The sequence below is a fragment of the Rattus rattus genome, chromosome 3 (assembly GCF_011064425.1).
Source record: "Rattus rattus isolate New Zealand chromosome 3, Rrattus_CSIRO_v1, whole genome shotgun sequence".
In the NCBI taxonomy this organism is placed as follows: Eukaryota; Metazoa; Chordata; class Mammalia; order Rodentia; family Muridae; genus Rattus; species Rattus rattus.
In genome coordinates this window covers 29,665,015-29,802,514 of record NC_046156.1, presented here as the reverse complement: position 1 = coordinate 29,802,514, position 137,500 = coordinate 29,665,015, and the positions used below count along the sequence as shown (strand labels likewise).

Below are 137,500 nucleotides of genomic sequence, written 5' to 3'. Positions count from 1 at the left end.
TGGTACAACATTCCTTGTTGAGAAATTATATCGAAAGGCATGACTTAGAACTGTCTCCTGGTGGCTCCTCTCTCTTTTTAAAATTCTCTCTCTCTCTCTCTCTCTCTCTCTCTCTCTCTCTCTCTCTCTCTCTCTCTCTAAAACACACACACACACACACACACACACGGGGAGGGAGAGAGAGAGAGACAGAGAGAGAGAGAGAGAGAGAGAGAGAGAGACAGAGAGAGAGAGAGAGAGAGAGAGAGAGAGAGAGAGAGAGAGAGAGAGAGAGAGAGACAGAGAGAGAGAGAGAGAGAGAGAGAGAGAGAGAGAGAGAGAGAGAGAGAGAGAGAGACTGCCCAACTATGCCAGGTGCAGACAACTTGTGGGAGTTGGTTCTTATCTTATGGTTCCCAGAGATCAAGCTCAGATAATTCTGACAGCAAGCACCTTTTATCCACTAAGCAATCTCTCTAGCCCCATGGCCCCTCCTCCTGGTTGTGGCTCTTTGGACAACTAGAAAAACAGTAGTTCACCGTGTCTCAGAATTCCGTCAGCTAGCACCTTACATATATTACCTTACTTAATATTCACAACCGCTCCACGGCCTGGGTTGTGTTGATATTTCCAGGGCATGTGTAAGGAACAAGGAAGGATTAGACGCCTCGTGTTTACAGAGCCAGTAAAGGGAAGGCTTGACATGAAGCAACTTCTAGAAATGACACTTTAAGTCAGTATTAAGTTCTAGTTCTCCTGCCTCTACTGATGTCTCTAGAAATGAGGTCAGCACGGCGCCTGGGATGAAAGCCAGGCGCATGACCCATGCTGCCATTCTCTCAGAACTGATGGAGGCATAGGGCAAAATCCAGGCCAACCTTTCCATCGATGAAGACATCGTGAGTGCTGCGGTGCTTGTGTGGCTTTTGAAAGGGATTTCGTTCTTGTGTCTTTGTCCATTTAGAGGGATGCAAAGCCTCCTACCTGTAGACCATTCACTAATGATAATAACCCAAAGATCAATAAGTCAGCCAGGTGTCAGCTGTTAACCAAGGGAGCATCTCCTATCCGTCCATCTTCAGAGCTTGGAGACTAATCTAGATCATTAGATCCATGAGTCACACAAATATGTGTCCTTAAATAAAATAAGCAAACAAAACTCACTTTTTAATTTAAATTTACTCCCGTTTTATGTGTAGGAATACCTGCGTGTACAAAGGTAAGACTTGTACATCATGCGCAGGCCTCGTGTCTAGGGACACCAGAAGAGGGGTTGCGATCCCCTCGAACTGGAGTTACAGATGGCGGTGAGCCACCCAGGTCAGTGCTAGGAACAGAAAGCAGATTCCCTGCAAGAGCAGCAAGTCTCTCAATGGTCGAACTATTTCTTCAGCCTCAAACTCACAGTTTTATTGTAAATTAAGATAACACAATTAAATGACCTTATTTTTTTTTCTATACTGGTGATTTCCCTGTACTAGGGCCTCAGGCATGCTAGTCAGGGGCTTTGCCACCAAGCTATGTCAGCTGCTGTGTGTTAAGCTCTTATTAGGAGACAAGGCCTCAACCGCTGGCCAGTTTTTGGTTTGTTTTTGTTTTTGAGATGGGGTAAAAGCTGGCCTGGAATTTCAGATTATCCTGCACATACACTTTCTGAGTACTGCGATCTCAGGCGTAAGTTTTCTGTGGTGCCTGAGGCAGAAGCTAGGACCTTTTGAATGCAAAAACCTCCACTCTATCAACTGAACCCCAGAGCCCCTGCCGACCTCAGCCACAGAACCATGAGGGTTACAGACCTACGGTACCGGAACCGGCTTTGGTATACACGTTTGTTTTAAGGGGTGAGGCGAGAATACCATTCACACAGTGTCCCTGAGTCCACTCAGCAGTTGGATGACCTGGGTGAAATATTTGTCTCTCTGAGCCTCAGTAACAGAATCTACCTTGTAAAATGGTTACAAGGATTAAATGTGCGATTATTTGTGAAAACAACACACACACACAAAAAAGCAATTTCTAACCGGAAGAAAACAGCACCCTTCAAAGACATGGAGGTGCAGTTATGAGAAGTGTTAGGATTTGGATTGGAAAAGTCCCCAGAGCTTGGTGGATTTAAAGGTTGGCTCCTACCCCTTGGTGCTGCTAGGCAGTGGCAGAGTTTCTGAGCAGATGGGCCCAGGGAAGAGGTCAGTGGGATGTGCCTCTGCAGTCTGTAGTTGGTCCCCTGCTTTCTTTCTTGGTCCCCTTCCATTCTTACTCTATTGCTCTGGCTATCATGACGGAGGGGAGTCTTGTTCCTTCACACTTGTGTTAGCCACTATGATGCTCTCTCTGTCTTGCTCCCGGCCCAGAAGCAACAGAGTCAAATGACCTCAGACTAAATACTCTGCAACAGGAAGCCAAAAGACCACTTCCCTCCTTGACGTTGACTTCCCTTAGTTTGTCCCAGCTCTGGAAAGCTTATTGTCACAGCAACAGTCACCATCCACTAGATACAGGGAGTGTGCCACATGCTTTGCACGCAGTCCCGTGCACATAGAAATATGGAAACATCTCCACCAATGGTGCATCCCACGCACAAGGATGTCTTGTAAGATTGTAATGAAAGCTGGACATGGTGGCGTGTGCTTGTCATCCCAGCATTCAGGAGGCTAAGGCAAGAGGATTGTGAGTTCAAGACTAGCTTGAGCTATGTAAGGTCTCAAAATAAATGAATAATCCAGTATTATAGCTTGTTCTTGTTCTATGAGGGTTTGGTCTTACGGCTTTAGGACTGTGGTTACATCATCACAGTGCAAAGCTGCTCATCTCATTTCACTCACATAAAAGGAGAGTGAGGAGGGGCCTAGAATCACACAGCAAACACCCCCAAGGAACCAAAGGCCTCCCACAAGCTCTTAAAGGTTCTGCCATGACTGCTGCCCCGGTAAGGCCCAAACATGTAGCCGGGGCAGAGACGGATGTTCAAAATGCAAACTGTGGCCTGAGAAACCCTGGCCCTCTACCATGGGTAGCCCTCCAGCTCAGAGCTCGCCATGCTGCTCCCAAGTTGTGGGGGCACCGGTGTCAATGCCTGTTGTGCCGGCAGCCATGAACATACTCAGGGCTCTGTAAAGACGGCAGACAGCAGTCACTGGATTATGTATTCATCACATCTGCTTCTCTTTTCTTCCTTCCTTTCTTCCTTCCTTCCTTTCTTTCTTAAGAATTTATTTGTTTATATTTATGTCTGGATCTGCTTGCATGACCCTCAGGGAGTCAGAGGGTTTCCTCCCCTGAAACTGAAGTTAAAAGTAGTTGTGATCCGATGTGCGTGCTGGGAACTGAACCCAGTCCTCTGCAAGAACTTCAGTGCTCTAACCACTGGCCCATCTCTCCAGCCTCTCACATCCTGCTTTCATAGCTGCTTTAGAGTGTACACTTCTGCTTATAAATTTACCGTAAGTGAGTATGTCATGCCGGGCTGTAGTTGAATTTCAGTTCATGTTCTTTTGTTCATCATCCCCTAAGGGCAACAGTCTATCACACATACATACATACATACATACATACATACATACACACACGCATGCATGCATGCATACATACATACACACATACATGCATGCATACATACACACATACATACACATGCATGCATACATACACACACATACATACATACATACATATACATATACATACATGCATATATACGTAATACATATATACATAAATAATATACCTATATGTACAGATATATAATGTTTATGAATTCCCAAAGATTCTTTCTGTTATTGATTTCATAACAATATAACTAGAAATACTACTTGATATGACTTCAATCTTCTTGGATTTCCGGAGGCTTGTCTTCTGTCCCAATATTGGGTCTGTATGTGAGAATATTTGGTACCTGCTAGAACTCTACAACTGTAGGATGGGAGGTTTTATGTGTCCCCAGGATCTAACGTGACATTGGAATCCAGCATCCCTTCGCATATGTTCTGTCTGATGATATAACCATTGTTGGAAGTGGGTTACTGAAGTCGCCTACTATGTGTGCTGTTCATGTTTCTACCATGTTTCTCTGTGTCCTTCTTTTGTCTTACATGTTCACGTGCTCCAGATTAGGCTCCTGTGTGTTTGCATGTGTTGTATCAACCTGATCAACTGGATCTTCCATCACTAATTAATGACTATCTTTTGTCTCTAAAAATTTAATTTAATTGCCAGATTTGTTTACAGTAATTTGTTCTCTCTTTCTTTGTGTGTGTGTGTGTGTGAGCGTGCGTGTGTGTGCACATTTGTGAGCACATACACACTTGTGCCATGGCATGCATATCAAAGGCCATGCATGTCAAAGGCCAGCTTGTGGGATTTGGTTCAACTCCGTGTGCCACGCTTGGCAGCAAGCTCTTTAGTCACTGCACCATTTCACTCCAGCACTCTTTGATCTGAAGTTCATTTTATCTCATTTAAGTTTATATTCTCTTTTAAAAATGGAATATCTTCTGTCTTTCACTGTCTTATTTATTTAGTGCCGGTGTGCCACAGTGTGCGCGTATCTATCAAAGGACTGCATGTAGGAGTTGGCTCTCTCCTTCCAGTGTGTGCTTCTTGGGACGAGCTCAGAGCACTGGGTGTGGTAGCAGCTGCCTTTTGTTGACCTCTACCCTTACCCTTTGTTTTCAATTTACTGCATTATTAACACTGAACTGGGTCTCTTACACAATTGGATTCTGTTGTCCATAATAAAGTTCTTTAAATTTAACTTCTCACTTCTCTCTCTCTCTCTTTGAGAGACAGACAGACAGACACAGAGAATGTGTGAGTGTGGCATATGTGGTATGTGTGCACATGTATGGGGAATTGGACTGTAGACTGTAAGTCATCGACAAATTCCTTTACTGTATAGAGACTACCCATAAGTTCTGTGACTCTAGAGAACCCTGACTAATATAGCGACCCTACTCTATTACCCTCTCACATCTTCTATTTTTTTTTCCTTTCCTTTCCTTTTCTTTTTTCAGAGCTGGGGACTGAACTCAGGGCCTTGCGCTTGCTAGGCAAGTGCTCTACCACTGAGCTAAATCCCCAACCCCTTCACATCTTCTTTTGAGATAGTGTTTCTAATTGAACCCCAGCTAGGCTGGTAGGCAGCAAGCCACAAGCAATTCTTTTATGTCTATACCCTACAGCACTGGAAATATAGGCACCTCTACACACGAGCGCGCGTGCACACACACACACACACACACACTCACACACACACACACCACTGCCTAGAATTTTACATGGATGCTTAGATCACAACTTAGGTCCTGATGCTTTCTTGGCAAGTGCTCTCCCAAGCGTTGAGCCATTTCCAATTCCAGACTTCAACTGTTTAACCCATACTTTCGAGAAACCCTTTTGGTACCTATTTCTACATGCAAATATAGTATTACATAACTGTTTACACTCCTATTTCCATGAAACATCTTATATTTTATATTTACCCCAGTCTCCTCTGAAATCAATAAGGAAGCTTATTGATATGACTGTCAGGGTTTAGATTTGCAGAGTCATTGGAGTTCAGCCCCCAGCAGGTGGTGCTCTTGTGGGAAGTTAGGAGGTGGGTCTGTACTGGCTGGTTTTGTGTGTCCACTTGATACAAGCTGTAATTATCATAGAGAAAGGAGCCTCCATTGAGGAAATGCTTCCATGAGACCCAGCTGTGAGGCATTTTCTCAACTAGTGATCAAGGGGGGAGGGCCCAGCCCATTGTGGGTGGTGCCATCCCTGGGCTGGTGGTCTTGGGTTCTATAAGAGAGCAAGCTGAGCAAGCCAGGGGAAGCAAGCCAGTAAGAAACATCCCTCCATGGCCTCTGCATTAGCTCCTGCTTCCTGCCCTGTGTGAGTTACAGTCCTGACTTCCTTTGGTGATGAACAGCAATGTGGAAGTGTAAGCTGAATAAACCCTTTCCTCCCCACCTTGCTTCTTGGTCATGATGTTTTGTGCAGGAATAGAAACCCTGACTAAGACAGGGTCCAAACTTACACAAGCAGTTCACTAAGGGCAGGCTCTGGAACTCCCTTTGGTAGCTCAGGCTGGCCTCAAACTCACAGAGATCCACTTTCCTCCCTGCCAAGTGCTGGGATTAGAGGCATGTGCCATCACTGCCCAGTTCCCTTTCTCCTTATCCTCTATGGCATGGAGGAGCTTACCCACCACCCACTCACATAGCCACAAGTACAGGGACCAAGTAGCCACAGAATGAATCACTTGGAGCCATGAGCCAAGAGAATTCTTTCTTCCTGTTGTTTAGACCAGTCATTCTGTCACAGAATTATAAAAGCAAACTCACTCAACTATCTTTAGGGCGGGTTCGGTTGTATCTCTACCAATGTATATTGAGCAGGAGTACGGTAATTAGGGTCCAGCCTCACTGAGAGTTCACTCTGCTGATTAGGAGCTAGCTTGCACACTAGACACAAGGATGATGCTCCCAATTAATCTATGCAGTGACGACTGTAAAGTTTGTGCCACACGAGTGGGTGAAGTGTATATATAGTAATTATCCACAAGGGGTTTTTTAGTTTTGGTTTTTGAGACAGGGTCTTATGTAACCCAGGTTGGCCTTGAACTCTGGTCCTTTTGTTTCTATCTCCCTTGTACTCGGATTACAGGCCCACAGCACCACATCTGGTTTTATGCAGTGTTGGGTGCCAGACCCTCTGCTTTATAGATGCTCCGTGGATTCGTTGCTTCCCTGTTGCTGTGATAAACACTGTGACCTTTCTTCATTCATTCATTCATTCATTCATTCATTCATTCATTATCTATACGTCTTCCTGCCTGCATATATGCCTATAGGCCAGAAGGGGGCACCAGATCTCATTACAGATGGTTTTGAGCCACTGAATGGTTGCTGGGAACTGAACTCTGGACTTCTGGAAGAGTAGCCAGTGCTTTAACATCCGAGCCATCTCTCTAGCCCACTGTGACCTTTCTTAAGAAGAAAGAGTTCCAGAAGAATAAATAAATCCATCATGCTGGGAGGCGGGTACAAGAAGTAGGCTTAGTGACAGGGACAGGAAGCTAACAGCTTGCGCTATCAAATGCAAGAGTGAAGCAGAGAGCGAACCGGACCACGACAGCTTCCTTCAGGTGGGCAGCACCTCCTGTACCTCCCTGAAACAGCGCCACCAACTGGTGACCAAGTATTCAGATGTCATTCAGACTTTCTCATTTAAACCCACGACACCAACTGAACCACCTCCCCAGCCTGTGACAAATGGAGCCAAGTACTTCATTAAGAAAAGATCAGCTGAGCATGGTGGCCAGCACAACTGTTTTTTTTTTGTTGTTTTTTTTTTTTTTTCTTTTTTTCGGAGGTGGGGACAGAACCCAGGGCCTTGTGCTTTCTAGGCAAGCGCTCTACCACTGAGCTAAATCCCCAACCCCCGCCAGCACAACTGTTAACGTGTGACGTCACCACGTGGAAGACTGGGGCAGGAGGAATGGGAGTTTGGGGTCAGCCTGAGCTATCTAGCAAAGCTTCAACAACAAAAAGTGGCTCAGAGTCGGGGAGAAGGGGGAAAGGGAAGAAAACTTCATGTCTTTATTTATTCTTCTGTCATATATCCTGATGTATCCTGACTGCAGTTTCCCCTTCTTCCTCTCCTCGCAGGGCCCACCCTGCACCCCATCTCCCCTCTCCCACACATTGACTCCCTCTTCTGAGAAAAAGACATTCCAGGCCTCCCAACGAAGCACAGCATATCACGTTGCAACAAGACTAGGCACATCCCTCATATTAAGGCTGGACGAGGCAACCCACTAGGAGGAAACAAATTTCAAAAGCAGGCAAAAGAGTCAGGGACAGACCGTCTCCCACAGTTAGGAGTCCCATAAGAACACCAAGATACACAACCATCCCATAGGTGCAGAGGACTTGGGTCAGACCCATACCAGTTCTCTGATCGTCAGTTCAGGTTCTGCGAGCCCCTATGAGCCCTGGTTTGTTGATTCTGTGAGCCATTTTCTTGAGGTGTCCTTGACCACTCTACCTCCTACCACCACCGTTCTTCCCCCCTCTTCCTCAGGATTCCCTGAGCTCCACCTAATGTTTGGTCGTGGTTCTCGAATTCTGCTCCCATCAGCAGCTGGATGAAGCTTCTCCAATGATGATGGTGATGATGGTCCTAGCCTCCAGTCCACAAGGATAGTAGAGTATAAATAGGAATCATTTCATCAACTTTTTACTTTTACTTTTTTTTTAATATTTAATTTATTTCCTTATTTGCCAGTCCTGCTTGCTTCTATCCCAGGTCTCTGGGCTGCCTGGTCTCTGGACTATCTAGCCTCCGATTCCTGGTCCTCCAGGCAGTGTCAGACGTGGGCTCCCTTCCACTGCTTGGGTCTCAAGTTGGACCAGTCACTGGTTGGCCACTCTCACAAGTTTTATGTCACCTTTGTCCCAGCACACCTTACGGGCAGAACAGGTAGGCGGAGAGTTTTACGCTTAATTGGTGTCTCAATCCCTCCACTGGAAGCCTTGTCAGGTTACAGAAGATGGCCAATTCAGGCTCCGTATCCCTAGATATACTGGTTTTCCCTAAAGTCACCTTCATCAATTCCTGGAAGTTCCAATCATACTCGTTTCTACCTTGCTCTTGAAATGCCCTCCAAACTCCAGTTGACTCTCTCTCTCGGTGTTCTCTCTCTCTCTCTCTCTCTCTCTCTCTCTCTCTCTCTCTCTCTCTCTCTCTCTCTCTCTCTCTCTCTCTCCCCTCTCCTCTCTCTCTCTCTCTCTCCTCTCTCTCTCTCCTCCCCCCATCCTACAAGTAGTTTCTCCTGTTCCCATTCCCACCTGCCTCCAGTTCATCCACAAAATCTATTCTAGTTCCCACTCCCAGGGAGATCCATGTATCCCCTGCTTGAGCCCTCCTTGTTATTTAACGTCTCTGCGTCTGTGGCTGTCGAATGATCACCCTTTGCTTTACAGCTCATATCCACTCATAAGTGAGTACATTCTATGCTTGGCTTTATGGGTCTGAATCTCCTCACTCAGGATGATTTTTTTTTCTAGTCCCGCCCATTTGCCTGTACATCTCATGATGTTATTCTCTTTTTAACAGCTGAGTAATACTCCACAACACCCTTCACGATAGCCACACGTAATCTAAAACATCTTGGGGGTAACTCTAACCAAGAAAGTCCAAGACCTGAATGACAAGAACTTCAAGTCTTTGAAGAAAGAAATTGAGGAAGATATCAGAAGATGGAAAGATTTCCCATGCTTATGGATCAGTAGGATTAATATAGTAAAAATGGTCATTTTATACCAAAAGCAATTCGTCAATTCAATGCGATCCCCATTAAAATTTCAGCATAATTCTTTACAGTTCTTGAAAAACAATTCTCAGGGTTGGGGACTTAGCTCAGTGGTAGAGCGCTTGCCTAGCAAGCGCAAGGCCCTGGGTTCAATCCTCAGCTCCGAAAAAAAAAAAAGAAAAGAAAAAGAAAAACAATTCTCAACTTCATATGAAAAAACATATAGCTAAAACAATAGAAGAACTAACTTCCAGAGGGGCTCACCATCCATGATTTCTGTACCACAAAGCTATAGTTACAAAAACTTAAATTGGCATAAAAACTGACAGGTTTATTAATGGAATTGAATCAAAGATTCAGACATATTCCACACACCTATGGACACATGATTTTTGATAAAGAAGCCAGGTATATACAATGGAAAAAAGAAAACCTCTTGAACAAAGGTGCCAGTCTAACTAGATGTGGGAAGTGGAAGAATCCAAACAGATCCGTATCGATTGCCCTGCACAAAACTCAAGTCCAAGTGAATCAAAGACCTCAACAGAAAACCAGATGCACTGAACCTGGTAGAAAATAGCCTTGAGCACATTGGCACAGGAGACAGCTTCCCGAACAAAGCAGAACACAGACTCGGGCACTAAGATCAATGATTGATAAATGGGACCTCACGAAACTGAAAAGCTTTTGCAAGACAAAGTACACTGTCAATGTACAGAATAGGGAAAAATTTTCTCCACTTCCGTCACAGCTGATAGAGGGCTAATATCCCAAATATATAAAGAACCCAAGAAACTAGACAGCAACGAGCCAAATGATCCAGTTTAAAGACGGGGTACAGATTCAAACAGAAATCTCAACAGAGGAATCTCAAATGGCTGAGAACCACTTAAAGAACTGTTTTGACATCTTAAGCCATTAGGGAGATGCAAATCAAAAGGACTCCGAGATTCTATCAAATCTTAGCCACCTGTCAAAATGGCTAAGATCAATAACACAAGTGACAGCTCATACTGGGGAGGATGTGGAGCAAAGGGAAAACACCCCTCCGTTGCTGTTGGGAGAGCAAACCTGTACAGCCACTTTGGAAATCAATATGGCAGTTTCTCAGCGATGTCCCACTCTTGGGCATCCACACAAAGGGCATCCTACCCACCCCACCACAAGGACATCTGCTTATCTATGTTCACGGCAGCTTCATTCATAAAGCAAAGAAAACTTTAAATCACTCAAGTCCAGGCAGTCCCTCCTCGTTCCTATGGGTTACAATTCGGTGGAGAGGCAGAGGTGGGGACAGCTGCTTGGAGGAAGGCCTAAGCGTGGGAGGTAGACTCATTTAGTTAACACCCACTTTGAGAAACTAGCTCGCTCCACACAGCCAACGCTAATCCCCTCCATAATGGGGCCTCACAGTCTAATCCAATAGGCCTGCCTCTTATAGGCTCCCTCACTCTCAACACCACCACCCTGGGGATTAAGTGTCCACCCATGAACTTTTGCCACGAATTCAAGACATATCAAACAAGGGGACTGGAGAGATGTCCCGAGAAACAAATCAGGATTAGAGGCCTGACCCAAGCAGGCAGAGAACTGGACAATTCTTATCATTCCCAAGCTTCTTTTCTCACCTATTAAATGGAAATCAGAAGCCTTATCTTGGGACTGGAGAAAGGACTCAGAAGTTAAGAGCGCTCGCTACGTCTGCAAAAGGTGAGGTTTTGGTTCCCGGAAACAACATGGCTGGTCACGACCATCTGTAATTCTTCTTCTGGGGGATCCTACACTTTCTTCTGATTTCCCTGGGTACCAGGCACATGCTTGGTGCATGCGCAGACATGTGATACAATGTACGCCGTGCACACAAAACTGTCAAAGGAATAAAATAAAACGTCTTTTAAAAAGTCTTCCCTCGGGCTGGAGAGATGGCTCAGGGGTTAAGAGCACTGACTGCTCTTCCAGAGGTCCTGAGTTCAATTCCCAGCAACCACATGGTGGCTCACAACCATCTGTAAAGAGATCCGATGCCCTCTTCTGGTGTGTCTGAAGACAGCTACAGTGTACTTATAGATAATAAAAGAATAAATCTTTAAAAAAAATAAAATAAAAAGTCTTCCCTCATGAAGTTGTTACAAAAATGTCTAAATAATACTTAAAGTCAATGTAGAAGGTATATTAGACAGGACATATAACATTTTTATTGTTTCTCTTAAGGTTAATATGTATTTCTTTAATGATTATCTCATTGGAGACTTTTGTTTTTGTTTTTCAAGACAGGGTTTCTCCATGTAGCCCTGGCTGTCCTGAAACTCTCTCCGTAGACCAGGCTGGCTTCTAAGTCACAGAGATTCTCCTGCTTCTGCTTCTGCTTCCTGAGTGCTGGGATTAAGGGTGTGTGGCCCCACTGTCAGGTTTAAGATGCTGTTTTAACATTTTTCTTTTTATTCATTTGTTGGGATGATAAAAAAAAGTCTTCTCAATTTATAGATATTTTTTATTTATTTAAGACATCTAGTTCTCTGCCACATGTCTTAAAAATATCTTATTCTCTAGCAAAAATTTTGTGGCCTCTAATAAGCCTATTTGTTGACTATCACAGTCCCAGAGTTAAATCAGATGTAGAAGCTACTCTAGGGCAACAGAGACCAGCCCTACACAGAGTTAAAAAAGAAAACCTCCTAGTTGGGCATGTTGACATATGCCCTAATCCTAGTTCTGGGCCAGCCTGGTCTACAGAGTGAGTTCCAGGACAGCCAGGACTATATACACAAAGAAACTCTGTTTGGAAAACAAATAAACAAACCAAAAAAGGAAGAAGAAAATAAAGGGGAAAAAAGTCCCCCTCCCCCAAAAGATAGCCTCTTTAGAAATGTCCGGTTGGCCAACGGTCCCCCGAACAATATGAATAGGAAAGAAACACAGGTAGACTATGTTCAGTTGTCTAAAGTAAGGGGAGTCGCCTCTTTGGGGATCACCAGGCATGTTCTCTGGATGGGGAAAGGGAGGAGGAATCATGTGTAGAGGAGTGTCCAGACTCAACTTCTGACTTTATAACTAGAGAGCTGCGAGTTCTTAGGAATGCTGCTATGTGTCACCTTCATGTTGGAATGACACTGGAATAATTCATAAGCAGAAACCAGAGGGAAGGAGGGATGCTGCAAAGCTATAACCGATGGATTGGGTTGTAGTTTTACTGGGACCTCAGAATGTTGCCTTATTTAGAGGAAAGCCACTGCAGACGTAACTGCAAAAGAATTACCCAACAAGCACAAGACTATAAAGGATAGGAAAGGTGACACGTGGAGACTGAGAAGCTAAATCTGAAGACAAGACAGTGTCAATAAGGCAGGAATGCCAGATGGCTGGCAGCCACCAAGTGTTAGGAGTCAGGAATGGATGGGTCCCTAACACAGGCTCCAGAGGGAAACCACCCCACTGACCCCTGATCTCAGACTTGGAGGTTCTCGACTTTTTATCCCACTTATCTGCCACGTTTGTGGTTTGAAAGCGGTAGGAAGCAGAATGGAGTCACTTGTGTCACCGTCTAGCAAAAATAAGCAGAAGGAGGCAGGTTTCGAAGGAAGGAAACCTCCACACATGAGTCTGTGCACAAGAATTGCCACTATGTGTGCAGCCTTCTACAAAGGCCACGGCAACTTGACACAGAAAGCATGAACGTGAGGACATCTGCCCAGTAAGGGCTTATTCAACCGTAGACTCATGTCACCTACTTACTGAGGCCTGTAACCAAAGAGGATCGTTCCAAACCATATGGAACTCTCCTCACCACCTTGGAAACCCTTTACTTTCTGATTACCCATAGTTTCCCTACAACACCCCGACTCTTCAACCCACATTAAACACGTATCTTTGGCAAATTTCTCTTGTTTAGCTTAGCCTTAGCCAGGCATCCTTAGATCATGTCTCAATCAGAGGTCATATTATATGCAAGCAAACCCATAATGTCCGACATAGGCCAAATGAGTCAAGAGTGGCGACAGCTGAATCCGGAAGAGCTGTGCCAACAAAAACTTCACGAGTTTAGGAAACAAAAGAAAGAGGTCTTTGTGACCAGGAAAGGCTTTGGGTAAAGTGTACCTCAGAGGAACCCACAAAATGGACTGAATCTACAGGCAGAAATGGGAGGCAGAGTGAAGAGGGAAGGAGATTCCAAGCAGAGGATGCCAGGGAAGCAAAGTCAGAGGGAGGAAAAGTGTGGGTTGCTCTGAGATGCCAAGTCGCCCAGCTTGGTTCCTGGTTAGAAGTTCCCAGGTGCAACGTATGCACATTAAAATGGACTCCTGTGCTAGATAAAGTCTGAGCTAGCAGCAGCACCATCCCTCTGAGTTCCGTTTCGTCTTTCTTAAGATATAGATGTGGAAATTAAAGAATTCATTTATGTTCCCTAAGGTCAAAAAGCTAGGTATGTAATAGAGATGAAACTAAATTCTGAATCTTTTGTGGAACAGCCTCTGTGTGTGTGTGTGTGTGTGTGTGTGTGTGTGTGTGTTTGTGCGTGCACACGCATGTCTTTCAGAGAATTTCGATGGGCTGGTGAGGTTGCATAGCCAGCAAAAGCAATCAGTGCTCAAGCCTGATTACCTAAGTTCAGTTCCTGGGACTAAAGTAAGGGTGAAAGGAAAGAATTGACTCCTCAAAGTTGCCCTCAGACCTACACACACACACACACACACACACACACACACACACACACACACACACACACACACACACACACATGAACCACTCACAAAATAATAACAGCTTAATATTTTCAAGAAAATAGGTTCAATTTTCTTTTTTAAAGATGTATTTGTTTATTTATTTAATGTACACAAGGGCTCCATCTGCATATACACCTACAGGCCAGAAGAGGGCATCAGATCACACTATAGATGGTTGTGAGCCACCATGTATGTGGTTGTTGGGGATTGAACTCAGGACCTCTGGAAAAACAAACTGTTTACTGGTTACGCTAAGCCCCAGGTTCAGTTTTTAAAACTTTAATGCCAACTATAATCTGCCAGTTATGTTGGACACCAGTCATCTGGTTATGTGTTAGGAACGAACACACAAGAAAGCTTTTCATAATGATTCTTACTCGCACTCTGGGCTTTCTCCCAACATCCTCTTCCATGTTTCCCACCCACTGGGGACCAAGCACTCCAATGGCCAAACCTACAGGGGGCAGTCTTATTCAAATCACTATATATTACAAAAACCTTGCTGGCCTTGGAATGTTAAATAAGTCTGGAAAACACCAGACTGTGGTGGCGCACTCCTTTAATCCCAGCACTTTGGGAAGCAGAGGTGGGCGGATCTCTATGAGTTCAAGACCAGCCTGGTCTACAAAGTAAGTTCCAGGTCAGTTGGGGCTGTTGAATGCAGAAATCCTGCCCTGTAACAAACAAAAACAAACAAGCACGACCTTTTTAAATGTTTTATTCCTAAAATTATGTTACATATAAAAGTTTTTGGTATTTCTTTTTTAGGTAGATAAGTGTCTCATTATTTTCTCTACTGCCCAACTAATTTCTGTTGATTTTTTTTTTAAATGAAATACAAGTACTTTGGACAATTCAAGTAGTGAAGCAAAATAAACAGTGTGAACATTACATAAGAACTCTGATAGTCTGCCTCCTGGTCTGCACCAAATATGTAAAGCCACATCAAATCACTGTGACTTTTGTTTGTTGAGAGTAGCACAGGTTAGCCCCCAAGCTCACTAGGTAACTGAAACTGTCCTGAATTTCTGATCCTTCTGCTCTTACTCCCCAGGGATAAGATTGCAGGCATATATATATATATACCATCACACTTGGCAAATCTGGTGGTTTTCTTTAGAAAAAAAAAAAAAAAAGAATACACACACTAGGTTGCCCTGCCCCCATCTTTCTTTCTATCCAGACGGGGTCTGTCTATGTCACCTAGGCTGCAAGCTGTACAAGAATTTGTTTGTGTACGTAGCCCAGGCTTGCCTTGAATGTATGCTCCTCTCATCTTACTCTCTGGAAGGCTGGCATTATTACCCCGTGACACATACACCAGGCCTGTGTCACGTCTTCACCTTCCTTACACATGCAGCGGAAGCTAAGCCCGATGGTGTACACCTGTGACTTAGCTACTCTGTAAACTGAGGCAGGAAGATCCCGGCTCCTTTTTTGTTTTGTTTTGTTTTGCTTTGTTCTTTTCAAGGCACAATTTCTGTGTAGCCCTGACTGTTCTAGAACTCCCTCTGTAGAACAGGGTGGCCTTGAACTCAGAGATCTGCCTTCCAGTGCTGGGATTAAAGGTCTGTGTTACCACCGCTCGGCCAGGAGGATCACGACTTCAAGGCAAGTTTATGTATTTGAGTGAAACCATCCTCAAAATGAATATTAAAACCACGCAAGATCCTTCCTCATCTGAACATGCTTTCAATGCCTCTGCCCACCCCCACCCCTGCATTCCAGTTAGATGAGATCCCAATATCTTAGTTTATTTAGGTCCCAAGGTTAGGACCTCCCAATTCTCCAGTCATATCACCCACAGGCGGGTGGCTCTGTTAGGGCACTGGTTGCTATGACATTCCTGGTCCTGTAATATATTCTTTATCAATAACCTGACAGCATTTCATCCTCAATCCTGCAAATTCAAATTAATCAATTGCTTTCATTTTTGGAGACCAGGTACTGTTTATATCTTATTCTGACTAGAAACTTCTATGTGAGCCAAGGGGTGGTGATGCAGGCCTTTAATCCCAGCCCTCGGGAGGCAGAGGCAGGTGGGTCGCTGTGAGTTTCAGGCCGGCTTGGTGTACAGAGTGAGCTTCAGGAAAGCCAGGGCTACTGGGTTAAACCAGTATCTCGAAAAACAAACAAAAACAAAAGCTATGTGCGAACCCTCCACTCCTTTTATCAATATCGCAGGGCTTTTGCATTTGGTCCCCGTAAAACTGTAACAGGTGGGTGGCTCTATGTTAGGGCACCTATCTGGGTCGATATGACATTTCTGGTTCTGTGCAGTATGCTGTTTAATTTTAATCTTTGTGTTTCACTCTAGAAACTCTCTACAGTAGGCAGCAGCTGGAAGCTGAGGGCTTACATCATCGAAGTCGGGCACAGAGCAAAGAGAAGTTGAAGTGGTACAGAGTCTTTAAACTTTCAAAGCAGACCTCCAGGAACACACTGCCCCAACAAGGCCAGGATCCTAAGAATCCCCGAAACAACACCACCAACTGGGGACCAAGCACTCCAAAGGCCAAGCCTACAGGGGCATTCGAATCACTATATATTACATAAACCTTGCTGGCCTGACGCTCTCTCTGCTTGTAGACTAGGCAGGCCTCAGGCTGGCGGTGATCTGGCCTCTGCCTTCCTAGGGCTGGGATTACATTGGCCGAGCCTGGCTTTAGTTCCTTTCCCCACTCTTCTGGTGTCTCCCTCACTCAATCATCCAATCACTTTACCAACAAGCAAGACGGCTCAGGCCCAGGCATTAGGCTGAAGTCTTTCTTTCATCAGCCACCTCCACCTTTCAAACTGATTTTGCCAAGTCTTGGGCCTTCTTCAAAGTCATTCAGGGTGACCTGACACACGGCCCTGGAAGGGCAATCCCTACTCGAAGAGATAAGGGAATCTTTACATGGAATCTTTGAGGTTTGTCAGGGGACACTAATGCCCTAATCACCAACCAGACCTACAGGATTTCTTTTAATGCTGATTTATTTATTTACTCTGTATGTCTGTTCTCTCTCTCTCTCTCTCTCTCTCTCTCTCTCTCTCTCTCTGAGTGTGTGTGTGTGTGTGTGTGTGTGTGTGTGTGTGTGTGTGTGGGTGGGGTCTCATGTGGCCCAAAATAGTTTGGAGGTTGTTACTTAGCCGAAGATGGTTCTCAAACTCCTGGCTCTCCTGCCTCTACCTCCCAAATGTTGGAATTATAGGCATGGGTCACAATGCAGGCTTTAGCTGTTTGTTTATTTATTTAAAGGTGTGTGTGTGTGTGTGTGTGTGTGTGTGTGTGTGTGTGTGTGTGTGTGGTGTGTAGGCAGGGTTGCTTCCTTGTGCAGGGGAGCAGGTGCATGTGGCCGAGGCCAGAGCTACAACGGAGTGTGCCGTTCTCAAGACGACTCCCTCTTCATTTTAGAGACAAGGTCTACTGATCTCAAAGCTCCTATTTTACATGTGCCTGGCTGAGCAGCAAGCATCAGGAACTTCCTGTCTCAGCCTCAAGGATAGCCTTACAGGCAGAAGCTACCCTTAGCTAGCCTTTTGTAGGTTCTGGGAATCTGAACTCGGGTCCTCATGCTGAGCCATTTTTCCCAAAGTGGTGGCAACACCCCTTTAATTCCAGCACCAGGGGGGCAGAGGCAGGCAGATCTAGGAGTTGGAGGACACATTGGTCTATAGAGCAATTTCCAGGATAGCCAGGGATACTCAGAGAACCCTGTCCCAAAAAGACAAAAATCCAGTGACATAAAAACCCCAGGCGTCATCTATCCCTGGCTGACCCAGATCTTGTTACTAGACCAGGCTAGTCTCAAACTCACAAAGATCCACATGCTTTTGACTCCATTAGGATTAGGGGTATTCTCTCCCCTGCCCCCCCCCCCCCGCGCGCTTTAGCCTGGGGGTGGGGGTGGGGCAAGGACGTCACTGTGAAGTTCAGACTCACCTTGTATTTCTGGCAATTTTACTAGCACCAATCTTCCTGCCTCAGCCTCCAATGTCTTGCTGGGATTAATCTAACTTTGAATGAAGTGCCTACTCTTCATTTTAGTTGGTATGTGGGGAAATGTACACCATAGAGGATAATTTCTTTCTGGTTCTAATGTACATATCTTTAAACTAAGTAGGTTCTTAGCTGGGCTGTGGTGGCTCAGGCCTTTATCCCAGAACTTGTGAGTGAGGAAGAGGCAGGTGGATCTCTGAGTCTGAAACCAGCCTGGTCTACAGAACGAGTTCCAGGACAACCAGGGCTACACAGAAAAACCAAAAACATTAAAAAAAAAAATCCATCTTGAAAAAAATCACAAACTTTAAAAATATAAACTAGTAGGTTGTTGGTCGGTATCTTTTTTTTCTTTTTTCTTTTGGTTGGGTCCAAATATTATATTATCAGGTACCGTATTGCTCTCACTTCGTTCTTCCTTTAGGAACTGAAAATACCATCTACCGGGAAAATAAGAGGAGTGTTTGGGAAAGGTAAGGTTAAAACGATATTGCTGCGAGCTGGTGTTCAGCGGGATCAGCATTACGTTCACCCCTCTCCTACATTAATTTGTTCTTCTTAATTTCACAAGAATAAGGCAGAACTAAAGTAACTCATACAGATAAAGTTTTGGTATTAGAACAGTAGGTCTAATTCTGTATGCCAAATTCCTTTCCTCCATTGTTCAATAATATCCCCTCCAGGTAGCCAAACCCTCCATCTAACTCTTTCTTGCCCTTCCATATCTGCCTTCCAGTCACCCTTGACTTCCCAAGTCATCTTCCTCAGGATCCTATCTGCGCACGACTTTAAGGTTCCGAGGGCCACCTGGCCCTGTGGTCAAGGTAAATCCACGCCTAAGCTGCCCGGTAGAGGTGGTCTCAGAAGGTGCTGCGGGGTCGAGGGGGTGAGGAGAGAGCTCGTACGACGTGACCCTCTCATTCATTTGCCTGGAGTTCTCATGCCAGAGGCCTGGCAGGTTCTACTATTTCCCAATTGTTTACTCGCCAAGATTTCGGGTCCACGCGCCTCCCGGCTGCGCCTCGCACGCTGAAACTTCATTCAAAGGCCAGGCAGGGAGGCCCAGGAGGTGGTAAATGGGCTGATGGATGACCTCAAGGCCATTTCCTCCCTCTTGGCGCCCTTCCCCCAGTCCACTGACCACCTTCTTGTAAACAAAACTGTCCCCCAGGGCGAGGGGAGGTCTTGCTCTTCTGCGCCCTCTCGCGCAAAGGGTTAATTTTCCGGATCGCACGAGGGGGAGGAGATTTCCCTGTAGACGAGTAAAAAGCGTGATGGACAAACGTGCGGGCACTAAGACCGCAAGGCATTCATTTCCTCCTACGGTGGATGCGGACGCTGGGAGGAGAGCCCCTGAGCTAGGAGCTGGGAGCCGAGGCGCAGGCAATGCTCAACCCTGGATGTAGCTGAGGCTGGGAGAGAGATCGGCCAGGAGACTGACGGCGGGGCAATACCTAGGGGGGTGGGTGGGGGAAGCAGACAGGAGAGCACTCAAAATAAAAGGCTCTTTACAGATTTTTTTATTTTGTATAGAGAACACGTAGCGACTCCGAAGATCAGCCCCAATGAACATGTCAGTGTTGACTTTACAAGAATATGAATTCGAGAAGCAGTTCAACGAGAATGAAGCCATCCAATGGATGCAGGAAAACTGGTAGGTGATGCTTTCGCGTGATACTGTCCCCGGGAGTGCATTCATGTCGGTATTCCCAGTCTGAGCGTGAGCGGAGCGATGGATTGCCGGCGGTAGCCAGCAGATCGCGGAGTTCTAGGGTCTCATGTCTGCAGGAGACTCTGAGGCTGCATGAAGCGTGTGTTTTGGGGGTGCCCTGTGTGAGCTGCGGCCACGCGGGCATCTTTGTGTAGATTATATAACGTAGAACATATAATATGTGTACTTGGAATGATATACGGAGGACGGCGGCATGTTACAATCCAGCTACCCCACCTGCGCTGTCTCCCTGCTTTCGCTTAGATTTGGGGGTTCTGCTTGGCCTCCCGCAACTGGAGCGTGCAAGGCTGTGGAGGGAGGACCGGGTCTTCTCTCCCTTTAACCCTCTTCAGCCCGCCTCTCTCTGGTCCTTTCCCTCTCCCCATCCCTCGTGTCCTTCCTTTCTCCTTGTAGTTCTTCCACTTTACTGCCCTCCCTTGACTGCCGCCTCCAGCCGTAGATGCCCAAGGGTCCTGGACCCATTCCCCACTCAGATTACTTTCCGGTTTCATAAAGACATCGGGGAGGAGGGGACAATGAAAACTGCAATAAAAATGAATGAACCGGAGCAAGTGGAGCCACGCCATTATTAAGTTTCTGTGTAAAGGAAACGCCTTTTGGACACGCTTGTCAGTGCGGAGCGCCAGTTTAGGTACTAGGAGGCTCTTGCCCGGCAGTCTTGGAGGTCTTTCCCCAGAACTTCGAATGCGGGAAAACATCTTGTTTACTGAGTTCCTCCTGTCAGTCCCTGTGTGGGAGGCGATCCAGTATCACCTTGCAATATTTAAGAAGGGAGCTCCCTCCTTCCCGTAGACTGAGCAGTGTTGGAGACCTTTCCCTCCGGTTTAGTGCGAGCCCCACCACCTCCCCACCCCCACCCCACCACCCCCTCTGCGCAGCGGCCGGCCCTCGGGGGGCTTCCGGACTCGGGGAGGTTCCGCTGCCGCGTGCGAGGGCGCTCGCGACCTGCCTTCCCTCCCTCCATTCATCAATGGGAAACCGGAGACGCCGGCGCTCCCGGGCTGGGGCGGGTGGTGGCAGCCGCCGGGGGAGTTGCGGGAGGCGGAGGCCGAGAGTTCGCCTTCCCCAGCCGGGTCCCGGGCTGGCGGCTCCCGCCCCTTTCCGCCCGCGGGGCGCGCGCCCACCCTTGGCCTTCAGCTTGCGAGTTGGGCCCCTGGGCGGTTTACGGCGGCGACCGGGCGGAGCCAAGGCTCCGGGGCGCGCGAGTTTGGGCTGTGGCATGGCGGCTGCCTGCCTGAGGCCCCGAACCCCAGAGCCAGCTTGGTGCGGTCGCCCGCGTCCTCCAGGAAGCCGAGGCCGAGGGCGCAGGCCCGGGTCCGGGGCGCGATTGCACCCGCGGGGAGTCTGGATCACCCTGTAAGGGGGCGGCCATTGGGAGGCCCGAGCGCTGCAGGAAGCCCAGCCCCCTCGGGCTGGCGTTCAGGGGGCTTGGAGGTGCACTTCCGCTAGGGGTTTGGAGGGCGGTGACCTGAGCTCAGCTTGCCAGCCTAGGGCTCCGGTCTTCTCTGAGGCTGTTTGTCACCGTCCCTTGCAGGGCTCTAGCCTGCCTTTCTCTGCCTTCCTCCAGTAGCCCGCTGCTCGCGTTTCCTAACATGCTGTCTCTAGCTTGCTGCATCCCGGTTGGGCCTGCCATTCCGGAGTAGGCTTTCCCAGCCTCTGCAGGCGCATGGCACTCACTGCCCGCCCTCGCTGCTGCACCACCCTGGTGCATACTGTCTCTGTTTGTTGCCCCCCACCCCCACCCCGTTTTTTTCCTTAAGGCTACTTTCTGTGCCTGCCCCAGGACCATTTCCCGCCTCTTTCTCCAGACACTCAGTTAAGTGACAGTCGCTGTCAGAACTAGGCAGGTCCATGATCCTCATGGGAGTGGAAATATCCCAAATACACTAATTTCTTTTCTCTTGTTACTATTTGACCACTGTTTATTAGTTCTTGAACAGTACTTTTGTTCTTCCTGACAAAGCATTTTCGTTATTTTATTTTACTTATTATTTTTATTTCTTATTTTAAAGGTGGATATTTACACGTGTCTGTGGCTCTTAGCGCATCAGGGGCTGATGAGGGCAAGGTTCTCATCTTTTTTCCCCGTCTTGAGTTTGCAAAGCATTTTGTAACATGCTTTATACATGGCAGATGCTTGCAAAGTCCAGCGATTAAAACGTTCATTTTGCCGCCAGCACTACCTGTTCATATCCCTGCCTGAGGCTGAGCATGCTTGGCTAGAGTTTTGAACGCTATTCTAGTCACATTGTAGAATGTATGTCCTTTCGGTCTTTTGATCCTTGGCGTTATATTTTGGATTGCTTATTACAGTGGAAAGGTCTGTCCCTTCCTTGCTGATCCCACGTTCCCTTTCTACTTCATTATCTAGTCCCCTCGCAGCCTGATTTTAGAACTTTCCTACCCGCTCTCCTGAGATAAACCCCCAAACCCCAGCAACCAAAATGTCTTGGTCAAAATGAAGGTTCTCTTCTCATGTCATTAGGAGGGAATGTCATCATAAAAGCTTGTATATACCCTCTTGAGAGGGGAGTTGAGGGGCTTGAAAACCATAAAGTCTCATCTTCACCTGATCTAGTCACTTAGAATGGTTTCAAATAGCTTCTGAAAGAGAAACATGCAGATAAGCCTGTGCCCTCCCTGTCTTTTGAGAACTTATTTGCAACTGTTCTTTAAAAATCTGGTAGACCTAATCTAAACAAAGCTGCTAATTGTAACAAATCTCTAGTGAGCTGAGTTACCACAGCATCTGACCACTGCTGAGGTCTGGGAGTGGGCGAGCCAGGCATGGTGCCTTACATTACACTAGTCTGTATATAGGAACTAGCCTCATTTAGGAGCACTCAGAATAAGGAGTTGGTAAAAAACCAATCCTACAATGCTTTCTTACCTTTGTTCCTTCAGGATCCATCATGGAATGGGGCCCCAGGTCTCTGAGTAGTCTTTTTTTTTTTTTCTTTTATTCGGGGCTGGGGATTGAACCCAGGACCTTGAGCCTCCTAGGCAAGCGCTCTACCACTGAGCCAAATCCCCAACCCCTTCCAGTAGTCTTAGGTGTAAACTCCTACTGGCTAGGCTGAGACAAACTCCTGAAGTTTATTGTTGCTTTCATAGTTTAACCTGATACTCACTGGCTTAGATATGAAACATTGTAGACTTTACTTTTGTAGCAAATAGTTTCATTATAGAATAGACTGCTATTACAATTTTCCTGCAAAGTGGTAAATATGTATTCCTTTGGAGAATCCCTGTGTGATTTTCTTGAAACTGCTTCCCAGTTAAAAATATCTTGGGTAATATTATCTGGTGCAGTTTCTAACATCAGGTAGAGAAAACTGCCTGCCTTTTAGCCCCCAATAACATTTTGGAGTTCCAGTTTCAGACTGGAAGCCCCTTGAGATTTAATAGTATCCATATAGACGTTTTGTTCTTTTATGACCTGGCTGGCCAGTACTTGTGCTCGCTCACGGCCGACTCAATCAGTAAACGCTGCAAGCGAGGGAGCAAAGTCAGAAAGGCTGGAGAGGAGACATAAACTTCATTGAGAAGGAAAGCAGGCTGTGCCTTCTCCTCTCCTGCAGCCTGCCAGGTTTGCGCTGAGACAGTGGATGCTAGTTGCTCCGGTTGTAATTGCCTGGCCAATGATGACTATCTTCTGATGTCGGCTGACACGCTGTTCACCAATAGGAAAGCAGGAGGCCTGTGCTGACTGCTGTAACATTATGTATGTGGGGTGACGTCATCAAAGGGCTTGCCTAGACTCTCACGAGCCCCTCCCCCCTCTCCTGGCATCCTCCACACATCCAGCTTTGAGTGCTTTGTATATTTTTTTCTGACTTTCTCCTCTCCTCCCGCGGTGATTTCTAGAAGGCTTTTTATTGTTTTTCACGTTTGTGTTCTGTATTCTAGGGTTGTGAGACAAATTTCAGAATGAAATACTACCCAACAGAGGAAACACATTTAACTCACAAATTTATTTTTACTGAAGGGGAAAAGGGACTTTAAAAGGAGCTACATCATGTTTCTTCATCCTTATGTATGAAGTTGAAAAAATAATATGACGTAGCATGTCAGCATTCTAGAGCATTATAAACCTGTGTCAGCGGTTCACATTTTTTTTTCTCGAATGGATAGGTTTAGGCTGTTTATCCTGTAGGGAGAGCAGCTCTGAATTGCTGCAGAATTTTTCCATGTAACTTGGCTGCATACATCTGAGGGAAATGCTGGGAAACTGTGGCATCCATGGTGTGTACAGAATAGGCTAGAATTTTACCGGGTGATTGTTAACGTTACCTGAATTTGGGTCGGTTGTCAAGACAATATATTGAATTCTATATGTAATTGTCAATTATTTTGAAGAATCACACCTCATGCTTGCAAAATGACTGGTAGGGAAGTCTAAGGGACTGACAGCCTTTCCAGTGAACTTCAGGGTACAAGTTCATATACGTTAAGAGATAGAAGCTCTGTATCGTAGAGAAGGAATCAAGCCTAAGGTAATCTAGGAAGTAATAAAAAGTTATGTGGGAACTTTGACCTGAACTTCCAAGTATCTCTCAAGTATTCATATGCCTTTCCTTGTTCAGGGTCCCAGGGATGAGAGCCAGCTTAATGCAGATTACTTTATTAATCCGTTACCTACCTATATGTTCGTGTTAGTCTATGGGGGTCAAGGGGGGGTTGTTTTGGTTTTTTATTTTATTTTATTTTTTGCTGGTTTTTTTGTTTGTTTTTTGCATAAGGCTTTTTGTTATATCTGTAGTTTTTTTCCTCTCGAAAATTGGTTGCCTTTGATTATAAAGGTGTCATGGTACACATTAGAATTTACCCTACAATCAACCCACTCTGCATCCAACAGTCTCTTCATATGTTTCCTTGAAAGAAGACTCAACCCAAGAAATTGGAAAAGTTACAAGAGGGAAGAAGACCTTTAAACGTAGGAAGAAATAACCCACCCTCTTAGTCATTAGCCTGCAAAGTAAAACGCAGAGTGGATCGATATTACAGCAAATCAAGCATCCATCCCGTTCAGCGATCTCGGTGAAGTTAGGTCCAAGCGTTTTCTGAAATTGGTTTTCTGGAATCACTTGCCTTGGTGATATCCTTCATTCTCACGGAAGGACAGTGAGCTGTGCTGTGCTTCATTATGAGGAGTCAGACGCAGGTGCATCAGGCTTGACTCGACCTAGCCTTTGCTTACCCCTGCAGGGCCATCTGCCAGCTCCCAGTTGTTTCCCAGTATCATCTTCATCAGGTGAACTCAGGCATTTACTTAGAAAAGTTACCCATGATTCATGTCGACAACCGTATGGAGTCTGCATGAAGCCATCTTTGGCCAGGAAGGACTACATTTACCTATATTACGTAGAGGCCGGTGCAGATATGTAATGTTTGCGTATTATTCAGATAAGTCCTTTTAAAAGTGTCTCTTCTCGTATTTACTCTTCAGTAATAAATTTTACAAATAAACAGGCCTTTTAAAAGTGTCCAGCCACAGGGTAAGAGACTAAGAATTTGGTAAATCTTTTTATACAAGAGCACCCAAAGGCACAGGTCGTGAGGAATCATCCAAGCTGGAGTCTGTGCATTTATCCTGCTTTGTTTCTACGTTTCGATGTTGAGCATGCGTGATTTTTAGTCTTCAACGTTTTGTCTTGTTTTTAAGACAGGTTGGGTACTCGCAATCCTCCTGCCTCCATGCTAGAACTACAGGTGTGAACCCCTTTAGCCCCAGCTGATTTCCTGGACCTTTATTCTTTGTGCATTGGAACCACCAGTCCTTTTAGGGACCCCTTAGTGTAACTGGTCATCCACTGTTACATTTGACTTTGAAGGCTTCACTTTGAACCCAAGGGGGGAAAAAACCAGTAAAGCAGCTAAGACAACTGTGCAGGGATGTATTAGGTCGGTTGCCGAGGTAAATTATGCATGCTAATTAGCAGACTGATGGACAGCCACTGGTGTCTCTCAGATGTTTGCTTTCAAAGCTTCCTGCTTCAGGCATTCTTTCTGAAGTTGTGTGGAAAGTTAATTGCAAGGATATAGGGAACGTATCATTGACATGCATTTCATACATGAGATTTATGATCACATTTTAAGTGAAATATAGCTCCATTTCCTCAAACTATTTTTCTTTAAAAAAATTTCTTTTTCATGTGTACGGTGTTTTTGCCTGAATGAATGTCTGTGTACCACTTGTCTGGTGCCCTCGAGAATCAAAAGAAAGGCATCCCTGGATCCTGAGTTGCAAATGGTTGTGAGCCACTGTGTGGCTGCTGGGCCCTCAGGAAAAGCAGCCAGTGTGTTCTTCACTGAGCATCTCTCTAGCCCCTTGAGAGATATTTCTTTAAAACTCGCTCACTTTTACTTATGTGAATCGTGTGTTCGCAAGTGGCCATGGAAGACAGGAGACATTGGATCCCCTGGAATTGGAGTTCTATCTCATTGTAAGCTTTTAGCAAGTGCTGACCTCTCCAGCTTACAAAAGGCATTTATTTCATAAAGAGAAGTTTCGGATGTCTTAGTTCAATCCTTAATTTTATTAATGTCTGTCCTTGAGACTTGTTTTTTTCTGAGCTAGGAAGTTGGATGTCTGGATGAATGTTACTTCTTTGGATTATTGGAATGCTGTTCTTTGAGGACTGTGTACAGGTGGTTGGGAGGTGCCCATTCGACATTTGTCTTTGTTAGAAGATTCTGTGTGTGCTCGTGACCACGCATGTACAAGCAAATGCTAAACGTAACTTCAGAAATAATGAAGACTCGATATCCATTTTTTAAAGAAAAACTTCTACAAGAACTTTCTGAGTTAAACAGACTGCTAACATTTTCAGTAAGGTATGTCCTAGTAAAATTTACAATGTCAAAGGCTAGCTCAGGCACTTCCATAAATCCAGCACTCGGGAAGCAGAGTCAGGTGGATCTCTGTGAGTTCGAGGATAGCCCGGTCTTACAGTGAGCTCCAGGCCTGCAAGGCTACGTGGCGAGAAAATTTCAAAACGAACATGGAAAGAACAAAGGGCAATGCTGTGATTTTAATAAGTATTAAGACTGTGATAGTTGGCCATTTATCCTAATATTTCACCCAGTTACTGCTGGGGTGTTTTGTTGTCATTGTTAGTAATTATCAACATCCTCGAGTTTTTTGTTTATTGTTTTCTGTCTCTTGGGCCAGGATTTTAGTTTCTGTCTAGTGAGGAATGGACTTTCAGGTGAAGGTCAGGCAGTGGAACTGAATGCTTTGAGGTTGGGATTTCAGGGTCTTGTTTGGACCCTGGGGCCTAATGAAAACAACACTGATGAAAAGATTTGTCTCCAAAACTTAAAAAAAAATCCTCTGTGGAGACTCTATCAAAGCCCCTGGGTGACGTAACTACAGAGGAACCGGGATAGCTGTCCCTAACACGGTCAGAAGTTCAATAGAAGGCATTTTACAAGGAAAAGTACCTTGCACGTCAACTTCAGCAACTTCCTCTCAACTTTATGACATCCAGGTATAAAGTTAAAGGTCTAAGAAGGTAGAATAGATTTTCTTCGATTCAGTGCAAGGATGGTAATGCCTCTTACTACTTACTGATTACTTATTGATTACAACGTTCCTTTTCTGAGATTTTAAGAGCAATGATTAATCCTTGCACCAAACTCATACAACTTTATCTATCTATTTATTTATTTATTTATTTATTTATTTTCTTTCTTTTTTTTTTTTTTCTTTTTTTCGGAGCTGGGGACCGAACCCAGGGCCTTGTGCTTGCTAGGCAAGCGCTCTACCACTGACCTAAATCCCCAACCCCTTTATTTATTTTCTACCAAAAGCATACTGCTTTATATAGAAAGAAGCAGTCACTGTGTGTGATTTGCCGGTAGGGACATGTGGATAAAACAGCCTTTAGGCCTACCTAAGGCTTGAATTGGGGAGGGAGTCGCACAGGCCCAATTGTCCTATGGCTTAAATATTATTAAGTATTCAGTTAGTACAACAATACACATGAAACTGTAGCTGCCCCCCAAACATTCCTGTGGTTTTAGTCAGTAGTCTTCAAGTGTCTCTTATCTTAACCTGCTTTAAGTGGATTCCCAAACACAGCCAGAATAACTGCGGAAAGCCCTTGTCCAATTTACTGTGTGTAGTGGCCATAAGCCGTGTAAATTACTTTAACCATTGCACGCATTTTTTGAGAATATTACTGGTTCCCGAGTTTTAGCACCTTTAATGATACTTGAATTATAGGACGTTGACAGTTTCATCTAAAACACTGGCACCGAGATTTGGAACGTCTCTTAAGCTTTGGTCTTCACAGTGTTCTCTGTTTCTTACACTGAGCATGGTTCTAGACCCTACAGGGGATGCTGGCAGCCATGCTCTCCTGGGACAGGTTTTAGTTGCTGGTTCCAATCTGATCTGCTGATAGAAGCACAGTTAGAGCCTAGGAACTGCCGGGCTTCCTACAGTATGGATGCTTAAAAAATAGCTTTCGTTTTGCTTTTGAAACTTTTTCCCAGTTCTAACTCCACAAAAGTACTTGTTATAGGAAACATAAAAAAATTATTAAAAAAAAAAAAGAGCCAGGGGGAAAAGACATTTTCATTTCTTACTTAAAAGTAACCCCTGCTCTTTCCATACATTCCAGTTCTCTTCGCAAGGCTTCTGTGGCTACTAAGGCATTTGGTGACACAGGTGCCTGACATTGGCATGGTCTTACGGTCTCTCGACATCTTTCTATGCTGCTGTTTTGCTTTTACATAATAGATTTCGTTGTGTCTTATTTAAACTTTAACAGTGGCTACTTCCTATTTGCCTTCTTGTAGGTAAGCAACCCCCCCTCCCCCCACCTCCAATTTTGTTTTTTTGTTATTTTGAGCCATGGTCTCCTGCCTAGCTCTGGCTGTCCGAAAACTTGCTATGTAAACCATGCTGGCCAGGAACTCACAGAGACACCTGCCTCTGCCTTCTGACTCTGCCTTCCGAGCACTCCCAGCTTAGGGAACATTCTTATCAGGTAGAATGTTAAACTTCGAGTATTTTGTTATAAATATAAATATCTTTACATTTATTTTTGTTTTGTGAGTGTTTGCTTGCATATATGTGTACTGTGTGCATGCCTGGTGCCCTCAGGCGTCAGAAAGAGTGTTGGATTCCAGGGGCTGGACCTATAGGTGTTTGCCAACCACTGTATGGATGCTGGGAACTAAACTTGGGATAAACTTGGATTGACTTCAGGAGCAGGAAGTGTCCTTGACCGCTGAGCATTTGCTCTAACCCCAAGGTGATGATGAGCGTCTTTAAATGTTCATTTGTTTACTCCGGGACTTCTTTCGGAGAAGTGTTAAGTTCTAATTTCAAAGATTATGCTGTTCACAGCATGGCTGATAACGAGAGAAGTTGAATGGATTTATACTCTGGTCAGGATGGGCAGAATCTAGACTTGTGACAGGGCAGTATTTAGACTCACCAGTAAAGATGATTGCCGGGCTCCAGCCTCAACACAGGGTCGGAATTCTCAACTGGAAGCAGGGATATCTGGAGGGCGCATAACAAATATACACAGACTACTTTTTTGGTACAAACCAACAGGCAATTTCAAGGCTTAAAGTCCTCTCTCTCTCTCTCTCTCTCTCTCTCTCTCTCTCTCTCTCAGCTTGAGGCTGCACACACTCTGCATTCGCTTGTGCACTCTGCTTTTTTATTGCGCTTTTCTCGAACTCCCACACTCACGCACACCTCTGTTCATTACCCTTTCATTCTCGCACACAATCTTTACACACCTCACATTCTCTCTTCACTCACTCTTCACATGCACTTCTCATGCTCTCTCCCTCGCTCTCACATTTGTTCTCAGACCCCCTCTCTCATTCGTTCCCTCATGCGCTCTCTTATCCACTCTTCACATGTTCTCTCATGCTCTCTAGCCTTTCTCTTGCCCCAGTCTTTTATTGATAATCCAAAAGCAGGTAGAAAAAAGACGTTGTATAATCATTGCCAAATCAAATTCAAAAGAGTAACCACATCCCACAAAGAATTAAGAATTACAGTTGTTCCCCAAAGTTTCATGCTTCCCCTATTCCCAGGCATGTGGCCAAAATAATAATAATTGCAAACTTATCATTATTTAAACTTTAACTTTTGACTTATTATACTTCAGAACTCAAAGCTCCTAGGTCAGCTACTTGGGTTTGCCTGTGAAGCTCTAATGATAAATGACATGGGCAAAGCTGCCAGGCAGTGGCCAGAAAGACTCAAGTTAACTCTTAACTCAGTGGTTCTGCTAGCTTTCTGTTCCTTGCACACAATGACTCTCGTAAGAGTCCCAGTATTTTTACTTAGTTTACTAGTATATAATTTTTTATATTCTATACTTCCTTATCCAGGAACCACTCTCAAATGTTATATAAAACTTAATTCCTAACTTCAATAACTTTTCCTTTCTTAGGGTCCCAGTGTTGGCTTTAATTCATTTTCTAATAATTTCTTCAAACTTTCTTTGCAAGTCAAGCATTAATCTGGAGCTACCATTGTGCAGTCATTACATTGTTTCCAAGATGAGAACACACAGCATGCACCTGGGCCATTAGGGCTGTGCTGTTCCCCTATGCCCCAATTTCCAATTCTTTAAGAATCATTGCATCAAGGAACATCTAGTTTCATAGAATCCACCAGAGCAGAAGGAGAAAGTAGGAAAGTCAGATATAATAGAATAATTATGCACACCAAGGCCAACGGAAAGGCAGTCATGCACAAATGAAATCTATACAGCCGTTGTCCAGGGCTAAGGTTAGGAGGAATGGGAACAACCAGTTTTTACAAAGAGCTGCTGCGGGCTTCTGAGATGTCTCCATCCTGGCCTACTGCAGGCAGCCTCTTATTTCAGATGGCAGGTCCCCTGGAGGGATGTGTCTCCTGCTTCTCAGGGTCCCACATGTCACCCTACTTTACCAGGAGTGTAACAGTCCCTGTTATTGTATGCTGTCCCCAGCAGATGATGTCGTGTTAAACACCTTTGATAAGTTGATTGAGGACAAATGAAGACATCTCATTGTCATTTAACTCTCATCTAAATCTCTGGTGGCCTCAGAGATTCCGTTTCTGTTTGTGTTCCTTTGTGTCCTTGTAAATGGTTTCCTCCTGTCTTTTCCACCTCGCTAGTTGTGTACCATACAGCGTGTTAGAAAGATTAGCATGTTGTCCAACATGACCTCATACTTTCTTCTCTGGGAGGATTAGTGTGGTCTCTACTGCACTAATTACATAGTTGGGAGCAAATTAGAACCACTTTAGTGGCTGGGTATTGGCCCACGCCTTTAATCCCAACACTTGAGAGGCAGAGCTTTGAGTTCAAGGCCAGCCTGATTTTACATAGTGCGTTCCATGACAGAAAGAAAGAGAAGCTGACAATTTAGTCTATTCCGAAAAGACGAAAAGACTCATTTTGTATCAAATCAATCGAAACATTTGTGGTTGCCCAAAGAAAGATATTAGATTTATCCTTCGACTGCATATAGAGAGAAGTTGTATCTTTAGCTTCCTGCCAGTGTTGTGCTTTCTTACTGTTGAGCTCACTTTGCAGGTTTGGGGGTGGGGGGTGTTCGGCAAGCATTTCTTATGGTAGGATAGTACAGTGGTGAGTGCTCAGCCTGCAGATTCAAGGTGGCTGGGTTTAGGTTCTTGCTCTATCTTGTAGAAGCCTGGTAATCTCTGCTCCAAGCTGGAGATGTTCTTTGCTACTCCTCTTTGACTTCCACTTGGGGAAGGTGATACAATGAAGTCAGCTGTCTGCAGGCTGTCAGAATGAAACCTGTGACCAAGTGCGTTCGGTGTCCAGCACCGGGCCTAGCCCATACATTTTTATTACACGATTTACAGTCGCCCCCATTGTTGACCCTGTGGGTTCAGGTGAGAAGAGGGAGTCTCTGTGGAATTATAGTGCAATTTCTGTGGTAACCCCCCAGATGGCTGCGTGTCAATCCTGCCAGCTGATAGATGCCAGTGGGTAGGGTCCTGAGGGATGAGAAGGGAACATGGTTTCAACTGCACCTGAAGAAATCTGCACTCCAGATCTTGGCAAGAGAAAATATTAATAATAGTAATGCAGTGTCATCAGAAGCCTTTCCTGGGCGCATTTTGAAGTACTTTGAGAATCGGTGCTTTTTCTGCAATCCCACCTACTGATCGAGATGAAGGACAGCCAATCGATAGACAAATCACTGGTATATTTTCATAGAGGACCTGGGGTCACTGCAGTCACTTACGTGTCAAATGCATGCAGCCTTCTTCTGTGTTACACCAAAGGTACAATTGCTCTGCTGGTCAGTGAAGTGATAGTGACTGAACGTTTGGGGACAGTTTGTGCTTTCATGAAATGTTTGGTGATTGTTCAGAAAACCTTCTATTTTTGGTGGCCGAGGCCCAACTGTTTTGTTAATGAACTTGAAATTCCACATTATCCCCTATTGGTTTCCTTTGCTGTGCATGCAGGGTCAGGGGACAAGGGTGTTTATTCTGTCTGTCTGTTCAGGTAGGGTTTTGCCTGGTGGCCTTACTGGAACCCTGGGGCGTGCCTTGCTGCTAAGTGGGAGCCTGTGTTAGCTAATGTTTATATTATCCGTAGGTTGTTTCTATGGGCAGCTCCACAGTAAAGTCCTTCTCAGATGGAGGGATTTAAATCCTTGGTATTTATGGTCTTAATACAGAGTAAAGCAATTCTTCATTCTTTTTTCTTTTTTAAGCACACACACACTCCTCCTGTATCAGATTCATGGATGCTAGGCCAATGCTCCACTCTGAACCATATCCCCAGCAATAGCTTTATTCTCGACTTGATGGTCCAGGTTCCGAAATGGAGAACTTCCTTAGATGGCTTTCAGTCCACTCCTCTCTGGGTAGCTTTCATTCCTTTAGGATCTTTTTATTACATATTGATTTAAAAGCTACCCGTCTTTTATGGTTCTATTCTAACTAAACTTGTTCAAGACCACCAATACATATTTTCAAATGCCTATTCTGACCTTTCTCTGAGCCTTTTCTAATGCAGTTCCTCAAATGTCACTTGGAGCCCACTGGTAATCTACATAGACATTTTAGAAATGTTGGGCATCTTTGGGATTTGTGGAGGAATTTTAATCCAGCAACATGGCCACTCTGGCAAGGGATCACATCCAAAAACCTAGGTCTGTGTGATCCAATGGAATGCAGACAAGCCACACCCCTTTAATCCCTTTGGCTGGAATGCAGACATACCCTTAGTACACACCTTTCAGGTAAAATCAGTTTGTAGAAGGAAGCAGCCATATTTGAAAGTGACATCTAATCGAGAGGCAAAGGACTCAGAGAAAAGTTTGACCGAATGAGTCAAAGATAGGATATGCCCAACTCTCATGACAATAGCACCGGAAAGAAAAGCTATTTAAATGCAGCACAGGGAGAATCAGTTGTAAGGCAGTGTGCAGTGAGTGCAGGACAGTGGAGTTGACTTCACCTCTGAGTTCATGCAGTTGGGTTCCTGAAGTTCAGAGACAGTTTTTCCAAGCAGAGCAGTTCATTCAGAAGCCGAGAGAAGTCAATTGGTATCAGTCAGCTTGGGGAGGAGTTTGGGCCAGAATAGCTGAGTTGAACCAGCCAGCCAGAGTTCAGGGGCAGGATGAGCTTAATCACCAGTAAGTCTCCCAGACAGCTACACTGGAGAATAAGTGTTTTGAAGGGTTTAAACAATTAAATACTTTTTATTAGGATACTAACTTTATTGAAGCTTATGAAAAATTGATAGTTACATTCAATGAGGGAGCCTGTATTAGACTCGCCTAGAGGAAGAAATACTGGAGACTTTCCCAAAACTACTGCTTATGAAATTCTAGAAAACGTAAGCATCCTGTCTCCAGCGAACCACTAGCGTTGTCTTTAGTTGCAGCCGTCTGCCCCCTTCCACCGAGAGCAGGTTTCTCTGTTTAGCCCTGGCTGTCCTTGAACTCTTGTGTAGAGCAGGCATCATTTTGCATACTCAGGTATGTGGAGGACTCTGGCGAATGGAGAAGCTCTGCTCCCTGTAACTTGGTGCTGTCCTGTGTTCTTTGAGGCTGGGTCCCTAAACCCTGGATTTCAGACTCAACTCCTCACCTAAGGCCAAACTCTGGGCTGCTCCTCTTGTAACCTGAGATCCCAGCCAAGTCTTGGGTGATCTCTGTCCAGTTTCCTTTCTCTGAGCACCCTCTAGCCTTCCACCACTGCCCTTTCTTCTGTTAGTCACCTGCCTCCTTCTCTTTAGTCCTTAGCATTATTACCTGCCGATCTTATCAACCCTGTGCTTTTAAAACACACAGTGGCTTCCCATTGTTTGTGTTTTGAGAGGCTCTTCGACCTCTGTGACCTTATTAAAGTTACCTGCTGTGGCTGCTCTCCTCCCAGCCTGTCAATATTCCTTTTGCTTTTTCCTTGTGGTTTGCTCTCACTTGATTCATAAAAAGATCACTGTTTCCTCCCCTAGTAAGTCTGTGCCAGCCACAGTATTTATCAGTAGTTACGCATGTTGTGCATGTTGTGTATGACTAGAAGTTTGGATCTATGTGGCCATGCCAAGGGGTCTCTTCTCGAATTCAGATGTATCTGATTGTTCTCTAATACAGCTTTTTTATTTCCTCAGTGAGTTGTAGAAGGCTGACCAGTGTCTTGAAAATGCACGTCTTAATTGTGTTAGCTGGTCTTATTTTTACGATGAAAAGACTTAAAAGTTAGTCATGAGTGTGTAACTTTTAAGAGATGCTTGCTAATTTGGGAGAGGAGTCGTTCTTTTTAGTTTCCCCTAGAAACAGAGGGTGGAAGGATAAACTCTAATGTGCAGGGGGTATTATTAGTTGGTGGAAGGCTGTTTTTGTAAAGAAAGTTTCCATTTACAGGAAATCTCTATGTGTCTGTATAGCATCCAGTGTGTCTCACTCAGGTGACCGTTTTTGTTTTTATATTGTATTTATTTCTTCAAGGCATTGAGAGTTTTTCTGTGTAGCTCTGGCTGTCCCAGAACTTTCTTTGTAGACCAGGCTGCCCTTGAACTCAAAGACATTGAAAGGTGTCTGTGGTAACAGCCAGTTTGACTGTATGCTTTGAAGTGAACACATTTTAAAGTTAGCATTAAGGCCAGCCTACAGTTGAGTAGAGGCGCGCAGTTTGAATTCCAGTCTTCATCCCACTAACTGTGCTTCTAGGACTAGGCGTTAAGGTAGAGGGGAGGCCATAGTTTGGGGTTATATTCAAGGTCTTTCTCTAGTAAGAATTTACTACTCCTCATTTTATTTTTTTGTTTTTGTAGGAAAGGACCTTATTCTTTAAGAGAGAAGGTTAAAAGATATTAATTAACCTTAATATTTTTATGCACCGACTCAGGAGTGGATCTAGTGGGGCTAAGGCCCCCTAGGGATAGAATTATCTAATCTAATCGAGATGAAAGATTATACATAAACCTCTCCCTAGAGAGAAAGCATGAATCCCATAATTAGCCGAGGGACCTTGTGGCACCTGGCAACATGCTGCACACATTCCTGGGATAGCTTATTAGCAACTCTGCCTCACTGAAGGGCGTCTAGGCCGGATCTAGGGCAGCTAAAATAAAAGGTCTTGTTGCTGAAGTGATGGCTGTTTGTGGATGGCAGGTTTGTCCCAGGGTATGGATCCCAGGGGACATGGTCTGGGCGGAGCAACGGGCTCAGCTTCCTCGTGGGACCGCTTGGTAGAGAAAATTGTTCTAGGCATCGTTCTGACATCCGCCTGCTTCTAGACTCCTCGAACCCCTTAGGGAGAGATGGAGTGTCGTTTGGGAGAGTACAGAAAGTAAGGTTGTTGTTTGTTCTGCTTTTCATCTGACTGAGCTAGCCAGGAAGTTTTCTCAGTCCAGGACTCGCCTTTCCATCCTAGTCTTTGGCTGTCCAGTGGTCATGCCAAGAAACAAGATGGCGGGAGAGGAAAAGAGACACTCCAGAAAGCTGCTCTAAAGTCATCTGGGTTCGCTTTCTAAAAACCTGAAAGGAGCCAGCGGCACTCAGAAAGATGAGATACCATTATTAAATTGCATACCGAGTTAAACACTTTTTTAAAAAAAGATTTATTTTATTTATATAAGTACACTGTTGCTGTCTTCAGACACACCAGAAGAGGACATTGGATCCCATTACAGATGGCTGTGAGCCACCATGTGGTTGCTGGGAATTGAACTCAGGACCTTTGGAAGAACAATCAGTGCTCTTAACCACTGAGCCATCTCTCCAGCCCCGAGTTAAACACTCTTGAGTGGAAAAAAGCAAGCTGTCGATTAGAAAGGAGAACGCTGTTTCAGTATAGATTTGTTGTCAAAAACAAATGCTGTGGATTTATTAAGGTGAATTACTAAGCTAATGATTCATATACTAATTGAATTACGATAATTAATGTTCCGGGCATAGTAGACTTGGCTTTTTAAGAATAGCATTAAAACGTTGTTTCCTCACAGGCTAATGTATCCTGTAGTACTTTAGTCATTTAATCTGCTCAACACTGTGACTTCTTTTATGTTATTAAAAGAAAGGGCAGGCTTCTCTTTCAAGTAATTTTAAGGGAAACTTTCTTATTATAGAAATTCATTGTTAACGTTCACTTTTTTTAACAATTAGCTACCCCAGAATAAACCATGAAAACTATACATCGCTTCGTGTTCTAGAGCCACACGTCTTTACATTTGTCAGTATTAAAACTACCACTTGTTAAACTCAAACTTTTCTAACTAGGGTGATTTCTGAAGACGTAGGCACAGCTCCCAACAGAAGAAAAAGGCCTCCTGCCCTCTCTACCTCTTTAAAACCCTTCCATGCAGAGTTTTAAAAAAAATTATCTTGTTTGATTCTTTCTTTCTCTTTTTCAGACAGGGTTTCTCTATGTAGCCCTGGTTTTCCTAGACCTAGCTCTGTAGACCAGGCTGGCCTCAACCTGGAGAGCCACCTGCCTCTGCCTCTGTAGTACCGGGATTAAAGGAATAAAGTCACTTCCAGCTAGTTTCTTCTATCTGTCTGTCTGTCTATTATCTATCTATCTATCTATCTATCTATCTATCTATCTATCTATCTATCTTTGTGATCACAATATAATTACATCTTTCCCCCATCTCTTCCCTTCCTCCGAACCTTTCCCCCTTGCTTTCTTTCAAATTCATGACTTTTTAAAAAAATGTTACACCCATGTATCTATATGTGTTTGCGTATTCCTAACTACCTAGATACAACCTGTTCCGTCTATGCGATGTTCCCTGTGTGTTTTCAGGACTGACCACTTGATATTGGGTAGCCAGTTGCTGTGCTCTTTCTTCCCCAGAGGAGACCATGGCTCCCATGCACAGCGTTCCTTTTCTTTCTTTGGTTGCTTTATTTAGTTCTTTGTGTAGGGCTGAAGCCTTCTGGGCTTTTCACAATTTCAACCGAGTAAGATTAAGCTGCTTTCATTTTAAAAAATAAATTTCAGTACTGTTGCCATTTAAGATGGGTATTGTGATTAAAAATAAACGTCACTGATGACGGGGTTTATACCGAGTCCAGCATCTGTGGATGCAAACCTCGAGTTTGGATGTTAGAGTCTGATGAGCTTGCTTAGCGGGTCCTGTGGCTTAGCTTTGTTATTCTCTGTGGAGAATTCAGGCAAGTCTAGGGTTTCATTTTGTTTTGGTTTTAGGGTTTTTGTTTTTTGTTGTTGTTTGTTTGTTTGTTTGTTTGCATTACAAGGATGAAATGACACACCCAGGATGGGACGCTTAACAGATCAAACGAAAGTTTCCACTAGTTTTTTAGAATTATCGGAATAAGGAAGAGGAAGCCCCGCCTGGGACCTATGAGTTTATCTATCCTCTGACTAAAGCTTTTGTGGGGACTGGGCATATATAAGCGCCCTTGACCCCAGCCCTGCTGAAGGCACAAGGAAACTGTGAGGTTGAGTGTATCTGATGTGTCTCAGTGGATTACAGGAAGTCACAAGTAGGTGCAAGGTGAAGCCTGCCTCAGGACTGAGTTTACGCAATGGAAGGAGCTTGGCTTCTTCTGGGTTTGCAGTTTATGATGTCTGGGTGTGTTGTAACAGATCGTGTGTTGTCTTTAGGTAGTTAACCGGATAACAGCTCCATAAGTCTTGTCGATGTGCGTTAACCAGGAACATTGGCAGTGCAGCCGTCCTCTGAGATAAGAGTTACGATGTCTTGCGTTACTTATGTTTTCCTGGGCGTTCAGCTGGCCTTAACCACTCGGGACACATACTCAACTTTCTGAAATAAAAACTTGCGAATTTACATCTGTGTATATATATTGTTTTACTCTAGAATTAGAGAGATAGACACACTTTTTTTTTCTGTTTAAGTGCAAGGAATACTATGTTTTAAATTGTTAGAAAAAAGATGTGTGTTCCTCCAGACAACTATTTTTACATTATTGTATTTTATTTTTGTGTGTTTGGGTATTTTGACAGTATGCATGACTGCAAACGTGTGTGCCTGGTGTCCTTAGACCACTGAGATCCCTTGGAACTGGGATTACCGGTGGTTGGTTGTAGGTTGGGTGCTGGGAATCCTGTCTGGATCCTCTGCCAGAGCCACCAATGTGATCTCCTTCCCTCACACCTTCCCGTGCCCCGCTCCCCCCAGTGACCTATTATTTTCACTGACAGGTGGTTATTTTCTGTAGTTCACCAAGTTCTAAGACAATTCGGTGAGCATGAAGTACAGAGGCTTGCCTATGTATGGTACTATGAGGACATGCCTAATAAGTCAGCTGGAGCTCCTAACCACTGAGCCATCTCACCCTCTCACTTGACTGAGCCCACAGACCGTTCGAAAGGAATAAACTGTTACCATTTAATACTTTTTTGTTAAGAATAGGCCTGAAAACAAGATAATACATTAGAGAAGATTTGGAAAATATAATTAAGCAAAAAAAAAAAAGTTACCACCAAAATAGTTCTTATAATTTTAGGATAAATATTTTTAAAACATTCGATCCATCTCTTTTGCTTGTCTGTTTTCGAGACTCTAGTTATTAGTATGGGTTTCTATCCCAAGCCCCGTCTTTCTTAAAAAGGATGGAGAAAGAAAGGAAGTTTAAGAATGTGGAGCTTCGGGGGGTGGAGAGGTGACTCAGTGGTTAAGAGCACTGACTGCTCTTCCAGAGGTCCTGAGTTCAAATCCCCCGCAACCACATGGGATCCGATGCCCTCAGAGCAACAATGTACTCATCCCTAACATAAATAAATCTTTAAGAATGTGCAGCTTCTCTGAATTCCAGCCTTTCTAAGGTTCTAACTCTGGGCTGGAGATGTAATTCAGTAGAATTATTCCCTGTTTGAGCATAGCTCTGAGGTCAGTTCGTGGGACTGCATAAATCGAGGGTGGTAGAGGCAGGAAGATCAGGGATTTATGATTATCTTCCGCTACTAGCAAGTTCTAGGCTGGCTGGACGGGAGATCAAACAACAAAAAACACCCAGGACACCCTACTCCCCCACCCCTCCACACCTGACCTCAAGGATTTAACTGTGATCATTGGAGTACAAAATTTTGTCAACGTCGAGATCAAGTCACAGCTCCATGCTCCTGACTATGGTCGTTTGGGAAGTTTTCTTTCAAGACTCCACACAGGTGAAGCCAGGGGTTTTGACCTTGGGTTCACTCTGTGACCCTGGCTTTGTTTTGAGTTTGTGTAGTCTTGGCTGGTCTGGTTCTCAGATATGCCAGCCTCTGCCTGGAGTGATGGGATCAAAGATGTGCACTACCACGTCCAGCGTTTTTCAGGGTCAGACCAGGCTGTCTGACCACCTACCTGCCTCTGTCTCCTGAGAGCTAGGATTAAAGGTGTGCACTACCATGCCCAGGTCTCAATAACACCTATATGGAAGATGTTGGTGGCTTCTGAAATGATGTCCTTCAGAGCATTTTTGAGGAATTAGGGGTGTGTGTGTGTGTGTGTGTGTGTGTGTGTGTGTGTGTGTGTGTGTTTAGAATCATGTTGCCCACACTCTCTTTTTAAGTAAATGAGATTCTAGACTGATTTTTTTTTCTTCGAGGCACACTGGATAGGAAGGATTGCAATTTGGGAAGATAAAATTGATCAACGTTTAGAGACGTTTTTACTGTAAGTCACAAGGAAGTTAAGAAACAGTTCGACTGTAAACAAAGTTCCTGGTCTGAGATTGTTCAGAAATTTCCAGTTTATAGCTAGCGAAGGGGAGGGTAAAGTTTGTATATACTTAGGCCTTAACATGCATGATTCACCGTTGCTTTGACGTTTTTATTTGAAATATCTTTTTATTAAAAAAAAAAAGAGTATTATCTCTGTAGGCAATCTTCCCAAGAGTTTTGTTAGTTGTCAAAATTCGTAGAAACTTTAACCAGATGCTGGGCATGACCTACCCCCTCCTCACCAAGTTCCCTTCATTTTCCTTGTCTTTCCAATTTCCTTTCTCTTAATATTTTTTTTCAGTACTGTGACCTCCTTGGTGGTTCTTTCTCAGTTTCTCTGCAAAATGAGCTTGCTAATCGAGGACTTCCGAGCTGCTCCGACTGTACGGAACAGGATTTTAAGGCCCAGAAAATGATAATGCTTTAACTAGTTTTCGTTCATAAGCCATTGGTCACTGAATTGTCATGTCAAATTCTAGGTTCTGTCGGAATTGCCTTCTGTCACCTTTAACCTATAAGCAGTTTTTCATGCATAGTTACAAGATGGCCACCGTCCCGTGTCGCCAAGCTTCTGACCAGCTTTCAAACAGAAAGGAAGAAATGAGAAAGTTGTCTCTTCTTAACGCTCTCTCCTCCAAGGAGGAACTTTTTTTTTTTCCCCCGGAGCTGGGGACCGAACCCAGGGCCTTGCGCTCACTAGGCAAGCGCTCTACCGCTGAGCTAAATCCCCAACCCCAAGGAGGAACTTCTAAAGCAGCATCTTGGTCATGTTTGTTTGGTGTGTGTGTGTGTGTGTGTGTGTGTGTGTGTGTGTGTGTGTGTGTGTGTGTGTGTGTGTGTAGGTCAGAGGATAGCTTGTAGGAGTTGGTTCTTCCACTATGTGGGTCCTGGGGACCAAACTCAGAGAATCGTCCTTGCTTGGTGGCAGGTACTTTTTTGCTGAGCCATGTCACTGGCCCCCAACAGGTCGTAAGAACCTTATACAAGGCTTTGTCCTCCTTCTTCTTTGAAAGACTTATTATATACAAGTAGCCGTCTTCAGACACACCAGAAGAGGGCATCAGATCCCATTACAGATGGCTGTGAGCCACCATGTGGTTGCTGGGATTTGAACTCGGGACCTGGCAGAGCAGTCAGTGCCCTTAACCACTCATCTCTCCAGCCCAGCTTTGGCCTTCTTACAGAACGGTTATCCCTGCCGCCAAACCTGGATCACACCTTGTGGACCCTTTGATGGCAAAGAGCCTGGGATTTCTTTCCCCACCCTTAACAAAGGCACCGATGACCCCGAGACACATGGTCCAGCAGTGTCTGTGTTAGCATGGGGAGGCAGGGGCAAGATGAACTCCGACTGTGCTAGCCAGTGCATCCACTCTGAGGAAAAGGAAATCCCTTTAGACTGAAATAAACCCTGTTCATCGCGCACTTCTTAGAGAATACGCTTAAAAGTGTGCAAGTATTGAGTTGTTAGTGGCGTTGAATGTGAATTACTCTTAAATCTCTACAAAGAGAGAATAGGAAGCGCCTCCCTAATGGAGCTGGGAGGGGGACACATAAGTCCTGTGACGCCACCCTGAATTGCTGGGACAGGAGCCATTTCTGCATTCCAGGAGACTCTGGTCTGCAGCTCCTATGAGGATTGTAAAGTTGGTCTTTTCTTTTTAATTCCATTGACCTTTGGTGCCGTGGGAATTCCACGGGACACTGATGCACTCAGAATAAGTGGTTGAGTTGTTTGTTTGTTTTTCCTATTCTGGGACCCTGGAATCTCCACCTACCTCCCATTTTTCTTTCGTTTAAAACTATCAAATCTTTCGATTATAGTGTTATTTAATATATCGGTTGTATTGGTATACAACAGTGTTAATTGGTTTCAACTTCAGGACAAGGGGTAGGGTGCATCTCAACGCAGGAGAACCTCCTGGTTCTCCCAGCATCCTTCACTCCCTATCTGGTATACCCTGCCCCAAACCTTGAACTTTTCAGCCCAGGGGCTGGGCTACCCTTCCCCCAGAGGTTCCTCCCTATGTGGTCCAAACATTTGCCCCTCCCCTTCACTCTCTTCTCACTCCAAGTTCAGCCACTCCTCCCCCCGACGACTCCCCTGGCCTCAATCCTTGTGGCCAGTGTGTAAGACCCGACCCTTGGTCAGTGGTACTTACTTAGAGACACCCCCACCCCACCCCTCACATACACCCCACCTCCCCACCAGTGAGACACCCAGACACAGATTGATGCAAATTGAGGCGGGAAGCTGGAACCTCGCCTAGCCTTGATTGGTAAAAGGCTGCGAAAGCCCCTAGAGTCCTTCATTCCCCCCTTTTTCTTGTACAAGCTCCAATCTTGGAGCTATACTCGGGGGTCTCTGGTGACTAACTCATATTCTTCAGGTCCTGTTCTCAGGGTCTCATGTTGCTGGCGCAAGACCAACAGCTGTACTACACCTATTCTCTCTTTTATGAAGGCTATAAGCTTGTTCAGTATGCAGGGTCCAAAGGTCAACAATAGCAGGAGAGCAATTAGGGGTCCTAACAAGGTGGATATGAGGGTGGTTAGCCAGTTAAACCAAGACTCGAACCAGCCCTAACTCTGTTCTCTTTCTCTCTTCCGTTTGGGTAGCCCTTCTCTCACCTTGACCATCATCATACCCCAATTTGAACAACCTGAGTCCCCAGGTTTTTCTCTTTAGCCATCTCGTTGCTTCTTTGCCTGAGTGAACCTGATTATTATTGGATTACAGGTGGCATTTGCTTGGGGGCCTGTTCCAATACCCTTGGTCCCCCTGGTAGGGCCCCAGTCATGTAATTTCTGTTTACCATGATCAAGTCCCAAGAGGAGGAGGGGTCCCAGTAGGTGTCTCCTGTAGTCTCTCATCCTCCACAGGTCATGCCTCTGTGCAGGGGATGCACAGTCTATAGCCGTGGTGTCCCCCACCCTCACCCCCCAGCCCATGGGCAGTTTGCTTCCGCTAGCGCTCCCGTCATGGGTCCGGATGTCCCACAAGTCAAGTCCCTCCGCCAGCTGGCAGAGGTTGAAAGTGAGGTCAGGCCACCAGGGGTTGAGGGGTCTGGAGGCCGTCAGGGAGGCGACCTCATCGCCAGGTCCAGTGGAAACCACAGTCCAGGTTTGATGGACAGGCCCTGCATAGGAGTTGCACAGGATGGGGGAAGGAATCAAAATCCAGAGGTACCACCGGGCGGACATGCTTGTAGGGAAAGCCGCAACCCATCCAGAGAAAGTGTCTACACACGCTAGGAGGTATTCGTTACCATATTTTCCTGGCTTAATTTCTGTGAAATTGACCTCCCAATATACCCCAGGTCGTTCTCCCCTAGGTCTCTTGTCCTGTTAGTTTTTTTGCTGCACGAGTGTTCACTGGCTGGCGTACATACACTGTCCTACCATCTCTCTGGCTACAAACCTAAGGTCTGTTTCATCCGCCTTAGATCCCTTGACTGCTTGGATGAGCTTCCTATCCCCTGAATGAGTCCATTTATGCATTGGCCAAGTGACTCTTTTGCTTGTTCTCTGGGGAGTATAGTTTTCCCCTCTTGAGTGTGCCATTGTCCTTCCTCCTCTAAGTAATAGTTGGTGGGGTGGCTAGCGATTTGGGCCTTTTCTTCTGCTGTATATTCTAAGTGAGGGCATCCCTTAGTCCAATCCCAGTTCCCAGTGGGTGTCTCTTGCAGGCCCATAACCAGAATAGGCTCCTGCATAGCCACTTCTCCAGCCACTGGATCTGCCTGGTTATTGCCTCACGCCACTGAGTATCTTCCCTTCTGATGTCCTGGGCAATGAAATGAATAATACTCACAGTTTCTGGCTTCATCAGGGCATCCAAGAGATCCAAGATTTCCCGCTTGTTTCTTATTCCTTTTCCCTCTGACTTGAGCAGTCCTCTCTCTCTTGCTATATAGCCCCGTGGACGTGGGCTTTGGCAAAGGCGTACCTGTTATCTGTGCCCAGAGGTAGAGGTTCAGCCCAGATGACATTTGTGTCGTCCACCATGGCAGCACCCACTCATCTTTGACCTTCATGGAGAAAACTGCTCCTGTCTAAACCAGGTAGCCTCGGCTCCTGGCAGGGGTCGATCGGAGAAGTCTTTCCTTCACCCATGGACTTCCGCCAGTATTTCTTGACACTCGTGCTGTGGTGGCTCCAGGTTGGGATCGGGCAGCAAAGTGGCCGGATTGAGCCCAACTGATGGAGAATGTAATCCATGTCAGCTGACCAGTGGTCCCAACTTCTGGGTCTTTCCATTCAAAGAAGTATTCCTGACTTTGGGGTGCCACGGGCAGGCAGAAGAAAGCATCTTTCAAGTATAAAACGGGGTACCAAATTCCGAGAGGTGGCAAAGAACTTAACAGAGTGTAGGGGTCAGGCAGAGTAGGGCGGATGTTAGCCGCTTGACGGTTTACCTCTCTTAAGTCCTGGACTGGGCGATAATCATTAGTGCCAGGATTCTTAACTGGCAGGAGCGCGGTGTTCCAGGCCGAACGGCACTTACGAAACATCCAAGCTGGAGGAGCCTGGAGATGTGTGGCTTAATTCCTTCTTGTGCTTCTCAAGACATAGGGTATTGTCTGAGAGACAATAAAGTAGCCTGCGCCTTGAGTTCTACCACCACAGGGGGATGGCATTTTGCTTTACCCATCTCTGCCACTTCCACCCAAGTCCCAGTGGCCCCTTGGATGCATGGTTTTTGTTTGTTTTGTTTTGCTTTGTTTGCTGGAGATTGGCCCATCAGCTTGGAGGACTGAGTGTTGAGATCCAGTAGCCACCAAGAGTTGGGTGGGTTTCCCCTCCACTTTCAAGGTTACTGTGGGCTCAGGGAGGGGGTCCGGACCCCATCCTCGCTAGTCGCTGTCTTCCCCCAGGGCTAACACCTTCCCTTTTGGGGGAGCTTTTCCCAAGACCTGGGATTTCCTGCCCCCAGTTCCGTTTGTCAGGGCACTCTCGGGTGGGCCCAGCGGCCCCTCTCCTCACAGCATGCATGGTCCTTTTCAAGAGGTTTTCTGTCTCTCTTTGGTTGGAGTCTCTCTTCTCTGCTTTCCCTAACCACTGTAGCTAAGATTCTCTGTAAATTCCTTTCCTGTCACTTCTTTTCTCATCTCCCTTTCATCTTCGTTTCTCTTTCTCTGCTCCTTCTCCTCTGTCTCCCAGTTATGGTAGACTTTCTCAGCAACCTGTACTAAATCTCACAACCGCTTATCCTTTTGTCCCTCTGGCCTCTGAAGCTTTTTCCTGATTTCTCTACTAGCCTGGTCTATAAAAGCCATGGTCACAGTAGCTTTGTGCTCCTTGCTGCTGGGGTCACGGGCGTATTTTGGCGGAATGCCTCCACGAGCCACTCTAGAAAGGCTAAGTCCCTGCTCAACTTCATGTACCTTGGTCAAATTAGCGGATCATCCTGTGGCGCCCTCGAGACTTGTCAGCAGAGCCCTGAGGTCCTTCTTCCACATTAAAGTTTCAACCAGGTCTAGTCAGGAGAAAGCCGCTGTCGACGATGACAGCCTGGTCAATGTAGAGCTCATTACGGAAATGTAGATTCAAAATATCGGAATGGCTTTACATCCCCTTAAGTCTTTTTTAGAAACTACATTGCAAGCGATGAAACTTTATTTTACTTGTTTCACATTTTGATCCAGAGTTTCACCATGTGGCCCAGGCTGGTCTCAATCTTGTGTCTTCCTACTTTAGCCTCCTGACATGCAGGGACTCCCAGCCTGTGCCGTCCCTCCCACGGCTTCATTTCTGCCCCTGAATCCCCAAGCATAAGCATAACTTAAGGAAGCGTTTGTTTTTTTTCATAGTTTGGGAGTTGTTTTGGCAGAATGCTGCCTGACTTGGGACTGTTTAATAACAGGAGAATTACATTATGGATAGCCTGCTGTATATCATGAGATCGGGTCAGGAATTAGTCCCATCCTCAGGTGGAATTAAGTTTCCTGTTACAGTCTTTCAGGGTATGTAGACTGAATGTCCTAGTATTGGCTATCGGTGGGTGTTAGCCGTGGGTGGTACCAATCAGTGCCAGCCCTGGGTGTTGTCAGGGGCAGGACATGAGGCGGTTATTGCTGCCCTGAGACTCACAGTCCCAGAAAACTGGTCTGCAGACACCACACAGCCTTGCTTCCTTTTGGTGCCCGTCTCAGGCTGGTTAAGCCTCTCTAAGTCCCACCCTGCAGTCTGTTCTGTGTAGGTGGAGAAAGTAGGTCGGAGGAACTATTTCAGTGCACAGGTGTGCAGGTGGACCTTGGTCTTTCTTCTCAAACCTGTATGTTAGTTCAGTGCATGGGGAACCCTGAAACATTGCTCCCAGAGGGGATATAAAGGTAGGTTTCTGGTCAAACAGTTGACTGATTGGTCAATATGTAACCTTATTTTATGTGTGCTCGTGCTAAAGACACCTTCCTGTATATATATATATATATATATATATATATATATATATATATATCTCAACCATTCATTGCCACCACCTCATGTGACAAGGCAGCTCATGTAATGAATGCATTTCTTTAGAAAGCGTGTCTCAGGCTAGAGAGATGGCTCAGCAGCTAAAAGCACCTGCTGTTCTTTCAGGGGTCCTGAGTTCAATTCCCAGCAATCGCATGGTGGCTCACAACCATCTGAAAACACGATGTGATGCGCTCTTCTGAGGACAGCAATAGCGTACCCATATACTTAGAAAGCGTGTCTCATTTTTGTGCTTAAGAGTATTGTACAGCATTTTAGTCTTCGGGGCCATTTTAAGTGAAAATACTGTGACCAACAAAACTGAGGAAAGGGTACTTGTTTTAATAATGTATGTAGTACGGAGGGCATTGAGAGATCGCCATTTTGCTTGACCTCAGTGAGCATGTGCTATCAAGTTGGAGATGTTCCCCTGCCTCGAGCCTGACAAGTGACCATGAGTACACACATGCAAAAGTACCACAAGGTTTTAAAAGAATATCTCTTACTATTTTTTTGACCACTTCATGCCTGTATCTTGGTCATACCCACCCGGAGCTATGAAATTTTAAGTCTGTCTTCTTGAGGTGACAACGAGGTTGGACTCCACTGGTGGAAAGTCATATCCTCAGTTTAAGTTTTGTGGGACAGAGGACGGGCCCCAGAGTTGGAGCTCTTGCTTAACCCATTCTCAAGGCCACGAGAAAACCAAGAATAAAACAGAGTTCCATCTACATTTATAATGGCAACTTTCACCCTAAAATACTTTTCCACAGGACACTGGAAAGGGAAGTCCTTGTCCCCTTTTGAATTTAAATAATTAAAGCCTGCTTTTAAAGTCGGAGGTCAGAAAACATAATTACAGGAGATAAGAATGAGATGAGAACAGTTGTTTTCCTCTCGATCTGGGGAGGGAGGCGGCTCATTCTGGATAGGCAGTGAGTTCTTTGTTCTTTTATGAAGATGGATGGAAACTGGATTGTGTCTGCTCGAAATGCTTAGTTAGGGACTTGGCTTGGGCATTTACCAAAGATAAGATCTGATTACGGAGAGCTTACCCTGTGCCTACCTAGGGGACAGTATGCCACGTTGGGTTTTGTGAAGGTTGGTCTCTCTGATCGAGTCTTGAAAACAGGATAGGGTCAGAGGTAAACTGGCAGAATGTCGTGCATTGCTAGTCAGTGAGCCAGGTTTCAAACCTGGTCTGGGGGCATCTCCAAAGAGATGGCCCCCACCTCCAAATAGATGGCCCCCATCTCTTCCTTTGGCACATACTTGGGACATCATAGAAAACCATCTCTTCAGAGATGCATTTTTGTTGAAGAAGGTTCAGCTCAGAGAAAATACATGAGAGAATCGGGATTTGAAAACACCTCACATCTGTTTACCTCTCTCAGTTGCCTGTTAATTCAGACCAGTATGAATACCCAAGGGAAAATCAGGTCAGAATGCCCATTCATTCTTTGAAGACTGCTAATGTTTTCTTCGAATGGTTCCTTTTATGTTACCTAAACTGGTTGCACTCAAAGCAACACGAGTGCAAAGTTTCTACTAAAACGTGAGTCATGGATAGCACACCCTCCCTAACCAGCCCTTCCAAGCACTAAATCTGAAGTAGCAGCCCTAAAAAGCACAGGGGAGCCCTCCCTAAATGGTCAGACACTTGTTGGCCCCCAAAGGCCTTGCAGGAGTTTTATACAAACCGTCAGGATAACTTGAGAGACATTTGGTCCCCTGGAAGCTATTTTGCGCGTGTTCTTGATGAAGAAAAACTATATAATAAAATATATGCTGATAGGGTTTCCCCCGGTTCCTGATCCTTCAGTGCGCCCTTATATAACCATTAAAATCTTGCCATTTTGACAGGAAATTTACACTATAAAATAGGAACAAGCCTACAGCAGGTGTAATACAGTAAATGTCAACTTATAGAGAACATGCGCACACAATATACAAACATACAAATATAGTTACAAATATACAAATGTTCTTTGACATAAAATATCGTTAGCCTAGGGTTAGGACTTACACAGTGTCTACACTTATACCATATTCTAATTGTGATTATCTCACAAGGCTAATGTTTACACATTGTCAGGGGTCTCAGAGTAAATCAGTGCACCGCCTACTTTTCCTAGTTCAGAGCGTTGGCCCACAGCAGCCGTGTGTAGGGAGGCTGTGCAAACAATCCTTCGGGTCAGCCAGCTGGTGACCATGGAATGACCGGAGTAACCGGCTATTACGAGAGACAGGCAAGGTCAGCTTAACTATTTCAACTTGGGCTACTGTCTATCCAGAAAGGAAAAGTGTGCATGCAAAATACAGGTCAGTTGCTGACCTACGGCAACTACTGGCCACTCCAGGCCATGGGCTATGTAGGCGACTAAGAGGCAGGGACTCTTATAGTTAGAGTAACCAAGTGGACACTGGAGGTACTGTCATGGAGTACTGCCGTGTGCTAGAAGCAGGAGGGCTAACCACACTGAGATATGGTGGCAGTGTGCAAAAAAAAAAAAAAACCCGAAAAAACCCAGAAGAGCAGATTTTTAAGAGCATTCTTATTATCTCCAAAAAGTGACATCTAATGACTGCTGGAGGGAGCTGAGTGCTTTCCCAGGCGTAAAGGACAAACCAAGTTATTAGAGAAAGACTCAGGGATGAAAATGTCAAAGAACATGCAGTCCAGGGGCTAATATGGGCTTGAGCAACCTTCCGGAGATCTCAGCTGATAGCAGGTTGGAAATTAACCTTCAGTGCCTGAGGAACAGAGTGCTGCTGGTATCTGCTCCTAAGATCGGCTCTGGGCTAGGCTATTCTTTTTTTTGCTAAACTTTTGACACATGCTGTATTTGTTTCTTGGGAATCTAGGGAAGTCTAAATTCAAGTGATCTTGCCAGCCGAAGAGAACCCTGCCCTCCCACTTTCTCCGGTAGAGCCAAGGATACCGGCTGCCAACGGACGGTGCTGTCTTGGAGAATTTACTCTTGGGTTTTTCCTGGGTAAATGTTCTGTTTTCCAAAGCAGGTGTTAGACCTGATGATTTCCACATACCTCATTTGGTAAATCCTGATAATCCTGGCAGGAATGCAGTATCTTTGTTAGCCTGTAATCCAGCAGATAGATTAGCTCACTCCTGCCCTACATGGGGTGTGTGACCGATCAGAGCTGCCTGCCCAGCTCCCGAGACCAACCCACTATAGCTCCCCGGCCCACTCAGCACCACATGTGTCAGAGAATGCGGCTGATGTGCAGCCTTCTCACGCCTCGGTGAGCTGGACGAGCTCATCTGTGCTCTTTCTGATTTTTGCAGCGCCATTAAAATGCTGGGTTGATCGGCAGCTGCCGAGGGGAGAGCCATCCAGACTTGACTGAGGGTTACAAGTGTTTATTGGGGAGGGTAAAGTTAGGGACCTGAGCAAGTCTGGAAACCAGCCTAAGGAAGTGGGGGGAGAAAAGGTAGACAGATGGGAACCTACGGATCAAGAAGGGACAGGATGGCTTCGTCTTCTTAAACTTGAACAATATAGGGGATGATTGATACAGACTTTCTTGTCTGAGCCTATGAAATGGCTCCTCCAAAACGGGTTTCACGGTATTGTTTTCCTCCCCCGTTTGCTTTTATGTGAAGGAGAATGGCAGAGGCTGCTCTCCTGGCCAATTGCTGCTTGCAAGTGTCCAGCACACAGGCTGTTTGACTTGTCCAACAAGTTGAAGCCAATTCTCTTTTGGCAAAATAGAGGTCAAACAAAACCTGCCTCACAGGCTTCGTGTCTGTCACGCTTTGGGTGGGTATCTTGAAGTCTAAATACACAAAAAGGCCACGCACGGCCACAGCGTCACGTTTCAGCAATCCTTCCATGCTGCCCGCTTTCAGTACGTCTTCCCAGAACTTACAGTTGATTTGTGGAGCTTGAGTTGGGTGAAAGCGTTCATGTAACCACCTTGCTCAGAGTTCTTCAGCTTTCCTTTTCTAAGAAGGCTGTGGCCTCCTCTTTCCTTACCCTGAACTTATTAAAAGAACGGGGCTTATGGGTTCTGATGCAGGTCTGTCTTTGACACTAATGGGTCCGTGAACATGAGCCTATGCTCTTCCAGTGAATGGGCTTTTTCATTTCTAAGATTAACCAGAAAACTGGATAATCAAATGGGGCCGGGATAAGAATTATACAGGTTAAGGTGTGCCGATGGCTTACACAGCATCGGACACTTTCTGGTTCCTCTGTAGACAATAGCTCTACTGATAGGAACGTCAGAAACCCCGGTAGCCTCACCTTGCTCTCAGCATAGCAGCCGAGTCCCTATCAACAGTGCTTTTAACTAAAGGGTGCCGGAATGTCACACCGTGTCACCACCCTGTCCAGGATTTTCACTGCTGCCAAATTACTGTCACAGTGGCTCCCGTTTCCCATCCTGATATGAAAGACTCCTCTCATGTTCTGGCTTCAGCTCCTCATTTAGGCCTTGGAGACTCCTCCTCATAATACAGCTTAGGGCTCTCGCCAGCTGACCTGTCAGCATGTCTCCTGGAATACCTGTCACCCTTCCTCCTTCATGCTGCCACCTCATAAAGTCTTTTCGGGTTCTCTGGTAGTCTGGAACTTTGTGTTTGAACTCCTAATTCTTCAGGTTATACTTTGCGTTGGGCACTTTTCTCATAACCACTTGTGGTTAGTACTTGATAGGCTCTAGCTGTTTTTATAGTCCTGATAAGAGTTAGCCATCATCCATCTACTGTGCACTGCCTTTGGCCACAGCTGCAGAGTTTCACTGACCCAGTACGATGTTTCTAGAGGCATGCTGGCCGGATACTGTTGTCATTCATAGGTGATTCTGCCATGGTGTCAAAGCTATTAAACAGGCAAAAGGTGAGAGCTGTGCACAGATCAGGAGGGGCCTTTAAAAGGGCCATTGTATCAACCTGTGTGTGGCAAGCCCTTCGGGGGCGTCTAATGACCTTTTCTTAGGAGTCTCATATCAGATCCATAAAAGTAGCAAAATTGTAGTTATGAGGTAGAGACAAAAATAATTTTATGGTTGGGGGTCACCACAGCATTAGGAAGGTTGAGAATCATTGCACTAAAGGATCTCCATCTTTGAGAAGACCATGGCAGAGCCCAGGCTGTGAGAGAGAAGGAACCAGATGAGACCCAGGAAATCCAGGCCTTCGCCTGAGCTACTGTAAACACCGGCTCCCCGTGCTGTTTTGTAAGGTTTCTCAGATATTGATTGCATGCATAAGTCATATTTTTGAGTTTGCGTGTTCTCAGTATGGATGGGAGTTATTTTTACCTAAGTTGATTGGCTGTTCTCACAGGATGCTGCGTTTCCCTTGCGTGTTCTTAGGCACTGAACATTTAGTTCCCGTTTACTACCTCGATGTAAGTTAACCCTTGCCCCCCATGACTCCGGTTTCCTCCCTTGACTAAGGATCTCATTGGCTACTTGGGGGCGGGTAACTGAAACTCACTAAGTAGTAGATATCAATCAAGGGCTTGGCGTGCAAGCTCAAAATATAGTAAAATCCCTTATGTTGTGTACCACTGGAGTTTGATCTCCATCTTGTTCGGGGGCCGACCCTCGCCCACCGGGATAAGTGCTGCCCATCCTGGTGTTCTTAAGCAAGGGGGCAGGCGCACGTTGGTACTCATCCAAGCTGCTGCGCGCGCAGATGTCGTGGAGCCGGTTCCTGAGGCAACAGTGAGCGAGTGGATTTTCATCTCCCTCACCTCACCAGATCCCATCTGCCTTTGGATGGAGAAATCGTACTGAAGGGGCATTTCTTATCTGTGTAGGTGTCCCTGATGACTTCCTTGGGTGTCACAAAGCCTAGAAAATATTCTTGTAGTATTAAGGGAGTTGTCCCTTTGCCAGTTTCTCCTGGCAGAGCCCTCTTGTTTTGAAATATAGACAGATGCTGTGTCCAGATAGCAACTCACCATCTTCCTACTTGCTGGAAGAGAAGGGTGATGGTTTCCTTTCAACATGGAGTCTTGTGGGACACTGCAGGCTTGTCCTCTGGAGGACGATGGGACACAGCAGGGATGTGACCTGTAACACCAGGAATATACCACCGTAGGCCCAAAGACACGCCAAGATAATGCATTACGGCCCTTCACACTAGCTATATTAAAGTCAAGAGAGTCAAGTTTTCATATTTGTCGTTCTACTCTTTTAAGATCGGTTTGTCCCTGGATAGTCTCTTAAAAAGCATTTGTTCAGTATTTGCCTGCAAGCGTTCTGTTTAACTTTTTGATTTTTTTTCCCTTAATCTACTTCATGGAATGAAAACTAGACATATAAATAATTTAAAATTTGCACAACAGCATGTAGTTGATGTTGAGTATGAGGGGTGACACTCCTTTCCTGAACCACATGGTACCTGTCCCTGAGGATCGTTGAAGAACTTTCTAGAGACAACGCAAATTACAAATACATTCAGTACTCATGCCAGGTAGCTGAATAGTCAGGTTGCTGAGAGCCTCTGGAAACAGGTTTCTTTTTAAATTTATTTTATTTTTATGTGTGTAGCTGTTTTGTTTCCACATATGCCTCTGTACAATGCAGCTGCCTGTGCTTTCAGAGATGACAAAATTTGAATTGGGGTTATGGGTGCTTGTGAGCCTTCATGTGGGTGATGGGAAGCAAGCCACCAATTGTTCCTGACCACTGAGCCACCTGTCCAGCCCTTGGGCACGGCGTTTTGACAGATGGTTGATCATAGCGCTGCCTTAGGGATGTTGTATTCAGTAGGTGCTGTCGATTCATTATCATTGAGCTCTCATGCCTAAGAGGGCTTAGTTCATGCACAGTTCCTCTTCGAGGTACATCACAGCCTCCTCGAGCTAAGGTACAAGTCCTTCTGCCCTAACCACAGGCACAGCTTAGTTGGTAAATTAAAAAAAAGAAGACAAAATGGGAAGACATTAGGTGAGAGGATGAGTTTTTGCTGCAGTGACCACTGAGACGGGAGGCAGAGCCCCGCCCTGTTCCACTGCAGCTGGGATGGGGGTCAGGGAGCTCCAGTTTTGACTCTGCATGGCTGAGAATCACTTGGACAAAGTCATGAATATTAGTTTTTGTAGGGAGGGTGAATAAAGATGGGCTTGGTGACGCAGGCCCTAAACCCCAGCACTCAAGAGACAGGAGAGGCCGGTCTTCGAGTTCTAGGACAGCCAGAGCTACACAGAGAAACCCCACCTTGAAAAATGAATAATCACCACCATCACCAACACTATCACCATCATCGTCGTCGTCGGGAGTGATTGTATCCTGCAAAACACAGTGCTCCATACTACCCTGTCTTTACTTAAGGATGCAATTCAATTGTATTTTATACATATCCATTTTACTTCTGCTTCTGAGGTTGTATACTCCATTAAGCAGGTATTTGTTCTTGCAAATAACCATATTTATCTACTTACATGTAGCCGTGTATATGTGTGTGTGTGTGTGTGTGTGTGTGTGTGTGTGTGTGTGTGTATTTGTAGATATACAAAGATTTGGGTTGCACTGGGAATGTTACCCAGTATTGTCAAATTGCCCTCCATCTTGAGTGTGTATTATAGATGTATTCCTACCCCTCTAACAAGAAGGGATGGCTTTCTTTCAGTAACAGTATTATCCATTGTGTGAATTTCTATTTCTTCCTTTGACTATTCCTCTCAGAGGAAGCAATGACTTCTAAACTCACCAAGTAGAAAAGCAACCGTTCAAACCCCGGATGCATCAGTGAGGGTCTTGGTTTCCTTTCTCTGCTCACTCCTTCTACAGCAGTTTGCCATTTTCTTTCCTAAGTTCTCCACAGGTGGGAGGAGGTGCTGTGAGTAAAAAAGTGGTGTACATTGTAACAACATACCTGAGAAAGCCATTGTTTTTCAGGGTTGTTATAGGCTGGAGGATAGCTTCCTAGGCTAACTATAGAAGCTTTAATGCTGTGAAGTTGATGTTAGCGGAGATTGTAAAATGGCAGAGTCCTGCAGGTTACTGATCTTTGGTTTCATGAAGCGTTCCTTTCAGTAGCAAGAGATAGACCAATAGTGTGAAACATGATGCCCTGACTTGTAGTTTACACATCTGCTGTGCCCTGACTTGTAGTTTATGCATCTGCTGTGGCCCTTGGTGTGTTCATGGGGAGAGCTATATGGGAAGGGGGAGGCGTGTTGGGAGGGAGACATGGTTTCTCAGGATTTTTAATATTCAGTTAAAGACACATGTTGAGTGAGGGTCAAGCGGGAGAAGAGGCTGCATAGAGTTGGCAGGCCAGTTCACTCAGCACTTGGAGAAAGATCAGGCAGTCATGATGCTGGAGAGGCAGCTGATGGCTGTAGTCTTCCTCAGAGAACTTCTGTTATGCCTACTATGCCCACGCTTACCCATATGTCTAGAAGGATGTAGGTATGAGGGAGTTTATTGCCCCGTGGTGTTACAGGGTAAGGCCCTCGAAAGCACGACACACTGAGCAATGGAACACCATTTAACTGTAAAAAGTGAGTGAATGCAAGGTACTTTGAGGAAAGTTCTTCAGGTTGCACAGTTAAGCAGCAAAGGCTAGCATTTCCTATGTTTGCAAGCACCTGTGTCTTGGGGTATACATGTGTGTAATGAACACATTCATTCTCGGATATTTTTTAATGATATCAAACAAACTTGAGGGTTTTTTTTCTTATAAGGTACCTTATAATGTTAGGAGGTTTTGCAGATTCATAAGAAAAAGATGGGTAACAAAGACCTGAATAGGAGGATCACAAAACGAATGTTACTCATTCTTTTTGTAACAGACCTATAAAAAAAAAGTGCTTAACTACACTCATAACTGAAGAAATAAAATTACAGTTATTTTAGGTTTTTAGACACTAAAATTTTTGAGCAATCTCAATGTTCCAGGAAAATGCTGTTGGTGGAAGTGTGAACTCCTTCACTGTTTCAAGGGCTTTTTGGGTTTTCTACTTGTTAAAAATACCAGTTTCAAGTGTTGGTAAGAAGGGTTTCAGAAATATGTCAGGGTATGTAGCAGATGCCAAGATTCCCAGTGATTTGTCGTGGTTTTCCTATCTGAACATGTATCTATTAATATACACAAGTACTGTGCAAGTTGGAGGAACGGAATTGAGAGAAAAGTAAGGCGAGTTTTTATTTTACACTGTTACTTTTGATTTAAAAATATCCACGTGGAGTTTTTGTAGTTAAAAAATTTAGGGGCTGGGGATTTAGCTCAGCGGTAGAGCGCTTACCTAGGAAGCGCAAGGCCCGGGGTTCGGTCCCCAGCTCCGAAAAAAAAGAACCAAAAAAAAAAAAAAAAAAAAATTTAAACTTACTAATTAAAACTGGAAAGCCAATTTCTTCGAGTATAATGAAGCAGAGAAGGAGGTCACAGCATTATTTTTATTCTCCCCCTCGTGTATCATTGGCTGATCATCTCCTTATATTATCAATTCCATGAAGATGTTTCTTAATTACCTGATGAGGCCCTAATAATGAGCATGTGGTGAGTCCTTCGTGGAAGTTTGCTAATACGTAATGGAAAGGTTATGTGGGAGTGGGAGTAGGGGAAGCAGGTCTGGGTGTGTGTATAAGTGGAGAGTCCAGAAGTTGACGTTGGATATCTTACTTGAATGGGCTCCATTTGATTCTTTGAGACAGGGTTTCTCACTGAACCGAGAGCTCAGTGAGAGCTAGGCTGGCCAGTGTTGCAGTTGCAGGCAACTAGGCTTGGGCTTTGTGCAGGTGGTGGGGATTTGAGCTCAGCTTGTCCTGCTTGGGTGGCAAGCACTTCACCAACTCAAGCCATCTCCCCTGCAGCATTGAAAATTCTCTTTCGTAGCTGTTCAGCATTCCGATATTCTTACTATGCTTCTCATACACATAATGACTTTTAATTTTACAACTAAAGGAGAAGAGATACTCTAGACCCCCAAGTATTTCCCAAAGTGATCAAAATAGATTTAAAAAGCTGTGCTAAGTATATTTAGTATTCTATTCTAACAGGCTAGAATTGTGAGTCATGATGAGTCAGATTTCCCAACTTCCTTGTTGTTTTTTGAGGATGGTTCTGACCTTTCCTCTGGTTCTTAACCTTGATAAGGATGGAGTTTTTCTTTGCCAAAGATGTGTTCCTATCTTAATAAACTAGGGTGTTTGAAAAAAAGGTGTAGCTTGGTCCAATGCTACAAAAATAGTTTCAGGTCTTGCTTAGTTATCTTTGTGTGTGATAATTTAAAATAGTGCTGCTATGTTACAGACTGTGAATATGATGACCCACTGTAGCCACTGTGCTGATGGGTAAAGTGTACTGACTGAGAACATGAACTGGTCCATTACAAAGTAGAATATGGATGTATACTATGGTTGACTTAGAAATAACATATATGCCAAGTGCTCTTTATTGACTCTAAGTGCAAGAAAATTAGCAGGTTTTTTTTTTTTTTTTTTTTGAGTGATACATTTAGACTTAGCTGACTGACTGGATACTGTGTTTTTGTTTGTTTGCTTGCTTGCTTGCTTGCTTGCTTTCTCCCACCTTAGTGACAAAGCACTATGAGGAAGACAACTTATAGAAAACATTTAGTTTGGGGCTCACTGTTGCAGACAGAGTTCATGTTCATCTAGGCAAGCAGCAGGCAGGCTTAGTGCTGGAGCAGTAGGCGAGAACTTCCATCTTGATCTTCAGCATGGGACAGAGAAAGAACTAAGTGGGCATGACTTTTGAAACCTCAACTCAGTGACACACCTCCTCCAACAAGGCCATGCCTCCTAATGCTTCCCAAACAGTTCCACCAACTGGTAACCGCTTACTCAAACCTGAGCCAGGCCATTTTCCTCCAAACCACCACCTCTTATACCCACGAACTTTGCTTTACCCTTGTGTTTATTATAAAGTAATGACACACTTAGTTACCATTTAAGTGTATCTTCTTGGTCCTTCCTGTTCCTAGACAAATCATTTCTCCAGTACACTCTCAACTTTAGAAGTATTTGTTTCCTATTTCCCACGCTTGTAACGATTTACTTAGTATAATGAGACAAAGTATTTCATCTGTTGCAGCATGTGTAGTGCTCACCAGGTTTTGCTGTCTGCCCCAGGAACTCTGATTCTTTTAGGATGTTCAAAATGGTTGTACAGTGGCTCCTGTTTGTTGGTATTGCTTTGGCCTTACAGCGGTGTTCTCAACCTGTGGGTCTCGACCCCTTTTCAGGGGTCACATATCAGATATCCTGTATTTCAGATATTTACCTCACAACTCACAACAGTAGCAAACTTACAGTTCTGGAGTAGCAACAAAATGAAGAACTACATTATAGGGTCCCAGCGTTAGGAAGATGGAGAACCACTGCCTTAAAGGGAGACAGATATCTTAAATATTTCAGGGTATTCAGTGATTTCTTTTACTTCTCCAATTATTGTATATACTTAGACATGCTGCTCAAAATAGAATAGCGCTAAGTAGTCTTGTCTCACATTCTATACATTGAATTTTAACTTCTTAGACTCCTGTGGACCCTTCTATTTGGAGCAGTGAGCTATGAAGAAAATAAGTACAGGTCGTGGTTCTTTAACAGTGGGTAGCGTCTTGAGGCTCGCCTTCTTATCTGGTCTTTGCTAGGTCATGTCCTTGCTTAAGGGCCTCACAGTATTAACTGGCCTTTCCTTACCTGCCTCTGCACATCTGTCAAAAGTGCCTTAGGGTCTTGGGAGTCGACTGAGTCAGTAAAGTGCCTCACACACAATTGTGAGTGCCTGAGTTTAGATCTGAGCGTGTGTCGGTACCAGCAGACTCACTGACCAGCCAGACTAGCCAGAGGGTGAGTTCTCAGTCCCAAGTTCAGTGGTAGATCCTGGCTCAAAAAAGCCAAAGTAGCGCTCGCTTCGGCAGCACATGTACTAAAAACAAAACAACAACAAAAACCAAGGTGGAGTGTGTTCAAAACCAACCTCTAATCTTCATTTATACTTCCACATCTAGACATACATTTACGAGATAATTGGCTAGGTTCTCTCAGCTGTCACCAGTCAGTAAGTGGCATCTTCTGTTAGTTTTTCTATGACTTTTATTAGCCACAAGCAAATTTAGCCATTTACCAGGAGAAAGGGACATTATGGCTGCAGAATAACTTTGTTTACTTAAAGAAAAATCCATGGGTAAGTCCTACGAGGAGCCCATCCCCATGTCCTGGGGTGTGTCTTTCTTCCTGAGTGTCTGTCTGTCTGTCTGTCTCTCTCTCTCCCTCTCTCTCTTCTTATGCTTTATGTCTCTATGAAAACCTCATTTAATAAATTCCACTTCTGCTTCACCTTGGCTCATCCTGAAGGTCTTTTCTGTAACAACACTGGGAATCCAGGATTTGTCAGAGTCCGAGAAGTAGTTACCTGGTTGTCACGTGTGCTGTGTGACATCGCTGATGCAGCTGACACTGAGAGGGAAATGATATTTTTCAGGAAGAGAGCCCTCCCAGAACCGTGAGTGTATGCGTGGGGGTGAATCCACGTGACTCGAGCAGTGTCCTGAGTTCCCGCTCAGGAAAGGGTGCCCTTGCATGTCCTTGGTATGGGCACAGGGACTTGGGTGCTTTACCCTACAGGGATGAAGAGTTAGGATGGGTGAGGTCATTCCCTTCAGAGGGTGTTCTCCTCGCTCTCAGCCCCTGCATTAACAGTTGGAAGACCACCGTAGCCTTAGGTGACGCCAATCGCTTTGTAGTGCTCCGGAGGCCCTTGTGGAGTTAACCAAGACACTCAGGTCTGAGTCACAAGTGGATTCTGCTCTGCCCTGCTGTGGCAGGAGACTAGGGCTTGGAATAAGAGGCGTCCAGATTAGCATTAAGAAAGAAGGCGGGCAGAAAGACCGGTAATACCTCCTACCTGCATGCAACGTAGTGTAGTGTCAGCCCTGTCCCTGTGGTGAGAGAGCAGAGAGAGGGAGGCGGGCCCTGTGTATATAAATGACCCAGGACTTATAGAGCAGTGACTTTTGAGGTCACACCTGTCCTGGTCCTCTACCTCACTTCCATTCTCAGAAATATTTTTCTTTTTCTTAATCCGTTGTATCTAGTTCTCTTATTTAAAACAACAAAACCCCCCAAAAACAATAAAACACGATATTTTGTGGTGTGGGCAGACATTGATTAATCTTATCTTTTGCTTAAAAAAAATTTCCCCCTAAATATTAACTGCTCAGTCCTGAAAGAAGCCTGGGCTCTCTTACCATTGGGCCCTGATTTCCTGCTAATGTCCATGGAATAGCCGGTAGATGAAGGCCTAATGCCAGTCAAGCATGCAATGTCCTTGGGAAAGCCCTTAGCAGCGGTTCATCTCCATACCGCCGCCCTTTGGGGAGGATCACTTCCTAACTGTAGTTCACTTGTTATCTAATCCCTCGCTTCAAAACCTCCCGTTCCAGAAGATATTTTAATTTATTGAATGTTTTAGATCTTACCCATCCCTGTCAGGGTCATCACAACTACCTGGTCTTTGTTTGGTCAGGGTGACCGACCACTCCTTAGCCTTGCTATCTTACAGCTTTGGGGTTGTCCTTTGCTCTTTTGTTTATGTTTTGAAAGAGATAGGATTGTCTGTCACCTAGCCTCTGCTAGCCTGGGGCTTCATCTCTAACTCCCGAGTGTACCTCAGGAATCCATTTTAATTCTGCCTTTCTAACATTGAATAGGTGTTCAGAGCAAGGCAGCCGTAGTTGGCGTTCTGTCGGCTGAGGCACTACTCTAAGGGACTGTTTGTATGGCAGCTTTTTGAAAAATCTTGTATGTTTTTTTATTTGTACACACACACACACACACACACACACACACACACACACACACACACACACACACACACACACACACGCCCCCATGTATGTGTAGAGGCCAGAGGACAACTTGCTAGGATTAGTTCTCTTTCCACCATGTGGGTGCTAGGAATTGAACTCAGGTCTTCAGCCTTGGCGGCAAGCACCTTTATGCTCTGAGCCATCTCACCAGCCGAACAACTTTCTAATAATGACTCTATTATTCCTACACTCTTTGTAACAGCCACCATTTAGAATAGTGATTTGTGCTTCTTACCTGGAAGTTTCCTGGGAAGGTTTTCTAGCCGCCAAGACCAAAATCTTCAAATCTCTGCCAAGGGGCGATCCTTGGGTATGTGATGAGAACCAGTTACTAAAGAAATAGTAGAAATGAAGGACCGACTTACCTGTGTAGACATTTACGCGATTGCTGTAAATGCCCTTGCAATGTGTAGCCATTCTAGCACGACATGTCGAGCTGTCTGTGAATCAGGCTGTGGGATATATGAACTAGGTAATTTGGGACTCTTCTATCTGGGAAGAATGGGATTGTGTTAGAGTAAAAGTAAATATTGCAACAAAATCCAGGGGCATAACTAAACCCTGAAATTTGTGGAACAAATTACTAAGTTTATGATACAAACTTTAATCTTGTAGAATACTCACTTTGCAGTAGGGTGTAGTTGCATTTTGGTAGACTCCAGGGAGGCACAAAAACAAACGTTTTCTTATTCGTGTTTGGCTGTAGACTAGGCGAGTTACCACGCTCCCAGTCTCTAGCGCTATAACCCGTAATCACAATTGGATGAACGTGTATCAACGTGAGAAGACGTTTAAAGTCACAGTCATGATTTCAGTCTAGAAAAACCAACATAACTGGTAACCTGAAAGTTTTAAGTGAAAGGGTTTTTTTTGGTTTTATTTTGTTTTTGTTTTTCCTATATGGTAAGTGTATACTTCAAAATTATATTTTTATGGAACTTTTAAGAAGTATTACCAGTTATGCCCCATATTTGCTAAAAATAAAATCATGTTGGAGCTGAGCAAGAATATGACCAATGCTTAAGAGGCTTCGACTATACTAATGTTCACAGTAATGTTCAAGAAAGGGATGGTTTCATCGGAAGTGGGGGCCTCGGTCACAGAATAAATAATTGTCACCAGGCCTGGTCTGCTCTCTCTAGAAAGCTCTTACTCCGTGCTTCCATGGTTTCCTCTGGCTTTATAGCAAGCATAGCATTTCTTCTCTGTGTGGACATATGGACAAGAGTCCAAGGCAGAGAGGGATGCCTCAGACCTGCTCTGTGTCCTGGTGTGGTAGTCACATTTCTCCTTTGCTGAGCTGTGATCAAACACCTATAAAGAAGCAACCTAAAGGAGGAAGTGTGTATCTTGGTTTACGGTCGAAGGGAGAATCTATCCAGTGAATGGCCTGGAGACAGGCTCAGGAGAGGGCCGGCCATGTTGCATCCAGGCCACAACACCTGCACTGCCTTTTCCTGTGGTACCAGGGTTTCTTCTCAGTCTCAGTGGGACCCATTGGCATTTGACGGAAGATAGCTAAAAACTAATTTCAGGATGAGTTAAAGGACACCTTAAAGTTGGCATTTAGAAATTACTAGTGATCAACGTCGGACCTGTACTTTTCAAACCTCCTAAGACCGTCACTGAGTGAAAGAGGTTTTGTTGCTTTTGGGTTAGCCTCACTGTTAGCCCAGGCTATTATCACCCTTCATCCTCCTGCCTCAGCTTGCCAAGGACTGAGACTGCGACTGTTATTATTATTAGACTTTCATTAAGGTCTGCACTTTGCTAGAAAAGTGGGGAGAAAGCTCCATTTCTGTTCCCGTGTGGGTAAGGTCAAGAAGGCTGTTAGGTCAGCAGGGCCAGCTGAGCCTCTGAAAGCCGCTTACATCTGCAGTGAGAAGTTCCACAGAAAGAAAAGCCCACGAGTCCCTCTGAGAGTTATTTCAGGAATGTCTGTGGACGCCTCTGGAGGACCTTGCTTTAAACAAAGAACTGTAAGCTCTGCTCTACTCTGTGAGGCCAGATTTAAATTCTTTAAAATTTTAAGATCATAGCACTTTTAAGTATTAACATTTAAAAATATATAACTTATTAAATTAAAACAACCTTTTTCTAGATTATAATATTTCTGATTTGAATGGGAACATGGCATTTGAAAACTATGTTAAGAATGTGATTTACCTGAGGATAAAATGTGTCAGTTTATAGTTTATAAATCTTAAGAGATTATCTATTTACTTAGTTAAGGATGTAGCCTTTCCTTCTACATCTGACCATACTCTTGATTTTTATCAGTGAGTGAATTTCTCATCTTCTGTAACAAAAAAGATCTTAATTTGTCCCACTATCAATGGAGGCTTATAACTAGCTATTAAATATTCACACAGTATTAAAGTTGAAAGCTTGTAAAGAGAGTTGGGTGTGGTACGTGTCCCAAGTCTCAGCATTTGCGAGGAAGAAGCAGGGCATTTACTTCAAGTTGTGGCCCGCCTGATGTACCCTGTGCACTCTAGGGCCACCTGGGCTAGAAAGGAGCCAGACTCCCAATCTCAAAACACCCAAAAAAACCCAAACAAACAAAACAAACTCTCAAGATAGGCTAAGAAGTAATAATAAATAAGAAGTGCTGTTACTGTAAATACTTTCAGCAGGAAACTAAGTCACACCGAGAGGTGGTGGTGCACACCTTGAATCCGAGCGGGCTGAGATTGAAATGGTCTGCTTGGTCTATAGAGCTAGTTCCTGAACGGCCAAGCCAGTTATATAGAGAAACATGTATCAGAACAACAAACAGAGAGAAAAGAATCCAGAACCTGCTGACAGGATGCTGTGCTTGCTACAGTCTTAAAATACAACTCCTTTCTCCCCGTTATTGTGGAATTTGAAAACCTTTACCATGATGGTAGAGGTTGTCCTGGCCTGCATTCTGACTGAAGTCGCTTCCTTCTGTCTGTCAGTTGCTGCTGCTTTCTACCTGCAGCCTGGGTTGAGGAACTACAAGGCTGTGCACTTCTTACTTCTAACCACAGGAGCATTCAAACACCAGGTTGACCAGGGGTTGTACATCCTCATTTTGCAAGGGGGAAAAAAAGGTTAATTTTGGAAATTTCAAACAGTAAAGTTTTGGGAAGAGTCAAATGTTCCTTTTGAAATAGCATTTCTAGGAGAGAGCAGAGAGGGCCCTTTGTCATCTAAAGCCCTGTGGACTATTTTTAGCTGTCTGCAATATGCACAAAGGTGTGCTGGAGTGGTCACATGCTCTCACATACACAGTCATACTGAGGTGATCCAGTAGTCCCAGCCTTCCTTACAGAGAGAGAACCATGCAGCAACAGCAGGACTGCACAACCTGCAGGATCTCAGACAGGACCCAGCCTAGACCACATCTAAATTCTAACTTAAACCAATGGCATGCTGGCTTCCTGGGTTCAGTCACCTCGAATGCAGGGCACCCTGGGGTTGAGTGGCACGGCCTGGCAGGAAGGTGAGGCATGACTTTCTGGTGTTTTCTTGAATACTTTCTTCACCTGCCTGAGAGGACCCACACTCTTTGTAAAATGAGAGAAAGGTGCCAGAGAGGTAAGGTGCAGATGAATGCAGGTTTTAGAGACGTAACAGTTAACAATAGCAGCTAAAACATGCCAGGAAGCTAAGTCATAGACCCCTTTATGGGTTTCTCTCAGTAGCTCTCTCACTGTTAATATGCTCAGTGAACTTTCTGCAAAAAAGGACAGATACGGTGGTAACAAGGAGGTGGAAAAGAGACAACCTTCTTATTGGGACAGTTCTTGGGGAACTGTTCAGTAGTTCCATCTGCCTTGAACCCAGGCTTCCTCTGACTTAGCCTCCTGTATGCTAAGGTGATATAGTCCCATGTACCCACATTCAACTGGAAATTTTCTTATAAGCTAACCTAGCTAGGACTACTAGCCTCTGAAAATACATGGAGGGTAGAAGCGAGGGTAGGAGAGCCCTGTGCCAGTCAGTAGCATCGTTTGGAGATGGACACTTCTCGTGGGAATATAATACCCTGTGGTAAAAATCTCCTTTCACCAAAGCAGTAATGTTGACGTGCGATTGCTAACCGTCACAGCTTCCACAGTCATTGACTGATAACTAAGTGTGTCCTGGGTAGCCCTAGGTAAGTTAACCTTAACAGAAACTGTCATAAACCACAAGGCATTTTCCAGATCTCCTTTTTACTAATTGAGGAAACCGAAAGAAAATGGAAAACTAAATAGTTCCTCCCAAACCATATAGCTAGTGAGTGGCAGAGGCGGGCATTTAAATGTGAGAACTTGGTCTGGTAAGGTGGCTCGGCAGGTAAAAGTACCTGCCATGCAAGACTTCTGGCTTCAGTTTGATCCCTGAACCTACAGGGAACGAGCTAGCTTCCAAAATTTCTCCTAGCTTCCACATACATACACTGTGGTGGACACACCCACACTCATTTAGACCCATATTATATAGACATACAATAATAATAAATGACATCAAGAAATTTCTAAAAAGGGCTGGAGAGATGGCTCAGTGGTGAAGAGCACTGACTGCTCTTCCAGAGGTCCCGAGTTCAAATCCCAGCAACCACACGGCAGCTCACGACCCTCTGTAATGGGATCTGATGCCCTCTTCTGGTGTGTCTGAAGACAGCTACAGTGTACTCATATATGTAAAAATAAATATTTAAAAAAAAGAAATTTAAAAAGCAAACGGACACAAGATCTCTTGTTGCATAAAGTAAATGCAGCGTCGGCTCCGAAGGAAAAAAGGTTGGTTTGTTTAGTAATAACCATCCATATTCTTGCAAGCCCCGTTCTCTTCTGACATCAAGTACCTTGAGACTGACTCATAATGAGTCAGCATGTAAAACCATTCCATTGCTGCTCTAATTAGTTGTGATCCTTTTGGTAATAATTACACATAGGCTCGACACACCCACGCGTATCTACTGTCTTGGTCACACCCCAGTGCTGATCTTATTGGTGGCTTCTTTGTGCATTAGTGATACTAGAGTACTTCCCAGGCTCCAGTCGTCAGGAACTTAGGACATAAAGAGATACAGACATTCAGGACTGGGGAGATAGCGTGGTAGGTCAACTGCTTGCTTGGCCAGCACGAGGACATTGTGATAGAACCCACAGAGAAGAAGCAAGGAATGGTAGCACATGCTTGTCATTCTAGCACTGTGGAAGAGGAGGAAGTAGAGGACGTGAAGAGACTGGAGTGTTTCTGGAACTCTTAGATTAGGTAGAGCTTAATCGGGGAACGTTAGCCAGCGAGAGACTGTTGCAAAAAATAAAGTGGACAGCCTTTGAAGAATGACACCTTCAATGACTTCAGGAATGACTTTGTCTTACAAACCTACTGGTGTGTGTGCACATACACACAATCACCAAATAATGTAAGGATCTTTCTGACTCAGAGGATCCAAAATAATTTAAACAATGTCAACATAAATTTTAAATATTCTGTTAAATATCCATTTCTGGAGAGAGGACTTGGTGGTTAAGAGAACTGGCTGCTCTTCTGGAGGACTCGGGTTCGATTCCCAGCACCAAAACTGTATGTAATTCCAGTTCTCGGGGATTGGATGTTGTCATCTGATCTCCTTGGGCAAGCACACACATGCTACACAGACATCCACGAAGGCAAACAACTCAGATACATGGGATAATAGGGGGGAAAATTATAAGCCCCTTTTAAAGGGGGTTTAAAAATATAAATCAGAGGATTTATTTTTCTTTTATGGACCGTTGATAAATCATTTCAGGAAGCGGCTGATGGTGACAGATGAATTAAAGGTGTCTGTCACAGTGCCAGGAAATATTGACACATAAGTGCAAGCACACCAGAAATAATTGATATACAAACCAATGGCTTGCATTTCGTTGTAGCCAGTGCATTCAGACATTAATTGGATTAAAAACCACATTGAACAAGTCCAGGTCGATTGATGCAAAGAATCTCAAACTGGGAAGAGTTCATTTTTGGTGGCACTTCTGTTGAAGTTTGGCGGGCCAGGCGATGAGAAGGCTGTGTGAACCTGGGTATAACAGATTTGTGAAGGGAGTTCTATCATTTGCATCGTCAGGGTTATTTCAAAATGCCTTGAAATATGGTGCCGAAAAAGGAAGAGTTGCTTCTGTTTAAATTTCTATTTTTTAACACACAGAAGTGCTTTTTTTGGTCTCATGATGTACTTGCTTTAAAGAAAATTAAGAAGGCTTAAGACCTAAGCCTGTAGGTTTTTGACAAAGAATCCATTCATTTGTGTATCAATTACTTCTGCCTTGCTCGCACGGTTCACGCAGACAGACAGCTTAGGTCTTAGGAAGAGAAGTAAGCGGTAGGAGGAAATTAATAGCCACTTCAGAATATCCCTCGAGCGAGCAGCCAGCCTATTTGTCAGTCTCTCCCTTCTGATTGCTCCACATCACAGGCTTGACAAGTCTGAGGTATCATTCATCTCTGTTTTAGACAAATCCTCCAAGGTCAGTGATGGAATTTGAGGTCTGGAAAGAATTCAAACCCACACCTGTTTTTATTCCTAAAGCCACATCCCATATTTAATAATAATGGAGTGCCATTCCAGCATTGTGCTGGTTTGCCACTCAATGTGGATAGACAGGTCTACAACTCAAGGGCCAACTGGTCTTGATTAAAAAAGCCATTTCCTAATGACTACTGACCAGCAGCCTCCTGCCTGGGTATCCAGTCCTATAAATTAGAGGCTGAGAGAGTATGGAGCTGGGGAGAATTGCCCCAGGACACTGGCTGGGTTTGTTCCCCTTTATTTCTGCCAGTCCAGTTAGCCCAGAGCTGGGTCCTGTTTCTCTTCACGTAGCCTGTCCCTCCCTTGATTCATCCCTGTACACGTGTCAGCCTGTCCAGCTCACCACCATCAGAAAGACAATTCACCTCCACCCTGGACCACCAAAGTCGGCATCTCCGTGGCTACGTTGTAGCCCGCTGAGCACCCGCCTTCTAAGACCCTGTCATGGCCACCGCACACTTCTCTGAACTTGTCCTGAGCAAGGCAGTTTAGATGGAGGCAGGAGAAGGGTGGCTGGCATCTGGATGACAGGACAGGAAGAAAGGCTTTCAGCAGTCCGTGGCTTTTGTCATTTAAATGAAATCTTCTTAAGTGCTGGTCTCTCTTTAACGGTGTGTTTGTTGTTAGGCTTCCTATTCACAGTGGTACAATTGCTCCATTGTAATTAGTTCAGCTTTTCAAGCCAATGAGTCTGTTGAAAGAGTTGTTAATGCTATTAGTCTGATTTTGCGGTGGTCAACACCTTGATCAAAAGTAACTAGGGAAGAAAAGGTTCATTTGGCTCGTGCTATCTGATTACAGTCCATCCTGAGGAGAAGCCAAGGGCAGGGACTCAAGGCGCCAACCTGGAGGCAGGAACAGATCATAGAGGGGCGCTGCTTATTGGCTTATTCCTTTTGACTTGCATAGCCTGCTGTTGCACCGCCCAGGACCACCCACCTGCCCGGGGTTGGTACCACCCACATTGCATTAGGCCCCACCCATATTAATCATCAAGTTGATAAAGTAAGTGGATGGAGGCATTTTTCTCAATTGAGATTTCTTCTCGGCTGTCTCCAGCTTATGTCATGTTGACCGACCCCCCTCCCCACCCCACCCCCAAAAGAAAAAGATACCAAAAAAAAAAAACCCACTGTCAGTAAGGAATGGGCTTTTGAGTGGTGATGGTCATCCTTGGGTTGTACTCTAACAAGAGAATGACTGCCTCCATCCGAGTTCATTGTGTCTTCCATCACATTCTTTCTGCACAGAGCAGGAGGAGTGCTGAGGAAGGACTTCCTGAGTTACCAAGCATTCTGATGGCTATCGCCATGTTGAGCTAGGAAAAACTGCATTCCCGTGAATCTTACTCATCACAGAGTTCAGACAGAGGTGGGCAGACCAGATCTTTATACCAGTATAGTACACTATATAACTACGTTCTTAAGCGGTAAGCCAAATATTTTGGTTTAACAGTAGAAGAGAGCTTTTTTGTGGGAAGTATTCATAGCTACTCCCCATGGCTCTCCATTCCTTTTGAGGCTATCTACATAAAATGCGGGCATACCTGGTTCTGTGGGTGGGTCCCACAGAAATACATCATGACGACACTTGCTCTTATCTACTGTGCCCCAGAAAATGTCCCCATGTGTCTCAGGGTTTCCATTGCTGTGAACAGACACCATGACCCAGGTGACTCTTATAAGAATAACATTTAATTTGGGGCTGGCTTACAGGTTCAGAGGTTCAGTCCATTATCATCAAGGCAGGAAGCATGGCAGCATCCAGGCAGGCATAGCCCTGGAGGAACGGAGAGTTCTACATCTTGTTCTGAAGGGAAACAGAAGACTATCTTGGGTAGCTAGGAGGAGGGTCTCAAAGCCCACACCCTCAGTGATTCACTTCCTCCAAGGCCACACCTACTCCAAAAAGGCCACACCTCCTAATAGGGCCATTCCCTGGGCCAAGCATATTCAAACCACCACACTGACAGAGTCAACAACATTGCGCTATCAAATTGCTTTGTTAGTTCCTTGGTTTAAATTTTTTTTCAAGACTTCTCTCATATTATGATGGGTGAAAGTGACTCGCTCCTGTTACTGCGTGTGTGTGGTTTTGGTTTTTTAAGATGGAAGACAAATTCTTTAATTGCAGTGCCAATAAGATTTTAGTGTGCATCTGAATAGCCACAGGGAATCCCATGAAATGTGGATCCTCAGGAAGTTTGTAGAAAGAAACACAGAGTCTTTCCTTGGATGTTGATAGGGAGCTGTTATCTTCATCCTTTGTTTCCTATTTGAAAAGACATTTTTAGGGTGGGTGTTTCTGTATAAACAAAAAATTTAAAGCCATTCCACAGATGCAAATATTGTATTTTAAATTGAACTAACAAAATAAAAGATCGATAATATGTGTCAAAAGTCTTCAGAGGCAGATTAGGGTTGGAGTTGGTCAAGGACTTACCCAGGTTACATGAAGTTCTGAGTTAGATAAGCTGCATGTTCTTGTTGTATATACATCATTAAATCTTCATCATTAAATCTTCATCATTAAATCATTAGGTTGGGCTGGAGAGATGGCTTAGTGGTTAAGAGCACTGGCTGCTCTTCCAGAGGTCCTGAGTTCAATTGCCAGCCACCACTTAGTGGTTCACAACCATCTGTAAGGAGATCTGATGCCCTTTTCTGGTGTGTCTGAAGACAGTGTACCTACATACATGAAATAAATAAATAAATCCTTTTAAAAAAATCATTAAGTCATCCCAGCCTTCAGGAAGTGGAGACAGGGTGATCAGAAGTTCAAAGCCGTCCTCAGGAGAATCAGGAGTTCGAGGACATCTTTACCTATATAGTGTGTTTGAGAGCAAGCCCACTACAAGAGACCCTGTCCCACAACATAGGGAAATATTTCTTTCAATAGATCTCTAGAAGAGGAAACATACTTTGGGCACTGTTGTGATCTCAGTTACTGGGGCATTTGTTGGTGCCATTTGCTTAAGAAGTTGTATGTAGGCTGACAATCAACTTATTCCCACAGTGGACCGTTCCTCAGGTCATTACTTAGTACCAACATCATGTATGCAGGGTTCTTTCTCTGGAAGGCTCCATTTCAAGAGTCAACTAACTGTAACGTTCCCTGTTTTCTACATAGGGTACGTTTTCTGTTTTCACACATCTCTTGGCAGAGAGGCAACTGATCATCCAGCATCCCCTGGGTTGAAGCTGTAACTGAGTTGTGAGACTTTGGGCAGTCAGGAAGCATACAACATGTTTGAAATCCTCACTATTGCCTTGGCAACGTGTTAGGTGAAGCTTGGGAAACAGCCCAGAGATTTCCCAAACATCTCCCGATTTCTATAGTGGCTACAGTATCTTCCTTATCTCCTAGTACCATTCTTAAATGATGCTCATAAATGAATAATCTGCCTTACAATTTTTAGTGATTTTTTTTTCTATACAAAAATATAAATTTTTGTCCCTAAGCTGAGGCTCATGAGAGCCAGGAGCTCCTGGGTGGTCATCAATCTGTCGCTTGTCTGTGTTGCATGAACGTTTCCAACCCTGCAGTGTTTCCTGGTTTCCCTGGAGAACAAGAGACTCACAAAGGAACAGAACACCAGAAGTATGAAGCAGACGTAGTTTTTAGGGAAGAGTTTACCATGAAGATAAACAACAATGAAAGGGAGAGGGGCAAGGGCATTTGCTGCCCTTTGAGAAGATCCAAGTTCAGTTCCCATCACCTACATGTACTCCACAACCATGTGTAATTCCAGTCCCAGGAATCTGTCCTCTTCCAACATCCACCAGACATAGGCAGACACATGTGATACATGCACACACATGCAGACAGAACACTCATGCACATAACATAATAGGATAATAATAAAAAAAAACAACCCACAGTGGAGGAACTTACTTAATATAAAAGTCTCCGTGTATTGGAGCAGACACGGCTGAGACACCTTCTGAACCTAGCGCCATGGAAGAGGTTATTTTTATATGTTAGGGATGATCCCATGTCAAATCCTAATGTTCTTCGTGTACTCATCAAAAATTGAGTATCAGCCTACTTCCTACGTGGTTGTACCGGCTGGTTTTGTGTTAACTTGGAACACGAGTTAGATTCATCAGAGAGGAAGGAGGCTCCCTAGAGGAAATGCCTCCATGAGATCCAGCTGTAAGGCATTTTTCTCACTGATCAAGGAGAGAGGACCCAGCCCTGGGCTGGTGGTCCTGTGTTCTATAAGAGAGCCGGCTGAGCAAGCCAGGGGAAGCAAGCCAGAAAGGATCTCTCCTCCATGGCCTCTGCATTAGCTCCTGTCCCCAGGTTCCAACCATGCTTGAGTTCCTGTCTTGACTTCCTTTGGCGATGAACAGCCAATATGGAAGTGTGAGCTGAATAAATCTTTCTTCCCCAATTTGCTTTTTTGGTCATGGTGTTTCCTTGCAGTAATAGAAACTCGAACTAAGACAATGATAGAGAGATATTAACTTTTTCACTTTAAAGAATTTTTTGCAAGGCCCTGGGTTCGGTCCCCAGCTCCGGAAAAAAAAGAAAAAAAAAAAAAGAATTTTTTAAAGCTATGTATGTCTGTGTCTGTCTGTGTATGGGCATAGAGGCCAGAGCTATTGAATCACCCTGGAGTTGGAGTCACTTTTAACTACCCCCTCTCCCCAGTGCTACCAACTTACTAGATCTAAGGGTGTAAGGAACTTGGAAAGAGATAAGTCGTTTTGTGTACTCTGAAAGAAATTGGTGGGTCATCTATATGAGAAATAGTCAGAAAACCATTAAGTTAAAGAGATTTTGTGTTGATATAATTAATAACTTTTGAGAAGGTATGCCCATAATTAAAAGATACTTTATACTGAAAAATCAGTAGACGACAGTGTTGGGGGAAGTGGTGACCAGTCAACCGATCTCTCAGTCACTGGGACATTAAATGGTTTAAAAAATTAGCCTGGAGTCAGTAATCATGCCACCTGCTCACTCACGGTTAAGTGAATGCCACGATCTGTCCTAAGGAGGAAGAACCAGTTCGATTATTGAGAGAGAACAGGTTAATTGGATTTTCTGGTTGTTACATTAATTATTCATCCCTCCAATCGAATTATCACAGCTTCCTTAGGTAGACCAACTGTAGAGACTGACAGCCTCAGTGGTCAGCAGCTACAGTGCTGGCGGGCCCACCTGGAGAAGTAAGTTGCATCTGTCAATTCTGTCTAGAACAGAAGCAGAGCTAGCTATGCCAGTTTCTTTAATTTTTTTGAGATTTGTTTATTTTAAACACTTTTCTTTATTACTATGTGTATGGGTGCTTTACCAGAATGTATGTTTGTACCACTATGTGTCTGGTGTCCACAGAGGCCAGAAGAAGGCATCAGTCCATTTAGGACTGGAGTTTCAGGCGATTATGAGCTGCCATACGGGGAACTGGGGATCGAACCCTGGTCCTCTGGAAGACCAGCCCGTGGCATCTCTCCAGCCTGTTGGCAATGTCTTTTAAAGCAATGGTTCTCAACCTGTGAGTAGTGACCTTTTTGGGGTTGCCTAAGTCCATTGGAAATCACAGATATTTAACAGTAACGAAATTACACTTACGAAGTAGCAGTGAAAATCATGTTACGGCCGGGGTCACAGCAACATGAGGAGCTGTATTAAAGACATTGGAAGATCGGGAACCACTACTTTAAAGAAACCGGGCAGATTTCCATTGACCCTGTGTGTGATATTGCTAAGCCTTGGTAAAGGGCAGGATATCCAGGATGGATGAAGTTCACCACACCTCAGAAACTGAAGACCCATGGGCGGGTGATAGTTGACAGATACAGAGCAAGATCAGCTTTGCAATAAGACATCAGACCCCTTCCACGTCTATACTCACTGTCCACCCGGTTACAAGTCAGTGGGAATCCACTGCTGCCGCCAAACTGGCTGGGCAGTCATCCTCTTGGTGAATGAATGTTATCAGTTAGCACCTTCGATCCATAATCCAAACGGCATTGGATTTTATCTTTTAAAAAAATTTACTATTTTAGGTTAACAAAAAGCAGTAATGCACTTTTAAATCCCAGAGTACCATTTAATAGTCTCAGGAAACACATGTGTAGATTGATTTTTCTTTTGAGTGTCAAAGCCCAGTCTAATGTCACTGTTAAACACGGGCTGGAGGAGACAGTAAATATAAGCTCCCACACCCTCATCTGCAGCTTCTCTGCCAGAAACCATAGAAGCTCTGAGCTTGTTTTGAACCAGGGAGGATACATTTTTACAGCCCGCTAAATCAAGCAAAAGCACACGGCTGAAAAGTGAGGTCCTAAAATACAATAGACAAGGAGGAAATTCCGACATTCACATCCACAGTCTAAACGGCACATACCAAAAATTATTGTTCCTTGGGAGGATGAAATTCTTTGGGGTCCAGAGATCCTGTCCTTGGGTTGAAGGGAGGTGCAGACTACCCGCTCTGTTTCCCACCCGCCTGAAGGATACCTCTGTGGGGATGTGGTAACTTTTCCTTGTGAAGAAAACACATCGAACATATTTCAAAACTGGTTCACAGTAGAGGGCAACAGCATTTGGGGGATTCAATCAGGAAACATCCCATTCATTCAGGCAGGAGAACTACTCATTTTAGAATCAATAATTTCATTATACCAGAATGAAGAGGGAGACATTTTGCCCACGAGGAAATTAGATAAAAAGCAAAGAGCTTCTGTAATCTTATCAAGTTTCCTTTTTTGGTGTCAGACTGCCAACCCACTGTGCTGTGACACCCAAAGGGCATTAGCATTTGGTCAGCGCTCCCGAGAGATCCTAGTGCCACCATAAAAAAAAAAAAGGCTTGGTGACAACTGTGGTTTATTAAGGTCACTTCTTCAGACAACCAGTGCTGCTGCAAGTCGTTTGAGTGACCACGGAGAGAATGGGGTTTGAACGGTGTGCACGGAATCAGAAAGATAGAACCAGATGGTGGAAAAGCCACAGAGGGGGAAGTCGGAGGCAGTGTTGGTGTTTGTGTTGGTGTTGGTGTTGGTGTTTCCGCTAATCACTCCATTTCTGTGAAAGATGCATTAGTTCTGAGGCTGTCTGCTTGTCCTGGTCACAAGTGACCCAGAGAGCAAAGGGCTGAAAGCCAGCTATGGAAGAAGGACACACGGGAGTCAGTGCAGCAGCGTGTGCTGGAGGGATGTGTGGTGGATGAGTCCTGGATGGTGGTTGCGTGGGAACACTGGGGAATGCCAAGCGTACCTGACAGGGCCAACACTGAAAGTTCAGTGAGCAGCCTAAAGGATGGGTTATGTAAGGTTTCCTGCCAGGGAAGGGTTATGACGGGACACAGCCATTTATCACATAGAGATTGCAAAATCGGTTACAATCAAGTAAGGGAGTGAGACAGCCTGCAAGGGAGGCGACCCCAGGTTTCTTGAAGCTTGTTAGCTGGTGAGAATGTTTAAAGCAGACCGGGGAAGGAGAACAGAGCTAGGCTATGGTCCTTATGGGGGGAAGGGGAAGCCTAGCCCAGCAAAGCTAACCTCTGCCTCACAATTGTAAACCAAGGGCCTGGACGGGCGGCCATCAATAAAATGCCCACCACATGTCATGAGGACTGAATTTGGATCCTTAGTCCTGGGGAGAAAGAGAGGGGAGGACCCGGGCCCTTGGTGGCCAGTCCAGCCAACTCAAACTCCATGTTTCCAGTGAGGGACCCTGCTCCAAAAAAGTGATGTAGAGAGGAATTAAGGAACACGTGGAACATTGACTTCTGGCCTCAGAACAGACATGAGCACATGTATGTGTATAGATGTGCACACAACCACATGAATCTGGACGTACACACAATTCTAAGTCAGAAACACTCTTTTGATAGAAAAAGTGGTGTTTCTTTTGTAACAGATTTTTCCCCCTTTGCTTGTAGACCAATTTCCAAAGGACAAAGTAGACAGAGGAGAGAAAGTCTGTGTCCAGGAGAGCATGGAGAAAAAATTTGATGTGTGTGTGTATGTGTGTGTGTGTGCTTATTCTCAAAATGTATGCCCCAGCCTTAACAGAAAGATCATTCAAATAGACAAAGGGGTAGCCTCAGAGTCACCTAAGCTGCCATCGCTGTCAACGTATGCCTGCCCCTGAAGAGTGACGCACTGACAGGCAAGGTCTCCAAATGGGCAGAAACACAACCAGTTCTCAAATAAAAATATGCTGGGTCCCTTCCAGTGAATATTCTTGGATTCCATTTTTTTTTCAAGGACTAATTTAAACAGCTGGTATAGAAGATAATTTCATTTTGTTCTTTCCTTAATTAATATGCACATCCTCAAAAACCAACCTAGCCATAGTCTCACTGTTTCTCTTAAAATTTAAGCGTGATAATTGCCTTGAGATAAAACTTAGCAGCCCCAATGTCTGGTAGGAGGGATGTACCGTACTCATCAGTCGTGTGTCTGCATCAGTAGCTATGACGATGTCATTAGTTCCTGATATCCTTTACTGAAGTGCTGGCAATACTAACACGCTTGATCTGTGATGGTGCTGGGCTCACAATGGTTCAGTTATTCTGAACCATGGTTCAGAAGCAGGAGTTCCGCACGGTGTGTTCCGTGTGCCATCCCATCACCACACAATGGCTGTTTTCAGCTCCTGATAAAGATGAATTCTGGTCTTCAGGTTCTCTGGAATACATTCCCTTCTCCGTGGACCTCTTCCTTCCATCGAGGCTGTCTTCTGTGACGCCATTTCTTGGCGAGACATTTCCATTCTCCTGTTGAAGCCCTCCCACATCATACACAGAACCTTGTGTGCTTTGCTGATGAATAATTTATTGTTGGGTTACTTTTATTTGTCCGTTGCATAATGCCGGCCTCTCCTAGTCACCAGAACAAGCTCTGTGAGGCTCGTGTCAGTGACCAGTCTTGTTCATCACCGTGGTGTAGCCAACCCTCAAATAGGGCCTGGCAAGGTGCTACATTTCTGGAAGTATTTGTAGCCTGAAACAGAAAACAGCAGAAACCCATGCTTCAAGGAAAAGAGGGGTTGAATGGTGCTTGACAGTTAAGTTTCTAAAACTTAGAAGTGGATCCCTTAGTGAAGGAATGTCACAGTTAAGTGACAGCAAGTAGCAGTGGCATTATCTGTTTTCTTAGCAAGTACACCCGTTCTCATCCCAGCTGAGGCACCAGCCATTGACCGAAAGTCCCAAATGAGTTTAATTGAGGTTACTTACAGGAACATGGGTCGGGGGTTACTTGAGTAGGCAATTTATAGGCGTCGCCACTATGAAAGACAAGTACTACCTATTAACACCCCCAGCAGCCATTAAACCTGGGAGTCATGCTCCTACCACCACCGTCTCATGAGCCATATGTCTCTCACACGTCACCACATGCACTGCATGAGCCCTCCCTTTCCTCAGGAAGGAAGTGTTAGTGACCCCGGTCTTGTGATCGGTCTTTCAGTTGGTTGTGATGAAGGTGACCCATGCCGTTCCGGAAAGACAGACAGCCTCCTTAAGCTATGTTGCTGAACTTAAACCGTAGGGAAGCGGAAGTCTCTACATAAGGTTTTAAGCAGAAGCTGCCGGAAGAATAAAGAACTTGTCAAGGTTCAGTCCTTTGCTATGACCTGCATTGTTAACACACCCCGGAGATCTGGTTGCCACGGGGATGAGGTGAACCTCACACACACCAAGTGATACTTTGTAACCTTGTTCCTTAATTTAAGACTATTGGTTGAATAAAGATGCCGACAGCCTATAGCCCAGCGGAAGAGCGGTAGGCAGCGTTTTAGTTCCTGGCCTGGGGGTCTGAGGAGGACCATAAGGGAGGAAGCGAGTGCAGGTGGAGAGAGAAGGCACCATGAAGGAAGGAATCGTGAGAACTGACCATGAGGGCAGGCCCAGGCGGAACATGGCAAGTCATATCTCGTAGTGAATGGCAGGGAAGTAGACACGATAGTGTAGAAGGTAGGTATCTGCCTGCTCTGGGGCTGTAAAGGCTCGTTATAAATATAAAGGTTTTGTGCCTTTTATCTGGGAATTGAATGATAATTGGAGGGGCAGAAACCTCTGATTGAGATTACATATTTCCAACAACAGAACGCGTCTGGCTTTGAACCCTGGTCTGTAATGCATTAGTCATTAATGGGTCCATTTTGTGATCCTTGCTCTTACTCGTACGTAAAAGGCTATAATGTTGCCTCATAACAATGATATGGGCTTCTGCTAATTCCCAACCTCGTCAGAGCTCAGAGTCATCGTTCCTGAATACAACTGTCTAGGAGTTCTGGGCAGCTCTGCTAGCACGACAAAAAGTGTTGTTGTATTGGCATGAAACACGTGTGTGTTGTCAAGGAAATTTAGTGTCAGAATTATAGGTGAGAGTTCCCCAGATTCTATCAGTAAGTTAGAGGAATCTGTTAGTACTGACTTGGCTCTAACCTTTTCATCTAGATGGATTTGATGGGAACATAAAGTCTGAAGTGTTTGCTTGTAAAGCCAGGGCTGCTGGTGTTCCAGAGTGAGGCTTTTCTGGGTGAAAGGTCAGTTGGCTCCATGTCTGAGTGACTTTGACCTCGGCATGTTAACACGGTGCATGTTAGCCGGGGTAATGAACGTAAAAGGGAGTAATCACAAAAAGGAAGGTTACTGTGTTCTGTAAGAGTGAAATTCTGTTGTCAAGAAAATCTATGTTGTGCTAAAGTATTTTGTGAACCGTGAACTGTCATTACAGGGTTAAAGGGGGAAAAAAAAATCTATGGTTAAAAAATTGCAGTGACTATCTGGTCATCCCGGTCACTGCTTTTCTGAAAGGTTACTTAATCCTGGATCCAAGTCGGAATCATCGATGTCTAGTTCTTTCTAGAACTCACAGTTGTTCCTATAAACCCTAAAGTCTGAAGCTCTCTTGACTTCTAGTCTTCTAAGGAAATAAGAACAATTAGGTTTTATTTGTTGACAGATCTGTATATTATTTAAAATTTCCAGAGTTACTGATTTCCTTTCTCAGCTCTGATGTCTTTAGCTACTTAATGTCATGGTGCCCTTGGCCTTCCAGCAAGAATGGGGACGGGGGGGATGGGGGGGCTAATTCTGCAGTTGCCTGGTTCCATGGCTCTTTAGCTGACAGTCCCAGAAAACATTGGCAGACTTGTGTGGGGTCACGTTCCTTGCCAGGCCTTCATTTCCCTTGATTTCCACCTTCCTCTTCCTTCTACCCCAACTTTGAGGCTCTGTGTTGTGGTACAGGAGAGGCATTTGTTAATTTAGCCTCAAAAGCAAAAACAAAAAAAACAAAACAAACAAACAAAAAAAATGGTTTGAGGAAGAGACACTTGGGGACTTTAAGAAAAAATACTTAAAGGCTTGAATAAAGGTGATATGAACTCAGAAAACCTTGACTGGTCCCGAGCCAGCTGTCCCAAGGGTCATGCTCACTTGGCCATCGGGCACAGACAGAGTAATTAAGGGAATGGTGGCCTTGCAGAAAGCTGTTCATGGGAAAACAGAATCAATAGTCATAACCTGGGGCGTTTGCGTCTCTAACTTTATTTCAGACTGGGTCATATCTGTTCATAGTCCCACCTTGCTTAGAAGAAGACAGATGAATTTCCTTTATTGCTTCTTACGTGTTTCTAAAAGAGCTTTATGTAACTTACTCAATAAGGAGTGGACTTTTTATTACAGGCAATCCTAAAATTGTATGGATTCTGTTGAGAAGCGGCATTGGCGCTGCAGGACTGACCGAGCCTCACTGTGAAAACCCAGAGTATGTTGCATTTGTCCTCGTGTAAAATGCAGAAACGCCAGAGATTGTCACAAAGTGGATGAGAAGTTGAGGAACTTTATTGAGAAATCAGACCAAATTTACACCAAGGATTGAGAATGTCTAGAAAAACAGTAATAGAACGCATAGACTGCAGGCCTGCTGGGGTGTGTGTGTGTGTGTGTGTGTGTGTGAAGGTCTTACTGTGTGTGTGTGTGTGTGTGTTGTGTGTGTGTGTGAAGGTCTTACTGTGTGTGTGTGTGTGTGTGTGTGTGTGTGTGTGTGTCTTACTGTGTAGCTCTGCCTGTCCTGGAACAGGCTAGACCAGGGTGGCCTCAGACTCACAGAGATACACTAGCCAGTCTCTTGAGTGCTGCAGGAATTGAAGGCATGTGCCACCACACATGGCAAACTCACCCTTCTGAATAAGAAGTACACCCCAGTGGGTCTACATGCAGTGTCCATGATGAATGCTTTCGGGATCTTTCCTATTAACCCAAGTGTGATCAATAAACTTCTAGCCACATATCCAGACTCAGAAAAAAAAAAATGTTTTTTCTGCTGGATTCACACAGGTTTTAGGTCTAATGGACATTCTTGTCTTGCTAATGATGGCGGAAGTTGGTTCTTTGTAAACCAAACTAAGTTATGATTGTTTCCCGTCCTGGTTCTCATATTTGATCCTTTGTTATCCTTGGTGCCTGCTCTGAACGATGAATTACCCGTGGTACTTGGCACTGGGTCAGACCAGTATGGAGACTAAGAGGATTCCACCTGGGAGAAGCCTTGATCAAGGTTGAGAGAAGGGAAGGAAAAGTGGAGGGAGAAGGGAAGAGCCTGCTCCAGAACGTTCCCTCCAAGTTGCTAGCCTGGGCTTTGGCATCACACACAAGCCAGTTAGACCCCAGAGTTCCCACTATTTACTGTTTTGCCAACTTGGGCAGGTAGCACCAGCCGTGGTGCCGGGAAATCTGTCCCCCAGTGGGGATGCTGTACGCATCTGAGCTGGTTGTGAACCGAAGAGGGGCATCAGCTGCAAATCCTTAGCAGAAGGGTAAATTCGGTAAGGATAAAGAATGTCCTGGTGGCATCCTCAGTTATGTTCTTTAACGTCAGGTTTTATCATGTAACCCTGGCTTGCCTTGAACTCACAGAGATCCCCCTGCCTCTGTCTCCTGAGTATCCACAGGATTAAAGGTGTGCACCAAAACACCCAGTCTGACTTCTTTCTTAGTCCTCTAGTGATTCATCTCCAATCAATTGTATCCTATAGAAATTGTAGTCAATAGAAATAACCCATATTCCATGAGCCTTGTCTGTCAATGGTATATACACATTTTGTCATTGCTAGATATTTAACCAATACAGGAACTCAATTAGTTACTCTGTGTGTGTGTGTGTGTGTGTGTGTGTGTGTGTGTGTGTGTGTGTGTGTATCTTCATAGATAGATCTAGATAGATAGATAGATAGATAGATAGATCGAATAGATCTAGATAGATAGATAGATAGATAGATAGATAGATAGATAGATAGATCTAGATAATTAGAAATAGATATAGGTACCAATATATTGATATATGACTTAGCCTAGAATTCAAGGTCCTTCTACACTCTGTTCACATTGCCCCTGTCTTCTTTACCACATCATGTCAGTCAGCTGACTTTCCCAGGACAGATACTCTTTTGCTCTTGCAGTATTCTTCATTCTAGAATGCATTTTCCAGCCTCTCTGGTCCAGTTCTGCCAAGGTACTTGTCCTAATAGCTTAAAAGTACCACACTGCTGACTTAGTGTTTCCTTCTTTCTTGTGTCTGACCATATTCTCTCATGGGCCACCGTTACTACTGGAGACTAGAAATGGCTTTGCTTTCCTCCATTTGGTTTGCTTTTGTTGTTTGAGACAGGGTTTTTGTGTGTAACCCTGGCTGTCCTGGGACTCCCTCTGTAGACTAGGCTGGCCTCAAACTCAGGAGATGTGTGTATCTGCCTCTGCCTCACAAGTGCTAGAATTAAAGGCTATTTGTCACCAGTGGTCTCTCTCCCCACATTTGAAATGGGACTTAATCACAGGCAAACTGGGAGGATTCCCTGTGGGTTCAGAACCCCCATAGCACCTAGAGAGTCAGAATTGCCATTGCTGTACTCGTTTATAATAGAATCCCTAGCTCTTTAAAATGTGTTCTCTCTCTCTCTCTCTCTCTCTCTCTCTCTCTCTCTCTCTCTCTCTCTCTCTCTTTTCTCTCTCTCTCTCTCTCTCTCTCTCTGTGTGTGTGTGTGTGTGTGTGTGTGTGTGTGTGTGTTTCATGTTTTAGGATGGCTTTGAAGTCTTGATCTTTTCGTTTCTGTCTCCTGTTTGCCAGGGTTGTTGTATGTGTTGCTATGTGTTTGTGTGTTTGGAAGACTGCGCCCATCTTCTAAGGTAACACTTACTAAATGGGTATTTAATGAATATTTTTATAACAAATAAAGTAAGTCCATTGCATCCATTCATCATATTGTTGTGTTCCTCACACCCACTGCAGTAAGCTGGATTCACTGCTGATAATTCTAAAAGTATCCATCATGTTTACAAAACAGGCAGCTCTCAGAGAAAAGATCGCCTATCTAAAGTGACGTGGGGGATTTGGAAATCCCATAGCTGGTTTTGATCGACATAAGCAAACAGTTCGAATAGTTCAGGTGAAAAATAATGCACACAAGAACTGCTTTGCTAAGCACTGTGTCTCACAATGCTCACGGAAGCTAAGACTCAGTGCAAAGCCCAGAGTTGCCCAGGGGGACGGGAGCGATGCTGTGGCCGACATTTTCTAAGTGTCTCGTGATCTTTGCTTCACTGTCCAAGGTGCAGATGTAGGTGTTAATGAGCTGGGAAGCTTCTGTTATATTGAACAAATACCGATAAAGCCAAACTGCAGACAGAGTTCCTATGCAGAAGTGGGAGTCCGGCTGCTGACAGTCTTTATCCTGTGTGAACGGAAGTGCACACCCGCCTATATTTATATGTGTGCGGTTCATGTACAGACACAAGCATGCTGCCTTTGATACCTTGAGGTGATTACACATGAAGTTCATGTAAGCCGACCTAAGATGCCTAGAGAATTCCAGACAGGTCACGCCTCAGTAAGTATGTTGAGGGATTGCTGCCCCAGTCCACACGATACAATGTTACTTCAAGCGAACTATCCAGTAGCTGCCAAGATGGGTGATAGCCAAACTGTTGGTTGATTTGAAGATTACTTACTACTGTGTTACTTTAATTTCCCCAAGGGGATTTTCCTGGGGCCTTTGTCCTTTCCTTTTTCCTTGGTGGGGGCGGGGCAACAGAGGTTACATCCTGGGCTTTTCTTAGTTGAGTCTAATCTGCCAGTGAGTAGACTAACTTATGGCCTGATTGAGTCCAAGATGGTGAGGAAATATGTGCAGTTTTGAATTCTGTTTTCTTGTTCCTTTTCATAGGTTAGGTCAAGTCAGTGTTTTGATAGAAGGAGGCTATTTAGATGTTATTGTGCAGGGTTGTGTGTATGAGCACGTGTATGTGATTTCTACAGAATTCTTTATACCGTTCCTAGTTTGAACAGGGTGTTATGTTTATGTTGTTCTGGTCGTAATGAAGAGTCAAGAAGCCAGGCCTTGATTAGAAGGTGGGGATTTCCTTCACAAGGTGTGTTTCAATCACAAGTCCGCGTAACCTAATGTAGACCTTGAAACCTCATTGATGGTATCAGTAATAGCTCCCTTGTGTCTCTCTCTGTCTTTCCCGAGAGTGTTGACTCACAATTCAAGATGACTACTGTCGGGAGCAGGTCTTAATCAAGCCGAGGTAGAGGAGCAGAGGACCCAGGCTCCAAATAGGGTGTGCCCCTGGTGTGGACACGTTTTCAGACGCTTTTCTTGGAGTCATGCCAATCAGCCACATCTGCCTAAGTAGTCATTGCTATAGCACTGGGCTGTCTCTGTTGTCACTAGGAGGAAAAAGCAAGGCTGAAGCATGGGGGGGACACTGAATCAAGATGAAGAGGCCCTCATCGAGCCTGCCTACTACCACTAGCTTCCCATTGGGATCCATCTTACCGGGCAGATCAAGGTCTATTGTCCATCCTGGTGGTGTGGTGTCTCTTACAAGATTCGAGGACTTCTGAACACCCTTATTTAGCTGGCAAGAAGGAAGAGACTTCCTTCCAGCAGTTGTGTGTCCCCAAGGAAATACAGAAGACAGTGCTAATATTTGCTATTCACAGGTATTTACTTTCTCTTCTGGAAGGAAAACACGCTTGACCTTTTACAAAGTACAATTCCATGTCAAAAGACACATTTATAATCCTTCCCTTGGGTAGATCTGTCGCATAATGGAAGATGATACTCTTTTTATGAAAAAAAAATTGGTCTTATGCTGGAGGCCCCAAGTGGGTTACCTTGCCCACCAGTCTCATGTTTACGCCATCTCATCAGTCCAGCCTTTCTCGGATCTTCTAAAACACATCTCCAGGTTGCAGAGGACTTTGTGTCTTGTTGCCCAGTCTAGAAACCAGACACACAGGGTGGGGATGTCTGACCCAGGATTAAACCCCAAAACAAACGAGGAAGCGTCTGCCTTGACCGAGTGCTCATCGAGAAATATGGAGGCGACGTTTGCAGAAAGCATGTGTGAACCTTATACACTTACACCTCTGTGGAGCATTTATTTGATCCACTGCACTGACGTACTTCCCACCTGCAGTGTGCTGACCTGGGACTGTAACCATGGCGCTTACCCTGTTCACCTCTGCCTCAGCCACTGCTGGTAAACCTAGCTTCTCCCGTAAGATTAGTTCAGGCTTTCGTCCCCAAGTGATACCACAAGTCCAAAGCCGGGCTTCCGGGACGTAGAGCCATCTGACTTTGAACTGCTTGGATTTAAACGGAACTTCGCATGGTCCACTGGAGCTGTCTTAGGGTTTCTGTTGCTATGACTGTGGCAACTCTTACAAAGGAAAGCATTTAATTGGGGCCGGCTTACAGTTCAGAGGTTTCTCCCATCATCATGGCAGAAAGCGTGGCGTACAGGCAGTCATGAGCTGAAGAAGTAGCTGAGAGTTCTACATCTACAACCAACCCCGCCCCCCAACACTGTTCATTTTAATCCAGTCTTTCATTTTTATTTCTATTCATTATTTTTATATAGATAATAGTAATGTTTAACTTTATTATAGACTACAGTTGATTTTGATTTGTGGTACAAGTCGCATTATTTTTTTTTTTTGGTTCTTTTTTTTTTTTGAGCTGGGGACCGAACCCAGGGCCTTGCGCTTCCTAGGTAAGCTAGGACATCTGTATTATTAACATCCAGGGAGGCTCTTTTGTAGGGTAGGCCATTATGGAAAAATACTGAAGGGAAAGGCGCTTAGAAGGAACATGGGTGAGAGAGATAGCTCGGCCATTAGGTGTCTGCCATTGTGAGCAAGTCCGCGGAGCTGAGTTAGAGCCCCGTCATCTACGAAGTGGCTGGTGTGACCCTGTAATCCTGGCTCTGGGGAAGTGGAGATATCCTGGGGCTCACAAGCCAGCTGTCTTTAGGCAGACGCCAGACCCCAGTACGACCCTGTTTTCATCACAAAACCACTTAGCTTTACTTTTTTAGATTAAAAGTCATGCGTGTTTCATTTGTTCTCACTGAATGGCTTCTTCTGGTGGTTTTCGTTTCTGCAGTGTCTGACAAGCTTCTCTCTGAGCATGCGCTGGAGCAAGTTTGCTGTACGAGCCACCTGAGTGCTCTGCTCCCTGCTGACTCACCAAGAAAACTCAAAATCCATTTCCTCGTCCTTGTCGAGACTCACGCTTGCCTAAAACCAGCTTGCTAGTGAAGCCAGATCAATGTGCCTACAGTCAGTCTCTTGTCTAATTAAGAAATTATCTCGGCAGCTTTCTTAAAGAGCCAGCCCTTCCTTGCTGGGAGCAGGGGAGGGGCTCGTGTGTACCCGAGTGCGTGTGGAAGCCAAATGTTGACTGTCGTCAGTTGCTCCTGACTGTGTAGCATTCTTTCCACTCAGGTTTCTCCTGCAAAGCCAAACCTGAACTTAGGAAGACACAGCTAGGTATAAAGTAGTTGCCGAGCAACCATGACGGGTAGAGTTCAAATCCCCGGCCCCCACATATAAAAGTCGAGTGGTCATGGCAGTGTCCTGTCATAGCCAGCGCTGGGGAAATGGAGACAGGGGAGCCTGAGGTCAAGCTCGCTAGCTTGGCCAGCTAAACCACTGAGCTCCATCCAGTTCCAGTGAGAGACTGCCTCAGTAAACCAAGAGCAACAGAGAAGGAAAAGATCAGGTGGCCAGCTTAGAGGCAAGTGCCTTTACTTGTCAAGCCATCTCGCTAGCTAGTCACCACATATCCAGATCACTCTGCCCTGTGACTAGGTCGGCTCCTGGACGGCTGGCGAGGCTGAAACACTGGGTTACCACTCTTCAGTTCTCAGCCCTTCCCAGCCCCAGCGAGCACAAAGAGGGCATTTGTAGACCAGAGAACTCCAGAGTTCTTTGGTCGTGTGACCTGAGTTACTTTTATAGCCCTTACGACTTCTTTCCATAGAAGGATCTATGGGAGCACATGGGCAAAAAGGGCAGACATTAAAAACCTAATAGTATGAGTTTACTAATGGCCAAAGGGTGAAGCGCTTCTTCCAGTCACAAAGCTGGTATTTGCTGAGGTTTCAGTTGGGTTCACCCCACAGCAATTCTGTAGAATGAGGGCTAAGCTCTGGCCAATAGTTAGTTTGGGCCATTGGATGATGGTGCCGTGCCTGTGGTCCTCCAGCTTGATACTCACGACTAATAGATACCAAAGAGGCAGAGACCAGGGATAGACACCTAGCTAGCTTCGTGAGAAGCCCTCCACCTGTCACCGCAAGGCAGAGAAGCCACCCTTATAACATTTAGATGTGGTAACTCGGCCCTCTACTCTGAAAGGGATCAACGGTACTTCTGATTGGTGGTGAAAAGAATGAGAAGAATGAGAAGTTTGCCGTTTAGCTTTCGGGAGTTAACAAATAATGTTTGTGCAAATAATGCACGTGGATAATTACCAGCACCTCATGGTCTTTTAACTTCTGATTGAATCAACCGGCTGGATATTTATGACTCCATTCCTTACTGCCGCTCAGTACGGAATTAGATATGTACAAGGAGAAAGCTTTTTTTTCTTCAGAAACACCTTCTGGAGAAGGCTAGTAAGAGTCCCTTTATTTAGCATGTCCCTTTCTCAGTAATGTCTTCAAGTGGCCCCTTTCAACTGAGCTCAGAATCTTGTGACTTTTGCGCTGAATTTCTTTTCAGTTGTGCGTGTTGGGGGAGAGGGTGCTGTCCGTCTGCCTGTGTGTGATGTTTGTGCTTGCGAGTGTGGGGTTGTGCGTGCCGCCTTCCCATGTGTGTGGAGGTCCGAGGACAACTTTCGAGAGTGCATTCCTGCCTTCCACTGTGGCCTCTGCAAGCCCAGCCCAAGCCATCCATCCAGTCCGTGCGTTTATTTTACCTTGAGCCAGCGCTGCCCCTCCAACCCCCACAAATTTCTTTGAACAAAATATTCCAATCCCTGTGGTACAGTATCACACCGTTCCACTCTCAGGCTGATCGGAATAATAGGCTTTGATATTAGCCAACCCTTGCTTACCAAAGCACGATATGTTCTGCTTAGTTCAGTGCCCTTTTGAGTTTGCTGGCTGAGGAGGAGGACCCAGAGGAGGACATGCCGTGCATTCACAGCGCGGATGTCAGTCCTTCCTGTCCATGTTGTCTTTGCTGACTTTAATAGTCACACTGAGAAAATGGTAGGTGGTGCTAGGCCCCAGAGGAGTGGGCACATAGATGCTGTTTTCCAGCCTTGCCCAACTGAGCTGTTGAAGCAGCAGCCTGCCTGCAAAGCCACGGCAAGCTTGCCACAAATGTTAAAAACAAAACAAAAAGCTAAGGGAGTTAACAGGAACTTGCTGGACACTTAGCACCTGGGAAGAGGAAAGCCATAAAATCAAGTTTTTTGTTTTTTTTTTTTTTAGCTATCTAGATTTAGAAATTCGTAAGTTTGGAGCACAGACTCATAGCCAGCTTTAGCATAACTTATCCCACCCACTAATATATTTTCTTTTTCCTTAAAATATGTCCCCCGGTGCAAGGTTTTACTTTAGAAAGAGGGTCTTCCTGTGTAGGCGTGGTTGGCCTGGAACCCACACTGTAGACCAGGTTGGCTTCAGACTCATAGAACCACCTGCTCTGTGTCGTGAGTTCTAGGACCAGTGGCATGGCCTGTCATACCCTGCAACACGACATCTGTTAAATATCCAATATGTTACGTATTCATTCGTATAATAGAGAGGCACTTCTGGGAAGCTCTGTGATGTAAGACCCTGGGTATTCAAAATTAAGGAAGACAGCTACGACTCACCAGGATGTTGGTGCTAAAGATCCAGAAACTTGGTCCTCTTACTTGTCCAGCAGGTACTTACCTGTTGACATACTCCCCTGCCTCTCAAACATCTTATATTACATCCTGTCCTTAAGTGGTCAAGGAACTCTGTCTGTCAATATGGGTGGAGAACCTCTGGAAAGACAGTTGTCAGTTGGTGACTTAAAGCATGCAGAGGCCTGCAAAGGGACACTACTTTCCAGGTTTTCTTTTTTCTTGTATTATTTTTCTCCCTGTGAAAATTTAATTGTCTTAACAATAGCTGAACTGAACACAGCTCAAGGAAAGATACACTTTCTTAGAGAAAAAAAAAAGGGTTCCCACCGTGCTTTGCCGTCTTAAAGCCAAAAACTGGGGGCTGGTGAGATGGCTCGGTGAAATAAGGAGCTTGCTGAGTTACATGTACCCTGAGATTGACCCCTGGAAGCCAGGTGGAAGGAGAGAGCTGACTTTGCAAAATTGTCCTCTGCTGTAGCGATGCAGTGAGCACGTGTGGGTGCCACTTGGTGGCTGACACATCCTGGCAGTGTGTGTACCTAAAGAGGATGCCCCTGGGAATGTGAGGACATCAGCCTTCCAGTTCTCCCGGGAAAAGAGACTGAGTTTCCCTGTGCTTAACCATTTTTCCTTCTGAGACTGCCTTGGGGGAAACAGCCAGAACCATCAGAACTGGAGTTTTGAGAACTTTTTCTTTGAAGCCACACTGAGGAATCCATCCAGACTACACACTCCCCATGCCCCAAACATCACCTGACTTGCCAATGAAAAAGATACTCCTGGACCGTCTCAGGGCTGTCTCACAAACTAACCGTCAACAGAGACCGACAGATAAACAAAGTCTTTCATACTCAAAAGAAATGGATGAGTGCTTATTTTCTGAGTGATCTTGACGTTTTTTCTTGTTAGGAATTTCGCCCCCCAGGATGCCTTTGTATCTTTTTTTTCCCCCTCTTGGTTTTGAAGTTATAAATAAAGGAGGGGGGCACACTAAAGTCTTTGTGGAAAATGATGTAGAAATAGATAGAAAGATAAAAGTCGCCTAAACTATGAAGATAAAAGGCTTGAGCCGGCTGGGAACACTGGCTGGCAGGCCTCGCTCTGGTTCCCCCGTGAGAAACCGATGACCAGGGTGCAGACAGAGGGAACGGCCACCAGGCACACTCAGCTGTTTGTATTATTGGGGGAAAGTCTGCCTGCAACACTGCTAACATAGAGCCAAAGCCTTCAAGGAGATGTAGCCAGGCTGAGTCATTCCTTCTCCCACTTATACGACCTTGAATTTTCATCACAACCAACACCTAGTTTCTTCACAATTCCGGCCCTTAAGAAACGGAGCGATTCCCACAGAAACCTTCTTATCAGATCGACTTGTCTTGAACCTGACATCATTCCCATGCTGACGACGCAGACCCGGGGAGCGGAGGGTTAGGAGCAGTCGCTCCCTCCTGGGTCGAGATTGCCTTTTTGTGCAGTTACCTTGTGAAGACTGAGCTGGTGGGAAGGTAAAAGCATCGCGACAACTTGGAGCTCGGCTGTAAGAACTTGAACGCGTGTGGGATGAGCGAGGGGACGTCCTCAGCGGCGGTTGTCTATACCCTCTTCTTTCCTGTCTGCAGATGCATTTTCAAACGAGCCTTTGGTGCTCCTCCAGGTAGAGGAGGCTTGCGGCACTCCAACGGTCGGCATGATTGAACCTAAAGCAGCCTTCGTGGCCAGCTGGACCACTGTCCCATCTCTGTGAGACTAGTGAAGTTCTCAAAGGATGAAGGGAGAAATGTGGGGCCTGCTGCCAGTTTTAGCTGGGACTGCTGGCTAAGGCCTTGCTGATGTACGATGCTTAGAGTAATATGGTACGGTAAAGGGAGTTGAGCTTAACAGAGCATCAGGCTGTACCATCCCAGCAGAGCATCAGGCTGTACCATCCCAGCAGAGCATCAGGCTGTACCATCCCAGCCGAGCATCAGGCTGTACCATCCTAGCCCAGCATCAGGCTGTACCATCCTAGCCCAGCATCAGGCTGTACCATCCCGGCAGAGCAGGCTGTACCATCCCGCATCAGGCTGTACCATCCCGGCAGAGCATCAGGCTGTACCATCCCGGCAGAGCATCAGGCTGTACCATCCCAGCAGAGCATCAGGCTGTACCATCCCAGCAGAGCATCAGGCTGTACCATCCCGGCAGAGCATCAGGCTATACCATCCCGGCAGTAAGCATATTTGTGAGGCTGTTTCTGAGTTCAGCAAGATGTCTTTAAGCTTTCTAATTTCTCTTAGTATCTTTCTTAGGTGTTTTGTTTTTTTGTTTTTTTTTTTTGCTTATCCAGAGCCTCCCCATCTCAGCACCATTGAGACTTGGTGTTGGGTCACGTTCTGCGGTGGATGGCTGAAACTCAGTGTCACCCCGCCAAGCCCCCATCCACATACTAGGAGCTGGGCACCACCTTCCACTTAACTGAAGATGTATAATGTCATCACATGTCTTCCTAGGGACAAAAAGTATCACCTCCTATTGTCCTTGGTGTTAATGGAGAAGTCTGTAGGTGAACTCAAGGGGCTCTGTGGCAAACTGAGTAAGAGCTCCTCAGAGGTGTGCGTGGGTTAGCCCTGCATCCCTGTGACTGCTTCCCTTTACTTTCCGTCAGAGACTCTGCAGTTGTGCAGAGGTTAAGAGACTTGAGATGGGGAGATGGATAAGGAATAAATGGAGCCAGTCAAACCTCGTGGGTCCTTGAGATCGGAACACCTTTCTTGGCTGTGGTCATAGATGATCTCATAGGCCCGTAGTAATTGCAAGAGCCCTGGAAAGGGAGCCAAAGGACAAGAGTCAGAGAAGTTGACATGGACACACCAGTGGGGCTTGGGGGACAGTATGCTTGGAAGATGAAGGTGAGGTAACAAAAGCCCAGGGCCTCTGTGTTGTGAAGGGTGGGAAAACAGCCTCTGTATGGAGCCACCAGGAGGAAGCAGCCATTTTGACCCCCTTGACTTTAGCCACAAGAGGCTTAGTTCAAACTTGTAACCTCCATACCATAATATTAAAAACTCTTGTCTCATTCTTTGAAGCTAATACAATCCAACTATGTTGCCGAAGGAGTGCGCTTTCAGATTTCGTTTGCTTTTAAGCGTAAGAGTCAAAGGCTTTTAATTACTATTGAGAGTGAAGATGTCTGTTGTTAGGAATTTTTTTTCCACATTTTGTTACTTTGTGTTACTTGCGCACAGTAATGGTTTCCATTGTGGGGATGTGCGTTCGGATTTTGAAGGAGCAATATGGATATCTGACTAAAAACTTTGCCATTATTTTCAAGAGAAATCAAATCCGTATTCCTTTCCTGGTTTAATGGGCCACAATCTCTGGTTAAAAACAATGCTTAAGTCATTTTTCAGTTTGTTAGCTTCAAACGCATGGCTACTTTTTCGCCCAAGCTTAATTTCCCACTGTGAGATAATCATCGTCATGGCTGTAGAGCCGTTTCCTCTCCGCCCTAGAAATAGCATTTGCTGTGTTTTCTCACGGCGTCTCCCTTTTCCTCCGGAGTTTTTAATCAAGGGAAAAGTCAGTGATGGGTGTATTCACTCAACTAGAGGTCACTATGGAAACACGGTTCCCATCCTTAACTTTACTTTGTAGCTTGTGGTGCACGTCCAGTTGTGGTCTCTAGCTCTCCAGCAAATCTAGTTCGTTCTTTTAAATGTATTACTTTTTTATGTGTATGTTCGTACACCTAGGTGTGTGTATGTGCGGTTAGGACAGTTGTCAGATCTGCTGGAGCTGGAGTTACAGGGGTTTATAAGGCATGCTGGAAACTGAGCCCAGGTTTCTACAAGAGCAATAAGGTCTCTTAACTGGTGGGCCATTTCTCAGGCCCCAACTATGTCACCTCACAGAGATCCACCTGCCTCTGCCTCCCACACACTAGGACTAAAGGCCTATAAGTTGCCACTCCTGTCAAGGAAGCGGACTTTTAAATTTTACTCTAAAATAGTATCTTGGAGGCTTATTAATCCACAAAGGAAAGATGAGTGATGCTGGATTTGGAGTAGTTTATTTGGTTGATTGGTCTAATTTTATTGGTTTGTTGGAGGTGTGTGTACAGGCGTGCGCAAATTCCTGTGCATGCGTACCTGTGCAGGATAGAGGTCAACCTCAGGAATCATTGTACAGGAGCTGACCACCTTTTTTTTTTGAGTCATGGTCTCTCACTAGCCTAGAGTTCACCACATAGGCTAGTTTGGCTAGCCAGAGAGCTTCACGTCCTTGGATGCACCCCTGTGACTGGCTTTTTACCAGGATGCTGGTACTCGAACCTCCTGCTTCGATTTTGACTGAGGACTGTTATATCTGATTGCACACTCTCCCCCTCTGGTCCTGTTTCCAGGAATAACCAGGCACCCCGTTTTCCTTCTTTAAAATGTGGTGAATAGGAAGCATTGTTTGCCGACATGGGCAGCCTTGTGCCAGGTCTGCGCCTACGAGGTCTAGACCTTAGTGGGAAGATGCCTGTGGTGATGTTAGTTTCACTGAATGTAATTATGCTTTGGCCTACTTTAAAAGAGAAAAACTGAATTCCAAAACCATGGTTTTCTCACCTTAAAGAAATACATAAGGAAAACCTGTGATCTCCAAATTAGCACCTGGGGAAGGGGGCTGAGTGAGAGAGAGACGTTTGCACCCAAAGTAGCTCAGAGATCACACATTCCTGAGGTTCTCGGGTCAAAACCGAACGACAAGAACACCGCCCTTTTCGTTAGTTCACCAGCTTCGCCTTCTCATCTCAAAGCCTCTATTAATCCCAGATATATTTCTGTTTATTCACAAACTTTATTTTTCAGGGTTTCAAAGCATATTAAAACACTTAACAAAACTACTGAGGAAATTCTGATCCCTTTCATAGGAAAAGAAATTGTTTTAGAAATCTTAGAATTTGCCAAAACGTGACAGAATTCACCCATCACTGGAACATCAAGAGTACAACCTGAGAACTTATCTCAAGAAAACATCGTTTTTATCTTTTACCTAATCCGAAACACCTTGACAACCAAAGCCAAGTGCTGTCCACTTTGCTTTACAGGATCCTGCACCAAAGCACAAGCCAGCATCTGAACTGGAGACATCTTGGATTCCCTTGTAGTGTAAACCCTGTCTTTCTGTTTTGGTTTGATTTAACTTTACCTCTTTGAGACAAGAGTCCTGGCCATCCTGGAACTCACTCTATAGACCAGGCTGGCCTTGAACTCACGGATATCCTCCTGTCTCTGCTTCCTAAGAGCTGGGATTAGATGCATGCCCCACAATGCCCAGCCAGTGTAGACCCTTTTTTTTATATCAACTGAACTGGGAGGTGCAGAGGTCTCTCCTCTATTCTCCTCTGACATTGGTTTTCACTTCCACAGATTTTTTTTCTTCATACTTTGGACAGGCATGGCAGCCATAAACAAGCCATTTAGGCACAACATAAGAGACCAAGGAAGGCGCTCAGACCGCCTCTCATTAGTCCTTATCCTGTGTCGAAATACCACCCACATCAGAAGTTCTTTCATTGGAACATCAATGAAAGAACTCTTGGAGGAGGGCCCTGTAGCTGTCAGATTTTCAGTGTGAACACTGAGGTGCAGGCTAAGTACTGGTTTCAGAGGCATCGCACGAGGTCTTTTTTAAAATGCGTTTGGATTTATGCAAGGTGTTCCATTATTCTGGTGAGCCTAATCCTCCAGGAGTGATTAGGGATAAAGTAGTGTTGTAGGGAAACCCCAATCTGTAAGCAGCTGCTTAACTGACGACTACTAGTTATAGACATGGATCATTACTAGTTATAGACACTATTACTAGTTATAGACACTGATCATTACTAGTTATAGACACTGATCATTGCTAGTTATAGGCACTGATTATTACTAGTTATGGACACTTATTACTAGTTATAGACACTGATCATTACTAGTTATAGACACTGATTATTACTAGTTATAGACACTGATCATTGCTAGTTATAGACACCGATCATGACTAGTTATAGACACTGATTATTACTAGTTATAGACACTGATTATTACTAGTTATAGACACTGATCATTACTAGTTACAGACACTGATCTTTACTAGTTATAGACACTGATCATTGCTAGTTATGGACACTGATCATTGCTAGTTATAGACACTGATCATTACTAGTTATAGACACTGATCATTACTAGTTATAGACACTGATCATTACTAGTTACAGACTAATTTCATTATTGTTCATTTTCACTATTGATGACGGAAGGATAAGGGACAAAAAGTTTCTGCATGTTAAAAGAAATAAAAACCCAGGCCCGACACAGCCATACACATTAGGGGTGTGTGCACATGTTACGCCCACATGTGTGCATGCGTGCCAGTGCCCGTGTCCCCACTGCAGAGGCCAGAAGAGAGTGCTGTTTTGTGTCGTTCTCCATATTATTTCTTGTGGCTCTGCTATTTGGTTGATTTTTGGTTTTGTTCCTGAGAATTGTTTCTCACTGGACCAGACGTTTCCCAGTAGACTGACTAACCAGAGAGCTCTTGAGATCTCCTTTCTGAGCCCAGCAGGGCTGGTGTTCCAGGCACACATGACCATGAGAGGCTTTTTACATGGCTGCTGGAGACTTGAACTCATAGCCTCACCTGTTGACTTGTCTTCTCAGGCCCCACGCTAGAGATTTTTTTTGTTTTGTTTTGTTTTGTTTTGTTTGCCTAACTCTTATTTGGTTCGGTGCCTAGTATCAACTGGTTTCACCACCCGGAGAGTACTTATTAAATTCCCGTGAGTAAGGGCTGTGTGGTATGATGAACATTAAGGTTTATTAAGCAGAGTAACTCTGCGCTACCTAGAAATTACTAATATCTGATAATCAAGCATTGTAGTAACCCCATTCTTCCCATCCCTGGATGCCTACAGGAAAATGGAGAATTGTTGGATTCCTATTGAAGTTTCAGGGCATTAATCCGCCCTAAATAATAGTAGGCCAGCCACCGGTCACCTGACTTGAGCCTGACTCGCTCAACCTGACTTCAGTTGAACCTTTACCACAGAGGTACGGGCTGGAAGACCTATTCCCAGCCAGTTGAGTGGCCCAGATTGCCGAACCTTCCACACAGTGGGAAAGTAGTTATACCTTTTGAAGCATGTGTTAATACTTCAGCGGGTGGCTCTCCTACCGAGGGAGTCTTAAGCTTTTTACTCTGTGTTTTCACACACACAGGTAATGTACTTTGAATCACATCCCTTCCATCACCCTCCTTCCTCCTGCTGGCCACTCACCAGATAGTCTCCTATCTGCTGTCAAGCTTCGTCCTCCTCATCCTTCCCCTCCTCATCCCCTCTTCTCCTCCTCCTCCCCCTCCTCCCCCTCCTCATCCTCTTCCCCTCCTCATCCCCGTCCTCCTCCCCTCCTCCTCATCCTCCTCCTCCCCCTCCTCCTTCATCCTTCCCTCTCCTCCTCCCTCATCCTCTTCCCCCCCTCCTCCCTCCTTGCTTTCTTCTTTCATCCGACTTTCACATGTGAGAGGGAGCACTCTCCACTCGTCTTTCTGAATCTGCTTCTTTATTACTTGTTATTAAGACACCCAGTTTAATTCATTCTCCTTGCAAGTGCCATGATTTTGTTCTTTATGGAAAAAACCCCATTTAACTCACACTCATCCAAAGCATGACTTGCATTTCACCAAAGTAGAAGATGCCTGGAGGTGCTGTGGCTCTTAAGCCGATGGCCTCCTCATCGCTGACTGTCTGGGACTCACACAGAGCCCGCAACAGTCTGTCTCTGACTCCCGACCATTTTGGTATTAACCACGACTGCTTAGAGTGGTCTTGACCAGTGTATACAGTGACTGTGAGCTACTAATACCAAGACCCTTCTTACTCCCTCCGCTGTGGAAGAGGGGCATGGCCTCTCCCTAGACTCTACTTGTAAGTTTCCTTATAATTCTCCATTCTGGGCCATGGTCTGTTTCCCTTGGAGGTCCTAGCTGTTGACTGATAATTTCCTCAGATAAATGGTCTCCCACAGCTAAGGCTGGCTTCAAACTTGTTAAACAGCTGAAGCTCCTGATCTTCCCTTCTCTATTTAGATGTTAGGGTTGCTAACAGGCCTGAAATTATGGAAGGTTTTTAAAGGAATGTTCTCTTTGGTCCTGGAAGTACATTTTCCTCTGGCTGACTTAGAATGATATGACATCATTTTATTGATTACAAGATTATGGTGGTCACATGATTACAAGAGATTCAATCCATGCATCCGAAACCAGGGCTTGTGGCTGAAAAATAATGCTGAGGGCTGGGAGAAATGACTCAGCGATTGAAAGCCCTCGCTGCTCTTGCAGAGGATCCAGGTTCAGTTCTGAATACCCACTTGACTGCTCCCAATTCTCTGTAACTCCTGTTCCAGGGGATTCCGTGGCCTGCTCTGGCCCCTTCAGACAGCAGGCGTGCATGGGGTGCACATGCATGTATGCAAGCAAGCACTCAGACACGTCGAATGAAAATACATCTTTTTTTTAAAAAAAATGAAAAGTCATCCTCAGGGAATGTATTGAGCATTCTCAAGGAAACTGGGAGGATGTGGATGAACGTTTGACAGATCTGGGGGATTCAGCAGTTGGAGCATTGATGGTGTGTGCCTTGGGGCTTTCCCCATAAAACTGTTCTGCTCAGTTATTCAGTGGTCACTCAAGGAGCCCTTCTTACCTAGGAGTCAGCATGTGGAGATCCAACCCCCGTTTCAGCTGAAGTTCACTGAGAAGAACGGGCAAGCCTCAGGGCTACTTCAGCTCTAAACTTTCCTTTTTCTCTAAAATGGATGTAGTACTTTAGCAGAAGGTGAGGTCATTAGGATTGGGAGATAGGGCCTTTCAGTGCGGTGTCCACACAAGAGAATTCCTAGGTAAATAAAGGCGTCGTGCGGTAACTTGTTAACCCTTTTTACCTTTCTAATTTAGAAGAAAAGAACATGCTGTCTACCGATGCCATTGCCTGCATTAACAGCAGGGTTCCACTTCTCCTTTTCCTTTAGAAAGTCATTGCTTATGTGTGAGCTTTACATGTTTTATGTATCTTCAAATGCGTGTAGAAACAGCAGAGACTCATTCTATGTGATCTAATACCACACCCCTGGGAGATTTTAGAGCCAAAAAATACAGTCATGTGTATGTTTTACGGACGAGAGTAACCTCTTGAATAACAGCCTGGTTATTTCTTTCCATAAAATTGCCTTAATTTTTTTCACTTCGTGTTTGAGGGAAAAATATTTGTCAGAGGAGGAAAATGTGCCATGATCTATTTCTGAATAGTTTTTTCTTCAGACGTTTTAAAATACACTGCCGGGGAAATACATTTTTTTTTCTTTCAGTGTCCCCAACTTCCTATCTGTTCAGTGTCTACTGAGGACCCTCTGGTATCAATGTGCCGTTGTTTGCCCTGTTTAAAAATAGCTTTGATAGCATGAGATTGTCATCATGTGTTCGGTCAGAGCCTTTGTGCCAGGACTGTCTTCTCGGCTGGCACTTGCCGTGTGGTTGGGTTACATTTGGTTGATTCCCGGAATCAGGTTCACAAGGTGCGGCTCAGCAAGTAGGTGTACGTAAGGGGCGCCGTCTCCTGAGTAAATAGTAAACGCCAACAATCAGAGGGCTAATTTATGAAGCATTTTACGTGCTCCGCTCTCTAGCATATTTTGGTTTCCATGCTATAACTTGCGGTTTATTCCACCATTTTCCTCTCAGTCTAGTTGCCTTGGGAATACCCATTCTAAGAGATGGGTTTCTATCTCTAAGTGTGCTTTAAACTATTTGCCAGGCTCCTGAAGTCCCCATCCCAACCCCCTCATTGTCTCACTCTTCCTCTGCACGGCATCACGAAACTGTATGGTAACAAATCAGTAGTTAGTGGGAACTTGGGGGTCCTGGTACCTTGCTGACCTATCTAACAGCCCCCACCAAAAATTGAACTTCTGCCGCGCTGTGATGGAACTCCAACAATGACCACCCTCCTATGATGTCCTTACATAGGCTCCAAATGTTTACACATTTATTTTCCAATCTAATCATCCATTTAAACTATTTACTATGGAATGGTTTTTTAAAAGATTTTATTTTATTTATTCTATATAAGTACACTATAGCTGGCTTCAGACACCAGAAGAGGGCATCAGATCTCACTACAGGTGGTCGAGAGCCACCATGTGGTTGCTGGGATTTGAACTCAGGACCTCTGGAAGAGCAGTCAGTGCTCTAACCACTGAGCCCTCTCTCCAGCCCTGGAATATTATAAACTGTGAAATATTTTTACGTTTCGGTGGGTAAAGAGGTTTCTGTGTGTTTGTAAGTAAGAGAGAAGGGGGTAGAGATAATGAACCCAGTCTCCATCCTCCTTTGTGTCTACCTTTTGTTTGTTTCCTGGGGTGTTTTAAAACAACTGTAAGGTACGTTATCTCATTCCTAAATACATCTCCATGTGTATCTAATATTGAACCTAGCATTTTGATTTTTCGTTACAGCTGCTCTTTTATACTAGTTGTTCAAATGTGATTTTTTTTTTATACATACTTGCATGTGATTTTTTGTGTCCCTCAAGCTGGTTTTAATCTGATCAGTCCAGGATCCTTAGTCAGGTGGGTAAAGAGTACATTGTACAACTCACCTGAAGAGAACCAGTGGTGCTGCCCATGGTTATGTCAGAGACATGCTTAAATTGAGGGGTGTGTGCGGTGTGTGTGAGGTGTCTGACAGTTATGCATTTTTATTAATGGTAATATCACAAGTTAATACTCGCCTTCTACCAAAACCATGACTCTACTCTTAGATTCATTTATCTAAAAAGAATAAAGACAATTCCTTCAGTGAAATGGTCACTCTTTGTCCTTTGGTGCTATGTTGAAACTTTTGATTTTGGAGCCTGAAAAGAACATCTGTCTACCCTGAGCGGTGTTCCCTGAGTCCTGCTGGCAACCGCAGGAGGAGTCTGCCAACAGGCCATGTCTCCAAGGAGACTGGTTTTTCCATTGAAGTGGGGCATGTACTCAAGAAAATGCCGTTGGTAAAGACAGGCAAGCTGTTGAGAGAGGTATTTCAGGACTGTTGTCTCACAGGGTTTGTGTCCGTCTTTTTCTCCATAGGAAGAAATCTTTCCTGTTTTCTGCGCTGTACGCTGCCTTTATATTTGGTGGTCGGCATCTGATGAACAAGCGGGCCAAGTTTGAACTGCGGAAGCCGCTCGTGCTCTGGTCGCTGACTCTTGCGGTCTTCAGGTAGGTTGCTTTCATTCCCTCAGGACACTCGGGTCTGCCAAGAGGAAGCAACCCTTGCAGCTGATCGGTTTTTGTTTTTTTTTTTTTTTTTAATTCACTGTGAACATAAAGTCACATGCAGAGAAATGGCTTTGTTCTGGTCACATTGACTCTGGTGTGCTCCGTCTTCTTTTGGGTGAAGTCTTGGGCGGTTTCTTTTGCTATGGAAGTTGCCATTCGGTAATTCCAGTTGCCCAAATATGAATATAAAATCCCAAAAGACACAAGTAAGTTGTGAAGTCCATTGGAGATCAGGACTCGGGGTCATGGGTGAGCTGTTACGAGTACTTAATCTAAAGATGGCACTGGGTGTGCGCGTATAGACATCACTACACCAGAGAGCGTCGTCGCTCTGCGTCCCCCAAAGCCCCGCCCACTCTCATCCCCCATGCTCCCCTGTGCTCGCATGGCTTACAACCGGTTTCTCCAGTGTGCCTGGCAGAACCCAACACAGACGCTGTGATGCCTAGCCTCTCCAAGGACTTCTGTCAACCCGCAGGCAGACACATTCCTTTGTTTTTTTAATATTTGATGATGTCAGCCATCGCAGTCTGATTAGCACACAGCTGGAATCCAGGCCCGTGCCAGAATTCACCAGCAGAGCTATCAAAGTCACTTGTCCTGTTCCGTGATTTGCTTTTCAAAGCCATCAAAGTTTGTGACTCAGTTGAGGAGAAGGGCCGGTGGGGGCAGGATGGGGGGATGGGGGATCCAAGACAAAGCACGTCTCTGTCACCTTTTACAACTGTCTTTATGTTTTTTGGAATGATAGGATAACTTTTCTAGCACTAAGTAAGGAAAGATGGATGGTGTCATTAAAAGCCTCATTAGTCACCTAAAGCTCGTTAGAGTCACTCGGGAAGAGGATTTTCCCATGGAGCTCCAGCAGTCGCACATTCCGCGATGCTGGCTGGCTACGTGGGAACCCCAACTGCTTATCACTGTGGGATCCACTTTTTATTTCGCTGGATTTGGGGAGGCCTGGGATTTGAAGAGCATGAGCTTGGGTCTGTTGCTGAAGACTGCCAGTTCTTTTCCTGTCAGGTCGTGAGTCTCTAAGAAACCACAAGAGTAGCATTTCCATTTGTGTTTCTCTGTATTTTGTTACTTCCCTATAACCAAGCACGTTCTACTTACAGAATTTTGAAATTGGACCCGGGGGGGAGGGAGGTCCTCTATATTCTAAGAGGATTTTTTGAAAAATTGTTTTTTTTTTCCAGTATTCTCCCAAATCCTTTCCCTTTGCTGTTCTGTGACACATAAACAGATTAAAGTACAGCGATGTCCCATGCACCCAGCACCCTGCTTAACACATACTCAGCTTTCGGTGGGTTTCCTTTCTTCTCTATACCTAACTCTCCTCTTATCCCCAAATTTGGAAATAATACGGGCCGAAGCAATTCTGTGAGAGCTAAAAGAGCAGGGCTATTTCCTCGCCTAAATTAACATCTTTGTTAAATCTTTGAATTTTTCTATTTGACTTACAGCTTCCTTTTTATAGTTTGTTTATAAAAACCTGGACCAAAATGAGGTCTGCGTGTTTTCATTAACCCTCCAGATTTCCCTGCCTTCTCTTCCCCTCCCTCCCCCTCTAACGCACCCTATGAGGAAATACTTCGCTCTGTATAATTCATCCCATAGTGCTGTCCCCGGCCTGCACTTTGCCTGACTTGACTCCCTTGAACCCTGCGGGTCATAAGTTGGCTTACTATATTCATGTTTAATATTTGACCACATTTTCTATAAGAATGTTACCTTTACAAGTATCTTAGTTAGGGTTTCTATTGCCATGGCCATGGCAACTCTTATAAAGGAAAACATTTAATTGGAGCTGGCTTACAGCTAGGGAGGTAGCTGAGCGTCCTGCAGACAGACCAGCAGGCAGCCGGAAGAGAGGCACTGGGCCTGGCTTGAGTATCTGAAACCTCAAAGCCCCCGCCCAGTGGTACACCTCCAACAATGCACACCTTCCCATCAAGGACACACCTGAATTGTGCCACTGTTTATGGACCCCTGGGGGCCATTTTTAATCAAACCAGTAATCTAAAGTGAATTCATCTTTCCCGTAACCTGAAGTATGTAATATGGTTGGAATAACAAAGTAAGCTATAGAGTTGTGTTTAAAAATAAATATTGCTCAATAATGTACGTTCAAAGTTTATTCATTAACAATAACATCTGTATATCATTGATTTAAATATTTATAAAAGTGTGTGAAGAGGAACTAGAAAATGATGCTGTGAGGACATATTTTGGAGACATGTTTTAGTTATTAAAAATACCTACTATTTACTGGGGTTTTAAAAAAAAGCCAAATTTTAGTAATGAGAGCCTGGTTTCAGTGGACATAGTGTTTGCGAAATTTAAACTTTCTTTGTTCTTATTCAGAACAAAGCAGATATACTTGTCCTTTTTTGAAGGTTGAATGTAGAAAAGTTTCCTTCGTTGAATCAGATTTTTGTCAGTCCATTCCTGGAGCATCGGACAGTCAAGGTGAGGGAGAAGAACACAGGAGCCGTGTTACCTGACACATATGGGGTGTGTCAGATGTTAAGTCACAGACTGATGCCTAACATCTGTGCAGACAGAGATGAAGTATCTGTGTGATGTAAACAGCAGATGATAAGTATAAATGCCCAACACAGCCTAGCCAAAGAACCCACTGCCATTGATACATTAACCCCTCTGTTTAGTCAGCACCCCCACTTCTGGATATCTGCCTGCAGGAAGACATCTGCTAACTTTTTCATAACTAAACACACCAACGTCTTGTCTGAAGAATAACTTGCTCCCCCCACCCCCACCAGAGCCCACGTAGGTGTTAAATATTCCTTTTCTAAAATGAGTAAAGGAGATTAAGGAAGGTGACTTACTAACAACCGTTTTACATTTCTTTCTAAAAGGGGATACAACCCATGGAATCTAGAAACAAAAGAATTGTTGAGTGTTTCCAAGGAAGTAGTTATTAGATTAATTAAGTAAATTTGCAGTTTGGTCTTGTGGTAGGATATGTTCGTGGTTTCCCAGCTGTTATAGGAGGGGTTTACTGAAGAGAACACAGGAGGACTTCTGCTCTGCCGTCCGCACACAGGCCCCAGCACAAGCACCCCTGAGAACAGGTTGCTGTCTTGTGATGAGCGCTGACCCGCAGGTTGTTCTCCTGCTGTAGACTTGGATATGCACAAACCCCCACACAGCAGGGTTGTTTCTTCACAGAGAATAGCTTCTGGCTATAGGCTCTCCGTGTTTTGCAGGTAGATGACAGGTTCACAGCCTTTGCTGACCTATCACCAGGAGCACTGTCCAGTCGTCACAGCAGCTCTGCTTTTGTAATTATATGGTAGCTTTTGAAAATTTAATTTCTAGTTTTAGAAGTAGTCCTTGTTCATGAAAACAAACAAAAATTAATCAGGAAAAAGAAAAGCACATATACCGTCTTAAATCTCATTACCCACAGATATCTACTCTTAATAGATGAATGTTCTTCCAGGAATCTTTTGTCACGACTTAAACTTTTCAGTTTGGGCAAAGACACGAGTTCTGTACTGATATGAGGCAGCGTGCCTCGAAAGGTGCTCTGTATCTCTCGCCGAATCATGAACAGCACCTTGGGGCATCCCAACTGGGCGGAAGTAGCCTGCCTTTTCTAAAGGAGATTACGTGAACTTACAACTGTATCATTCAGTAGTGATTGTTTTGAATTAAGGATTAAGCTACAGATTATGATGCTTATAAATTTCACGTGTTACCTCACTAATCTGTCAAAGCTCTTGTTTGCTGCAATTTTGCATGGGATGGTGTATATGGTGTGTGTGTTGGGGGGTGGGGATGTGCATGGGTGTGTGGGGTGGGAGTGTACGTGGTGGGGGGTGTAGGTCAAGAACTTGAATTTCTTCAGAAGCCCCTCACACCAAAGGAATGGATTTTTCTGAAACTGCCGGATTCTGTAATCTGAAATGTACCGGGTGACACTGACGACAGCCATTCTTAGTCTGAGGCAACCACAGTTATCTGTTGATTAGTAGAGGAAAACATTAAAGGGAACAGCATGGGTGGTTGCTAGATATTCCTACTGAGGAGATTTCTCTTAGAAACAAAGAAGTAGCCGCAGTTCTGAGGAATGAGCCTTCCTTCTTCCAGGAGCCCACACGTCTTCAAGGTATGGACGTGAGTGGAAGACCATGGTGGAACGGTGGCATCCTTGCCGTATAGAAACATGGCTTGCACACGAAGTGGGTCTCTTGTTACATCACTGAAATTTCTCCTTCTGAAATCTCCCATGTGAGATATATTTGCAGGCCACCAGCGAGCCTGTTCTTTCGTGCTTTCAAGCTCTTTCTTGAAAGCTTTCGACCTGTCTCTCTCTACCTTTCCAATACTCCGTGCGTGGCTGTTTGGGCTGATACTGTGGTATGGGTAGGTACCTGGGTCCTCTTGACTTGGCTATGACTCAGAAGCAGGAGGTTTTTCCCTTGCTGCTAGCAATTGTTTTTGCCAGCACTACCAGGGGATGGATCTGTCCGACCACTTCTTATTCTCACTGAAACTAGATTGTACCTCCTTGAAGCTGTGGTACCCAGACAACCCCCACTGAATTCATTGCTATTCTCCTAATAGAATTCCTAATGGTCTGAAGGCATTAGGAACCATAAGATACTAAGAGTTAATCTTACTTATAAGAGTCGGTGTCTGGGTTCTCTGAAGGCATTTAACTTCACGTCAATCCCAATGCTTCAGAACAGGAGAGATGAGCTAAGAGGACCCATCTAAAGTGTCAGAGCTCTCCCAGGCTCGAGGTGTTGTTTCTGAGAGCAAACTCATTTTCATCACAAGATTAAAGGAATTGCACATGAGTGTCCTCTAATGTGACGTCTGTATGTCTGTGTGTCTGTGTTCTTTTGATAGCACAGCCCCTTTAGTTGATAGTTCGAGATTATGCAAAGTCAAGGAAAAAGCATAATCTCGTAACTCAGTATCTCAGCTTAAATGCCTCTGTCTGCTTCCTGCCCTCTGCCTGACCTATGACTATTTTACTGGACTTCTTTCCACCTGCCCTGGTAAGATGTTTACTGTTGTCCCTTTCACGTTCAAATACTAAGGTAGGGCTACAAACTGAATGAGATCCAAAGTCAGCTCTCAATCAGGGATGCTAGCTTGCTTCAGGGTCTCCAGAAGAACCCTCTCCTCTGGTTCTGCCTACAAGAGTGATGTCACCCCTTTCTTCTGCATCTCCAGCTGCTTCCCCAGAAAGACATGTGTGCAGTAACACCTGGCTTTCATGTGTAACTGAGGGCACAACACATCTGGCAGTTAAGTATGTAGCATCCTTATGGGTCCAGTGTGGACGTCAGGGGCACAGATTACATCACACAGAATTAAGGGGGGGCTTTGTGTGATGTTACCTTCCAGACTGTAATCTTAATGTGGACCAACAGTAACAGATTGACTAGGAAAAAGGTGTGCCATGGTCATGGCCTTGAATTACAAGAAAGGCTTTCACTGGTGGTGGCCAAGGTGCACTTGGGAGGCAGAGGCAGGGGATATCTGAGTTCAAGGCCAGGATGGTCTACAGGGCTAGTTACAGGACAGCCTAGGCTACACAGAGAAACCCTGTCTCAAAAACAAAACAAAACAACAACAAAAAAAAGACAGACTCTTCCTGTAATATATATAGCTCAGCGTCCTGATTCTTTAAAGAGTGGCTTTCTCTGACAGTGGTCTGTATGCTCAGAAGTTCTCATTAACCAAGAATCAACCGATTAGCAGCTATGGTCTTAATCCTCCGCTCACGTCGCCCATAAGTTAAAGTAGAAACTTTAGAAGTTTGACTTTAGCCTGCATTTCTGAAACTCTCTCTAGAAATCCATTCCAGGCTTATAGACTGCATCTAGGTGAGCGATGTGGCGCCTTCACATACTCTGTTTTCATAGGTGTTCAGAGGGAGCACTGAAACTGTTTTTCACTGTTGATCCTCCTCCAAGCATTTTATCCTAAGCTGAGTTTATAAAATAACTCCTGGAAAGGGGAAGTGAATAGCAGAATAAAAAAAAGATTAGCGTGGGTCTCTTCACAGGGAAAACGTAACTGGCAAAAAAGTTCTAGCTAACAAATTGTGGGGCGTCCATGCCAGACATTCCCCAGGCTCTCTGGGCGGTTGTTGTGGTCAGCTTTTTGATAGAATTACTCTACATTTCCTTTTGACTCCCATGAAGTACACAGCTGCTGCACCCTAATGAGAGCCCCGTGGTCTGTTGCCTTGGCTTAGGACATTCTATACACAGCTCCACTGGTCCCTTTGATGGGAAATGCCGCAGGAGGCTGGAGGTTTTCAGACCGATGATGGTTGGGATCATCTCAGCTGGCCTGTGCTCTAGTTCTGGTTTTCTTAATATGATATGTTCTATAAACCCTTAAGTAGATTTATGTTTAATAATTAATACATGTACCACTTTTGCTCCAAAGGGCAGGGATCTGATGAAAAGGAGAGACTATCTATTTGAGTCTAATTATTGAGCATAGAAGAAATCTTTAGGGGCTAGAGAAATGAGATGTAGTTAAGAGATCCAGTGGTCTGATGCCCTCTGGCTTCTGTGGGCACTGTATATATGTGGCCATGCCCACGGCATTCACATAAGTTCACATATATAAATAAAAATAATAATAATAAATCATTTAAAATTAAGCTTTAAAAATGTGTCTTCTAGGGTTGGGGATTTAGCTCAGTGGTAGAGCGCTTGCCTAGCAAGCGCAAGGCCCTGGGTTCGGTCCCCAGCTCCGAAAAAAAGAAAAGGAAAAAAAAATGCTGTTTCAAAAATGTGTCTTCTAACAAAACAAAGTCACCAGAATTCTTTCCGTTTACAAGTATTTTGTAGTGGGAACCACATCTTAAGAAAAAGACTACTTTTCAAAGATTATTTTTTTCCTTCATCCCACCCACCAAAAGCTGCAAATTATCGTTTCTTTTTGCAAACCCATAGCTCTGAGCCAAGTATAGTGGTGCGTGCTTGCCGATAGCACCAGGAAGGAAAATAGAGAGTTCTAGGCCACCTTGGGCAACACAGGAGGACCCTGTCTCAAAAAAAATCATAAAATCACACAAAAATGTAGATGTGGTTGAGGAACTGTGCGAGCACAGTGACAGGTGCACGCTAAGAAATCCGTTCAGACGTTATTTTGCAGAACGAGGAGTGTTGCGAGCAGCTGGCCTGGGAATGTTCCAGGAGAGTCCTCTGTTGTTTCCTGTTTTGGATCAAGTCCAAAAGTGAAAATAATTGCTTTTGCACTGGTAAATTGTCCAGCTGTTTGGGTGACTCCGATCTCTTACTGGAGGGGCCGGAGAAGACACGGACCTGAGTGCAGGCGCACACGGGGTGAGCGCGCTGCGTCTGTCTACCTCAGTGGTTGCGAAGCCGCATTGCAGCACTGGCAGCTCAGAGCCCACCCCACCCACACGTACGCTCACTCTACGCTCGAGGAAAGGCCGAGCCAGCCGCTGCGCTGAGGCAGCTCGGGAGCTGAGGGAGGAAGGCATCCTCCATATTTAATAGGAAATGTTTGCTGTTCCAAAACTTGTTTTAGCCTAATTTAAAACGAACAGCTCTCCTCTGTTCCAAACAGAGAAATTATAGGCCCTCCTAGAACTTTCTAACAACGAATTTATACAATGTATGTCAGGTTTTTCAGCCACGCCATCCTGCAACCAACCTCCAAAGAATATACTGACTAGGCTTGCAACCTCTAGCCGTGCCAGGCAAGGTCTTCAGATACGTCAGAAGAGTCAAGGGTTTCTGAACTGCTGTAGCTCAAGATTGATTTTTCCATAGGAATGAAGGCAAAACTGGGATTGTCAGAACGCATAGATCTCCATGTAACTTCATGTTTCGAAACATAATTCCAAACACAGCAAATATATGATAACAGTAATTTTCTATCCTAAGGTTTTTTCTTTTGTTTTTTTTTAATTTGAAAGTGTGACTCTGATGGTTGTTTTAGCATTACCACTTAATAGTGACATGGGTAGTGACATTGCCGTGGTTCACCAGTTGTCATTGTCCAACTGGGCTGAGTAGTAGTGCAGTGCCAGGGCTAGGGAGGCAGAGGCAGGAGGATTGCAAGTTTGAGGACTGCCAGTGGGGGGTGGGAGGAACAATCAGGTTGTCGGTGTGTGTGTTGGGGGGGAGGCAACAGATCAGGTTGTCAGTGTGGCTCCGTGCACTAGAGCATTTGAGCCACCGGGCCACCGTAGGCCCAGGATTCATCCCATAAGTCACACTGGCGGCTTACAGCTTTCCTGATCAACATAATTGCCAAGGTGACAATGAACAACTGGGAGAAACTTCAAACGCTGCTTTTTTGTGGCACGGTTACAGCTCAGCTTGGACACTAGCTTTGGGATTCTTTCTTGAATATAACTTACATGTGGGGGTACACGTTTCATCAAATTGTATGCATGAGCCTGTACAGATTGTTGTATATAGGAGTATTTCAGGATGTTGTGATTCGTGTGCCTATGGAAGGACTTACAGAATGGGAAGAAATGTCCCCACGGTGACATGTATACACCCAGCACGGTCTGACCTGAGAGGGCTGTTTGCTCGGTTCCACATTCTTTACATAATTGGAGGGCCAGAGTTTTGAAGAGAGCTAAACCGTGAGAGACTAAGTAGATCCTGCCAGAGAGGACCATGGGCTGGGCATGTGGCCCACTGGCAGAGTGCTACAGAAAGGAACTAAGTCAGAAAGGCTATAGACAGGGTTTCTCAAGCCCTGATTTGGGGGCCATTTACATAACAGCATCTGGATGTTAATTACAAGCTGTGTTTTCTGGGTTCTCCCCTCAAGCCTGTCACCTTGGAACCCCTGGTGACCAAGCCTAAACATCTGCATTTATTGTCACTGTGACAGTTCATTCTGTCACGATTCCATGTCATTTGAGGGGCTAACATCTGGGCTCCACATCCTTAACATCTCCTTTTGGCGTCCAGGTCAAGACACGAAGCCCAGCGTGGCCTGCTGTGCTCCAGCACAGTCTGACTGGACCTCTGGCCCACTTGGCATGCTCGTCTGTGTTCCTAAGCCTCCTGTTTGTAGTCTGACCTCTCTACAGCCATTCTGCCTCCCCTCTGTGGACTATTAAGTACACACCTTCTCCTGAGATAACAGCACTTTTCTGGTTGACTCTCACTTCAGGGAGTGGTTCTTTTCAGCCAGCTTCCTGGTTGGCCTAATGCCATCTTGGCAGCACCAGTAGAGACAGGTAAGCCTAGAGCAAGGCTCGCCTCTCTAGTGGCTCCCTGAGAGGGACAACATCCCCGAATCCCTGCTTCATCTCAGTTTACATTTTCTTTCAGTTTGTTTTGCCTCCCACTCAGTAGGCTCTGGAAAGCCTTATTTTTATTTACTTATTTTTTTTTAATGCTCTTGGTCAACTTGTAAAGAATTCCTTGTAAGTTAATTAATCAGTAGGAAATAAGTTAATAATTAAATTAGTTCCTCTTTATCGTAAGACACTTATTGCTTAGGCCGGTGACCTTTAGTCTTTCCTTCCTTGCTGACACCCACGACAGTGTTTCAGGGAGCTGCTAAAAAGGCATCACAAATTTGTCTTTCTTTCATGTCTCGTTACCATTTACAGCTCCCAGCGTCCTTAGGAATGAGAGAGCTAGCCCTTTCTAAATGTTCTCTTCAGTCACTCTGTTACGTAATAAGAATAAATGTTCTTTATTAAAAATCCGCAATTGTGTATGTTAACAATGTGGGGTTTGTTGCTCCGTGCCGTGGTCTCTCTCCACGTGGCAGCCTGCACGGTGTCTGAAAGCATAAAGCGTTTCCTATCCCTGTCCTGCTCAACGCCAGACGGCGCTCTGCGGTGCTACTGAGTAAATGATTTTTATTGCTGCTAATTAGTATGGCTTATAAAATCTTCAGAAGCTCTAGCTACAGGCTGTGGCCCTACAGTCCTCGAGGCTGAAGCTGCGTCTCATCCCTGTCCCCGCACAGCCAGCCTTCTTGGCCTTGGACTGGCATCCCCATGTCTTCTGCTGTGAGCCTGGTCTGTGTGTTCATATCGAGGCTGTGGAAGGACAGGCTCCTTCTCACGGATCCATTATCAGCTCACCTGTCACCTCCCTGGTGTCTCATCTCCGCAGACTGCCCTGACACGTTTTGTCATTACTGAGATATTTAACCACTACAGGAAATCATTAAGTTACTCTCCCTCCCCCCTTCTCCCTCCCTCCCCCCTCCTCCTCTCCCCCCCCCATGTGTGTGTGTGTGTGTGTGTGTGTGTGTGTGTGTGTGTGTGTGTGCACGCGCACGCGTACGCACGCATGCGAGCCTTAGTTGACCCCAGCAGAATATAGATTTGGTAAAAGAGATTCCTTCTAGGATACTAAAGAGAACCTAGCATGGGATAAGGGTAGAATAAGTTTTTCTACGAATAAACCCAGAGAGAAGTGATCCACTTAAGCCAGAGTTTTATAGACAGTTAACCGTGTGCTCTCTAGCTCTTCCAGGTAGGACACTAAATTCTTGAGTGACAATTCAGTTCAGATTAACTGGTTAGGGCATTTACACGGAGCTGCCTGAAAAGGGAAAGCTTCATTAGTTTGAGATGATGTTGTCATTGTTGTCGATGATGATGGCTGCGTCTATGTGCGTCCTGCAAACTTGGTCCAGCTCTCATAACAATACATATTACTGAGACAGGTCTATCCTTAGCCAACCCGGTCCCGTGACATCCACGGCGTTTCTCTTCTTCTTAGTACCTACCTCAAACTCCTCACTGTTGCCCATTAACTGACCTGTAGATTGAGGTGCAGAGTCATGATCCAGCAGTTTCTCCCACGATCCCCTTGCAGGAGGCTGGCTGTGACGGGCTGCTCGCTGTATGCTGGCCTGAGTGCCCTGATTTTGTGGCCCACCCTGTGCCGGTCGGAGCTTCGATCTATGTGTTCAGACTTCCGTCTCCTCATTGTTGGAGCTTTTGATTAACCTCAGGAAGCCACTTTAGCATTTTTCTCAAAAGCATATGCTACTAACTAGGGGGAGGCTCTGGGAGGGTGGGTGATGTTTGGACAAAAGTCTTGCTATGTAGCACAGACTGGCCAATACTTTTAGCTCACAATTGAACTTTTTTCCTCTTTTTTTTTTCTCCTTAGCATCGTAAATGTCATTAATCAAGGAATTCACTTAACTTGGTTTTTTGGAAGTAAGACCTCAAAGCACAGGAATTTAGACTTGGAGGTGTCTAAAGGCCCATTTCTAATCTTGCTTTTTACTTACTTTTTTTTAATCTCGGTCATTTTTGTCTGTGTACCAAGTGTGTTCACTGTGTTGTCCAATCAGGTTTAGAAGTTGTTTTTTTTTGTTTTTGTTTTTTAAGATTAATTTATTTATTATATGTGAGTACACTGTAGCTGTCTTCAGACACCCCAGCAGAGGGCATTGGATCCCATTGCAGATGGTTGCGAGCCACCATGTGGTTGCTGGGAATTGAACTCAGGACCTCTGGAAGAGCAGTCAGTGCTCTTAACCACTGAGCCATCTCTCCAGCCCTAATTAAACGGTAACTCTCCATTTCCACCTCCCTAGCCCCGTGCCCCGGAGAAGTCACCACTGTCCTTCCTCCGTCTGTACATGCTTGGCTTACTCCACAGTCTAATCGCGTTGTGTCTGTTTTTTTGTGGTGGGACTTATTTCACTTAGCACAACGTCCCCACTGTTTCTCGCCGTGGCTCTTTAATACATCATTTCAACATCACATTTCGCTATCCATTCGCTCTCTGACAGACACTTGGGTTACTCCCACCTCTTGGCTGTTATGAGTAATGTTGCTGGAACACGTGTGTGAAGATAACTTTTTTTTTTTTTTTTTTTTTTTTTTGGGCTGGGGACCGAACCCAGGACCTTGCGCTTCCTAGGCAAGCGCTCTACCACTGAGCCAAATCCCCAACCCCTGAAGATAACTTTTTAAGGTTTCATTTTTAGTTCTTACGGATAAACTGCAGGCCCCGGGTGAGGTTGCTGGATTATGTGGTCGTGTGTTTTCACCTTTTAGGGTGACAGCCATACGGTCTCCTAAGTACTTCCTTCCATTTCATGTCCCCTCCGCCCGCACACCAAGGGTCTAGGCTAACCCCCTTCTCGACAGCACTGACCGTTTTCTGATAGGAGGCCACATCTCTGGTGTGGCACTGACTGAATGCTGAGCCAGGCTGCAGTCTAAGGAGTCAGGCAGAGGCAGACCTCCTCACTAAAGAGGTAAAGTGTCCATTGGTGCCTCTAGGAAAAGTACCCAAGCTGTCGTGGAAATCCACAGATTGACCTTCAGAAGTAAAGTGCATGAAGAAAAGCCCAGACGTCCTCTGAATGCCCAGGAAAGGCCCCGCCTGACCTGAGTGAGATTGATGGGCCCAAGCTATTTTTTCTTCTTCTTAAAAAGACCTATTAAGTACTTAAGATGTGCCCGTGGTGTGCACTGGTTTTCTTTTCACTCTGTGGTTCCATCAGGGTTGCGAGTTCTTCCAGACCCTCATACAGACCCACAAAAGGCTTTGATTTGGGGTTTTAAGTGCCAACGAGCAAAAATAACCAGGCCACCTTCCAACAAAAGGGAAGTCTTGAAGTTTAGGTTAGGATGCCAGGAATGGCAATGGCCATTCACAAATGGCAGCGGGGCTGTGCCAGCATTCTGGAGCAATAACGTTGGGAACTCGCCGTCATCTACAAGTTCAGTGCTGACCGTGCCACGGGACCAGCTCTGCTGGGTGTCTCTTGGAGATGACGCCTGTGCCTCAGCCAGGGACAACTGCTGTAAGGGCTTTGCATTTGAAGGGTAACTCTTCTGAGCTCCATCCGTGTACACTTCGCAGTTGAAAAACTAATAATGAGTTTCAGTTAGAAGGAAAATCCTGTTTGTTTATTTTTATTATGTGTGCCTGGTGCCCGAAGTCAGAAGACGACATCAGATGCCTGGAACTGAGTTACAGACAAAGATGGGCCAACTCGTGGGTGCTAGGAAGCGATCTCCGCTCTTCTAGAAGACGCCAATGCCCTTAACCTCTAGGCCGTCTATCTCCACCCACATCTATCCCGTGATTGTTAAAGATAAAAGTACAAAGGCTTTTTATTGGCATTGTCTCCGCATCCCCTCTAATCCTGCAGACACGGAGCTCTGAAGGATGTCTGCCAGATTCTAGTGAGTCAGTTTTACAGGCCAACAGGTCAACCTGTCCTTCCCATCCAAAGGTGGTGAACTGAGCTAGGTATGAACAGTTCTTCGTTTCCGACGTAAAGGGTTCAGGTGATGGCGGGACTGGCCCTTGGCCTTCTAATTATGTTCCTCTGACACACTGCTTGCCAGACCCAGGAAACAATCCTGCTTGCTCAGTGAGGTTTCTGTTGCTTTGGTAAAACATTCTGGTCAAAAGCAACTGGGGAGAAAAAGTTTTATTTCGTCTTACGAGTCTCAGGTCACGGTTGATGTGTGATGGAAGTCAGAGCGAAACTTCCAGAGGCAGGAACTGGGGTGGACACCAAGCTTGCTCAGTTTGCTTTTTCTACACCCTAGGATCGTTGTCCAAGGAAGAAAAGCCATCCACAGTGGGCGGGGCCCTACCACATCAAAAATCAGTCAAGAAAGTTCCACACAGGCTTGTCTATGGGCCAATGTGGTAGGGGCATTTTCTCAGATGACTCCAGTTTGTGTCAGGATAACCATAAATAAATAAATAAATAAATAAATAAATAAATAAATAAATAAATAAATAAATAAATATCAAAACAAAAACCGAAAAGCACCCAATATACTTGTACTTCTGTACATACCTATCTATTTTTTTAATCAGCTAATGATATAATTTAAGAAGAACTATCTTTTCCTATCATCTCTTTCCAGACAAATTTTTGGTCAATTGCTTAGTAAATAAAAATCCCCGCTCCAAGGTTCCTCGTGTGAGTGGGTGCCTGGCTTCATGTGTTAACTCATGAGTTTGCCAAGAGAAATAAAATGGATGACCCTAGAGGGAAAATTGAGACTGAGAGGTTACCTGAGGAAAGGAGTCCCACTTATGGGTCTAAGAGTGAAGCTCCGTTCCCTCTAAAAGGAATGTGATTTGTTGCCCTTGAGGTAGCTTGTTGTGTCTGGACCCTGGGAGTAATCTGTGGCAGTCAGTGACAGAGAAAGGCATTTAACTATTTATGTTCACAAGTGGATGAATATTTTGCAGACATCCCCCCCCCAGTAAGAATACTTAAATATGAGAGAAAGCAAAACTAAGCTTTCTTCAGTGAAGATACAGCCTTCTATCCAGTGATCATCTATACTCAATATTTGTGGAGTGATCAGCTATTGACTTGCCCTTCTTTGATAGGCTCATGATACTAGTGATTCGATTGTGTGCTGACAAGGACGATTTCCGAAGGAATTGCTGTGCTGTTTTAAAGGGTGATCTAGATCTGGTGGGCCTTTAGATTAATGTACTCAAAGGAAGATACTGGATGTGTGAAGGAGCAGAGAGTTAATGATTTATGGCCCCTCCTTTCCTCGAAGCTCTAGTACAAGCTCATGGAAGACTGGAGTTGGCCCTGAAGGACATCTACAGCCCGCTCATGTTAAGGATGTGAGAAACTGAGCACCACAGTGACCTCGAATCACCTCCTCCTCCTTCTCTTCCTCCTCCTCCGAACGTAATGTTCTGTAGCATGCTTCAGGGACTCTTCCCACGAGATTGTCATTAATCATCTCCTAGAAGCATTCGGTTTCCTCCTGCAGCCGTGTAAGCCCAGGAACGCCTGTCCAGTTGTGTCGATGGGGCAGGGCTCTCGGCACTGGAATTACCTCTGCTCTAATAATCTGCTCCCATTCCAAACACCATGCGTTTTCCTGAGGAGCTAAGTTTTCTGGGGAAACAGGATGACTAACCGTTTTCATGGTTCCCATGTGGGTTTTTTTTTGTTGTTGTTTTGGTTTGGGTTTTTTGTTTGGTTTGGTTTGTTTTATTTTGTGTGGTTGGTTTGGTTTGGTTTTTGTTTTGGCCTCAGTATACACTCATTCATTTCAGCTTGTTTCTGGTTCATAGAACTCGGGTTCTCTAACACCCAGTCACTAATGGTAGAGTTTTGTTTGTTGTTCTCATTATAAAAGTCCAGACACCTGCATATTGTTCTTCCCTTAGGAAATTGAAAATATCTCTTAGGCCTGGGCAAACCTTCTTAGCAATGGGTCAGGTGGCACTGTGTTGCCGTTGAGAAGATAAAGTCAGAGGAAGAAAGCCCACCCGTCAGAAGACACTGGCTTTGGGAAGTTTAACAGAACTCTCTCAGGTTTCACGTTCTAACTTGGATGTCCGTGGCTCATAGCTGGGTAACTCCCTCCATTGGTTACTGATGTAGCTTCACGCACAGATTCACGGAGCAAGACGACAGGCAAGATGGTTTCTTGAAGAGGAGCATCTCCAGAATGATCTTAGCTTCGAGTTAGAACCAATCATTGCTCCCAAGACGAAGGGCTAAACCTCTTGGTGTGAGCTTTCTTTGTTCTGGGCACTGAAATTGTTTTTAGGGCTTGCAGGAGATTTTCTTATCAGACAAACTGAGAGCCACTCCCCTAAGTGACTCTGGTGAGTTTTCAGAAGCAGCTCTCAGCTCTGGGCTGTAGGTGAAAGTGTCTGCTACATAGGAACTGGGAGTCTGAGGGCGGCTTACAAGCCCCTTGCTGTCTGTGTCTTTGCCTGTAGAGATGATAGTGTCCCATGGAGCTAGGGGCTTGCATCATCTAGTGGCTCACGTGTGAGACATCCCGAGAGGTTTGAAGAGTCAAGTTTGAGCTAGCCAGAGCTGAGCTTCTGCTAGGGCTTAAACGGAAGGCGAGCTTGGCACTTTCCCTATGGGTCCTGAGGGGGCGGAAGCCATCATTGTACTAGGCAGATAGAAACCTGTGTGACTCGTAGGGAAATGCAATAGTAGTTTCAGTAATGTAAGATCCTGGTGCACTTGAAAACATGCATCCTAAACCGAGGTGTCAGATCCTACAGCCATCCATCTATTCCTGTATCGGCTGATAATGGATGCCCACTGTGGTACCAGATGCCCTCAGGGTTATCTTAATTTCTCCTTGCCTCCCGCTCTGCACTCTGCAAGGCTGTTTTTTTATCAAGTTGCTCATTCCAAGTTGGCCCCAGAGTGTCAGTGTTTTGCCAGGTTCTTGAAACAAGTGGGTCATTTTCAAGTCGTCCACTCCAAATGTAAGGACCTGCTTGGCTGTATTTAACACGTCAGGTCACTGGGCGACGAGGAGTTATATTATTTAAACAACACTCAACCCCTTAAATCTTTTTTTTTTATTTGGGAAAAAAAGTCGCTTGCATTTACAAGAGAATTAAACGCACATATCAGAGGTTGACTCAAAGCCAGCTCCATGCTATCAGACATAATCAGAGCTGTCTAAAGCAAGAGGTCACTGACTTACCAAGGGAGTGTTGTGAATGGAGACAGAGCGTGTACACTGCATACCCACCGGAGTGCGTGTTTTCTGGGGCACATAAGAAGCTGTTTACAAAGCCTCTATGCACTGAGACTTTCCCCACCGACTGTGTTCTGCATGAAGCCTTCAGGACCAGTGGAATCCATACCACCGCACGTGACATTTGCTTAGCCTAGAAGTGCATTAAGTGGTTATGTGCTACTCATCACTCACTCTCAGATGTCACCACAAGTGAAAGTGAACCGGAAGCTACTTCCCGATTCCAGTGTCACGTGTTAGACTTCCTCCTCGTAAACTGGGCTCCCCTTTTCCACCCCGCACTTTCCTCATCAACTGTCTTCAGTTCCAGTTACTCATGCCTGTCCTGTTGCGGGGCTGTTGGTCTTCAGGGAGTAATGTCTGTGTAATGCGAAAATTCCAAAGCAATCTTTTTCATTTTTGTTGTTTTCAAACTAAAGATGAATCCCAAGGACTAAATATGAAGTAAACATTATAGACATTAGAAATCAGAGTTTCTCCATACAGAGAAATCTCTCACTTTATATGTGACAAAAATAAAACTGGTCTAAAAAGACGACAGGAAAGAGTGTGAAGTTAACTTTCCAGGACCTTCTGGGGGAAGAAGAGGGTCCTGTTGAACTCTGGGGTCCAGGTATGTGTGCCATGGCAGCTATGATTCGTCTCACATACAGTTTACTAGTGGCCTTTTGAGCCACTGTATTTGGGAGATCTTCCAAGTTTCTAATTGAAGTATCTGGTCTAATATTCCAAGGAGGTATAAATGAATCAAGAGGCTGGAAAGATGGCTCAGTGACTAAGAGCTGTATTGGTCCATAGGATTCAGATTGATTCTCTAGTCATTCATATATATATATATGTGTGTGTGTGTGTGTATGTATGTATGTATATATGTATGTGTGTATATAATTTATTTATTTAATGTATATGAGTACACGGTTAGCTGTGTTCAGACACCAGAAGAGGGTATCAGATCCCATTACAGATGGTTGTGAGCCACCATGTGGTTGCTGGGAATTGAACTCAGGACCTCCGGATGAGCTGTCAGTGCTCTAACCACTGAGTCATTTCTCCAGCCCAAATTCCCAGTCTTAACTTCAGTACCAGGGGCCCACAACACCCCCTTCTGGCCTCCATGGGTACTGCAGGCCAATACATCACAGACATACATCAAGCTAAACATCCATACACGTAAAGTAATAAGATAAAATTTTAAGTTAATACATAAAACCTAGAGAAATACTTCTCAGTAGTCAGAGCTAAATAAAATTATATACACATAGTGGAAGGACAGAGTAAGTGACCAAGTATCTCAGGTTAGCTGCTGGCTTAACGAACAGTTGGATTGCCGTGTTGTCGAACAACGGTTTAGCAAAGGGTAAACAAAATAGAAACAATCGTCCCCTAAAGTTTGACATCTCTACTGAGTGGAAGGCTTCAGCCCTTGAGCTGTGTGTCGTTGGTGGAGACGACAGGGGTGTGGAGATGACCTGATGGCACCCGACCTCTGCAGTTGGGATCCTCTCCTTCTGTAAATGCATGACCGCGGTTGCTGGGTTGCGGTTGTCTTTTTGGTTTTGTTTTACCCTGTTCTGGAATCGTTGGGTACTTGTCCTACTATAGGTATTGTCTGAGTCGAAGAACAATGTCAGCTCAGATTTTGTTATCAGAAATATCAGTGGCCTCTCCTGTGTTTCTAAAGAGCTGCTGTGCTGGGTCAGCCGTTGTTATGTTTTAGAAACTGACAAAATTTCAGACACCTATTATGAAAGTAATTGTAACTCTGGTGCAGTTTCTTTTGGATGGATGGATGGACGGACAGACATACAGATACATAGGGATATAGATTGCACAATTACGTGTGTGTGTGTGTGTGTGTGTGTGTGTGTGTGTGTGTGTGTGTGTGTGTGTAAAATCTCCCAAGGTCTGCACCAAGAGTACAATTGTGTCCAGGATTGGGTAATGAAATTGTCTTGCGATGTGAGTGTGGGGAGGGAGGAGTTTCACGTGTCTGTGTCCCCTCCAGGATGTTAGAGGTTTTCCCTCTGTGTCGGCGCCAGCACCGACCTGGTACCGAGAATCGGGCGAAAGCCTACGGGATGAAAGAAACACACATACATACACACAGGTTATCGTGTCAAGCCAGGAGAGGAAGAGAGGAAGACAGAGAGAGAGAGAGAGAGAGAGAGAGAGAGAGAGAGAGAGAGAGAGAGAGAGAGAGAGAGAGAGGAGATGGAGAGGAAGGAAGAGGAGGAGGAAGAAGAGTGAGAGAGAGGAGGAATAGTGAGAGAGAGCCTCCTGTAGCTTTATTCACCACTTATATACCCAAGTCTCCAGGTAGAAAATAACTGGGAAGCACAGAGGGAAACCCTGGCTCGTGACTACCTGGCTCGTGACTTGGTAACAAAAGACCAACTATGAGACCTGAATTAATTAGGGAGAAATCCCAGAAGACCAGCCTAAATCTCCAGGATAAAGGCTGAGGAAGTAAAAGGCAGAAGTAAATTGACCACCACCCAGGTGTGGTCCTGGTGTGTCAGTTCCACATGCATCAGCCGGGCTCAGCAGAGGTCATGCAGTGGAGACACCGGGTGTTTACTACTTGGTCTTTTCTTCCTGTGCCGTAAATACTTGGGAGAGGCCTCTGTCCAACAATCCCATGACTTTGTGGCCATCATTAATTTAAGAGATTGTGGAAGTTGAGCCTCTCCCGATAAGTAGTGGGCACCTCATCTGGTTCTCCTCAGCTGCTACCACCAAGGGCCTAGTCAAGCCGCTCCTATAATAAAATTTAGAATTCCCAATTGTTAGCAACTACTCCAGAAAGTTCACTCACTGTGCTTGCCTAACAATAGATTGGGGGAGGGTAACTACAGACACTGCAGACACAATGGCTGCAGCAGTAATGGCTGCTACAATAGCAGCGAAAATGCCAAGGTCTTTCCCAGGACAGTTCAGGATCAGTCATTCTCTGGAACAACCAGCAGGCAATGGAACCATTTCTGAGATCTGCAGAGCGAGGGCAGAGTTCCCCAGTCCACAGCAGCTTCACGCAGGCAGCAGTGCACAGAGGGTCGGAGCGCAGGCCGCGATGGGACAGGACACAATGACTGCAGCAACGCCAGAATTTCTGTGATGACAAAAGATGAGGGGGAATCCTCCGTCTTCCTCTAAGGGCACAGGAATGACTCCAGGGACCCGAACCAGGAGAGCTGAATCTTCATGCTCCCAGGATCAGCATGTCTCACCAACCACTCAGGCAGCTGGCACACTCCTGTAGCATCCTGTAGAAAAAACACAAACATTCCCTCTTCCCCATATAAAATACCTGAACAGGATCAGGCCAATATATGGATCTTTCTATTTCACCTAGGCAGAAGTATGCCTAGTTGTAGGGTGCCATAAACACTCACGAGTTCCTTGGCATCCAAATTTTAAAATTGAAATAAAAGGAGCATTATTTAGCGTACAGGGATACCTCTGCATTTGTACTTCAGTATCCAACCCTTGCTGATAGTTAAAGAGTTGGTGGCTCAGTAAATGCATCGGGATTTCTCCAACAATCCCAGTGCTGGTTTGTGACTAATACACAGGGTGATTATCATATTAACATTTCCTCACACTGAAAGCCACCCAAGCCTCAGCGCTGACACTCTGTTGTTTATGTTTATCGGGGTAAGCAGCCACCCATTCAAGTAGAGTTTTTGAAAATGTCGGTCTGATACACCTTTTTTTTTTTTCAGGCAATACTGAATGTATAGGCCTGGAGTATAGGGTTCTCTTGACCAAGGTTTCCTTCCCAACTTAGTGTCTTCTAGCTATTCCTAGTGTCTCCTGTGGAAATTCAAAACCCACTTCCTTACTCCGGATCAGGAGACCAGAGGTAGCCCCTTAGCTGAGCAGGGCAGTTGGCCGACCTCCTCCCTGCAGTTATTCTTCCGGTTGCTGAGGGAAGAGCAGAGACGCCCACTACCCCCTCCCAAAGCACTCTGCTCTCCCATTACTGTTAAAAACCAAACTAAACTCTGCAAGAAATGTATGCCTTCAGAACTAGCACCAGCTAAGTATAGGATGACAGCGGAAAAGGCCTGTCTGTGGTGGTTCTCTGGCCACATCACCCACCATCGCCCAGACTCTCAGCTCACCTGCCCCTCCCTCAGAAGAGTCTTTTGTCAGCTGACGAAAGAAACCATGCACAAGAATTAGCTGCTTTCCCCTGCCAGCAATCTTTCTTCCAAGACGTTCATTGGAAAATGCTCGTGTCTGTCCAATTATGAACTTGCTGGCTGACACAGATTGTGAAATGCTGGCAGACATGGGGTTTGCAATCTAGATGAGAAAGCGGGGAGTCTGGGCCAACCAGGTATAGAGTATCCATCCCCTGCCCAGTTGGTCCGCCTCTCAGTCAGCCCACCCACCCACCACCCCTGTCCTCTGTCCTCTGTCCCCATCCCCGTCCCTGCTTATCCCCTGGGTCAGAGGCCCCTCAGCAGTGTGCTCTCAGAGCAAGCCCTGCAGGCCACCAGAAGCTCTCCGGGAAGAGGGCAAAGAAAACGATTCCTATCAACTCCTCTGTAGGCTCAGAAGACTCAAACTTAAGCCTCAAAGGACCCAGTGATGTGTCCCAGTGAGGGACAGGCCTGTCAAGCCTACCAGAGAAGCGTGATCAACGAACCAAAACTGCGCTCTTGCAGCTATGTCTGTCACACTGCCTGTAGAAGTAACACAACTTAGAGACGAAAGAGGTCTCGCCTTAAAGTATGCTTTAGTAATGTGTCACGGCACGACGCTGGTCCAAGAGCCACCTGATCCAAAGCACACATGGCTGTGTGTGGCAGAAACAGAGCTGGTGGCTTCCCACAGATGATGGTCACCCCCCTGGCTGAGCAGCCCTACGCTGCTGCCCAACAGTAGCATTGTCAGAGCCCAACAATGCGCCTTTGCCCGTGAACACATGGGCCTAATGGTTGGCATTGACATAGTCCCTCAAAAGTGCTACTGTCCTCAGTTCTGAGACAGCCTTGTTGTTCAGAGCTCAGGGAATGAGGCTTATGTCCAAATATGAGACAATAATTTGTGCTGTATACTTGGTTGCAGTATTGTGGGTCATCGTGATGCAAAAGATTCTCTGCGGTGGTTTTTCCCAGGCTCTAACCCTCAACCCTGTGAATAACTATTTACCCCCAACCGAAATGCCAGCAAAATGTCTGCCGCATTTCCAGACAATACACAGTAGGAGGAAAGAAACCCGAAGCAGCTCTCACACTACATTGGCTAGAGTTGGCCACATGCCTATCCTACACAGGAAGTCTCCCAGGACCCATCAAAACCATTGCGCCAAACATTTAACAACCGAGGGGTGTAAGTTTAAGAACAATCAACAATAAGTAACAAATTACGGTGACCTCCGAAGTTTGGAAGACTGTTTTGGATCTGCTCTGCCCACTTGCAGTCAATAGGGCAGCACTACCGTAGAGAAACATCTCTGGGCCACATGGGTTTCGGGTATGTCTGATGGGCTGGGTATGATGGGGAAGGTTATGGTTTACAAAATAGACTCACACAGAAAAGTCCCAGATGTAGCCGATGTGTTTTGAAGAGTGCCACACACTTGCTTTAGACTTTGCAGAAGTCACTGACAGTCCCTCTATTGGTATAGGATGCGAGATAAGCATCGTGTGTACAGTATACACTGTTCCAACAGTACCCATGACTACCTGCACTTTTGACCCACAGAGGTGAACGGCACCGAGTGTTAAAGAAACAAGTCAATTGAAAGTCACACCCGTGGATTTACCTAGGGCTTTGGGCTGCAGGTAATAGGAAGAAAGTTTCCAAATGACTTATCAAGATTGGTTTCTGAAATGCAATTTATTCACCACCTCAGCCACATCCACACCATCTGTTTTTGCTGTCCTGGCTGGACTTTGTCCTCATAGCTGCAAAATGCCCGCTGAATTTTCGAACAATTCGTGTTAGAGAACAAAGAAACCTTTCCCAACCCATCACATTGGCTAGAACTGGCCACATGTACTCTAACAGACCGCTCCTGAGGAAAATGGGGGTGCTAAAACTGGCTTATATACTCAAGATTGCTCCTAAACGCTACATAAGGTGTTTGATGTTCTTAGAAGACTGGGACACCCTGTACAAGACTCTTAGTATGAAGGGGGAGACTTGACTCTTCCTCAGACAACCAGACATTGGATGGGTGGGACATCTGTGTTTCTTCCAAAACATCAGAGTGTCTAAGATGTAAAAACCTTAATTTGGAAAAGTTGGAACCTTGCATATTAAAGTTGAACCATCATCTAAGGGAAGCAAAGGGAGAGGGAGTCGAGTCAGGAATGAAAATTTCCATTATGCTTGTCCGGTGAAATCCAGACCACTGTCCCTACGTTAGGGCTGTAGACTCTAAATGTGGAGGCATCCTCACCAGGAGATAATAATACCTATTCGAGATTTGAAAGGGACCAGGAGCCAGCCTTGGGGTAAATACCAATGAGCTTCCAGAGGGAAGAGTACTCAAAAAGCCCTGAGGCAGAGAACAGGCCGTACCCAGCAGTGCTGGCACACAGAGCAGAACATCGGGAGGTGAAGGTGAGCGGTAAAGAAGCCATTCAGAATCACGTGATTACCGGTCAGGAGTCGGGAGGGGCAGCTGGGTGTAGAAGGATAAATTGCGTCGGGAGGGGCAGCTGGGTGTAGAAGGATAAATTGCATCAATAACGAAGAAGTCACAGTATCTATTGGAATGAGGGACACTGTCCTTAGAGACGATGCTTCCAGTCCTGATTTAGACGGTAATGGGGAAGTCGATTTAGTTTCCTTAAATCTCAGCAAAGTCAACGTTTTGTTCTATGTATGTAGTGGACAAAGTTGATGGTCTGATTAGCGGAGTGACTTGAAGCTCTTCCACAGAAAAAGTGTATCTCCTCTTGGAAAATTCCATTACCCAACCTGGTGAGGATGCCACTTCGTCCCACAGTGGATCATTCACGTAGCTCCCACTGACTTCTGGGAGACTATGGTATCCTATGGCGAGGAGAAGGGAAGGCCAACACATCTCTCCCTGGGTCACACACCTAAAGGGTTCGCTCACAGTGGCATCTCCTTGCTCCAACTGCCAAGTGCTCTCATGTTTCCAGTTACAGTATTACGTATGTTCCAAAATGCTCCTGTTTCCTCATCAGGTCCTGGTTGAAGGGGGGGTTTGTTTGTTTTATGTGTATATTGTCAGTAAGCGTTCCCCCTTTTTGACACTTTTATGGAACGTCTGTGACTGTGTGAAGGGAAGCATATCAGACGAAGAACAATGTTGGTAATTTGTGTACACAGTTGGGTGAATACTGAACTCTTCTTCACAAGACTGGTAGTAGAAATAAGTCTAGAAGGTTCTCCTAGTATAGACACAGATGATGACAGAACCAGAGGACATGGACAGGCCCAGCAGCTTGGATCCCTGCTGCAAGAGCCAAGGCATCGTGTCCAGATGTGGAGGGAGAGTTAACTTAAAGACACTAACAGGCTCTCAGGGATGAGAGCCAATGGGACTTGGAAAGTGACTGGATGCAGACAGAGCTGAGGTAACACCAAGGACATACAGCTCTTCTGTCTCCTGTCAGCAAACTAGTTCCCAGGAGGATATAGGTCCACATGAGATCCTGGTGAGAACTGGCTCTAAATTTCCAAGACCTCATTCCGGAACACAGATGAAGGGCAAACAGTCTTCAAAGCAAAGTACCAAGAGTTGTGCTAGCTCCTTTAACTATGGCTGTATTAGGGCTGGAGAGATGGCTCAGTGGTTAAGAGCACTGACTGTTCTTCCAGAGGTCCTGAGTTCAAATCCCAGCAACTACATGGTGCCTCACAACCATCTGTAATGAGATCTGATGACCTCTTTTGGGGCATCTGAAGACAGCTACAGTGTACTTATATAGAATAAATAAGTTAATCTTTAAAAAAAAAAGAATGGCTGTATTAGTTATACAGCCCATCATTTGGGGGAAGGAGATATGGCAGGAGGAACCTCGGGTAGCTGGTCATGATCCACCACAGTCAGGTGACAGACAGGAACTATGACCAGGCCATAGAGCTTCAGAGCCATCTCCAGTGGCATGCTTTGCCTCGGCAGGAGCTTTACCTTGTAAATGTTCCAGCACCTTCCAACAGACCATCCACTGGGGACCGAGTGTTCAGACGAATGAGATGAATGGGGGTTAATTCATACTCAGACCGTAACAAAGGTTAACGCCAACAGTGAAATTGGTCCCCTGACTGGTGTTTCTTTTCTTTATTTTTTTTTCCTCTTCCTTTCGGAAGTATATTCGGTGCTCTTCGAACTGGTGCTTACATGCTGTACATTTTGATGACCAAAGGCCTGAAGCAGTCAGTTTGTGACCAGAGTTTTTACAACGGACCTGTCAGCAAATTCTGGGCTTACGCGTTTGTGCTCAGCAAAGCACCCGAACTAGGTGAGTGTCTGCTTCTGTTTCCACCCCATCCCCCACCCCCAACCCCATCCCCATCCTCCACCCCCACTCCCACCCCCACCTCCACCCCCACCCCCATTGCAGCTCCACATGCACAGGACTTACTAAGAATGGACAAAGAAACGCATAACGTGGGTCTGTCTTTGCTGGTTGCCGAAAAAGCTAGAATGCCTGAACTTTAAAATTTTGACCGACTCTCTCCCACCTCTTTGCTCGCTCCGTTTTAAGTCACCGCACGTTATGTATATTGATGGAAAAGGAGTTTTCAAATGCCAATTTCCTAGCAATACTAAAAATAGGCCACTCTCGGGGATTTATAAAATAACACACGCTCTCTTCGCTAAGGCCCATTAACAGCTGAGCTAACGTTAAAATCGGAGAAAAAGACGGGGCTATGGTTTCCAAGTCACGGAGATAAGCAAGCATTTATCTTCACAGCCAAGATCCAGGCTGGGAGATCAAGCTTCACTTCAGGGGCTTGCGTTGTTCTCATTGTCAGACACTAACTGTTGACTTCTGCTGCTGAGGAAGGCAGGTCGCTCTTCTATCTGGGATTCCTAATACCTCCAATCCAAGATTAGTAATTATATGGCTTTAGTGAAATTAAATTGAATTGTGGAGTTAGAAGGTTCATTGTTTTCTCTCTCCTTTAGCCAGAGGCGAGAGGGTGTAGGTTTATCAGGAGACTTCTTCGATCTGTTCTGACAGTGGTGTTTTGTGAGCGTCTCACAGTTTGCGGTCACACATCCATGTAGATAGATACAAGTTCTCTCTGTGTTGGGGAGCAGCTGAGCCACGTGTCACAGTGTGCTATAAGTCCGCCACCTATGAATAGCTGGCAGTTGGATTGATGGCTGTCTTCCGAGGTCAAAGACTAAGGAAGAGAGCCAAAAGATCTCCCTGAAGACCTTTCCTATGAGGATCAGAATATGATCCCGGGTCTCTGCGTGATCCAGATTGACTAGGTAAACAATGTACACGTGGTAGGCACATAACACTTGGAGCACCATGAACACAAATTGAGAATAAGATATATTGACATAGATTCAGTCAGTCAGTGAATGCACCTACCATTGGGATGTATGCAAATCTATTTTACCCAGAATTTTACAATTGTACTTACAATATGGTGAGTACAGATCAAGCCCCAGGACATGTTGTGTGACTGTGGGGGTGTGTTTGTGCACATTCGTGTGTGTGTAGGATGTGGGTATATACATGACATACCCATTTAGAGGATGGAGGCCAGCCTTGCCTATTGAGTTCTTAGCTTGCACCATTGGAATTAAGGTCTCGGGGAGGAGGTGGCACATGCCTTTCATCCCAGCACTCAGGAGGCAGAGGCAGGAGGGTCTCTGAGTTCAAGACCAGCCTGCTCTACAGAGTATGTTCCAGAACAGCCAGGGCTACAGTGTTTTCCTAGAGTGTACACCATGCTCGCTGGCCCTGTGCCTGTCTCTGTCTGATCCCTTAGACGCTCGCTCGCTCTACGCATCCAGCTTTTTTATGAGTTCTGAGAATTGCATCTTAGGCCCTCACATTTCTTGTTGAAGTTGTTCACCTTGACTAACATGTAGAAACTCTATACTAACAGTTCTCTACTGAGCCTAGTGTGGTGACAGTTGCCATACAGTTCCAGATCCTTCATGTAACTTCACAGAAGTCAGAATCCTTCATGGAAGTATCTTAAGATCTGGCTACCCTTTCTTAATTTAACCACGTGGAACAGTGGCCTCTACAGCTTGTGTCACAGTGGCTTTGTCTCTGGGGTCAGCTGCTGAGTGTCACAGGTCAAAAAATCCAAACAGTTGGCACTTACAGAGTGTTTGCCTGTGTGTTTTAAAGGTTAAATTAATCCCTTTTGTAGTTAGTAAGCCTTACCATTATCATTTGATAAGAAAGTCTCTTCATTAGATTTACTTTTAAGTTTTCTTATCCTTAGATCCTACCTTCTCTGCCTTTGTATGTTCTAAGAATTATGGAGTCCTTTATGAACACCAAAGAGAAAGGTACAGATACACACACACACACACACACACACACACACACACACACACACACACACACCATAGAGTACAACTGTGAAACTTTCTATTCCTCAAAAGCACACACCTATAGTTTTCACTAGTCTCTTCCTTTCCCTTGGGGGTTAAGCAAGCATAATGTTCACATCCTGGCGTAACCATAACACTGTCCATTTCTGGAACTTTGTATCTTCTCCCAACTGAAACTAAACTCACTCCCCCACTGACTCCTCATGACTAAACTCCTAGTGATGGCAATGAGGTTTCTCCATTCCAGTGGAAACAGTGAACTTGTTTCAGTGGATTTAAAGGACTCCACTCTACTAGTGAGAGAGAGAGCAAAAGGGCTGGCCCTCTCCTCTTCATGCCAAGAGGTCAGTGCCTACTGTTTGGATCCTATTAAAACCTGCTGAGATTTGCTTTTGTTGAAACTCGGAAACATCTGCTCTGAGTCAGGCTGGGCCCTTGCTCAGTTGAGCGCATTGTTGTTTTGAAGTGCCTACCAGGCAGCTCTTCAGCTAACTCTTCCAAGAGGAGCTCAGCCGTCCGTGACAAGCCACATACGCTGACTTGGATCAGCGCATCTCTTGGTGGCTGTGATTGCCTTGGGAGAAAAGTGGCTATTGACCTCACCATAGGCACACAGAGATCTTGGGTACAAGAAACACCGTGTCTTGTCTGCTAGCTGCCTCTTGACTGAAAATAACTGAGCCAGGGGTCGTAGGAATCGCCATCAACAGGATCCTGAGTCAGAAGTAACAAAGATAAATGACAAAGCAGATACCGTCAAGAAATCAAAGCCCTATGTCTAGACTTGGCCAGTACCGATTCCATAGCAAGGCATATTTGCTCAAGAAAGATTGACTGGCCAACATCAAGCCCTTCTCAGTCTTTGGGGTATCGTGTATGTCTTAGTCACTCTGTAGCTTCGGCCGTACCTACAAACTCCGTGATTTGGCATGACTCAGGAAAATGGAAAGTGATTCTGGACTGTTTCATCAGACTGTTACAATTAAATTATCATTTAATTGTAATGCCAAGTCCACGGAGTCCTGGTTGGCCCTTCCGGAACCTCAGGGTTGTATGTATGTATGTATGTATGTATGTATGTATGTATGTATGCATGCATGCATGCATGTATGTTGATAACTATGGGGATAGTTATCCTCAGCTCTTGCCATCCTGAACATGAGTTCTGAACAAGACCCAGTGTAAATTTAGATGGATATTGCTTTCACGATTTCATGACAGATTGTTCTCCCATTCTTGCTTTCCTCCCAAAGTAATCAGGCTTACTGAAACACTCAAGCATACAGACTGGAGAAAACACAGAGTATTTCAGTACTGCAGGTCCTGCTTGCATTTCCATGCTGTCTGTCTTGTTAAGTAAGAAGGTCGTTATGCAAGAGTGATATGATAGGATGATATTTAAAGAGTTAGGCAGGATGAAGTGCTTATAATATTACAGCAAATTGCTTTTACTACAATTGGGTATTGTATCAAATTGATATTTTAATGAATGTTAAGAGACTCATTAAAACCCATCTTGATTAGAACTGACTAAATTAGTTTTGAACATGAAATTCCTTAGACTTCCACCATCCTTCTACTACTAACAAAGGTCAGCTAGAAGTGTTGTGTCTACATTGTAGTCCGGAGAGGAAAGGAAGGCACAGAGTGGTATAGTTTAGTGTCCAGGAGAGTTTGGCCCTTAAAGATACACATGAGAGTGGTCATTGCCTTCTGTCATTATAGACATAATAAAATTCAGCATCTCACAAGAGAGCAGAGGCTTTCAATAGGCTGAGAAACTAGCAACTTGGCTTTTAGTTCTAAGCAAACATAAAGTTATTGGGTTTAATAATTCAGTAGGGAAGTAAATAATACTTGTTGGTGAATGCCTGTATTGACGCTACCACAGCCATCAGAACCTTGAAGCTTCCCAAGGTCCAGCATTACTTGGCCTTGTCTGTACCAAGAACTCCAGGCCATTCACCAAGTGTGTGAGGGGTAAGTAAGCCTTGGGTTGTACTGGTTCCGTTTGTCTGTCATGAGATCTCGGCGTGTTTTTGTTGGGCACTTGAGTTTGTACTTCAGTCTGCCACCTGGTTGTGCTTGCTCTGAGACCAGTCGCCTGTCCCTCTTCTGGTCATTTTTCCTGTTATGGATGGTTGAATCTGGTTGGTAATATCCATTTTTCAGATCAGAAGCTGATACAATGTTCTGTTGATGATCTTGAAGAGTAGCCCGTCTTGCTTGTTCAAGATGTCTGCTCTACTCCTTAGAGCCAGCCTTGGTCCTCACTCACGTAGCTGTGTTCCACTCCTTGTCTTCCAGGTGATACGATATTCATCATTCTGAGGAAGCAGAAGCTGATCTTCCTGCACTGGTACCACCACATCACTGTGCTCCTGTACTCTTGGTACTCCTACAAAGACATGGTAGCTGGGGGTGGTTGGTTCATGACTATGAACTATGGCGTACACGCCGTCATGTACTCTTACTACGCCTTGCGGGCTGCGGGTTTCCGGGTCTCCCGGAAGTTTGCCATGTTTATCACGTTGTCCCAGATCACTCAGATGCTGATGGGCTGTGTCATCAACTACCTGGTCTTCAACTGGATGCAGCATGACAATGACCAGTGCTACTCCCACTTTCAGAACATCTTCTGGTCCTCACTCATGTACCTCAGCTACCTTCTGCTCTTCTGCCATTTCTTCTTTGAGGCCTATATCGGCAAAGTGAAGAAAGCGACGAAGGCCGAGTAGTGTCAGAGCTGAGGAGGAAGACATAGCTCAGGGTCATCACGAAAAATAATAGACAAAAAGAAAATGGCACAAGGAATCACATATGGTGCAGCTAAAACAAAACAAAACATACGTTATGAGCAGACGCTAAGCCCAAGGCAGCTTGGGAGTGAAGATTAGGTTGTAAGTTTATGATCCTTTTTGGGTGAGGACTCACTGAGAGCACTGCTGCTGAGGGACCCCCTTCCCTCTTACCTGTCAACTCTAGACACATTAGATGCCAAGCCAGCCATGGGCAAGGAGAGTAGTGGACAGCAAGCAAAACACTACAGGAAGAGGGGGGAGATCTATTCAGAGTTTTTTGTTTTGTTTTGTTTTGTTTTTCTCTAAGGATAAAGGAGTTTCCCCTTTTCAAACTGTGCGAGCACACCCACGCGCACGCGGACACACACACACACACACACACACACACACACACACACAATCTTTTCCACAGGAAACCAGAGCTGGTAGAAAAGATAGACGCTAAGCGACAGGGTTTCTATCTAGGACAGCAATGCTTTTGCAAAAACCTAGGCCTTTTAAAGAAGTTAGCTTGTAACTCCTTGACAAAAGATGTCTTAATTCTTTTTACTGCAACTGAAAGTCAAAAAGGTAGATACCTTCCCCTTCACTGCACAGCCTCGGGCTTGTTCGTTTGCTACAACCGAGCAGAGGACAGTTCTTCCGTGATACTTTATTTCTGGGAGAAAGAAAACCATGCAGCCCAAATCCCGAGAAGGCAGCCCATAGCTAACCCTGCAGTTGAAGCATCACACTGACAGCTGTTATTTCTGCTCTTCGGTGAGAATTGAAGCAGCCGTTGTTCAATTGCCCCAAACTTTAGGATTGGGGAGTAAATGCGGAATTGAAAAGAAAGAAGCTCGACTGGTTGGCTTGAAAACGGAATCTTGTACTATCTATAACAAAACTCAGCCCATCGTCCCTGGAGCTGGAAGGGGTGGAAGGACTATCAGAAGAGACCAGAACTGAAGATTCATCCAATACACAGACGGCGTGTTCGCCTCCCTCCCGGTTTGAGCTCACACATAATCCTGGCTTTCTGAATGAGGCCCTGTGACCCAGTCTGTGTTTTCTATATTTTTGTGACTTTCAAAAACAGATCCGCAGGGCTCTGCATTTGGGGTAAACACTGTGTTTCTGCAGCCTCTGCATTCGCTCCCTTCAGCAATGCAGAGGCATGAGAAGTGCCCTCTGCTGGCTTAGTGAGAAGCTTCAACAAACACTTCATAATAGGTTGAAATAGCTGACCACAAAGGGCCTGCGTAGATTAAACCCTAAGTTAAGTTCTAAGTGCTGTCAAACACCTGACATATATTTGACCAAATCAGAAGAGAGAGAACCTCTTGCTTCAAGTAAGCTTCATAAAAAAATTTTAAAGTGACTTTCACTTGGGAACTCAGAAAGTCAATGTATTAAGAGCCATATTCTTAAAAAAAAAAAAAAGAAAGAAAGAAAAGAAAAGAAGAAAGCTAGACAATGTTATCTGTAATATTTCAGTCCTTTACAAGCCAAATAAATGTGTCGATGTTCCTAATATTTCAAAGATGCAATTACATAAAGTTGTTCAATGTGACATAATAGTATTCTAATTGGTTAAGTAGTTTAATGATTAGGCAAACTAGAGGAACAATTAGGCTACTACACTGCGTAGATTAGACATGTAGCCACATACGCACAGAACTGTGAGGTACACAGAGCTGTAGAGCTCGGATCAGTAGTAACACAACTTTTGGCTAGCAGAAGCTATCACCTATCTTCTTTTACTTGAGAGTGTACAGTAAAAGGGATTTTTTTTTCCTCAAATTATTTTTATATTATTTTAGCTTTAACTGTGCTGTCCTTCATGAAACAGCTGCTCGGCCTTTCCGTGAGAGGTGGCATGGGTGTTTTTCGTGTGGCTTGTTTATGTGTGGAATTGGGAAAGAATAAATTTGATTCCATTCGGCGGGAATGGGATCAAGGGTGAGCAAGGAATCCGTGCAGATTGAGTCGTGACTGAAAGGCCAGGGGAGAGAGCCAAGCAGGGGCTGGAGTCAGCTGTGGCATCCATGCTAATATTGTGTGGCGGCTGATGAAATGAGTCGTGGCTGGAGGGATGTTCTATCATGAGGGTAGAAATTAAGAAAGTCCAGAAGCCGCTCTGTCCAGCGGAGTCTTAGGACACACTTGTTCCTTTCGAGCTTTGTAAATGCACAGTAGTGTACAATAATAAACCTTCCCCTTGCCTTATAGAAGAAAGTGAACAAGATAATGAAAACCAAGAGGGCCACCTTACCAGTTGACTTGAGTCTAAATCAAAAGGCCAGCCCGAGGCTCATCCGGTTGGCTCAGTTTAATTCAGATATTTATCATAGAATACAGGTTACCATATGGAAATCATAAGCATAAACTTTTAAAAAAAAGAGAGAGACTAAGCTATGCTTCCAAAGCACTTTAATCTCAATGCTCGCTTCTCGCTCTCCTCACTTGTAAAATAACTTAAGACTTTTCATTCGCAGGATGAATATATAATGAATAGTTTCTAAACCAGCTAACTATGGCTACAGGCAATTCCAGTGTTCATCATGGGAAGAAAAAAGCCACATGTTTTTTAAAAAAAAAATAAACAAAAAACAGAATTCTGATATAGGCTCAGCACATGGTTTTTAACATATCAGCTTAGCTGCTCTGATTATATCAAGATACGAGGCTGGACCACTGGCCTATGACACATCTGAAACCTGCCAGGGAATTTGACTGCCACGTAGATAGTGCTACTGTCGGTGAACATTCCGGGCAAGCAAGTTTTTGTAGCTGCCCCACTATGCTGCAATAGATTACCTTTCTATTGGAAGATTTCTTCTCACTGCATTCCAATCCCGGTGTGGTGAAACCTTAATTCCTGGATTGAATGAACACGAATCCGAGATTTTATACAAATGCAGTTGCGTTCACTAGGTCTGAGCATCAACTCAAATGTGTGAGTTTTGCAATGAAATTCTAGTGAGAATCACTCCATTCACACAGTAGGAGGTTTATTTTTTTTTTTTAAATCTGGACCTTCTAGTGTCACTTGTGAGAAAATAACAGCTATCGTTATTATTTATTTATTGTATTTATACTCCAATGCCAGGCCAAAGTATTGATTTAAAATTACAGCATATTTCAAGCAGTGTTTCTCCCCGCCAGCTTCCATATCTCTATGCTTCTGCGCTGTAGAAAGTCAAGACTGGAAGGGACTGGACAACAAGTGGATTGCTGTAGGAGAAAGCACATTTATTAGTCGTCTGGCTGTCTTTATTTATAAAATGAGACCGATTGGTCCACTGACCAATGTAGCTCAGTCAGAAGCTTCATGTGGGTGGAATATCTACAGGAGCCTAGGAAAACACTTCCAGAGATGATAACCACAGATTGTTTTTTGTTTGTTTGTTTTATATCCTCATGGTAAGATAAACCTGTCACAGAGTTACAAAGCACTATTATACTGGGGTAGAATGTTCCAGAAGTCTGGCTATATTCCCAGGCTGCTCAGTTACCTGAGAGTGTCTGGTTACTTGCTATCTTGTTCTGACAGAAGGAGATTTTGCTCAGGAAATACAAGGTACAGAAACCGAGTCAGCCCTTTTTCTGAGAGCCTTTTCCAGGCATAGGTAACGGGTCCTTGACTATTGGATTGCCTAAGTGTCAAGTGAGTTCCTAGGAGAACGGAGAGGAAGTAGACCCCCACCCCTTGTGTTCCAAGCTTTGAGCGCATCGGCAGGATCGGTGTCTAGACACGGTTCTGAAAAGCTGTGACGGTGTCAGTGCTGGAGGGCAACAGTTGTGAGAAGGTCATGATGACAGCCCAGAGCTTTCTAGCCTTCCAGTGCATCCTTTGTCCAGTCTTTGTTTTGATAATAAATAGTTTGCTATCAGTTTGGGACAGCAGTAGAGTCTGTGGTCATGTGACCTACTGCTTAAAGATGATTCTGTCCCTGTTCTTATATCCAGCACCCATTTCTGGTGCCTGAGATCCCTGCCGTCAGAAAGCGATTTGGGTGAGGATTCACAACATAATCCTATGTTACTTCTGCATATCGGAGTGGCATCTCATGAAGCAAGGACGTCCCGTTTGGTCTGAACACGCAGTATGAAGCTCTGCATCCTAGTCGGTCATTTGAGCCACCGTCCTCTGTACCTGATAGTGACACAAAGCAGACGTCGGTACCTGTAGAGAATTCACAGTGCCTGTTGGGACAGACTGTGCTTATAACCGTGCATGAGCCATAAAAACAGGAGCCACAGGTGAAAGGGCGTTGACGTTCACCTACTCGGAGCAGTCCCAGAAACCCCGAAAGCCTGTCGTGTACCCCAGTACTGTCCCCATCCCCCAAGTACTTGGAAAGTTAGGGTTCTCAGAGCGGTGGATACCCTCGTTTCTATTTTCTAGCAAACGTTTCCTACAGTTGTTCTGGTGGTGCAGAGCCATCTAGGTTGTTTTGGGGTGAGTGGGGGTCTTGGAAACTGTACTCCGATTGCAAGTCAGACAAAGCCAAATCCAGGTATTTTCCGTGTCACTCACCAGTCGTCCACGCCCACCCACAAAACAACGGCATTATTATAGTGGAGTTTTCCTGGAGTACTTAGCTGATTGGTCCGTCGGATCAGATTGCAACCACGTTTGCAACCCAGTTAGGACTCGTTAGAAAGAGCCTGACTCACTAGCGTCTGAACAATATTATTTCCCTAGTGCTTGATGGCGCTCAAGACTTTGGTTCTCCTGGTTGACAATGATCTAGAGGTCGCCTGGCGGTGCCTCCTCCTAGTGTGAATGCGTTTCAGTTCAGTGTGGGTCTGAGCATGATCGGGCTGGGCTTTGCTCACTGTTACTCTGAAAATGACTGGCATATTCTGCTTCTTAGGCCCTAGATTCATATCCAGAGGGAAAATTCACTCTCGAGCCTCACAGCGAATCACAGCAGTGTTGGAATTCTTATTTTCAAGTGCTTATCTCACAACATTGAAAAATATTTTTGGTGTATTAAGATTTAAAATAAAGTCATCATAACTTTTGATTTAAAACTGTTTCTGGTTTTGTTTTTGTTTGGTTTTTTTTTCGTCTGGTCTGGAGTCGTCCAAAGAGGACTTTCCAGAATTCTCTGGAAAGTCATTCCAATAAACCATGTGTTGCTAGGATACACGAGTGGCTAACACTGAACTTGCTTTCCCTGGCAGCCCACTGATGACACTCAGGGACTGTGAACACGGGGATGTCGATTCCACAAGGTGTGTGGCTCCTCCAGAATTCCTGTCCTGGTTACACCGTCTTACAGATGACACGGCTCCCGTGCCTTACGGCTCTTCACTGAGACGGATGAAAGACTCCCAGTTAAAACCGCTGTGGGGGAGGTGGGACTGGAGATACAGTCCCCTCAGACACTGCGATTTTGCCGTAGCCATTCATTTGAAAAGAAGTTGAATATAAATGAATAAAACAATCCCCTACTCGGCACTGGGCTGAGTCACGTTTCAGGGCACGGTAGGTTGTAGAAAACATGGAGAGTGGGCAGCATGTCCTTAGTAAGGCCTCAGTGGGCAGTCCAGGCCAGGCACCTCTGACCCTAAGGTACTCTAACCTGTCTAACCTGTCGAAGGCTGGGTGCTCAACCCACTGCTGGCAGGCATTGTTAGTGGTTCAGTGGCTTATGTCATCCTTCAGGGCTCTTTGGAACCTTGCTCTAAGGCATTAATGTTTCGAACCCAAGACCCTGATGTCTGTGGAGGTTTTCCACAGCCAGAGGATGCCGTTCACCTTATATCTAAATGTATCGTTAAGGTAGAACTTTTTAATTCCGGCTATCACCTGTTAAATGTACTTTCTTAACTCGGGGTTGATGAGGGGTACGTGCATATTATATAAAGTATTTTTATTTGAATAAAAAGAGGGAGTAAGAAGATAGCCAGATATGAACGTATAATTCCTGTTCTGGTGTGTCTGGAGAAACAGGTTTCAGAAATTAGTACACCAAGCAAAAGTATATAAAGGTTACTGCTGCCTAGCTGTAGATAGTGCAGTGGCCTAACACTGTGAAATAATCATACTCAGAATCTGAGAGATCACAACAGCACTGTTACTGGAGTGGGGCACTAGGGTGGGCTCAGGTTTTGGTTCAGAACTTTGGTTTGGTATCTTAAGCCAATGGTCACAGTGGACGTCCTACACCAATGGTCAGATCAGTTACAGTCACCGAAACGGCGGTAGTGGCTTGCTGTGCCGGTGTCTCCCAGACCTCACACATCTGTACTGAGGCTTTCTTTGGGTGATGTCTGTGTCTGACACCAGATTGACAGACTCGACTAAACACAGGCGTGCGTGAATGGGCGTGGGCTTGCATTCCACGGGAACACACAGAAATACCAGCTTTCCTTCTCCGTCTGTATTTCTGGTTTGGACTGACTGGACTTTAAAGTCTCTGCTGCTTCTTCCTACAGCAGCAGACCAGCCCGTCCCAGACTACAGCCTCCACAACCACAAGAACTAACCTTCCTTCCTAAGTTGATCAGTTCAGGTATCAATCATAACCAAATGCTCCTTGCTGTAGTCCCTTTACATCTTTAAATTGCCCTTGGCTGGAGGTGGGTGCCTCTGGGATTTTACTCATTTATTATTATGTAATCACGGAGTCCAGTTCTTTATGGAAGAGATCACGTGACACACTACGAGTCGAAGGGTTAAATCCACGTGGCAGCCTCCTCCTGACTCAGGCCTGCCTCTCACACTAGGATTCTGTCGTCTCTGCTGTCTTCGGCCTCCCTGGGTAGTGCTCTGAGGTACACACAGCTTTCTTTCTTACTGACTACACTAATTCCTTTCATACTACAGGGGAAGCTACCCCCCCCCCGCCGCCGCCGCCGCGCCGAGTGCACCCAGGCTGTTGCTTTGCCATGTTTTATTCATGAAAACTCCTGTGGGTGTTTGAGGCAGCCAATATCCTTGTGAGGAGAAAGAAAATGTTCCCTGCATCCTCTGTGGCTCGTAGCTCGTAGTTATACATGAGTTGCTTTAAAATATCAGAGCATTTTTGTAAAATGAGCACTCGGTCTCCAAGAGAGAAGCAATTACGATTTCCACTGAGTTATCAAATAATAAAATCAGTAGAAATAAAAATAAATAAATTGACTTTTCATACCGACTTAAGCAACCCTACCAACTCATCTGTTCACTGTATGTAACCTGACTGGGAGCCACCAGCCTCCCAGGGACTTTTTTTTTTTTTCTGGAGTGTGGTCCCACAGATACCCCTGACATTTGCCATCTAACTCTAGAAGTCACCAGAAGAAAGCTCGCTGACTTGCAGACGATCAGGTGTCCTCCTCTAGTCTTTGTTAAGCCTGTTATTGCATTTTTCTTGTGGCCCCCGGAAACCTCTCCACAGAGCCAGGTTCCCAGCCAGCAGCAGCTTCTTCTCTCCATCAGTCACCTCTGCCTTGGCTCTGCAGTGACATAAGATGTGACCTCCCTGTGATTAGATGATCTGTGAGGAAGCTCCTCCTTCTCTCTTGGAGGAGTGGGGGAGGGGGTCCTCTATTCCACTCCTGGTCAGAGGTTTTCCTGGGTAGAGCTCACGGACGTAGTTCTTCAGCTCCCTACACCTGCCCTAATGTACCTGAGGGCCTTGGCTATGGCTCCTTTCCTCAAAGCCCCAGTTCTCCCACTCAGGTTACCTTTATCATAGGTACAGACATTTCTGAGACTGACTGAAATCACCCAGACTACCAACTAAGTGAAAGAAACAGAGAGAGAGAGAGAGAGAGAGAGAGAGAGAGAGAGAGAGAGAGAGAGAGAGAGAGAGAGAGTCTATAACACTCAGACTCCAGGAATTAAGGCATGGATTGGTTTGGAGTACATAGCTCAGTGGGAGGCCAATGACTGAAGCCCATCAGCTCCTCCCCCACCCCCTCCACCGAGAGATAAGACCAACTCCAAGTTGATCCTTGGAGTGTAATATATCCAAACTGAAGCTTGAAAGAAGCAATCATTTCTCCCCGAGGACCAAACAATTCCTCCTCAAAACAGGAGATTCCAGTCTACCAGTGTCAATAGGAAGCACCCCCAACTCCTGCTGTAATTCTTAGAAAAACACAGTGTAGAGGCTAGAGAAAGAGATGGCTCGGCAGTTAAGAGCATGCACTGTTCTTCTATCAGACCTGGATTTGACTACCAGCACCTGAATCAGGTGACTTATACCTGCCTATAACTCCAGCTCCTGAGGGATCTGACTCTGTCACCCATGTGTACCTGCATTCACATGCCCATAGATGGCACAGGCACACACAGGCACAGGAACATCATAGAGTGAAAATATACTTAGTCCCATACAAGTCCAATCTTTGCAGTGGGGAGTTGGCTTTTTGAGTTAAAAGCTCAAGCAGACAATTACTGAGATTGAACTTGTTCCTCAGAGCCATCACATGCTCCCCATTCCTGGCTGGAGTATGCAGAGTAGACACCCCTCATCTGTGACCTTGTTACCGCAGGAAACAGCATTGGTTGTCTGTTCTAGCATGTCCATTTTACTCCAGACTTCTAGGGACAGGTAGAGAACTAAAGATTTGTTAGAAGAATTAAGGGATATTAATATGTGGTTATTTATACAATACATGCCACAGTAGATCTCTAGCTTCTTCATGCCCAAGTGTAGCGAGGAGAGGCCTTGTGGTTTTCCATTGTAAGGACTCATCTGTTGGTTCTTTGTGTATGTGCAATGCAGCTGGAAGCTAAGGGCCATGACTGCTTCCCCACCAGTTGGCCACCCTCTATTTTGAGATGAGATATCTCACAGATGCCCTGAGCTTGCTGTGACCAGTGAGCCCCTGGGATCCACCCCACCTAGCTTATTGTGTGTGCATGCCGGGGATCAAACGAATGTCCCCAGGCTTGCACGGGAGTGCTCCCCTGACTTAGCCATCTCCCCAGCCCCACAATGTTCACTTCTAGACAGCAGAACTGTGTTTGGGACCTCTGCATATTAGCATTTCTTATCCAATTGGGAAAGTCACCATTTCCTGTGGAGCAGTGTCTGGGATTGACAAGTGCCCTCTTTCAGGCTTGAGAGTGTAGGTCTGGAGAACTGGGTAGGTATTTGACCATTCTGGGACTCAGTTTTTCATTTATGCAAAGGATGGTTTGACTGGGTAGAGGACTGACATAGAGAATACCTGCAGAGCCTTATCATAGCTGTCGATACCTGGAACTGCTGGAAGAATGAATGCTAGTCAGTATCGTCACCTCTCCTAGTGTTTCTTTCTCTTCTCCAGCTGTTACAACTTACTCCGAGCAATGATACCCCAAACATCCACCAATAAAGTCCCCACCCATCCTTTGTTCAAAATAGGAACTACAGTCAGAACTTAGAGAATCAGATGTAGGTGTCAATACACAAATACGTTTCAATAATTATACGATATTTCAGTTCGGGTGGTATAGTGTTTGGCTTTGTACATTCATCCACAAAAAAGAAGCCAAGACCTTTGAGGGGGGAAAAGAGGCTTC

At 45.0% G+C, this 137,500-nt stretch overlaps 1 protein-coding gene across 1 annotated transcript; it reads left to right on the top strand.

The window, feature by feature from the left end:
• The first annotated feature begins 19,262 nt into the window (after window positions 1–19,262).
• Elovl6 (ELOVL fatty acid elongase 6) lies at window positions 19,263–130,588 on the top strand. Its single transcript, XM_032897344.1, has 5 exons — window positions 19,263–19,366; window positions 19,517–19,637; window positions 97,989–98,120; window positions 122,983–123,134; window positions 127,514–130,588. The coding sequence occupies exons 2-5, from the start codon at window positions 19,549–19,551 to the stop codon at window positions 127,942–127,944; spliced, it is 804 nt and encodes a 267-aa protein (XP_032753235.1). The 5' UTR covers window positions 19,263–19,366; window positions 19,517–19,548; the 3' UTR covers window positions 127,945–130,588.
• The last annotated feature ends 6,912 nt before the right edge of the window (window positions 130,589–137,500 follow it).

Bases quoted from the DNA above. Each gene is read 5' to 3' on its own strand.
- Elovl6 (XM_032897344.1), top strand. From the start codon at position 19,549: ATGAACATGTCAGTGTTGACTTTACAAGAATATGAATTCGAGAAGCAG. The intron at 98,121-122,982 runs GTAGGTTGCTTT...TCCTTTCGGAAG, and splicing joins CTGACTCTTGCGGTCTTCAG to TATATTCGGTGCTCTTCGAA. The intron at 123,135-127,513 runs GTGAGTGTCTGC...CTTGTCTTCCAG, and splicing joins CAGCAAAGCACCCGAACTAG to GTGATACGATATTCATCATT.